This window comes from Amphiprion ocellaris, chromosome 6 (assembly GCF_022539595.1).
Source record: "Amphiprion ocellaris isolate individual 3 ecotype Okinawa chromosome 6, ASM2253959v1, whole genome shotgun sequence".
NCBI lineage: Eukaryota > Metazoa > Chordata > Actinopteri > Pomacentridae > Amphiprion > Amphiprion ocellaris.
Window position 1 is genome coordinate 25,924,743 of NC_072771.1, and position 101,573 is coordinate 26,026,315.

General features: G+C 39.4%; 8 protein-coding genes and 1 non-coding gene across 20 annotated transcripts; 5 read left to right on the plus strand and 4 right to left on the minus strand.

Moving 5' to 3' along the window:
• Positions 1 to 4,002: 4,002 nt before the first annotated feature.
• Positions 4,003 to 24,964, minus strand: mlxip (MLX interacting protein). Of its 5 annotated transcripts, none has more exons than XM_035953836.2 (18): positions 24,819 to 24,964; positions 24,365 to 24,689; positions 19,607 to 19,713; positions 18,889 to 18,974; positions 18,583 to 18,672; positions 18,389 to 18,424; positions 16,852 to 17,023; positions 15,857 to 15,946; positions 15,593 to 15,687; positions 13,405 to 13,984; positions 12,691 to 12,788; positions 12,397 to 12,499; positions 12,198 to 12,307; positions 11,849 to 11,953; positions 11,611 to 11,738; positions 11,381 to 11,504; positions 8,339 to 8,468; positions 4,003 to 6,103 (listed from the first exon to the last, which is right to left on the minus strand). In XM_035953836.2, the coding sequence occupies exons 1-18, from the start codon at positions 24,832 to 24,834 to the stop codon at positions 5,976 to 5,978; spliced, it is 2,523 nt and encodes an 840-aa protein (XP_035809729.2). In that variant the 5' UTR covers positions 24,835 to 24,964; the 3' UTR covers positions 4,003 to 5,975. The 5 variants fall into 5 exon arrangements, with proteins under 5 accessions (XP_035809729.2, XP_035809728.2, XP_023138206.2 ...); XM_035953835.2 differs by having other exon boundaries at positions 16,852 to 17,092; XM_023282438.3 differs by having other exon boundaries at positions 18,389 to 18,430.
• A 560-nt stretch (positions 24,965 to 25,524) lies between these two features.
• On the minus strand, positions 25,525 to 33,995 carry cfap251 (cilia and flagella associated protein 251). Its single transcript, XM_023282382.3, has 20 exons — positions 33,465 to 33,995; positions 33,161 to 33,301; positions 31,319 to 31,428; positions 31,125 to 31,233; positions 30,825 to 30,905; positions 30,651 to 30,728; positions 30,496 to 30,537; positions 29,997 to 30,265; positions 29,719 to 29,895; positions 29,116 to 29,366; positions 28,857 to 29,008; positions 28,495 to 28,671; positions 28,203 to 28,387; positions 27,982 to 28,096; positions 27,505 to 27,668; positions 27,325 to 27,415; positions 26,490 to 26,633; positions 26,181 to 26,409; positions 25,933 to 26,043; positions 25,525 to 25,833 (listed from the first exon to the last, which is right to left on the minus strand). Exons 1-20 carry the CDS (start codon positions 33,672 to 33,674, stop codon positions 25,712 to 25,714), a joined length of 2,958 nt encoding a protein of 985 aa, XP_023138150.2. The 5' UTR covers positions 33,675 to 33,995; the 3' UTR covers positions 25,525 to 25,711.
• Positions 33,996 to 35,164: 1,169 nt separating this feature from the next.
• Positions 35,165 to 42,274, plus strand: LOC111576629 (rab5 GDP/GTP exchange factor-like). The gene is made up of 9 exons (XM_023282383.3): positions 35,165 to 35,424; positions 37,283 to 37,467; positions 37,755 to 37,882; positions 38,947 to 39,098; positions 39,195 to 39,264; positions 39,352 to 39,487; positions 39,591 to 39,685; positions 40,870 to 41,126; positions 41,219 to 42,274. Exons 2-9 carry the CDS (start codon positions 37,292 to 37,294, stop codon positions 41,615 to 41,617), a joined length of 1,413 nt encoding a protein of 470 aa, XP_023138151.1. The 5' UTR covers positions 35,165 to 35,424; positions 37,283 to 37,291; the 3' UTR covers positions 41,618 to 42,274.
• A 9,854-nt stretch (positions 42,275 to 52,128) lies between these two features.
• psmd9 (proteasome 26S subunit, non-ATPase 9) lies at positions 52,129 to 56,336 on the plus strand. The gene is made up of 6 exons (XM_023282378.3): positions 52,129 to 52,636; positions 52,748 to 52,847; positions 54,180 to 54,373; positions 55,056 to 55,157; positions 55,359 to 55,447; positions 55,701 to 56,336. Exons 1-6 carry the CDS (start codon positions 52,511 to 52,513, stop codon positions 55,726 to 55,728), a joined length of 639 nt encoding a protein of 212 aa, XP_023138146.1. The 5' UTR covers positions 52,129 to 52,510; the 3' UTR covers positions 55,729 to 56,336.
• Positions 56,337 to 56,479: 143 nt separating this feature from the next.
• Positions 56,480 to 61,282, minus strand: gtf2h3 (general transcription factor IIH, polypeptide 3). The gene is made up of 13 exons (XM_023282376.3): positions 61,062 to 61,282; positions 60,826 to 60,905; positions 60,630 to 60,736; positions 59,297 to 59,439; positions 59,052 to 59,114; positions 58,909 to 58,938; positions 58,789 to 58,817; positions 58,623 to 58,697; positions 58,482 to 58,535; positions 57,429 to 57,497; positions 57,194 to 57,329; positions 57,048 to 57,084; positions 56,480 to 56,909 (listed from the first exon to the last, which is right to left on the minus strand). The coding sequence occupies exons 1-13, from the start codon at positions 61,069 to 61,071 to the stop codon at positions 56,840 to 56,842; spliced, it is 903 nt and encodes a 300-aa protein (XP_023138144.2). The 5' UTR covers positions 61,072 to 61,282; the 3' UTR covers positions 56,480 to 56,839.
• Positions 61,283 to 64,920: 3,638 nt separating this feature from the next.
• Positions 64,921 to 67,980, minus strand: LOC111576648 (Rieske domain-containing protein). Of its 3 annotated transcripts, none has more exons than XM_023282418.3 (5): positions 67,893 to 67,980; positions 67,641 to 67,754; positions 66,016 to 66,246; positions 65,851 to 65,885; positions 64,921 to 65,644 (listed from the first exon to the last, which is right to left on the minus strand). In XM_023282418.3, exons 3-5 carry the CDS (start codon positions 66,218 to 66,220, stop codon positions 65,360 to 65,362), a joined length of 525 nt encoding a protein of 174 aa, XP_023138186.1. In that variant the 5' UTR covers positions 66,221 to 66,246; positions 67,641 to 67,754; positions 67,893 to 67,980; the 3' UTR covers positions 64,921 to 65,359. The 3 variants fall into 3 exon arrangements, with proteins under 3 accessions (XP_023138186.1, XP_054867100.1, XP_054867099.1); XM_055011125.1 differs by having other exon boundaries at positions 67,641 to 67,807; positions 67,893 to 67,937; XM_055011124.1 differs by having other exon boundaries at positions 67,641 to 67,946.
• A 2,226-nt stretch (positions 67,981 to 70,206) lies between these two features.
• Positions 70,207 to 79,698, plus strand: LOC111576623 (uncharacterized). Of its 2 annotated transcripts, none has more exons than XM_035953823.2 (14): positions 70,207 to 70,435; positions 71,474 to 71,565; positions 71,660 to 72,535; positions 72,711 to 72,873; positions 73,032 to 73,129; positions 73,298 to 73,516; positions 73,865 to 73,952; positions 74,569 to 74,690; positions 74,823 to 74,928; positions 75,020 to 75,091; positions 75,217 to 75,326; positions 75,515 to 78,025; positions 78,206 to 78,299; positions 78,411 to 79,698. In XM_035953823.2, exons 2-14 carry the CDS (start codon positions 71,507 to 71,509, stop codon positions 78,513 to 78,515), a joined length of 4,623 nt encoding a protein of 1,540 aa, XP_035809716.2. In that variant the 5' UTR covers positions 70,207 to 70,435; positions 71,474 to 71,506; the 3' UTR covers positions 78,516 to 79,698. The 2 variants fall into 2 exon arrangements, with proteins under 2 accessions (XP_035809716.2, XP_035809717.2); XM_035953824.2 differs by lacking the exon at positions 70,207 to 70,435 and adding an exon at positions 71,281 to 71,379.
• A 433-nt stretch (positions 79,699 to 80,131) lies between these two features.
• LOC111576636 (ubiquitin-associated protein 2-like) lies at positions 80,132 to 97,105 on the plus strand. 5 transcript variants are annotated; one of them, XM_023282394.3, is made up of 30 exons: positions 80,132 to 80,285; positions 81,654 to 81,791; positions 82,085 to 82,162; positions 82,295 to 82,405; positions 82,581 to 82,740; positions 82,929 to 83,006; positions 83,962 to 84,025; positions 84,295 to 84,392; positions 84,689 to 84,741; positions 85,002 to 85,066; positions 85,256 to 85,478; positions 85,619 to 85,874; positions 85,974 to 86,123; positions 86,562 to 86,698; positions 87,413 to 87,633; positions 89,057 to 89,306; positions 89,439 to 89,481; positions 89,688 to 89,814; positions 89,994 to 90,051; positions 90,287 to 90,506; positions 90,700 to 90,791; positions 91,219 to 91,269; positions 91,490 to 91,568; positions 91,904 to 92,104; positions 92,847 to 93,017; positions 93,778 to 93,882; positions 93,973 to 94,005; positions 94,336 to 94,409; positions 95,243 to 95,434; positions 96,274 to 97,105. In XM_023282394.3, exons 2-30 carry the CDS (start codon positions 81,696 to 81,698, stop codon positions 96,367 to 96,369), a joined length of 3,582 nt encoding a protein of 1,193 aa, XP_023138162.2. In that variant the 5' UTR covers positions 80,132 to 80,285; positions 81,654 to 81,695; the 3' UTR covers positions 96,370 to 97,105. The 5 variants fall into 5 exon arrangements, with proteins under 5 accessions (XP_023138162.2, XP_035809732.2, XP_054867535.1 ...); XM_035953839.2 differs by having other exon boundaries at positions 84,295 to 84,383; XM_055011560.1 differs by lacking the exon at positions 93,973 to 94,005.
• On the plus strand, positions 84,067 to 84,145 carry LOC111576660 (small nucleolar RNA SNORD121A). Its single transcript, XR_002746846.1, has one exon. It is a non-coding gene; the product is annotated as a small nucleolar RNA SNORD121A (small nucleolar RNA).
• Positions 97,106 to 101,573: the final 4,468 nt, after the last annotated feature.

Consider the following 101,573-nt stretch of genomic DNA (forward strand, 5'->3'; position numbering starts at 1 on the left):
GCCACTTTAGGAACATGAACTCAACAGCAAACAAGTCACACCATGCGTCTGGGTACAGGTAAGCCAGATTTACATGATAGCTTGATCATTTTGGAGGGCTGCTTTTATGCAAAGAGTGAGAAAGTGATAAACCTGTAAAAATCACTCTGGGATCTCAGTGAGGAAGAGTTACTTTTTGATATTTGTATTGAGATTTTTGTTGTTTAGTTAAGTTGGCTGTCTGATTACTGAGGAGGGAAAAGTCTCAGGATGTGCTGCATAAAATCTGAAATGAGCTTCGAAGCAATATTCACTCAAAGTCTGTCATTCTCTCAGTATAATCTTGAGTTTTGACTGCAATGTTAATTCCATTTAGACTTAAGGATAAGGATAAGGATAAGGATAAACTTTACTGATCCCATAGTGGGGAAAGTTCACCTTGAGCAGCCTTCTAAGCCGCTATGCAGACGACACCATTATATATTTGTTTCTGAATAACTACTTGTAGAGCTCCTCCTGTCCTTCATCGCGATGATGCACATCTCCTTTATGGCCTCCAGACCCATTCCATTACAGGAGCTTCGGGACAACATGTGGGCCTTAGCATTGCCTTTGTGTAATCTAGAGCAGGCAGAAAAAGATTATGTAAGTAAACTGATCACGCTTCGAGTGTATGAAATATACAGAGCATTGAAAGTGACTCAGATAAACATAGCTCTGCTTTCATAACCTTTCCATATTTCACTTGATGTTGTAAAATATCACAATATAAAGTCATGTTACCTTGAAAATAAATTGACAGTTGACATCCTCAAAACTCCATCATGACCTTTGTGATAATTGCTCTCAATTCCCCTGTAGGTCAAATATATATTTAAGACAGAGCCACCAGAGGAATACAAGTCAAACCTAACCTTAAATCTAACAGAGGGAATAACTGTTCCGGTGGGAAACACCACAGAGGAGATCCTGGACTCGGTCTGCTCCATCGCCGACTACCTCAAAAACCACCTCCCGGACATCATCAGGAGCCTGGAACTGGAGCACGGAGACGACCTCATTGGCAACACTACAGTGTTTTACAATCAGTTTGAAGAGGTTGTTGAAGTGACGAGCAGAAGTAAAAACCTAGTTGCTGACCCAATACAATGCCACAGAAATATAACAATTCCAGATACTTACGAGAGGAAAGTATTTGGCCTCCGGCTCATTTACTCTATCAGGATGTGGGTGGAAAAATTCACAAATATAAAGACATCCTGTAACAACCTCCCGTGATAACACTTTAGGCAACAGTGTACTAATTTATTTATTTATTTATTTGCTTATTTATCCATGTATTTATTTAATGCATCATTGGTTCATTTAGCAGATATTGTGTATTTGGAATGTTAAACAAACTATGTATTTAATTTATATTGAATAATGTCCAAACTGACTGGATACTGCCACCTACTACCTAAAGGTGCATTTGTTATAATAAAATGCTCGGTTCAAACCATGTAGTTTATTTCACACTTACACTGCGTCATCCTTGATGCCACAGCAAGAACACAACACAAGGTTGCCTCAGCTAAGGTTAACAAGAACCACCACAAGTAGGTGTCTATTTCCTGGTGGTCTGAACCTCATTCTAATAGTAAAAAGTGAGGATCCTCAAAGACGCCAAAGCACACACACGTCAAACTGTCATCCATGTACCTACTTGAAGATTCCTGTGTAATCTAACAGGAAGTGTAAGTTATTTTGCTGGTGCAGCCTGCCAAGATAATTAATATTTGAGATTACACTTTCAATTAAAAATGCTTTCAAGTAAGCTTTAGCCTTAAGGAGTGGTGGTATCTCTTCAAGTAATAATATCTTAATTTTCAGAGCAAATTATTTCATGTTTATTATCATACATCTTCACTTGATCGTGTCCCTGCCTCCAGATATAAAATTGGCTATTACGACCAATAAAAAATACCCACTAGATGGCATAAAAGTCATTCATGGATGAGTAATAATAGAAAATAAAATCATCAGAGACAAACCACAGTAAACGCTGTGATCTTTACACCTGTTAGAGATGTAATCTGATTGTCTGCAGAACTCTTACGGGATGTGTAGGTTTTTCTCAGAGAGATGCTTCCTGACGGGGGACCCCCCCACAGACTAAGTCAGAATCCTGAACTTGTGTGGATTTTCCTGTGCACTCGGTGCGCAGAGGAAAAATTGAAGCTGTCGATCGTTATCTCAGGAGTCTCATAAAAGTGCTCCTCGAAAGATGGAGCACAGAAAGTGTCACATCAGAGCCTGCTGCTGACCAAAACCTCCAGCTGTCATGGATTTCCGTGCTGGTAAGCATCTTCTTGAAGTGCGGCTCAGAGTCCCGCAACTCGGTTTTATGCGGCCAAAGTTGCGCAACAACTGAAACTCTCCAGCTGCAGCTCACAACCCTGTTTCTGTGTGCTCGTATCTGACTGATCTCCACTGTTGCTCTTTCATCTCCAGTCCTCATCTTCCTGTGCCTGCATATTGCACAAGCATCCTGCAAGTCTCTCAGTAGCGGAGTCGTGGACGACACCATCCAGATGATACGGGGGGAGATCAGGAAAGCGCTGGACGAACTTGTAAGGCTTTTGCTGCTTCACTGTGGAGGGATGAAAAGTTTTCAGTGATTCAGTTTAGGTTCAGAAGGACGTTTTTCTTTTAAACATTTTATAAGCTTTCAGTTAGCACCGTGCAAAGAGGAGAGCATCAGAGATCTGACAGAAGAGTTGTTTTTGTGCTGCTACACCTGGTTCAGTATTTCCTCAGGAGTTCTTGAATGTCAGAAAACGAAGGCAGCCATTTATATGATTGATTAACTCAGAAATCTTTCTACAATTCTTTTTAATGAAAGAAAATTATTTTTAGATGTTTTAAAAGCAGAAAAATAAGTGATTACTGCTTGTCTAATATTCTACAATAATCTATCATTTGATTATTAGTAAAAATAAAATTGATTACTTGTCAAACAATTTGCAATAATACACAATTCTTTTTAATGAAAGATAATTATTTTTAGATGTTTAAAAAACAGAAAAATAAGTGATTATTGCTTGTCCAATATGCTGTCCTAATCTATAATTTGTTTGTTAATCAAATTTATTGCCAGATGTATTAAAAGTAACTGATTATTGCTCATCCAATAATCTACAATAATTTGTAATATTTACTGAAAACAAAATTATTTTCAGAAGACTTAAAACTAGAAAAATAATTGATGATTGCTTATCTAATGATATGCAATAATCTGTGTCTATTTTATGAAGTAAAATCATTCTCAGATGTATCAAATCTGAAATAATCGGATGCAGCATTAGTTTTCTCCTGCGGTGGAACAATATAATCATGCCTCAGGTTTCCTGTGTTACTTAGATGACACAAAAATAACGTACACAACTAATGAGTTCAATGCAAACTAGACCAAGCAGGCTTTAAAACTCCAGTTTCTGTACTGACTCACCAACTAAAGCGAGTCAGTCTCTTGCAGGCTGCACCTCAACTGCTTCCAAACGTCTCCTGCGGCTCCCTGAACGCCACAGAGCTGCTGGGCCCGGAGCAGCAGCAGCAGCTCCCCTCCATCAGGTGCCACTTGGTGGAGATCTTCAAACTCCTGCCTGAGCTGTCAACGCTGGAGAAAGCCATCCAGTACACAGGGGATGTGGAGCTGTTCACAAATGGCGCGACGGTTACAAAGAACTGCAGCCTGCCCTCCTTCGACCAGCACCTGGACGGTTTTGTGTACGCCAAGTGTCTGCTGGAGATCCTGCACGACAGGCTCGGCAAAGCAGTTTTGAATCATTGATTAGTATGAATGTATTTATTTTTAAAAAGCCCTAAATTATTTAAATACTATTTTTGTAACTATTTTGAGTGGTAGACAAAGTAAACTTGTACTGAATTTTATCAGCTTGTTTTATCAGCTTCTGATAAGCAGGTCATATTTATATAAAATCAAAAGATATTTATTGAAAATAAAGTTGCACAAAGTCAAGATTTTTCTTTTTTTGTGTTTATTGTGATTCAGAATCATTTAAGGCATTTTACAACATACATGTCGCATGTAGACATTTTACAAAGAAAACAAACACTCATATGCAGCATAAGAAAATATCTTTTCTTCTTAAAACAAACAAAATACAATACTAAATGTGGGAAGAACTAACATGGGCAGATCCAATCTGCACTGATACACTGTACATCAACTGGTATAAAACCTCCTCACAAAAACACCTAACAACAGCTGGAAATCCAACCTGGTATGACAAATATTTTAAAATCACTAAAAGAGGAAAAAAACAGATGAAATCATCACACAAACGCTGAGCTTCAGGTGAACATTGGGGCTTTTTGTGCGGTCATTCTTGGAAAAAATCTCAAAAAGGGAAATGTTATATTTTGCAATTGTACATTGTAAAAGTGTTTAACTTTGATCACTACTTTCTTCATACACAGACAAATTAGCCTGAAGGCAAACAAAATCTCTCATTTAAAAGACACTCTTCCACATTTGGAAGAAAAGACTGCACATTTGTCAAAGTGGTGCATTTTGCTACCGTAAACTCAGTTGTTCTGCACAAAATGGAAGCAAAAATACAAAATCCATGTCTGCCTGAGGAGTGCTGCACCACGGAGAAAAAAGAAAAGACTAATCAGCACAGGTAAGGACACTTTGACCTTAAGGTTGACAAGCTAACTACATCTGCATCGTATCCAATTCCCAAACAGTCAACAGAGCAGAGTTTTCCACCAACTGTAATGTCAGTAACACAACAAATGAGCAGCGGTGATGGGTAAACTACTCTTTGATATGGCTTTGGATGTGTCTCTGTGTTGTCTTCACGTGACAGACTGATTGCTTTCTTCTGTCATTAACACGCATCATGATAAATTAGTGTAACCATGAGAAGAAATAAAAACTAAACCATGTGATATATCCTGTACCCTCTGTAGATAACAAGACTTCCTGCAGAGAAGGATCCTGATTTGATTTGTTCCAATGAATGAGAAAAAAAACGCAAGCGTAGCCCTGAGTCACAGACGAAGACCAGAAAAGACCCCTACTGCGCAAAATCTTGTAACACTGTACATGTGAATATAAATATTATGTGTACTGCTGTTTCAGCTATGCTCCCTATGAGGGCTGTAAGTAATATTGCTCCATTATGCTGTGACCTGCGCAGTAGACCTGTGTGTAACATATCAAAGATGACTGCTGCTGTGCGTCACACGCAGTTAAAATCACTACAAATGGACACAGTGAGCAAAAGTATGAAGGCAGAAATACGGCATGGACGGAAAGCCACCAGGAAACCACTTCTGTTAACTAACAAAACAACTTTCACCTGAGTAATTTAGGGATGGAACATACAACAAAACTTGCATCCATCTGCTATCAATTAGACTGTTTTAGTCGATCCTCTACATTCTGCTGTGATGTCTCTCTGGAAGATTTAAAACTTCCAAAAAACACAAATTACACTTCGAGCAAGTTCTGGAAAATCCCACGTTAATCTCACTTCCTGGTTAAAAAAAAAAAAAAGCCTCATATCCACACATTTTATACATCTGAGCAAGAGCACAAAATTAACATTCATTCAATATTTCCCTTTTGAACACAATGTTTTTACATTAGAAATGTCTTTTCTTTTAAATATAAATTGTTGTTCAACAAATAAAACCACAAGTACCAGCTTTCCATAAAGTACAAAGAAGATCGTCACCTCAAATAGGTGAAAGTAGTAGTTATTCAAACACAATATAATAAAAGCTATTTTTGCACAATAGCTGAGGTCCTTTCATGCATCAATCCCAAGAATCAGTGTACAACAGACCAAACTCTACGCCTGCCTTACATTCAGACTAAACGCAAGCCAGACAAAGTTTGTATGTATCATTTTGACCTTGCTGAATAAGAACGACTAGTGATATGTCTTTTTTTTATGGTTCAGGTGGCTTTAGGGGTCACCTCAACTCCTCTGAGAGAAAGATGAAACATCTGTGCGTGTGGCAGCCTGGACAGCTTCTTCAGGAAGCAGCGATGGATCAGTGAGGATGGACGTAGTTGTGCTCAGCTGGCGAAGAGTACTCAGCACCACTGAAAAGCAGTGAACTACACATTAATAACCATAACCACACTATAAAACTGGCTCATTTGAAGTTAACTCTCCTGCTAAATATCAGTGGGTCACATGATTACTTGGTTTGCAACTAAATACAACATTTGTGATGATTCACTGGCAAAATCAAGGGGAATAATTAAAACAAAAACAAGAGCACGGTGATCTGGCACAACTTCACCTCTCCGAGCAGCACAGAGGACGGAAAAAAGTATAAAGAGGGCAAAACTTCCCCAACACGTCATATATAGAACAATGCACTGTTAGACCGACATGTTTCAGCTTGTGGCTTTCATTAGATAAATTAACAGACTTTATTAGTCCCACAGTAGAGATATTTGCAGTGTTACAGCAGCAAAGATAATAGTGCAAATGAGTAAGGAACATCAGTAGTAAACAAAAATAAACAAAACACTAAAAAATCATCAGGGTCATCATTAAGCATACACAAAATTAAAATAATTATACTTGACATGAAAATACACATCAGACCAATCATGTGTGCCTCATTATGTCTAAATTTGTAATTGTGAATAAGCTGAAAATGTGATTTTTTGTTGGTACAACAAAGTTGGAAAAAACTACAGGGTTTCCCAGAATACACAGCAGGAGCAAGTCCTCATGCTTTTGTCTTTCCCTTGGCCTATACCTCAGCTATGACCCCCTCTAGCTCAACAGGTTGAGTGGACGACCCATAAACAGGGGCTGTACGTAGCAGTCACGGGTTCAAATCCAGCTCATGGTCCTTTGCTTCCCCCATTCTTCTCCCCACTTTCCTGTCTCTCAATAAAACCAGAAAAATGCCAAAAAAGTAACTTTAAAAAAAAAAAATGATCGTGGGGTTGATTAACTTTTGGTAGTTCTGTGAATCACACTATTCAGCTAATAAGCAAGTTTTTATTGGCCAAATGAAGAATTAATAGTAGTGACTATTCACAGAACAATGTAACTGGCACAACAATGAAATATGACTTAGGACAATGAACTGGCAAATCGTTGAGACAATTCAAAAATTTTACTGCAAAAGGTTGCCTTGAAATGTTAAGTTTTCTCAACTATTCTTTTTCTACGGTGTACTACAAAACACATCATGCTGCTTATGGCATGTAGTACCATATATACTGTAAAGCAGCAAACAGCTGTCAAAATGATTTGTTTAATTTTTCATTGGCTTTAATCTGTATTAATGGATTATTTTATGACCAGGTACATCCAGCAGAAGAGTGTCTAATGTGTAACATGAATATTGGTAGTCTTGTTCCTGATATTGTGTATCAAAGGTTTTTTGTTTCTGAAAAAAGGCTCCTTCAGTACTGAAAGTGGTGTTGATGAAAACAGTGAGACAACCAAAACGGCAAAACTGTGGAATCTGACATAAAATGCAAAACCACAAAACAATGAGCAGAAAGACCGAAGAAAGTTTTCAGTTCTAGTTCAAAACAGAACTATGGAATACAAACATAAAGTGTTACTGTTGAATTGCTTATTTTTAAATGACCAGCAAAGTGGCTGACATTCTATCTGATTTTGTTAAATAATGTCCTTTGGAAAAAAACATTTTAGGTTTATTGCTTCCCAGGAAACTTTGGGCAAATTTGTCATTTAACGTTTTCATGACTGTTGCGTTTAACACTTCTTTATCACTTTATCAGAATGCACAAGAACAGTGACTTATGGGGCTTTTTAAAAAACTAATGACTTGCCTGCGAGACAAATGAAATTTCAGGGGGGAACCCCAACATACATGGAATAAAAAAGCTGGAGCGATAACCTTAATTTTTTTTGACAGGTTTCTGCAGCTACACAACCAACAGTTCTCCACTAAAACTATAACTGAATGATAGACATCATTTGACGTCACCTTCCTTCTTCAGATCCTTTAAAGTGAAATTGTCAGTGTCACACTTAATCAGCAACTAAGCATAATGTTTAGATCAAGTGGGAGGGGAAAAAAACACTCATGCAAAGTGTAATCACTGCTGAAATGATTTCACTGTATATGTATGTAAAAATGATGAGGAGTGTTGGTAGATTTACATTTCCTGTAATGTCACTATTGATTGAAAACAGAAAACAGGCAGGAAATAACAGAGATAGTGGTGTGTAGATAGCAGCGATCAAACACTCTGCAGCTGGAAATAAAGTTAGTTGTAATCGTGTGTGTGTGTGTGTGTGTGTGTGTGTGTGTTTAAGAGAAGAAGGGTTTTACTTACTGGGTCTGAGCACCGGAAGGGAGCAGTGACGATCGAGCCACTGCAGCGTAGTCTGATACAGCTCGGCCCTGTTTGAAGTTGACACCATTCCGTTGAAAGACTCAAAGAGAGGCTTGATAATGATGCTGAACTAGAAAACATGACGGTCAAGGATCAATTATACTATAGACTGAGACAAATGCAGTTCTGCCTGATGAGCTGTTGGAATGCCAAACTCAAATCTGTGCTTTTGTAGCTTTTTTCCTACGGTTTCACACCACTTTCAGTGGTTTTCTTACATTTAAATAATGAAACTCATAAAACTGTTTCTTGATCATTCAAGTGTAACTAAAGAAATAAGCTTAGAAATAAAAGCAGGTATCAAAAATGCAATCTTTGCACTGTTTTGGTATAATGAGTGTACTGCATGCTGTTTAATGTTCCTCCAATCTCCACCATTAATGACCTGGACAGAAGAATCAGCTGCTACTGGGGGAGGTGGCCAAGTCCAGAGTTTGAACAGCATTGCCTCAATGGAAATACCCGTTAGGCTCTCCTGAATTCTGCACAGAAATATCAATTAATTTTTGCTAATTTTGTCATCTTACCAATAGAAAACCAATTGGTGCTCAAAACAAATGCTTGTTACAGGGAGAGACTGTGTGAGGAAATTGGTTTGCCATTCACACCTTAGAATTCATCATTAAAACAGGTGTAATTGAAGCAATCGCTACCAGACTTTGGAAGAGTTTTACTTTTTTTTTACACTCTCCAATGTGTCAAGTAGGAAGATCTAAGTTCTCCAGACATCCTGTGCTACGTCCACCCACTTTGCACGACACAAGTCAGAACACAGTGACACGGTGACGTAACTTGCTGCTACATCCTGTAAAGATCACAGAGTCTTGCTCAATTCAGAAACATCCACAGAGGTCCCACGTGTTTTTCTGTGTTTGGGAATGTGGAGGTATTACCTGAATGTGACAGTAGCAGACCGACGTTGGTTCTACATTGGTTTTGCTGAAACCATGAATTGGCCTTAAGAGAGGTTGGGCAATACTGCAAGTCAGCTGATTCAAAAATCTCTGTGTGGTACCCGTGAAGATCAGCAGCCACTGGAGGGCAAAGGTCACAATGGAACAGGTTCATCTACAACATAGACTTCTGGATCCTTGTCCTGGCAGTGTATGATGTCCTCCTGTGCCCGACCAATCTTGCATTGTCCAAGCCTGGCTGACTCTCAACAGAGCCCTCTTTGCCTGAGGAAGGGGAACCTCAACTATAACCTGACGTTCCGTTTAATGGCTCTGGGTGAAGGCCAGTATTGGTGTGACCCTCTAAGAACCCATTTCCAGGGCTTGAAGCTAAGATAGTTAGATATCTCCTTCACTAAAGCAGGAGAAATGCCAATCAAAGTTGGGGACAGATCTGATTATCAATCAGGTCGATTACTGTAGCTGATGTCTGCCATTTTCTCGACTATTTGTACATGTATTTTTGTTGACCTATTATTGATAAATTAACAACGCTTTTTCAGGTCTGATGCAGCCTCCTCTCTCTGTCCGCAGTAACTTTGTGGTGTCAGAAATGTCTCTCAAGCAGAGACTGAAAAACTGAACAAGAAAGGAGGAAATCAGTGGCTGGGGCTACGCTAATGCCTAGCGGCTAGGCAGTTGACTTAGCGACCCTCAAACAGAGTCTGGAAAACAATAAAAAATAATACTTTAAGATATGGACCTTAGTGGACAATAAAAGTGATAGAACAGTGAAATATTAAGAAAATAGAGAAGAACAAACTGATCAATCTCAGTCGATTCCATATAAACAGACCGTCCGAAATTAACAACTCCTATTTCTATTTTACATATTCAGTTCTAGTCACTCTTATTAATGAAGAAGCCTAGTTATGAATGACAGGTTCTCTGCCATCACATGCTGTTAAAACATTACATTTAATGTGTATCGCCTATAATATTAGTTATCAGTCTTTCTTGATTACCAATAAATCAGTATCGGCCAAAAAACAAAACATTCATCCATCATCTATACACCGCTTAATCCTCATTAGGGTCACAGCGAGCTGGAGTCTATCCCAGCTGACTTATGGTGAAGGCAGGGGACACCCTGGACAGGACACCAGTCTATCACAGGGCTACACAAAGACAAACAATCACTCTCACATTCACACCTACGGACAATTTAGAATCACCAATTAACCTCACCATGTTTTTGAACTGTGGGAGGAAGCCGGAGAACCTGGAGAAAACCCATGCATGCACAGGGAGAACATGCAAACTCCATGCAGAAAGACCCCAGGCCGGGACGCGAACCAGGGATCTTCTAGCTGCAAGGCAACAGTGCTAACCACCAAGCCACTGTGCAGTCCAAAAACGAAACAAAAAAAACCCCAAACTCATATCAGTCGAACCCTAATCAGAACAACAACGGTAGCATGAAAGCTCCCCAACTCAACACAGGTTTGGCAGCTGATGTTGGATTCAATTTCAGTCAACATGTAGCTTGGACACAGTGCTGGTGCCTGATGCAACAGAGTCATGCTAGAGGATGAGCACGTGGAGGACATATGGGCATAAGTGAGCTGTTTATCTGTAGAAGCAGGGTAGTTCCTCTGAACACTGCTCCAACAGTACAGCAACAACAGAGGCAAGCCTTGAGACTGTTATGTGGGCAACAGCTGAGGCTGAACCTGACGTTTCATCAACCCCAACTGAGTTTCGTGCACGGCTAGATAGGATGTTGAAAGACCCAGTGAGCCTGAATAACTTTACCGGTTATCTGCCCAAGCTCTCTCTGCATCAGAAAGTGCAAAAGACAAATGCTAGGAAATTGTTTAGTACTAGTATCTGTCTACTTTCCATGATAGTTTTATGAATAGCTGGCAAAGCAATTCTCTTTTTAAAATACAGCATGACTGATAAAGTTGTCACACTGAATTTTGAGTTGTGTGTATAATATTTTCAATCATCACACAAATCCTTTACACAACACCGCAAGTCGCTAATAACCAGAAAACAGCGTCAGAACTCCTTCATTGCAGGATACAATCCAGAAGTTCCAGTTCTGTAGAGTGCGGCTCTTTACATATTCATTAAACTTCTCTTGCATGTGGTCGAAACGATGCCGCCTCACTGGTACCCCCGTCGCAGGCAGCTGCTCTTGACACACACTGTTGATAAGCAGTGAGGGAAGAAAGAAAGACTTGATATGTTATGTGTCTGTCCAAATTATGTACATCATAACATGAGTGGGACACATAAGATGTTTGAACATACCTAATGGAAGTGTTGAGCTCCTCTATCTCTTCTCGTAGTCTCTTGACCTCTTCTTGCATCGCCTGCCTCTCTTGCTGGAGCTTCCCAATGTACTCCACTGTCTTCTGCAACGTCACCGCATTACTGACCTAGACGTATAAAGTTAATAAATATGTCAGGAAATGAAATGCACTGTGCAAAAACATGTCCAGAATCTGTTACAGAAGTTCTATGCAGACACATATAGACACAGACTTACATTTGACTGTGACTTTATAGGAACCAGACTGCAGAGCGTCTTAAAGCCAATATTTATGTTTGATCGTCTCTTTTGCTCAGCAGATATGTGCGTTGTCCTTCGGCCCTGTCATTTAACAGCAGAGGAAATAATATACATTGGTATTACAGAGTGCGTCAAATATTATAGAGAAAAGGGGAAATGCTACTGATGTGTAGTTCAGTCTGTGACTTTTTCCATTTATACACCTTAACATATTAGGTGGCATTTAGGTTTAGTTCAGAAATTAGCTCTGACATGAGAATGCCCTATGTTATACAAATAATCAACTATTTATATTGTTTATTAAGAAACATTAACAGACACAAACCTGATTTTGCTCATTCTTTACAAGAGCTGTACTGCTGCTGCTGATTAGTGACTGTGGACTGGGAACCTGATCCAACCCACACGGCGATCCTTGACCGGATCCTGGCTGAACTGAAAATAAAATTTTGAAAAACACAAATTACGAAGTAGTGGGCTTGGGGTGGGTTATGAGGTACGTTTTGGCTAGAGTCATTTCTCACCAACAGGAGAGGATGTTTTCTGATTTTTGCGACCGGAAGCATATGACTTCTCTTTGGGAACAATCGGCTGTGGAGACTTCTGGACGATGTGAAATCCAGGAGTCTGAAATACATGAAAAGAGAACAAAGAAAATAGACAAAATGAGATGCAGGAACCATTGCAATAAAATATGATCTTTAGTTACTTTGTAACTGATCACCTTTATGCGACATGCAAATATAAATGTTGCAGTTCTGCAGTTTGCATAAGAAAACGAAACAATGAAGATGATGCTCAGTGAGTTGAAAACGTACTGCTCCAAGATGAGAAGAGGTGATGACAACACCTGGGTTAGAGACCACATCTGCTTTGGGTGTAACAATCACAGCATTGGCGTGACCTAGAAAAGGGGCTGAATGGACAAACATACATTCATACAATACAATTCATCAGTAGGCCATCATTTTTGACATGTGGCTCTTCCATTTATATAAAATCTGAACTCTGTGACTAATGTAATGCTTTTTTGAACAGGTTTCAGACCTATATTCCTGTTTTTAATTTAATGTTTTTAATGTTGTTAAAGCACTTTGCATTGTGTTTTTATTGTATAAAAAGGGCTATATAAATAAAGTTTGATTGATATATTAGATTTAAGCTACACTACAGTACAACAATTTAAATTTTTTGGTTAAAAAAATCTTGGCAAATTGTTGAGATTATCTCGCAAAACAAACTTAAATATTTCATGAATTAAAATAAAACACTAAGCTGTTTGCTAGAGAGGTTATTTTCTAAATGCATCAAAATACCAAAACAGTTTCATTGCAAATCTGTGAACATGTTTTCATTTGTTCTGGTAGGAGCTACAGTGACTCAGATATGTGTGCAGAGTATTGCAGCGTTATCATTGTAAATCTAAATAACTGAATTTGAAACGCTTGAGCGCTATCTTGTGGTTCTTAAGATAAACTGAAGCGGCTCAACAATCTCTTCTAGAATCGGTATGTTGATCAGAAACCACAGACCTGTGAGGATGAGGTGGGACTGAGGGAGCGGGTTAGCAGGAGCAATCCTTTGCATGGGCCGGCTTTTGTTGGCACTGGACGGCTGAAGGGGGCGCGGCAAAGCAAACGTCTGAGGGTGCTGGACAGGAGTGGTGGGTAATGGGGCCATGGGTTGGAGTTGAGGTGAAGGCTGTGTGGACATGGAGCTATACTCTGAGCTGTGGCTGAAGGTGGTAGCTGTATCGCTGGGCATGACCGTAGAGGAGGCTGTGTGTGTGATCACAGAGTGTGCTACAGTCTCATCCAGTGTGGAGTTGTTATTCAAGGGTGAGGGAACCATGGGTGCTGCAGAGCCCATGTCCTGACCTGGAAGGCACTGCACCAGAGGATCATGGGATAAAGGCTGAGAGACAGAGGAAACACCTGCTTGATCATCGGCTGTCACCTGCCCAGGAAACAGGGACATGTAGCTTTGTACAAAGGCAGCGTCACCGCTACCACCGGACCGACTGGTTTGACCGGCCATGGGAGAGGGGATGGACAGGGGACCAGAAGGGGTGATGTGGTTGGTGTTGAGCTGCATAGAGGACATTAACTGGGTCTGGCAAGGGAGGGCAAAAGGAAAGCAAAGAAACACTCTTATTTCTTTCTTACAGTGCAATATGATACATAACATGCAATTCCATTAAGGTTCATGTTAACTGGCAATTTGTTGTTCCTGCCTGGATTCTTTACTTGTCAGAAATGACAAAATCAGAAGTTAATTTATTTTTTATTCAAATGATAGCAAGTACTTCACTTTTCTGGCAGAGGAATATTGAAACTTGAACTGAATTTTCACAGCTACAATCAAATTACACTTCCACAAACAACAGCTTTCCTAACGGGCCTTTTACAATAACAGGGGAGGGTACAGGTAATGGCAAAACTGCGGACAAATGTTTGTCCAAGTAGCTGCATCTATACATGTCTTTGTATTTACAGAATTCAGGACGTATACGTTTTAAAGAGGTTTTATAGTACAGAATTACACAGGAAAATCAGCTGTGCTCACACTATAGGAGTTCTAAAATCCTAACAGATTTTGGAATCAGGGTGCATCACGAAAATAAGAAGAAATTTCCCACATATTCTTCTCTCTACTTTTAGACAGGCACACAGAATAAACAAAAGCAGATGGCTAAACGAGTCTGAATTAGAAAATGGCTGGGAAGATGCGATCAATACAGATTGTCTATTCTTTAAAGAGAATTTAAGGGGAGATTTTAATCATTACTCTTAATATCTGCAGTTAACATTAACTGCAAGGGATAAAATATTTAGTGATATGTGGCAACAGCTTCCGCTGCTCCAGGTGGCAGCACGATAATTCTAACGTCCCTATTTTAATTTGTCAAAGTCAAACATGTTCGATTTTACTAGTGCGACCCTGATGAGTCTGCAGGCAGTTCAGGAGGTTTAAGACTGGATCTGTAAACCTCTAACATTACAGAACATCAGTGCAGACCAAGGTCCCTGATTAGATTTTTCCTCCAGTTGTTGGTAGAAGTGAGATGGGGGCAAATTAGTCTGAAACTTCTGTAGTGTGAGCCAGGCTTAAGTTGTAATTGAAGCAAGAAAAAAAAAAGATCACTCCTTTTTGAAGTCCTAGAACTATCTTCCTCTGAAATCAATGACTGAAACAGATTTTAGGATCCTTTCGCTTTGTTTAAAATCCTGCAGACAAACATGCCCAGCTGAATATGTCTTCGGTGTTTCCAATAGTTATTATAATGTTTTTGTGCCTTTAAGTCAGATGAAGACCTACAGTAAATTTACTGTCCTAACAGAAACTCTTAAACACACTTCTATAGTTTCATCCAAATATGGCTGAATAAATTACATCTGTGGAGCTTCAAGGAGGAAGAGAGCATTAAAATAGAAGCAAAATTATTTAGCCATATTTTTTAGCAATGGTTTGATTTTCAAAAGAATATAAACTTTAATGTTAATCATTTTGAGCAAGTCATGTATGAAAAGTGCTATGTAAATAAAGTTTAGTAAGATTATTATGTTAAATAGATCTTTTGTGTAACTACATTAAGATAGAAAGATGGTGGAAGATGTGGCAAAAGTCCTCAAAAATGGAACAAAAATTTTCAAACTGTAAAAACAACTCTTCTTGCACAAACTGTGTGTGTTAGGGACCCAGCCTTGGGTCAGTGTTTACCTGTGACTGAGAGCTGCTGCTGGGTAGAGAGGTGACAGATGATGCAGTGGGGGAAACAGAGGGGAAGACGGGCTGACGGAGGCTGTGAAATAAGTCTGGAACAAGAGTCTCTATGTTAGCTAGAGGTTAGTATAACCACACTACATGTTGTGTTAGGCTAAGCCAACTGCTGCAGCAGTTACTACAACATGTGCGCTTGACTCCTGTACAGTGTGCATTATTAGTTTGTGTGTGGTGTTGCTGCAGCTGGTGCCTTGCTGCTACCTTGCAGTGGATCAAATGAGTCCATGAAGTCTAGGTTGGGCTGTAAGGGGATGAGTCCTGGTTGGATCACGTCTGCGTTCCCAGCATGAGCTGTGGAAAATAGAAGCACAGGGACAACATGTCCATATTTTGACAGATTCATAACCTATTGTTGAGCCCCAGCCTTAAGCAGCCCTGACACTGGGATGCTGCATAATTTAGCAAGGTAATTAAGTGAAATTAGGAGAAAGCAATAAACAAAAAGCTAAAATAGGAGATTAGCTAAAATGAATTATCAAGTCAACTATCAGGTGAGTGTCAAGACACTAAAAGTTTAATTACCGTAATTTCCGGATTACTGAGTGCACCTGAATATAAGCCGCACCCACTAAATTTAAAGCGAAAAAAAAGTTTTGTACATATACAAGCCGCACCTGACTATAAGCCGCAGGTGTCCACGTTGTAACATGAGATATTTACACAGAAAGTTTGTTTTTTAACTTTTAATTAAATAAATGCTTTTTTTTCCCGAACAGTGCCTGTAACACGGCAGTAAAACACATTGAGTCAGTTCACGCTGCCGACTCCAGCGTCTCACCATCGATTCATTGATGCCAAGCTGACGTGCAGCAGCTCTATTTCCTTCTTCAACAGGCAGGTCGGTTGCCTTTAACTTAAAAGCTGCATCATATGCATTTCTCCGTGTGTTTTCCATGATGCAGGTGTGTGCATGAAGCGCAAAATGACTGATTTGAAGAATTTAGGGTGAGTGCGTCTGATTTAATTCAAACAGTTTCATTGGTCCACTGTGACCTGCTCCGTAATTTCATTCTGATGTGACGAGGCTAAACGTATTGACAGCATGAAGCTCGCCCATAAAAATCTATACATTAGTCGCATTGTTGTATAAGCCGCAGGGTTCAAAGCATGAGAAAAAAGTAACAGCTTATAGTCCAGAAAGTACGGGAGGAAGTCTCTACTGGTTTTAAAAAACAAACATCTGATGATTTTCTCACCAATCTCCCTGGGGTTGGGCCAGGCTATGGGCTGATGTGAGGCCAATGTAGAGAACAATGTGTCTGAAAACTCAGACATCAGAACATCCATGTCAAAGAGGGCGTCCATCTCCATTGGGGCAGGCGGCTCACTGTGCTTACGAGTCACACGGCGTGCCGCAGTCTCTTCATCCTGATAAAAGGAGACACGGAGCATGTCTGGAGACACTTCCCCAAACAGCGATAACTGCTCCTCTGGCCCCTTTGGGTATTCAAAATTCAACCACCAAGCAAGTTAATGATGCACAAGCATGCAGCATTGTGAACAGCCAACAAGAGGTATGAATGAACTAAAGCAAATCATGCACTGTTCTTAAAAATAATTCCTTATTTATTGGTACAGTGCTGTGCAAAAGTATGAGGCATTCTAGATGTTTGGATTCTTATCCATCACACAGGGAGGCATCTGACTGATACCAAATTCATTCTGAACCACTGAGCATGAGCACTTTGCTGGTGCAGCAGAGTGTGAAGCCTCCAAGTCTGAGGCAAAGTTTCGCTGCCGGAAACCAGTGGATTGCTCTCTTACGGTTGGGGATGTTTGCCGTCCCAAGCGAAGAAGTTTAAGGATCTTGAGAACTTGTTCATGAGAGATGAAAATGGAGTGCTACAAGATGAGGTGGTTCAGGCATCTGATAAGGAGACCTCCTAGCAGCCTTCCTTCTGAGGTTCTTGGGGCACTTTCAACTGGTAGGAGACCCCAGGGTAAACCCAGAACTTGTTGGAGGGATTTTTTTTTTTAAATTTCATTTGTCCTTGGGATCCACCAGGAGGAACTGGCAAGTGCTACTGGGGAGAGCAACATCTGGAATGACCTGGAGAACCTGGTGCTACTACTAAGACTCATTTTGAATAAGCTGAAGTGTGGATGGATGGACCACTGGACATGACAAAGACCAAACATACAGTAAGATCTATCTTCAGCAACAACCAGGACAAAAGCTCCCGCAACAGACTGTCTGATCCCCACAGAGGCCTGATTTCAATATCTTCAGTCTGTTACTACATAAGGAGACAGAAACACTAACCCTACAGAGGAGCTATGACAACTTCTTCGAGAAACTCGGAACAATTGACCTACCAAGCGCCTGAGAAGCTGTCCTGAGGAGAACTGGTGCTGCATTAAAGGCAAAGTGTGGTCAAACCAAAGATTAATTTGATGTAGTTTTTTTTCTGTTTACTGCAGTTTGTATGAAACAGGTAAGTATTTACTAATAAAAATGAATAATTGCATTATTTTGAAAGCATATTTATTATAGTGCCTGAAACTTTTGCACAGTGCTGTGTGTGCATATAGTGCCTCAACAAATTAGGCGCAAGTGGTCAAAAGCACTCATTTGCAAAGATGATCTGGTAAAAAGAATAAACAATAATGGGTTGGTGACTGAGTTAGCATGGGTTAATTCCATTAGTATCAACATCTGGTTGAATAGATGGTGATAGTAACGGTTGCGTTGCTACTAGAAGAGCTTTGGGAAATTGAAGTAGTTTTGCATACCTTAAGTAAGCTTGACAGGTCATCATCCTTGTGCTTCTGTAGCTACAAAAAAAGTTGGTGAGCACTACATTAGATATGTAATAATGTTTCATGGCCAAATAAAGAAAATATGTCTACAAAATATTCAGTATCCCTCAAACAAAAACTGAAAAAATACAGTGTATTTATTAAAAAAAACCTGAAGAAAACAGTACCCTTTTCTTAAAGTATGTTCTCCATTTGTGGTATTCTCTTATGACAATTTCAATTCTTCTTTTCCAGCATTTCCCCTCTGTGGCCAGGGCCTGCAGGAGAAAAAAGAAGATACAAATTAAACCAAAGTCCATAACAAGCACGCAGCACAAAGACAGGAAAGGGCAAGGGAAACATAAAACTAAGTGACAATAAAGAGTTGGAGAGACTGAACATAAAATGATCAACAGGATGATTTTGGCAAAAACTAACAACTGAGTCTTTGTTGCTGCCTTTGTCTAAAAGAGACCACACTTTTCTATTTTTACCTCTGCAGGACGATGGACATCCAAGTCCATAGTTCCATCCAGGGGTGTCACAAAATGACAAACAGGATTCTCCCTTCTCTCCACATCTGGTAAAAAAAAACAACACAAGTCACTCCCTGATGAGAAAACACAGTTCCTATTTTTTTGTTCCACTACATGACATTTACAGTGCAATTAAAAAAAACAGGAAAATCTTGTAGAATCATCATGCACACAGGCTACAGTTTCATCAAGACCTGCCAGCATGAACGGCTTTAGGTGAAAGATCACAACTCACCTCACAGTTCATAAAAAGCTTGACCCAGTTTGTGTTTATTTTTATGACATGAATGAGAGTTGCTATCAGTCACGATCACAAAACTGCTCGTGGCATGTAAACAAACTGTTACTACGGAAGCAAAGTTCCTGCGCCTGCATTTATCTTGAAATCTTAAATTCAGTTCTTTGAAGCAATAGTTTATGATTATACAAATAATGACGCAAGTACTGTTAAGTGTAAGTTGTAGGAAACATGCAAATGTGAACTTAAATGAAGTGAAGCAAAGCCTGACTCTTGACAAGAGCAACAAGTTCAAAACTTGCCCCACAACTTCTGCCAAGACATTCTTGAATCAGATCCTGATCTCGATGCAAGCTACAACTTGATAAATACTGAAGAAGACAGTCTTCACTTTATGGAAACCAAATAAAAGGCAATAACAGACAATGTGGGGCTTACACTGCATATACCAGGCTCTCCATATGGCGTTGTTGAGGCGGATCTTGTCTCTCCAAAGCAGTTTAAGGCCTTTGAAGTTCTTCCATTTGGGAGACACCAACTTGCCACTGAAAAGACAAGACATTTCTCATGTGACGGGAGACATTAGCTTAACTTGTATAAGTAAATCCCCAATATCTCAAGCATCGACCAGTGGAATCCATGCTTTGCTGTATGAGTCCCGCAAAACTGATGGGAATGCAATACTGCACATTGTAAATCAAAAGTGCAGTCAATCCAGTATGCAGCGAGGTCAGAACTCTGTCTATGGTACAACCAATAGCACTGATATCTGATAAAAGGCCTTGTAGGTGGTAACAAAGTTTATTGCAAAGCTCCAGTGTGGAGAGGTTAAGGTGCACTGTGGATCCAAAAGCTCCAAACAATGGCAAAAACCTGTATTCTCTACTTCAGCGATGGGCTGGTCAATCAACACAATGAATTCTTTTATCCTCTGTAATCTTTTTGGTGTCTCAACTATATTTATCTCTTCTTTTCAATGCATTCTTGAATGTGTTTTGCTTCAGTGCAGCTTTTGCTCAAGTTAGCTGATTTAACTCACTTAGAAGAAGAGTTATGCTCTGTCTTTACAACACCTGTGTGACAGCGGACACAAACAAAGCAGCGGGTGCTAAATAAAGCCAATACCAATGTGATTACAGAGTTCTGCCAGGGACATCCCTACCACAAACATTTACTCTGTTCGGCTCTCTTTCATACCTCAACACCAGCAGAAAGATATGCTGCTGCTTTTAAAATTTCACTCAGATTTTGATTTTAATACTTGATCCCCCCCAAGTCATTTATTAGGGATGTTTGTTTGCTGTACCACTGAGCCAGTGTCCATCATTCGTAGCTTAAATTTGGCTTCAACAACCCGAGCAGTTATGTAGTACTGGGAAATATGTAAATGCCAATTATGGAAACATCTCAGAAGTGTTTATCTGATAAAATAAACTTTACCCACTGAACTGGGTGATTTCTCTCTTACCACAAGAACAGGCAAGCTCAACTGGACCCTGGGAATCCAAGTGCAAACACGACATTGTTTACAGGTCACCTTGACCAGCTCTGGCACATTAAGATATAAAGCAAGCAAAGCAAACAAGATGAAGTTTGTTGAGGTCAGGATCAGGTTAGAGCTTTACAGCTTTGATATGGACACAAAGAGTCATATAAACCAAGTGCAGTGCTGCGAATGTAAGACATGGGGACGTCAGAGGAGCTCATCAGTGTGCATTGGTGTGGCTTACAGTAAGTGAGCACAGCGACTTTATTGTAGCAGTAAACAGTGTGTTCAGTATCAGAGGACGTCAACAATCTTGTTTTAACTGGAGTTAAACAAGAAATAATAAAGTGCTGACTGACTGAAACTTTGGAGACTCAAAGCATCCTGCTTCAACATCTGAGCGTATTAATAGCATTAAAAATGTTCTTCAAATGACGATAGTTGATGCCTATATTTTTAAAAAGGACAGTGATTATGAAACAAAGGGTTATTTCCAAACATTCATCACAATCCACAAGGGTTAGATCACAGTTTCCCTCCTTCCATTCTCCCTGTTGTGTCTCTTTAACAATCTGTTCGTCCTGTTCAGTCTTTTTCAGATTTGCTCCAGTCATCATTTGAGTGTTTTGAGGACTGTGTGGGGTTGTGGGAGTGGAAATTCTGTTTCAGAGGGTAGATAAAAACATGGGAGTACTGACAAGAGTGTTAATGGGATTCACCAGTGATCTTGTCGTGTTTAAAGGCTCTTTCGTGTAAATTAATACTCATAACTTCTTCTTACAGGATGAATGACAACAACAGAACAGTAACTCGTCTATAAATAGTCCTCCCAGTGTGTCAAATTTGGTGCCATTCGCAAAGTCAGAGGGAATCCTCTGAGCAGCTGGTACCAACGCTACAGCTGTAAACAGAATACCATGAGTAATTTGAGCCTCATTTTTCTTTGCAACTTATCTAATAATATCTACCTTAATTTCAATCTTTATATTTCAGTATATATCTAAATCCTCTGCTTTTACATTGTCTTAAAGACTATAAACTTATCAGGATTTGTTGGACTGATTTTAGTTTGGCTTTTTAGAAGTTTGGGCTTCATTATGAATCATACTTTCTCAGGATTTATGGTGCAAATTTGTGGAGGAGTGTTGTGATTAGAGTACATTATTGTAGAAGTCATTTATGAAGCGAAATAGCTTAACATTTTCTGGTTAAAACTCTTGTGCTGGAGTTGCTGGTTTGTCTACTTTGTATAACTTAGAATTTAATATCTTGCCGCTTTGAACCAAACAAATAATTTGAAGATGTGTATTTGGGTTCTGGGAACTATTATGCTATAATAGTAATGAAAAACAGAATTGCTGGTTTAGTCAGCAAAGAAAATAATAATTAGATGGCAGTTAAGGATCCTATAATTGCACTTTGCTGAATGTTGCCAAAACACTAAAACGTCAGTCTAGGAATTTAATTGCATCAACTTTTGACTTTTGTTGTTATTAATCAAGTAAAAATGTCAAGCATTTGCTGGGTGCAATGAATGTGAAGTGTTGTTTGTTTCTCTGTGTATATCCTTTTTTTTAGACTAAATTGAAATGAAAAAATGAAACACAAGCATATTCAAGTGTCCAGAGAAATAATTTGATTGCTAGTCAGGACACTGTAGTTCCACAAATTACAAAGAAAGTTTTAAATCCATAGTAACTACCTGCTTTCACTGCTGCAATCTCACTGAATGGCATCATATATTTGTTATTCTTTTAATTTCTTTCATAATGAAAAACTTCCTGCACTTCTTGTGTGAATGGTGCTATTCAAGACAAGTTTATTATTATGTTACAATACTTATGCACCAGGAGGAATGTGGAGTGTACTTACTTGTTTGGAGACAATAAAGTGAGTCAGTAACTGAAACACCAATTAGTGCTCAGCATAAAAATGATGCGATCCAAAAGTCAAGATTACTAACTTATGTACAGGTGACAGAACACAGCTGGAACCGTGCCTGCCAGCATTCACTGAGAACGCTCAATTATTTCTTCTGGCACAAAATAAAAGGATCTATTCCTGTAGCAATTTTTGCAAGGCGGGGAGGTGGTCCTTAATGGGAAACTATCGAACAAAACTACCATAAAACTGGTCATATATTAATATTTTTGGCCAAAAACAACACTTCTTGATTTCTTTGTTTAATTGTTTGAGGCAGAGAAATGGTAAAACTATCCCAAATGAAATATTAATTTAAATTTTTCTTCTCTCATATGCCATTAATCATGCCAACTATGTTACATTTACCTTGCGAGCCTTAGGAGGGGTTCTTGGTGGGAAACTGCTGATCAAACCTGCCATAAAATTGGTTATATTTGAAAATTTTGGCCAGAAACAATCATTCTTGATGGCTCAAATAAACAGTTTGAGGCAGAAAAATGGTAAAATTATCCAAAATGAAATATGAATATAAATTTTCCTTTTCTCACGCACCATAAATCACTTCAAAAGTTCTCCTAAATGTATCTTTTGAGCTTTTTGTGTGTGTGTGTGTGTGTGTGTGTGTGTGTGTGTGTGTGGGGGGGGGGGGGTTCAAACTGTTGGAAAAATTAGCATAAAACTGTGTATATATAAAAAAAATTTGGCCCAAATCCAATACTTGCTAACTGCTTCATTGAACTGTATGATGCCCAAAATTGTAAAGTTATGCAAAGTGAAATATGAATATAAGTTTTTCTTCTCTCATACTCTTTAACCATGTCAAAAAAAATACATTTATCTTGTGAGTCTTAGGAGGGGTTGCTTAGTTGGAAACTGCTGAAAAAACTCCTATAAAACTGTTTTATAATTTTGGCCAACACTATAGTTCATGATCGATTCACTTAATAGTTCGAGGCAGAAAATAATGTAAAATCATGCAAAATTAAATATGACTTTAAATTTTTCTTAACTCATACCAGATTAATCATGTCAAAACTCCCCCTACATTTATCTTGTGAGCTTCAGAGGGGAGTTCCTACTGAAAACTGGATATACAGTCATGGAAAAAAATATTAGACCCTTGTTTTGTTGTTCATTTTGTCCATTTTAATGCCTGGTACAACTAAAGGTACATTTGCTTGGACAAATATAATGATAACAACAAAAATAGCTCATCAGAGTGTAATTTAAGAGCTGATACCTAGCCATTTTCCACGGTTTTCTCGATAATAAACAAAATCACTGAAGTTCAATAGCTATAGCATCGTACTGTCAAAAACAATGCTTTTAGGCATTGCATGTCTTCTTTTCTGTCTGTTTTTGTCATACGAGGAGTTAGTACTTGATTGCATAACCATTGTTTTGATGACAAGGGTGGTCTAATATTTTTTTCTACGACTGTATGTTCAAATGGGCCCCACCTTCAGGCACAATCTCAAAGTGTCATATGTGATGACATGAGTCCCAGGGAACATTTTCTTTGCAGAATACTCACATTTTGCTGGTAAAACTTGCATGCAGGACTCGTACTTGTGGTTTTTAGTCTTCTAATTAAAGGTTCTGGGTATTTTTTTCACATTCGCACTAAACTAAATCCAAATCATGAGGAGCCAAGTAGGAAGTTGCATGACTCGTGACTGCAGTTTAACAGTGTGTACCATGTCTGACTGTGCCAGGCTGCTCAGGATACAGATGAGACTCAACACGACCTGATCTGAGAATGAAAGCTCAGGTGTGTCACAACTTACCTGTACGCCAGAGTCATGCACTCAAAGAGCTTGGTGAGTGAAGCGTCTATGGAAAGGTGCGACGTGCTCGCCTTGCCGAAATGATAAGTCTGACAGGTCTGTTTGTTGACAGTGTCGAAGTCGTAGCCCTTCTTCGGAGGGTGCTCGCTGTGGGGCGACGACACCATGAAATGTCCGCTGTGGATGATCTGACACTCCAGCCCGTCCGCCCTCCGCAGCCCCAGGTGAGGCTCCTCCGCGTCCGAGTCGTCGTCCGGCTCCTGCTTCACAGTCACCGGTGGGTGACGGTACTTCTGTCGTAGAGACACCTCTCTGGTAGCCATACCTCACCAGACAAATAGCTAACGTTAGCCAGCAAGCTAGGACAATAAAACTCTCACAGTCATGGGGCTTGCTGCCAGCGGCGCCGGGAAACGCGACCGAGTGTGGCTGTTAAAGTTTAGCAACTTCTCACCGAGCAGTCGAGGCATTCGCTTCTCTCATGATAAGGCTCGCTGTCGGTTCATTAGTGGCCCGAGTTAACTTGTTGTCTTCATGGAGAGTTGACGTAGCTACGAGCCGCAGCCACCAGCTGACAAAAAACTGTTCTCAGGCTCCTCTGTCCGGAGCAGGAAGTTCCTGTGTGAGAGCGTCTCTGATTGGCTGCAGTCAGAGCCCCACCCATCGCACACTCAAAATAAACCAACAGAGAGATGTGAGGCTGGAGACAGGAGGCAGGAGGCGGGCTGCTAGCTGCACCTAAAACCTGTGAGAAGTAACTAAGCTCTAACAAATATACAGCTAAGTGTTATTTGATACCAGTTTGGTTGTATGGGTACTTTGTTTTCTTTGTTTCTGATTATATGAATAAAAACTTATGGAGTCCGCCACTGCAAGGGTCCTGTGACTCCCCTGAAAACATAAATAAATAATAATATACAAAATAAATAATAATAATGCTGCATGCAAATAGTAAAAAATTGCCTCTAAAGTAGCTGGGCTGTGTTTTAACAGTCTTGAAGACATTTTTTTATACACAAGTTAAAAGAAAAGCAGAGTCTATTCTTATGGATGCTACTCATCTGTGGTCCAGGCGGACCCCAGGGGTATAAAAGTTGTCATATTTTTTTAATTTACAAGTTGAATTTTTCAGTCTTTTTAGGTAGTTGTCACCCACATAGTTGCCATCACATACACCAAAGTTTATTTGATTCCAACCAGGTTTGTGGTTTATATATAGAAAAATCATATTAATATTTATACACCATGTTTTATGTATGCTGTAGAAAGAAACCCTAAAAAGAGTCGCCAAGACTTAAAATCTTGCCATCGACACAGCTTCTTCCAGCAGACAGGTTGTTGCTTTCGTCACTTTGGAGTGGGAGAACTGCCACTCTGCTCCGCTGAGGACAGGAAGCCCAGGATGTAACTTGTAAATGTCTCCACAGAGATCTCATTTGGAATTTCACCCTCCAGTAAATATTCTCCACCTGGACACACATACACATCAAAAAGTGATTATTGTTCTTCAGCGATTATGTGATTTCAGTGCATACATTGTGGGTTGTGAATGTTTTTGTTGCACATACTGTCAGATGTGTCCTGCTCAGAACATTCTGCTCCTTCTTCTTCCTTCTCTTCATTGAGGCCTAAAACTGTAGCAAAACACTCTGCCACCTCTTCCTCAGTCATGTGTTCTCCTGTCAGTAATATCAAAATCATGCATACATTGGATGCCGACAATGAAACATGGAACAGAAGATAAAGACCGTTTCAATAAAGTGATAGTAAAACAGCTGAAAACAGGCAGACTAATCCTTTGTTGCCTGTAGCGTACCTCGAAGCTGTAGCAGTTCTAATAGCTCATGTCTCTGTAGAACAGGCTGCCCCGTACTGTCACAGTTACCAACGATGCGAAAAGCTTGAACAAGCTCATTGCTCGAAGTGCTGCATGCTGGCCGGTGGTTGACATACAGCTTGATAAACTCCTCCAGGTCGATGTCGGTTACATATTTTCCTGTTTCGGCATACTTGCTGAACTTGACCTCATTTTGCATGTCTTCTATCTGGTGAAAATAATAAAGTGAACTGTTATTACAGTTCTGTTCTTACTAGGGATGAACTGCTTTTGTTGGATTGACTGTACCTCTCGTTCAGTAGGGAAGTAGGCCAACGCTCTCATCAGAGAGGGAACCTCTGGCAAGGGAATTCTGGTAGACACCTGTCTTTTATCCATTGAATCAAGGCCTTGATGACGGACTTGGCAGTAGTAGAAAAAGTCCTCCATCTCCTATAGTTAGAAAATTTCAGAAACCTAAGAATCCATGGTTAAAATAGCATCATAAATGACTGTTAAAAAAAAAACAACAACTCATAGCTTGAGCAGGAATGCAACTTTTATGAAAGAAGTCTGCATGCCTGATTGTACATTTCTTCTCAAAAGTATACAGTTGCTAATTTCCAGTTGTCTATACTGGTTCATATTTCTAGAACAGTTAAGGTCATACAGCCACACTGGTAATGATTAGAAATCCAGCAAAAAGTTATCGAATAATAATCCAAGAAAATGGAAATAAAATTAATTCAAATGAAAATGTTGAAACGAATGCGTAATCTTCACTATCAAAACAAAAAGATGTGAAAGGATATTCGACAAAGTGCTGGAACAATCAGATCACCTCAGTGACATTACATTGTTACCACAAACACAAAGTGTCACTGTGAAGAGATCAAAATGTTCTACCAACACACTTGTTTCTGAGCAGCATGCTCAAATAATAACATATAAAACACAGGACAACTATTTCTGTGAAACTAAGAAATGAATGCCATGAAGCTTAGTAAATCAAAAGGAAAAAAAAAACACAATACCCTTTGTGACATTATAGATCAAGGAATGGTTCTTTTTTAGCTTATGATATAAACAGAGTTGTTCACTTAACACTCAGCAATCTTAGGAAGCAAGAAAACCTTTTACTCACCCTGTAGAACTTGCCATCTTTCCCTCCCTCCAAAAGAGTGTAAAAGGGTGCAAGGTCCTTTCCACCCAAGGCAGCTGCTGCCTCCATCACACTGCATTCACAACAAGAGAGGGACAATCACCTTGATTACACTGTTCATGCTTTTCCTCAGTTTCTCAAGTTGCTACCACTGAACTTTACTTTAGGTTTATTTCCCACGAGAGCACAGTGCAGTCAGATCCTCCTGCAGTAAAAAGAAATTGGCCGTCGTAGGAGCAGGCAAAAGCAGACGCCCCTGTCGGATGGCAGAGCAAAGCATTCGACTTGTAGGGGTTCCCATCCAGAGGTAAAATTTGGAGACCCACCTACAGGAAATAGAAGACACTCTTAGTGGTACTAGCAGCAATGTGAAACACTACCTTTTGTTTACAAAATGCATATTAACTTCTGCTTAATTTTCTCTCAACTGAACACTGACAACAATCATCAGTCTGATAAATCAAACTACAAATCTCAAAAAGCTTTGCACACAGTGTTTTGCAGGGCTGGACATAACTTGTCTGTAGCAATAAAATGCAGTAAAATGAAAACTATTTATCTGTAATAACACAGAGCTTCATTTTGATTTTATAAATAACATTTCTTAATAAAATACTATCGATAAGTTGCATTACTGACCTTGTCCTCTGTGATGAATGCCAGGTAATATGACTTTGCCTCAGCTTCTTTAGATTTGGGAAGAACCATTATTTGCTTAATGGGAGAACCGTATGTTGGGCCGAGGAGAGTCCTTCTGTTTTTGTTTTTTTTTTTAGAACATGTAATACACACGTAAGAACTTTTTGCAGTGGCAGCAGTCAGTGACATAAGATCAAATCTTGTTACAGTATTTCACAGACCTGCACATCTTGGTTGTACTGTTGAAAAGCTTCATCTTGTATTGGTCTGAGGCAGTGAGAAGAAACTGCTCGGTCGTGAGGGGAGGATACCAAGTCATGCACATCGGCACAGCACTTTGCTCAATGCACTCCGAGCTCAAGATGATGAGCTGGTTTACGGTGCTGTTTTCCAGGTCATACTCCACCTATTGTTCAGTCCCACACGTGAAGAGACATGTCTGTGCACTGAAAAATCTCACAGAAACAGTATCACAAAACTACAAACTAGACAAGTTTCACAAAGTGGACTAACCAGTCGGCGGTCCATTCCCAGAGAGAGGAGCCTGGGTTGCGTGCTGTCCAGGTGAACCCCAAAAAGAAGGTCTTTGATGGGCTTGTAGTGAGAACGATATCTGCCCAAATACATCCAGCGAGGTGTAGAGGCTTCATTAGTCTGCAGACGGAACACTGTCACTGCTTTTCCAGCATCCTAACCGTGAAGAAGGAGATAAAATGTTCATGTCATATTGGAAGTTATAAAAACTCATATGAAGTATGGGTTTGCAATCTATAATTACAGACAAAATAGGCCAACTTTATATCACAAATCTCAGTCTGAAACCACTTTCACAACTAAATACATATACTGTATCTTACAGCTAATACAAAGCTCACCGCAGTGGCGAGATACTTTGAGTCTAAGGAGAAGGTAATGAGATTGATGCTGTCGTCAGTGTAACGGAAACATTCTTCGGGGTCACTTTTTAAAGTGCTGGGATTCAGTATGTGTACTGCTCCACTGCCCAAGCCAACTGCCAAGTATAATCCTGTTTGGAGACAAAAGTGCAGATCTTAAATGTCAAAACAGAACAACAAACTCCATCCAGCTGCTGGGAAACACTGGTTACATGGAACAGCAAACAGGCTCACTCACCTTTAGGGTCAAAAGCGACACACTGAATCTGTGTCTCTGTCTCAAAGACTCTGTTGCTAGTGAACACTTTGCTGTTATAGTCCCACACTTTTAAAGTGCCTCCTTGAGTGCCCATGACCACAGCTGGGTGACTAGGGTGGCATGCCACCGTATGTAGAGGCTCCGAGTTGTCATGCAGCAGGATTTGAGGGATGCGGCTTTGTTTGTTCACATGCATCACTGTGCAACTGACTGTGGACACAACAAAGTTCCTGCAGTAAAGAAGAGAACAGCTGGATGAAACAGCTACAATTCTATGATTTCATACAGCAGACGCTTTGATCCAGAGTGATGTACATCTGGGAGTAGATGCCACACAAGCAAGGATCTAGTGAGGAGAAAACAACTTGGATAAGTGTAGGCACCTGTTTAGGAGAAAACAGGATTTTTAAATTTTAATCATTATCATTTTTGCAGTCTGATAAGTGCAAAGACATTCAGTGAAGAGATGAGTTTTTAAGTCTTTTCTTAAAGGCTGAAAGGGGTTCTGCTGTGTTCTTGGCTTCTCATTCTGTAGCACAAAATAGTTCAAACTTAAGATATAATAGATTGTATTTCTTATACCTGATTATTAATGGTTTGGCCTCCAGAGTGCAGTCCTCAAGATATCCCTCTGTACACTCTTTGGAAAAGGAAATGGCGACAATAGTGTCCAGGTTGAATTTACTGTATAATACAAGAAGCTTGAATTCCTCATCATAGAAAAAGATCTGGCCTTGAGTATCAGCAGTTACAATACAGCTGTGACACACAAGGACACACAAACAAATAGAGATTAGAGACCAGTAAATACACATCACAGTGAAAAGGCAACAACAACAAATATTTCTCACTCTGGCTACCTGTCAGTTGTGGTGAGAACAGTGATGGGGTATTGCTGGAGGTGGATGAGCTTGATTCTGTTTCTGGAAAGGCACTGGTTTATAACTAGCTCTTCCATCACATCCCACACCATGATGCTGCCTGCAATGGCTGTCAGGACCCGAGGCTTCCTCCAGTGAAACACAGACTGACCGAGCGATGCATCAGATATAGTGACAGTTCCAGAAGGACCAGGAACAGGCTGAGTAAATTTAGTCGCACTGATTGCACGGGTGGCATCATCACTGAACTGCAGATAAAATATTACAAAATATTTATCAAATCACTCAGGAAATATATCTGACAACATCAGATACAAAATTTGGATGATAACCTTTAAGATAAGATAAGATAAGATAAAGTTCTTTATTTCTCCCCACTCCAGGGGAAATTTACATTGTTACAGCAGCTTTATTTACAATATATACAAGGGTGGCAAAATTTTTTAACAGAAAAAATAAAAATAAAAATAAAGTTTACCGGCTTGAGCTTCAGGGCAAAGTACCGCAGACCTCTAAGGGTCTGGAAAAAGAACAATCAATGTTGAACAATCAATGTCAGAAACATATACACAACAGCTGTATTATGATTTTCAGTAAAACAAACAAACAAACAAAAAAGAACAGCTAACTTACCTTACTGTAGAATAACACATGACTTTCACTGCTGCTGACCAGCTGAGTGTTATTGTTTGGATTAAAGATGATGAAATTCTGAAAAACAATTCAGTATTTGAACATCTGAGCTTGTCTCTGCCACATGTATAAAGCTGTGTGACATTCAAATGTTACAAGAAAAACTTTACTTACTTGAAAACCATGTTCAGGATTGAGTTCAGTAAACCACAGAGGCTTTTGTGTTTCATTGGTCCAATCCCAAATACACACACACTGAAAAAATCCTTGTATGGTTATTAGGCTGATAATATATGTGAATTTATTTCAGTATGAAAATGATCTAAGCTGTTTTGTAAACTTGTAAGACTATATGTAGAAAGAATGAGTAAGACCAAGGTCCTAAGTATATGGATGAATATTAGACACTACAATGTCAATGTCAAACAATGATGAGTTTTTTACTCTCTATTCCCACCATTCTGTCCTACTTACTTGAGCTTCTTCCGCCCCAACAGTTACCAGATGTTTCATGTCTCTTGAAAATGCCATCGCAATGACACCCTCATCAGACTGGCAATCCAATAGTTTATGCACAGGAATGCTAAGATATCGATTATACAAATGGTTACCATAAAGAGCAAAGGTTCATTCATAAAAATACCAAAATATGTGTAGAATATAGATACCCAGAGTAGGAGTCCCATATAATCACCACGCTTTTCGACCCCCGGTCTGCTGTGGCAACCCAGCGTCTGTCTTCACTCACACACATACAAGAGATGGGGTTGGAGTGACCCTATAGATGAGTATATACAGTAGGCTATTTAAAATCACACCTGCTACCTGGACACCTTTATCAAGAGATATACTGCGAGCTCCAAAAGTCAAAGACCAAAAGTGAAGATCCTTCACTTCAGCATTTGCTTCAGATTTAATACTTTATTACAAATGATCATATCTCTGGTAAATGTACATGACTTTCCAAATTTGTATTTGATGGGCCACTATTTTCTTTAATGACAGCAGCACTCGAACTGCATGGTCTCCACAATTTTGTTCAAACGTGATGACCCAGAATAATCTGACATTGACCCAAAGAGCTCAGTGTGATGATAGGAATGTTTCTGCATCTCCAAATGTCCATAATTGTTCACTTGGGTCAAAGTCAAGTGACTGTAGAGGAAAGCCCATGAAAGTCAGCACTCATTGATGCTCTTTGGTCTTACAAAGCTTGAGGTGTGTTTGGGGTCATTATCCTGCAGCAAAATTAATCCTTTTTCACAAAGATGCAAACCAGAGGCTGCAGCATGTCACTACAGAATAGAGTGCTGCTTCTTCTTGATCAGGGTGGAGCTGATTTGGTACAAATCTGTCCTGAATATTTCTGCCATCATGGTTTACTGTAGGTTTACTACACTGCAGTATCATTCTTTTGTCTTTTGTTCATCTCCTTACATACACCCTTCTGTTACTGCCACTAATCTCAGACTTGGATTCCTCTGTAAATATTACTTTTTCCCCATAATCCAGCATTAAGTGGTTTGTCTTAGCCCACATGCATGGACTTGTTTGGAGATGCTACTCATTCTCTGAAAGCACAAGTAGACAACCATCTTTGACAGTGGTTTTACTGATTGGAGTCTTGTGTTCTTTATATAGAAAATTCTAAAATCAAGAATGAACAAAGCCGGATAAATTTCTCTTGACCACACATTCAGGTGTCATCGATTTTGGTCTGTCTGATTGTGCTTTGATACAACCGATCCAATGTCCACAAAGTATTTTAAAGTGTCATGCACTGCCTCCTTAGAAGCCTTCAGTCAATTCAGTATCTGGTAATGAGAAAGCCCCTCTCTGCTCATAATAGCAATTTGACTAATAACACCTTCACTCAGCTCTGATGGCATGTTTCCCACTATGATAATGCTATTTACTAAGGAAGGATTAGATGGAAACTTGAAGCACAGCATATTTATCAAGTATTAAGTTGATCTGATTGAACAAGCCTATGATGACTAGATCAAATCCATATGAAAACCACGCGAACAATGCTTCAATGGAATGCCTCAGCTCATGCAAATTTGATTTTTTGGTACATACGAGTTAACATGTACCAAAACTTGAATGTGGACCCATAAATAGTGTAATATTTGAAAGACTGCTTCTTCACTTCACATGACATAACTTTCTGATTACTTCCAGATTTACTTGAAAACATGCGTCTCAGACTTTTGGACCTCACTGTATGCAACTACAGCGATATTCAAATTAGATAAAGCACTGTCTTACTTTGAAGGACACTGTCTTATGTTGTGCAAGAATAATCTTAAGCACTCCAATAAAATGCAGCTGGATTTGATAATGTTTCACAGCTTATCCAAGAAGCGTCTTCAGTTGTTTACTCATTTTCAAAAAACAAAAAGAGAAGTCCAGTTGCTATATACTGAAGCTATCGGGATTACCATGACCTGGATGACAAAGAATCTACACAGACTATTTCTCAAGAGGTTGAAAACAGTGATTTTTACCTGAAGTATGTCTTGGGAGTTGGAGGTGTGGTTGTAAATGATCCCAACATTAGCTGCAGCATAGAGAACCACCAGCTGATCGTGGTCTTGCAGAGTGAAGACGGGAAGAGCAGGATTCATCCCCAAGACCCATTCTAGTGACTGGATGAAGCACAAATTTGCAGTATTATCACGAGCCAGTTAAAGTTCTCAGGGTGCCTTTTATCTTGTATACTTCTGTTGAAACTTTGACTGCAAGTGCAGAGGGTCGTAATACAAACAGCATATGTTTTTCAAATACACACATTTAACAAGGCATGCTTACCAACGCATATGTTCTGGTGTGTGCTTTCTTCATTGGGAGAAGTGTGTCTCTGGATGCAGTGTAGAATTGAGACTGTCCAGTTATCCTGGCCTCTGCACCATGATCTTCATCACTCCTCTTCCTCTGCTTCTCCTCATCCTCATCTGCTGCTCTGATGTCCTGTACTTGCTGCTTTTCAGCTTTTTCAGATGTTGCTTCAGAATCTGACATGATGTCTAACCATAAGACGATGAATCCCACTTTTTTAAAATGCCTTCATAGGGCTTCCTCTTCCTGTTCGGTCAAGTTGAGAGCTGAGAAGCTAGCTTGGTTAGCTTTCGGCAAAATTAGCCAAAGAGTAAAGTTGGGCTGTTAAAGACAACACAGTGCGAAGTTAAAGGAACCAAAACAAATCAACACGATATCCGCTTTGTTACAGTTTCGCTATTTCCAGTTTATAAGGTTGAATGCTTAAAGAACCCGTCTGTTTAGTCTGAACTACTATAGCTGTAACGCCATAAAACATAAGCGTCTCGTTGCCTAGTTACCACCTAGCGACAGCACAGCGCAACTAGGTTACCATGCCAACAGCTGCCGAGGGCCCTGACACCTTTGACGTGGCAATTATTTTTAAGGACAATATAATCTAAAGTTTCATGCCCACTCGTTTTTAAAAAAAAAATGTGGACAGCAGTTGCCTGATTTATTATTTTTTTTTACGTTTTGCTCGTTTTCCCCATTCACATTTTTTCTTTAATTGTTTTACTTCTTTTTTGCCGTCTACTGTAATGCAATCTTTACTGGCCTCCCTCATATAACTCTGAGTCACACATGTCAAACTCATTCAAAATGCTGCTGCAAGAAAATGAAGGTGCACTAAGGGGAGAAAACACATTACTGCAATTTTTAGACCCCTGAACTGGCTTCCAGTAAAATACAGAATTGGATTAGGGCATTATTTGTTATCTCTAAGTCTGGGATCAAAATCGATTGAAGACATGCTTCATAAGTACAAGATTGGATTCATCTTTGTTGTCATTGCACTAAGCACTAAGATAACGCCATGCAGTCTAGTAGAAGTGCAGTAAAAGTTTAGTGCAATGTAAAATGTTTAAGTGACATTTGGAGGAATGTTGCTACATTTATACAAAATACACGAAAGCCTTATCAATCCCACTAAGGCATATGGAGTTGTCAGATGTAACCAATCAACGACAGTGATTATTTGATTGCGATTCATGTGCTATTTTACTGTTAAGGGTAACTTTACTTATCTATTTTTACCCTTGCAGTTTCTAAATATAGCCACCAGATGGCAGTAAACCCGGCGATTCTAACGATAAAGTAAACCGCGTGTATATTTAGTAAAGTTCGAAAAATATTATACAATTTCCAAACAACACAACAAATGTAATATAGATATATGTAAAGTGAATGAAAGGAAAGATACAGGCATATTTTTTTGACTTAATCAAGTTAATAGTTTAAACAACTACTTCTGGTTTGGACCTTCTGAATAAAATATCTAAATAAGTAAAAGTGACAAGACTCATATCTTCACTGTAATAACAGGTTTTGGAAGGAGATATGACAATCCTATCATATCTGTACTGAAAAGATGATTTGTGAGATGATTTCGAGGCTTTGAAACAGCTTACAGCGTTCAGACACAGCTTTGCTTTGAAAAGTTTTTTAGTTGCTAAAACTTTTTGACTTTACGGTTTCCTCCTCCGAGCTGTTTCCGTCTGTGGTTGGGAAGTGGCTGAGTTTCTGGCTGCTTTTCAAGCTTTAGCTTATCCTTTATCTAGTTTTTCGCACAGTTTCGCCGCCTCTGCTTCATATTTTCGTGTCTCCATGTCACTAACCGAGACCCGGAAGGTTGTCGATGTACAAACTATGAGGAGTTCCTGAGACCGCGAAGGCACCAGAAAGTGACGAGAAGACAGCACCTGAAGCTTGATATGATTTCACCTTCTGACAGGTGAGGAGTGTGGATGTGTCAAGGTGATGAGACACTTAGTTTATTGACTGATTTAGTGATCGGCTGATTCGCTGAGCATTAGCTAACCTTAGCATTAGCCGGTGGTTCTTATCTCCAATCAGCTGACAGTCAGCAGCTCCAGCTTTCAAGCTAACAGCTAACACTCAACTCATAAACTGAGAGTTTTATGAATTTAGTCGGAGGCTGGACACAGTTCAACCACCATGGCATTGTTTGTATTTTGCTATTGTGTTAATTATTGTAAATTTTAAAAAAGAAGTTTACCAATTGCGTCAATGAACAGTGACGAATCCAGATTTTTTCCTCAGGGGTGGCACCTGAAAATCTTGAGTTTCAGCATTTCTTTTATCCTATTGTAGTATAGAGGCTATTTGAAAACTAAAACTAAACCACAAGTAGAGTCTGTCAAACTGTCCTCTGCCCTTAGGTCACAGCTGGTTTACATGTAACTGCTTGTACATTTATTTCCCTAAATTTCATAAATCATAAATGCTATTTGACAAGTCCACAAGCAAAACTGGTTAGTCAAAATGTTACTCATAACAGTGTAAGGCCTACTGCAAACATGACTCAATATCTGCTTAGATTATGCTAGAATGTGGCAGAGTACCTGGTAATGTTGCAGTCACAGTAAATCATCATGTATGACTATATAGGCAAGTAAAGTGAAGTTAGGTCTAAGGACTGACTGAGAAGCTTTATTCAAAACAACACCATACTTCCCACACCAAACACAAAAGGTGTTCTCCTGAGCTCCAGTGGCTGCCCTCCCTGTTCTGGTTATCGATAGCCCTCAGGCATACTCCTTTGTTGGGGCGATCTTCTGTGTGAATGGAAATTTGGAAAAAGAGATGTTTTGATCCAGCATGTTATGAGACAAACAGTTTACTATTTCACAGTTTTTAGGCACAATGATGACAATATGAAGTGTTAGATTTCTTACATTTTTTGCCTGCATCTGTGGTTTGTTTTCACTGAAAAAGCAGCAGTAAAAGAACTACCCAGATAACCTTGTTCCTCCATTGAGGCAAACGTAACATGAAATTGTAATCACTGGCATTAAACCCATTTCAACAGACATCTAGAAGTCACCTTTGACTCAACTGTCAGGTTTGTGCCTCATAATTGAAGCAGAACTGCATTTTATCATTTGAAGAACAAATGTTTGTCTCTCAAGCCAACACGAAGACGCTACTGCTTTTATTGCCTGTAGGACTGACTATTGAAGTGCTGTCCAATCTGGTCTCCTCAAGAATATATGTCTCCAATTTAACTGGACCACATAGCGGACTGATGCTGTAGGCATAACGGTTACAGTCATCTAATGATGCTTTCTGAAAAACTCGGACGTCTATTCTGTCAACGATAATCAGAGTTCTGATTAATGCAAAATAATTTACTCTTCTGAAATGGCAATATTTTGTCATGTGTTTTTGATTCTTGCTCTCTGCTGTTAATGATTTATGAATATAGTAGTGATAGTTTTCATGTAAACACAATCTGCCAAAATAGTAATTTTCAACCCTGTGATGGCAGCACACCTAGAAAGCCTGAAGTTCATGTGCACAAATAGTTATTGCTTCTGGGCTTTAATGTTCGGTATTGCAGCCCTGTGTCCTCATAATGAATACTAATAATCCCAGCTGCCTCGGGTATTTGTTTGGTTTGGCGCAACAAGCCTTTTGTGAACACTGTGCTTGTGAGATTTAGGCCGCTGAAGGTACATTTAAAAAAAAACAAGCCGAGTTTCAGCTTGAAAGTTTTTCCTTTCAAATGAATTAGTAGACCTGCAAAGTATACTAAAATTATTATTTTATTTTTTTTAAATTTTCAACAGGTGGGATATATGAGAGAGAACTGTACAATGTGGACGGACAAGCAAAGAGGAATCAGAGTATCTAAGGAGGAGCTGCTCTGTAAGAACGCCTGTGGGTATTATGGAAACCCTGCATGGCAAGGCTTCTGCTCCAAGTGCTGGAGAGAGAGAGCTCGTCCAGCTGCAGCCCCAAGACAAGACGCAAGGTAAACTTTAATGACTCTACAGTGCCTCACCACAAAGGTGTCGGTGTGTAAACGGACTCCTGTCACACATTTAAAAGTAACTTAATCCTTGCTGCATTGATGATAACCTGAATAGAAATGCTTTATTTTATGAATCTGATATCCCTAGCATCTGGATGTGTAAGAGTTACTGTGTTGGCATCTATAAATGGACTTATCTAAATACTGACACATGCATCCTCAGAAATATGTCTTCTGTCATCTTGAAGCAACTTGGTTTAAGTGTCTAACACTGTCATTCCTTGTAGACCGAGCAATGATGGAACACCGCCCACCTTCTCCAAATTTGAGGAGAAGAAAAACATTGAGAAAGGTCGTCGAATTAATACCATGAGGAGACTCTTCTGGGGCAGCCCATCGCCTCCAAAACCTCAAGGTAGCTCTGGTTTTGTGGAGTTTGCTTTCCTTGTTCTCAGTTGCATTAAGTCAAAAGTATCTGCTGTCTGTGATTGATTCGGGTTGTTCACGAGCTAATCTGCCTGAAGGATTAAAAGTATGTTGGGCAAAAATGAAAGGAGCCTTAAAATCATGAAAAGTCCCTAAGAGAGCTTGTAAGACCAATTTATGCTTCAAACATAACACTGCAGTTAGCTGTGTCTTATAATCCTACAAAATGTGTTGAGATCAAAGCAAAAACTTTGAACTACTGACCTTCCAGATGGTGTGTCTGTCTGTCTTTAGCACAATGTTTCTATTAAACTGTTCTTTCAGGACTGTCCTAAAAACTGTCTTGTAAAGCATAATGGCTGATTTTTAACTAATTTAGCAGTCCTGCTTCATAAGGATAACTGTGGATTGAGACTAAAAGAAAGAAAGTGCCAAAAACTATTTTCTGTGCAGCATAACTTGGCTCAGTCTTAAAAGCAGGGTGAGGAGGCTGGACAACTGAGGTGGTTCATGCATCTGATTAGGACACCAATTGGGCGCCTCCCTACAACTAAAAACAACTAGAAACTAGGAAATCCTGGGTAGACCCAGAACTCACCGGAGAGATTACTTATCTCATCTGGCCTGGGAATGCCTTGGGGAATGTCCAGGAGGAGCTGGAAAACACTCCTGGGTAGAGGGGCATCTGGAAAGACCTGCTTAGCCTGTTGCCCCAATTCTGGATAGGTGTAATAAAAATGTTTCCATCCATTTCACACTACATGCCTCATCAGTACATCATCTGTAGTAACAATTATGTAATAACAAAACTGTTTAGTTGATTTAGTTCATTACCTAAAGGTTCTTAGGTGCACACTTATGCGTTTATGGTCCAAACCCCCATAGTAGCGGAGATTAATCCTTCATAGCTGTGTGTATTATGGTCATTTACTCCAATATGATTTACTGTTTTATTGAATGCAGACAGAGCCAGCAGTGTTTCAACAAATGCAGTCATTCTGTGTATCACCTTACTTGTTATTAATCAGTAATCTTTGTTTTTTGTCCCCCTAGAGTCTCCTGAAAGTCGTGCAAATGCGTTGAAGGCCTTCCAGAGCCTTGAGCCAGGGGATTTCACTGGTTTCCTAAAGATACTGCGGAGCCCTTCCTCCCAGCGCTTGCAGTCCCGCTGTACAGCTTTCCTCAACACAATGGAGGCCTATCATGTAATTATCTGTTTCAAGTTTCAGTATTACACTTCTCACAATTTTCTCTTGTTATTTCAGAGCTGTCTTGATCATAGATTCACATTATCTTTACAGGCTCTGCCGGTACAGAAGCAGTCAGACCTTGTGCAAGATTTCTACCAGTCTTTTGCTGAATATTTTCGTGGTGAGTACAAACCAGTTCAGTATGTGTTGGGTGGCTCAATCTGAAAACATGAGGAAGTTAATTGACTTTTGTTTCTTTTGTTTTCAGGTTTCCCTGAGGTGCAGGTCACTCAGATAATGGAGCATGTAGAGAAGTTAATAATGACACGGTTGCACAAATGGGTTTTCTGCCATGACAGCTGTGATGATGAACAGAAGGACCTGATTCTCCAGAAAAGGATACGGTAGGTAGCCGTTATATGCTTGTGATGTACAAGTGACTTATACTGTACATGATCTAAACCTTTAACCCAAAGTCCTGTTTGACGCTGATTCTTTACTCTGCAGTTCCTTAAACTGGGTGACTCCACAGATGCTGGGCGTACCTTTTCCTGACAAAAACACTTCAGTCACAGGCGACCCCTTTTTACCTGCCATAACAGGTGATTGAACACCTTAAAGAATTACGTAATAATGCGCATTACACATAAATACTTTCTTGTGAAGAGCTGAATGAGATGATTGATGCCACCAGAGACGTTAGACATTCTTGTGAGCTAATTTTGTTACCTTTGTGCAGAGCCAGACTATCTGTTTCCCCCTGTTTCAAGTCTTGATGTTAGGCTAAGCTAATCTAAGATAACCGAAGCCTTATATTTAATCCGCAGGCATGAAAGTGGTTTTAAGCTTCTCATCTAATGACCTGATCAGAGGACGAGATTATGTCTCTCAGGGCAATTCTGATAATCTAAATCTAAACTGTTGACACTGACAATGCCGAGGGAAATGCACTTTGATTGGATTTGTGTTGTTTTGTGTGTAAAGGACAGATTAGGATGGAGAATTTAGCTACAACTACATCCAGCACTGCCTCCAGCAATGACCAGCTTTTGGGTTCCATATTGCCATCTTAATAGAGTATGAGGTATAGGATTCAGTACTTGGTCTGCCATAATGTGCATTTAAATATAACGCAGAACCGTTGATGTTAGGTCACATGTGACACAAGTTTATGATGTCGATCAGCTATTCAGCATTTTATCTCTGCTAGTTGTCGCTGAAGTTCGACAATTCTGACCAGACAATAACTGTGGTATTTTAAAAATGACAGATTGTTATCATGTTACTATGTTAACTGCCTGGTTGACACTCCAACACAGGAACAACATACAGTACAGTTGTGGTTACAGACCCTCTCTCCAACTCGACTCCTCCTATTTTAAGTCTAATTTCTTGTAATTTACCAAAAATGAGACAAAACACACAATTAAGCAAAGTTAAAGATACATTTGACTGCTAGCATTATTCTTTTTTCGAAAATTTTCTATCGATACCGTGACAATATAGTTATTGACAGTTAATTTGGCCACAACAATCAAGTCGTAAAAGTCTGATATTGTGACAGAACTGCAGTAGTTTTCAGTGTGCAATTTTATGTGATGAATGATGTGTGCAGTGAGGATGGGTCTTAACCCCTCACCAGAAAGTAAATTATAGTAAAGTATATTTCCTAAAGTGATAAATTTGTGATTTAAACTATACAATAATAGAGGTACATTTCATAAATTCTACAAACATCATTAAAATTTCTGAAATGTTGCCCTGCCCCATATTTTTCTCCCAACAGCCATAATTGAAATGGATGCTAAACGAGCGCCTCAAGATAAACTTGCATGTGTGTCCAAATGCAGTCAGCATGTCTTCGAAGCTCTCTCCACGTCTAACAGTGAACCTGCTAATGCTGATGACTTCCTGTCAGGCCTGATTTATGTGGTGTTGAAGGCCAATCCACCTCGCCTGCACTCAAATATGCAATATGTGATTCGGTTTGGTCTCCCTCACAGTCTAATGGCAGGAGAGAGCGGCTACTATTTCACAAACTTGGTAAGTTGATCACAAAGTTGCTCATCTATCACACACAACAAGATGTGAGGTCCACTGATATCTCATGCCTCTGTCCTCGTCCCATGATTTAGTCTTGTGCGGAGACCTTCATTGAAAAGCTGGATGGGCCGGCACTCAACCTCAGTCCAGAAGAGTTTGAAGGCTACATGCTGGGTCAGCGTGCTCCCTCCGCAAAGAACAAGAGACTGCAGGCTGCCAGTGACACACAGCACCTGTTAGAACAGCTGAAAGACCGGCAGGAGAAGCTGGACGAAGGGATGGATGCTCTTAATGTGCAGCTACAAAAATGGGTCCAAGCAGTTCATTCACAACTGGATGAGACGGCAACCCAGTTTTTTCTGGTGCAGAAGGAGATAACGGCTCAAGCTGAGCTCTCACAGATGGTTTCATCTTCAGCTCAGGATGAAAAAGAGCCGTCACTACTGGCACTGAAGGATCAACAAGCAGGTCCAAAAGATACAGACTGTTAGAGCTATTAGGAGAAACTCCCTCATCTGGTACTCAATTCTCTGTAATCATCAGCACTAATGTATGAAAGCTGCAAAACAAGTAGGATTTATATTCTAATGCCATATTTGCACAAGTTCCAACCATAGAAGTAGGCAATTCCTAAGCCAGTCGAAATGAAGGAAAACCTCCTGAAGGAAACTTTTTACATGTAGTAGCACAGGTCACACCATTTTTAATGACTTTGCTCAATACTTTCCAATTCCTAGTAACAGATGTGATTGAAAGTTAAGCACTCAGGGTACACAGCACTTGGGGACGTTACCTAAATATTTAAATGTGCTAATTCAATAACATTTCTTTCTGATAGTTTATACCATTGTGCCTATATGTAGACTGATGTGAAATTTGATAAACGTGCAACAGGAGAAAATGTTAGTTGTAAACCACTACAAGTCAGAGGTTGTATTTATGAAAAACAGTTTTTCTGAGGTGTTTAATTGTTCTCAGTATATTTCATTTACAGTCCAGTGCAAAATTTGTAACATTTTTCCATGTGTCTAGTGTGCAGAAGCTGCACATTGTTTACAGCTTTTGAATGGTTTCTAAAAAACATCTAATGGACTATTCTATGATTAATGATTGTATCCAATATCATATTAAAGCTATGTGATTCAGTATTATGTGTTTTTGAGTTTTCCTTAAGTTGATTCTTTGTGTAACATTTACACAGGTATGTTTTAGGAATCAAATGAAGTAATAAAATAGCTGATGTGCTAATAAGTTAGTGCAGTGCTTAGCTGATGCTCATATTAAAAACTGGGGCTAAGATTGTGAAGATTTAATGTTTTATTGTGTAATTAGATGTTAGTAAATGTGGAAAATGTTTTTTAAATGTTATATGAAGGGAAAGCTGAAAGGATTAAATAAAATAACTTCATCCTGATGCTCTAGTTCTTAGTATTAATAGTTGTAGTTAGTCACTTATACTGGTAAAGACATTTTGTACTATGCAGTAACTAAATACTCTGAATATATACAGTATGATAATATTTAACTCACTACAACAAGTAAAATGTATTAACATAAGTAGTCCAACTTACTTTTCTTGGCAAAATTGTTCAGCTGCACTTGAACCCCAACACCAGAAGCACTTAAAGACCATCAAAGTTTATCAGAAAACAAAGTTTGGAATTGAGGAAGAATCATCGGATTATCAGCTTTTAGATGGTCTTGAATGCCTCATATGTGATGTTTGGTTCCATAAAATTAGCCAAATATAAGCTTAAAATTTAGACGTATCATTAAAATCACAGTTTTATGTCTCATTAAAAATAAGGAGTCTGGACCTTAAAACAGTATACAGAGGAACAAGTTGCCAACAAGTTCTCAGAAGATACATTCAGCATGGTGAAATGTCTTTCTAGAGTTGATGTGCACAGTTTGAAATGGCTGTAAAATTCTCAATAGTTAACTAACAAAATAAATACACAAATTAATAATCTGGGTAGCACATAGGGGCGTTCGGGGGGGGGGGGGGGTGTACATACCGATGCCATTTTTTCTCCAATAATGTACATTTCTTCTTACTGATTTTTATTAATATAATTGTATCATATTGCACTAAAGCTACTTTTGAACTCTTTCTACTTCTAGCCAGGGTTGTGCTGTTTCCATAAATGTGCAGGACTTTATACTGTAGTTAAAAAAAAAAAAAAAAAGCGCATACAGCAGAACAAACCAACCAACCAACAAAAGGAGGGGGAATTTCAGTGTTTGGGGCCGTAAAGCATGGGCTGGCAATGAGATTATCGTTAATTTTCACATGTAGCACCCTGTTATTCATTGATTACTGTAGATTCATTCACAGGAGAGTCCGAATTAATGTTTAACCTCGGGTTTATTAACATTAACATGGAGCTCACAGGGAGAACATGATCAGTCCATCACTATTGAATACACACCAAGATCACGTTATACACATCTCGTGAGACTTACTCTGAGTACGGCAACACTCAGTAACCAAAATAGTATTAACTACGCAACTGTCTACAGTGAGTGATTGCCACTACGACATGCTCTGCTTAATAAGACAAACTGCATGTTTGAAGAAAAAAGGCAGTCACACTAGCAGCATGGCTCTAGGGATCGTAATGTCAGGTTGTTGGTTGGTTGAAATATCTCAACTTTGGGATAGATTGTCGAGAATTTTTGAAAACTGACATTCAAGAGGTACTGTCTTTACAATCTGTTGTAATTTAAGATTACTTTATGTGAGTTTTTACATTACCTCATTTTGGGCTGGTTCATTTAAGTGCTTCATTGGAGTTAAACCCAAGAAGGAAACAAAGGCCAACTGTGGAAAGAAGGCATCTAAAAAGACAAGCAAGATGGTCCAAAAGAAGACACAGACAGTTAACCCACGTGTCGCAACTCAATTAATAAAAATGGCACTTGGTAAAGATTAGTTAGGTTTCCTTTCATGTTTGAAATGTTGCTCTACCCTGTTGCTTAATATCTCACGTTCTCTTTCTCTGTTCAGTTTTTATTTGTCTTTATCAACCCATAAACAGAAGCCACGTTAAGTCATTGCAAGCAAAGCAATTCTATATTTTATTTTACTTTGTCTTTAGTGTATATTGGTTTAAGTTCTATTCAGCAAAAAGTTTTTACAAGACACTTTCCACAATTTAACAAAAAAAGTGAAAATCTGTAAAATGGCAGTAAATTGTTCAAGAAATTGCAGGTAAAAACTATTAAAATGTTTTGTTTTGCTTTCGCAAGAGCTTTTTTCAACACATCTGGATGCATTTAACACGCAAGAGAACGTTTGTGTCAGATGTATTGAAATTCCTTGAAAGCATTCCTTACCACACCTGTCATATGCATTTCATTTGGGTATTTTCCACTGTTCTTTTGTATTTTCTGTTTATGACTTATGTAGCTACATCATTTTAATATTCTCAGTTTGTTATCTACCATGCATTTTTTAAATCAAAGGCTGCAAGTTTGTAGTCTAATAACTATGGTATGCAGCATTTATAAATTCAGTGAATACACTACCCTGTGCATTTATCCCACTTCGCGACATGAACTGTAGTATAATTAATTCATTTTCCGTTCATTTTCGGGGTGGAGACATACACATACTTCAGTATCCAGTGGTTTTATTATGCTCCATTGTTTTGTTCTTTTCAGCTAAAATTACTTTATAGCCATGAAATGTGGTTTCCCTAGCTTCTAAGATCAAAGAAAGGGGCTGTAACATAAAACTTTATAAGAAACTGAAACTTTTCATTTGAAGCCCTCTCTTTTTGGTATTGATTGATCGATTATCATCAGTGAAACCTAAGAAATCCAAAGTTTCAGCACAGGGAAGGCGACCATCCACTTCGACTGGTTGGGGTCAGGGTAAACGGGATTGAGAAGAGGAGGGCAGACAGACAGGTATCAGAGCTCCTCTGCAGGCTGCTTGTGCTGAGCCGAAAAACACAAACATTACAAAGGTTAGCGGGACAGACACAGAAACGGTGCAATTTAGTGTTTAAAAGGAGTATTGACAAAAATATCAAAATGTTCCAGAGCTTGTCTGAAGTTAGACCTGAACTGTTTGATATACACGTTTTGAAGTTTTCATTACTGTGATATGACAAAATTATTTTAACAACTTTAACAGAGTCTGTAAAGACATTTTAATCATCATTAGCTCAGACATAAATAATTACATCTGAGCCACATAATTGCATATGCTCATATTGACAAAGAGCCCAAGTATAGCCAGTGTGTGAAGTTAGTAAAAATTAGTTTTTATAACAATAGTAACAACATCAGAATCAGTAGAATTTTTTTAAGAACTGCACAAGTAAAGAAGGTGGACAGCAACAATGACAGATATACCACAACATTTACATTAAACAAAATAACATAAATACATCTTTTAATGTCACTGTTCTCGGGTCCAAACCAGCTGGTTGATCTGTAAGCAGGCATGTATAAATCCTGTCTACAGAACTGTGCGTGACCGTACAGTTAGACCCTACCACACTTGAAGTGCAGATTAAGAGGTTCAATTCCATATGGTCTGTGGCTCACCATCCATTAAACAAAAAGTTCTCAAATCTTTCCTTAGTCGTTGGAAGGCCTACACATAATGCCTGTGTTTTTTCCTTATATCTCTGCTAATCTGGATTCCATGTCAAAAAAAAAGCCTGAGTCACATTTAAATTACATTTAATCGTAACGTGAGCCTATGCACATTACTGACCTCAGAATAAAGCTTAAATGAAATGAGCTGAATGTTCGATTGTAATACACTTTTACCACTATTTCATTTAAAATTCATTAAAAACTGTTTCCTCCATGACAAATGAAAAGCAAATCCATTAGTTTCATGGAGCTATTGCAAAAAGCAGCAGCTCATTTAAGGCATCAATATTAGCTCACGTACAGTCATGTTACACAGACTATACAACAGTCTGACCAATACTCCAGTAAAAGGAACATGTATGTCTCGTATGGTATTTTTTCTCAACTCTGAACAGTCAGACAGCTAACACGGTGGCTGATTAGCCGTTCGGCTAGCATGGTTAGCTCGCTAACGTCCTTAGCACAAGTCAACTCGGTTAACAATACCACCGTTTAGCATAATGGCTAGCTGTCTCATTGCTAGGAGTTAACTCACCAACACACAGTATCACGAATTAGCGCAGAAAGCAGCCTCATAAGACTCAGGTGGAAAGTAACAGGTGTCCAGATGCTGCTCTGCTGTTTCGCCATCACAAACTCAACAACGATTCACTCTAAGAGTTTCAGCGCTGCTTCTCCTTGACTTTCAACCGGCGCACAGACCGAAACAGTAACCAGTGGCTGCTCATCTAAGTCATGAAACAAATTACTATTTTATTATTATTTTACATTCTATCTACTTCAAGAACACTTGCGCTGCCTGTGGGCGAGAATGACTCCAACATCAGAGGCCGTTGCCGAACGTGACGTAACAACCAGTCAAGATGCAAATCCTTTTGTGACTTCACTGATGACCACACAATGGTCCCAAAAAGTATATAAATACGGGATGATTTTTCAGGTAGTCAGAGTCAGCTAACGAAGACAAAGTCAACAGTTTCCTGAAAGGCACTCATCAACCCGCTGAGAAGCAGACAATCTTCAGAAAAGAAGAAACTTTTCACCAGAACAATCCATCCTTTGTAAACGCATCCGTCAACATGGCAAAGAATCTCGGAATTACCAAAGGAAGTACACTTGGTAACTGTCACATAGTGGAAGATATAATTGGAGAAGGTGGCTTTGGAGTTGTTGCCAAATGCCGCAACACAGACACCAACAAGACGGTGGCCATCAAAATCAACAAGAGCGAGGCAGGCATTCTGCAACAAGCAGTTGAAGAAATTGCCATCCTCAAGCGACTACGGTGTCTCAATCCAGACACCTGTAATATAGTCCGCTGGGATGGCTTTTTCTTTCACAAGGAAAATATTTGCATGACGTTTGAGCTGCTTGATCAAAGCCTCTACCACTACCTGCAGGAGCAACACACCAGGGGTCTTACCATGGGCGAGCTGAAGCCCATTTTGCACCAGTTAGCCACAGCCTTGGCACACCTCCACTCGACTGAGATTGTACATGCAGATCTGAAACCAGTAAACGTTATGGTTGTGAATCGGCATCAACATCCAATTCAAGTTAAACTTATTGACTTTGGCCTGGCGTGTCCAGTGTCAGAGGTGAAACAGGGTGCATGCTTTGGGACAGTCTGGTACAGTGCACCAGAAATGCTACTTGGAGTACCGTTTAAAGAATCTTTCGATATGTGGAGTTTGGGTCTCATCATGGCAGAGCTGATCTTAGGGTGCCACCTTTACCCTGGCAAAACAGTGTATGATGTCTTGAGATTCATGGTAGAAACTCAAGGCCAGCCACCTGACGAAGTCCTAGACCAGGGGCTGTACACTGAAAACTATTTCTTTAAACAGAACAACAGAACACCACGCTGGAGATTTAAATCTCCGGAAGATATGTATTATCAGTATGGTTTCTATGCATCAGATACGAGGAATATCAAACTGAAGTCTCTTGATGAAATTGAGCAATACATGGAACAAGATGTGGAACTTGAGAAGGATCGGAAGATGCTTGTCAGCCTCATCAAAAGCATGCTGAACATGGATGCAAGCAAGAGGATTACGGCTCGAGAGGTTCTCCAGCATCCATTCTTTGATCCCAGCATCCCTGAGAGCTCCTCTGCAAATGCTGGCGAAATACTGGCACACACGGAAAACCATGAAAGAAACACATCTCCCTCCATGTCTGCTGCGTCGTGGGAAGAACGCACAGATTCCCATGCCCAACATCCAGCTCCAGCCCTCTCTCCTGTGTCATGGGTGGAACGCGTAGATTTCAACGACCAAAGTCCTTCTCAGTCTTTGTCTGCTGCATCATGGGAAAAACGCGCAGACTTCGTAGCATCATGGAGGGAACTTGTAGGCTCCAATGCCCAAAGTCCAGTTCAGTCCTCGTCTGCTATGTCATGGGAAGTAGTACCCATGGACTTCAAAGCCCATAATCCAGCCCCATCCTCATTCTCGTCTGCTGCATCATTGGAGGCATGCGTTGGCCTCAGTGCTCAACGCCTGGCTTCCTCTCCGACTGACATGTCATGGGGAGAAAAAATCGAGACCAGCAGCCAACCTGAGCAAGTGGTCATTGAAATAATGCAAGTAGAGGATGACATTGTTGAATCAACTCCCTCTCTAACTGCTGTGTCATTTGAGGACTGTCCAGCTGAGACCAGAAAGGAGAATATCAGCTGGTGGAGACGCATCAAGAGAATAATTACAAGGGCCTTCCGTCGGAAATTCTAAATGCATCTAGTTAAATTATATCCCCTCCCTCCAACCCCCTACCCTCAAGAAAAAATATCACAAAAAACCAACATAATTATTCTTATTTTTGTATGTGCTACTGAACGTGATTCTTTCTCAGTTCAGCCAAATAATTAATGAATGTTTCTAGTATGACTTTTGGTCATACCTAAGGCATTAATAGCTCCTCAATTGTAGCAAGGAGCACAGAATTTTCTATTTTTTTTTTACAGGATTTGTTAGAAATTGTTTATTTTTGTACTTTTTTTATAATAAAATGATGGAAAAAATTATTTTACTGAAACATGATCTTTTAAGCTTAGATTTGGTAAATTTTCCTGATAGAATTGCACATTGCATATGATTCATTCAGGGACTGTTGCAAAGTTTAAAACCTCACAAACCTTTCTGTTTTTCAATTTTTTTTGGCAGTAGTAAATAATGTAATTTTGGGAAAAAAATAGCTACCAATTTCTATAAAGGCCCTTATTCTAAATAGCAAATGATTATGGGAAACTATATGCTGACTATTGTAAGTCTTCTGTACTGTAAATTCATTCATAGCAGTGAACCTGCCCACAAAAAACTGGTGAACTGGCAACAAAAATGTCATATTATTTTATGCAAAACTGAGATTTCAAAAGTGTGCAGTTCCTGAAAAGTTCACCAGAATTCCCCCTTTCTCTTACAAAAACTAACAGTCAACTTTAAACTGTGGGAAAAGGCTGAAATATGTTGTCAGGAAGAAATATCCCATCAAAACAATATTACTCTGAAGTGCCAACGCTGAAACAAAGCTGCCACCTAGGGACGACAACAGACAATTGTTTGTATGTAAACATTGAGTGGTGAAAGTAACTCAGTACATTCACTCAAGGACTGTACTTAAAAACAGCTTTGACATACTTGTACTTTACTTGAATGGTTCTATTTCATGCTATTTTATACTTCTACTTCAGTACATTTTAAATGGAAATATTGTATTTATTATTTCACTAAATTCATAATTTAATTATGTATATAATCATAGTCATATATGATGATGTATCAGTCAGAACGACTAAACCACCACTTTTACTTTATTACTTTAACTACATTTGGCTGCTGATAGCTGTTTACTTTGACTTAAGTAAGATTTTTAATGTAGGACTAAACTATAAAAAAATGAACTGTATGAAATTGTTAAAAGTATGTCAAAACAGCGACACTAATAGTTCCAAAACAGCTTCAATGCACTTTGACAATGATTCCTCAAATATTTGGAACCCTACTGCATGGATGAAAAAACATTCTTCTGAAAGATATTACCTTTGGTCTTTCGTTGACAGCGATGGACTGTTCTGTCTAACATGTCAGTGCAAAATCTTTCTTAGGTGTTCAACTAGATTGAGATGTGGTGAATGTGAAGATCATAGCATATGATTCACATTATCATCCAGTGACTCCTCGTACCCTGTGGATGGGGCCATTGTCATTGCATCAGGACGTTTTCACCAAAGGATGAAGGTGATCACTCCGAACAACTTTGCATTGATTTGCAGTAACTCTCTCATCTAAGTGGACATATAGGCACAGAACGTGACAGAAAAATACCCTCTACTAATAACAGAACCACCAGATCCCCCCACTGTAGGGGCGGGTCATTGTTCAATTTTTCCATTTATTAATGAATTAATGAATTCATCCATAATGTTGTCTTTATAGATCCTCAAGTGCAACAAGATAATGAAGGACCATTACTTTTTATACTTTTGCAATGCAACACAGCACGCGTCCTGTAATTTGGGTACTTTTATCCATTATGCCATACATGTGAAAGGTGTTCACAGATTTTGTTTTATTTTCATAATTTTTTAATATGTATTCTACTTCAGCATTTCTTGCCTTGTTTCTTGCTATGTTTAATTTGGATCTAGCTGCTGCAAAAAAAAGACCAATAAAGTTGATCTTATCTCAATTTTACACCTCTCTGCTCTTTCACATTCACTTGGTCTACTGTGCCAGATTGTAAATGCAGGACTTTCAATTGTGATGATATTTTGACAGTGTGGTATGAATACTTTCACATTTTATCTGAATACTTACTCACAATGGAGGATTTTTTTAAAAATGCAAATAGCAGCAAGTACCCTAAGCACAGAGTTACATCTTCCAAATTATTGTTTTGGTAGATAGAAGATATTCAAGTTTCTCTCAGCAACAAACCCAAAAAAGTTGGATTAAAGAAGCTGGGACCAGTTTACCGTTTAGTTGATTGAATGATTTAATGATTAATTGACCGATTGGTCGTTCTGTCAGTGTGTACAGCAGGAGGCGCTAAAGCTCCTTTACGCGCCTAATTAGAAGACGACGAAGAAGAACACGCGGAAGTTAGCATCTGCTTAGCTTTCTTACATTTCTACGCTGGAATTGTTCTTACTTTTAACACTTATTACTAACATTTTAAATGACATTTAATATATGTGCTGAGCTACAGATCTATAAAATATATATAGATAAAAAAAAAAATATATATAGATAGATATATAGATATAGATATAGATATATAAAAAGCAATGAAATCTCAGTTTTTGCAGTTTCACAAACAGCATAAAGGTTTCACAAATTTGAATCTTTAGTCTCTCTGACATACTTTGGTCCAGGTTTGACCCCTCTAATGATTGTAGTTTTAGATCTTGAGCTGGTCTAATGTGATCCAGATGTGAAAAAGAAGCAGTAAAATCATCCTTGTTTGCATTTTCACCAACAGAATGATGGTTTCACAAATCTGAAAGTGAGTTAGTGACACAAACATACCTTAACTGCTGAACAGCATCATCAATTGATACTTGTTGAAATCACTTATACTGTGGCGTGTAGAGTAGGGCTGCCACAAACGACGCGTCGACGAGTCGCCTGAGCACGACACGTCATCAAAAGCGGAAGTGAGCGCGCAATGCAACAGAAATCACCGTCCGAGTGGAGCGCGGAACACGCATGGACATCCGCGCTGTATCGTGCATATATAGTATATGCACGATGCGGCGCGGATGTCCGCGCTGTATCGTAAACGCGGATGTCCACGCTGTATTGTGCGTATATAATATATGCATATACTAATAATAATAAAATGATGAAAATTCCTTAAAATTCAGATTTTGTATTTAGCATCAAACCAAGAGTTGTAGTATGATCAGCAGGAGACAATTGATGGCTGCAGTAAATTTGGTGGCACTACAGTGCATAAGAGTGAAGTTGTTGAATTTTATGACTAATAAAAGAATAATTAAATAATAAAAAATGCTCAAAATTAAGATTTTTGTATTTAGTGTCAAACCAAGAGTTGTAGTATGACCAGCAGGAGATAATTGAAGGCTCCAGTGATTTTGGTGATACTACAATTCATAAGAGTGAAGTTATTGAATTTTATGACTAATAAAATAATAATTAAATAATGAAAATTCCTTAACATTCAGATTTTGTATTTAGTATCAAATCAAGACTTGTAGTATGACCAGCAAGACACAATTGATGGCTCCAGTAAATTTGGTGACGCTACAGTGTATAAAAGTTAAGTTATTGAATATTTGTGTAGTGTCTCTCTTCGCTGTTGCAGCGGTTTTGCTATTTGCAGACGGTCCCTGTTCACTCGTTGCACAGCCAGCTGCTCATAGACATCAATGTTATTTCTGCAGCTTGAAAGACAGCGACTTTTGATAAAACTGGCCTTGTAGCACATTGTCTAGCTTACAACGATTTGAAAGAGGCATTGTTTATGTTTTTACAACGTATATCCCATGAGTTATTGAGGCCGGAAGTCCGAATCTGTGAATATCTTGCCAACTTTACCTAACTGAAAATCGTGCCTGATACCATGCACTAATCCATATGGAAACGCTCGCAAACAAAGACGAGCCGAGCAGCACCGCGCCGAGTAGGTGCTTGTGGAATCGCGGATAAAGACGTCCATCCACGCTGCGGAGCGGTGGGATGCCGTAAAGCGCCGCGCTGCCGTAGAAACAGTAGAAGAAGAAGTGAGCCCGAGGCGCGGTAGCCATGAAGATGACAACAGAAAACTGCTCTGGAAACTCTGAAATGACCATGGATGATGTAAAAAACCTTATTAAGAAGAAAGATGATATTGAAGAGCAGATAAAGGCTTATTACGAAGTGTTAGAAGACGTAAGTCAACTGTTAGATAAGAAGGGTTAGCACAAAGCTAACTCGGTGCTACCCGGTGTTTATATTCAGTGTTGGTAGTTAAATTTGTCTCTTTTTCTCTTTTGATTACAGCAGGGCGTCGGAGTTGAGGGTCCACTGGTTGACGAAGAGGGTTACCCCCGAGCAGATGTTAATTTATACCAAATCCGGACGGCAAGGCACGAAATTTCATGTAAGCAGCAGTGTGTTTGTTTCTAGTGTTTTCTCTGATAGTAGGGGACGTTTATGTAACTTTATCTGTGAGTCACGGTTACAATTATGTGAGAGTATGTTACTGTCATTCAGGTAATAGAGTCTTAATTCTGTAATACGTACATTGTCTTGCATGTTATTAAGTTATAGCAGATAACTGTCATTCCTGTTGTCTAGTAGCGCTCGTGTGTAGACGCCAAAACCAGAACCTGATAGTTTCCTCCATAACATGTTTGTTTTATGACTGTTAAATGCAGTTTTTAACAATGACTTTCTTTATCTTAAAATGAATAATTCTTCAGACAAAGTGTAAGTAAGAAGACATGATAGAACTGGACACGTTTCTAAAGATCATACCAGCTGATATGTAGAACATGTCAATTTATCAGTGGAGGGTTGCGTTGCAATATTTAGTTGTTCTTCAATATATTTTGCGATATTAAAAAAAAATACAGAATTTCACACCAGATGACTTGAATAACTTTATTTTTAAAGACTTTCAAAAATTAATGGGGTGATAGGCGAGTACATCTGAATAGAAAATAATAAACATAATAACAATTTCTAGAAATTGTAAAAAGGCCATTGGAAACCTTTCTCATATGGTGTAACACTGACAGATCTGGCATTGTGTTCGACATACAGAGCGTTGTGGTGCTGATTTAATAGTTTTAAACAATTAATTGTGTTGCCTCATGTAGTGCAAGGCACAATTTTTGGTCAACATTCTTTCTGTAGGTGAAATATTTTTGTGCAGCTGATACTGCGTTTCTTTTTGCAACCAAGTCTTCCTTCTCAGCCTTTAAGAACCTTCAAACAAAGTAAAGGGTGTTCTGTCAGACAGGCTTCTCTTGTAGACTGTTCATGGAAATGAGGACCTTGTGAGTTTTTTGTTTGTTTTGTGTGTCAAGCAGCAAAAATAGTTCTAACGTGATGAGTTAATATATTTTATGCAGTCCTAGCTCTGATACTAATACTCATTTTAATTAATCTGCTAAATATTTTTTTAAAACTTATTAGTTATTGATTATTCTGTAAAATGTAGAACCAATTCAAAGCCCAAAACTGTATTATTTATTTTTACAGTCATATAAAATACACTAAAATACCCTGAAGAAACTTAACCCAGAGTGTAATTTTTGCTTGAACCTTTCTGTTGGTATCACAGTGATTATGATCATGTCCATTTACCAATCAAATAATAAATTAATGCTCTCAAGGCCATATTAAAAAACTTTCTGTTCATAAATAGACGTTTCGATCATTTCAGTATTCGTCATTTTAAAGATAAAGCCTTGATCATGTCTTTCAGGCCTGCAGAACGATCACAAGGCCATTATGGTAGAAATAGAAGAAGCTCTGCATAAGCTGCATGCTCGAGAGAAAGCCAAGCAGAAACGGGATCAGGCAGAAGCTCAGGAGGAGGCGATGGAGCAACAGGTCACTCTCCCTCCTGCCTTTGCCCGGGTGGATGCTGTGACAGAAGGCTCGCCTGCCTCTGGAGCTGTGAGTGATGGGAACATTTGTTTCTAGGAGTTGTTTCAGATAGATTGTAACTGCTGGTCATTGAAAGAGTCCACGCTTCGTACTGATGTCCACAAAAAGGTTTGATCTTCACAGAAGTTATATCACTTGGTGGTACACCGTGAAAACTATAAACGCAAACAATATCATATTCAAATCATGAAATGACAATAAACAAATACCTTTGTCTCTCACTTTTCTCTCAACAAATATACAGTTCTCTGCAACGTATTAAAAATTAATAATTACCGTGTTTGCCTGGATGACCAACAGAAAGCAAATAAAAGCAGACGGAATGTAAAATTGGCCACTGAACCCGCCCGATCTGTCTCTCTACCGCGCTGCATCTCACATTCGCAGCATAAGACACGTGACAATACAACTTTATTGACCAGGACAATAAGTCAAACAAAAAAACTAGACTAAAAATAATACATTTTACCAAGACAAAATGATCAAAAGTACAACAGGACAAATATTCTAACACTGCTTTCCAAAATAAAATTTACTTAATGATCGTAAATGACCAACTTCCTATGTTGCCATGGTGACCTAAGGACTCTGAAACAGCATCTGCTACATAGATCATCAGAATTATTTACCAGTAAGAGTAAAAAACCTGTTTTTGTTGCTGTGAATTTAGTATCTGTTTATTCTTTCAAAGGGACTCCGTGTCGGTGATGAAGTTATTGAGTTTGGTTCTGTGAACACGGCGAACTTTCAGACCCTCCAGAACATTGCCTCTGTGGTACAGCACAGTGAAGGGGTAAGATACAGCTGTCATGCACATCTGCCTTTATGGGCCATCTTTTAAATTTCACTCATTTATAGCTCTATTTTTTAGGATATGGTGTTTTTGGTGCCAATGTGTTTTTATCTTTTTATTTCCTAAACTTACATGGCTTTGACAGTGATTATAGATTATATTACTACTTTGAGTGTAAACTGCAGTCGTGTTCTTCTACAGAAACCACTACGTGTCACAGTGATCCGGGTTGGCCAGAAAGTTCAGATGAACCTGACTCCAAAGCGATGGTCAGGCAGAGGTCTGCTGGGGTGAGTGAACGAGTCAGACAGTCACAGTCGTGTTTGGATGGAGACAGATTTTAGTTCGGCAGAGTAGAAACAAAGAAAATCTGCAGGAATACAAACGCTTCTAGTAAATTTTTCTACGTGTGTAGTAGTTATACTGTTGAAGTACTCTTTAGTACACAGTGAGCATGCACGATTTCCTATAAAATTCTATTGGTCTTACCAGGTGTAAAGTTTATGTACATGTCAGTCACAAGCTTTCTTCTCATTTTTTCAGATGCAACATTGTTCCAGTGCAGCGATAATCACCATCACGCTGTGCAGAATTCAGATTTTGGAATCCCTTCCACCACTAATGTTCTCCCTGATGGGTTAAAACTGACTTTGCTCCAATTCCATTGATTCTAATGAGAATTGTGATTTCCTTCACACAAGGACAGTCATCAGAATGAGATGTATAAAAGTCGGGTGTCAAAGTACTGCTGTTCAACAGGCTGTGCTAAGTTTACTGATTGAGAGCTAAGTAAAAATCGCTACCGTATAGTACACTGATTAGTTTCTACGGGTTCAAGGAGTGGGCTTTTGGCACATAGTTTGTCCTGTTTTGAGTGTGGTTGCGCTTACCAAATGTTATTGCAATCGGCCTGTTTGATTAATATCTATCCTGTGTGAATGAAAGCATTTTGGTTCAAATTGATGAGGCAAATTAAAGAAAGTCTTGCCAAAATCTATAGTTGTTGGCATGTTTCACTACTATCATCAGTTGATAATGGTTTGTTTTCAGATATTAGGAAATAGATGACCCACCGAACATCATGCAAGAACTAATCGGGGGATCTTTGTGAGATGAAAAATTATTAGTCTACAATGTTTTTTCTATGTATATAATTAAAGATGTTGTTCAATTTGGCAAGTATTGTTTGAAAGCTGAACTTTAGTATTCAATAAGTTAAAAAATTAACCTTAATGCACAATAATGATTGATTCAGCGGAGTTCTGAATCTGAACAAACACTTCTGTCCTCACCATGATGAATGTGGCAAAATGAAACAAACATTTTTAAGAACATTGTGTGTTTTATTATCTAAAAATGACATCACCAAAATGTCTAAAGTAGCCACTCCATTTACATGGAACCTGACAGAGCTTTACTCGGCATCAGTTTCTGTCAATATGAACAAAATATTTGGACTTTTATTTCAACAGACTTTTTGTAAAAATCTTTTGTAAGTATTCTTACAGACCAAAGAAATGAAAGGGTGAAACGAGTGTCAACGTTGGTCATGTCAGCATGTTCCTATGGTTGTACTGCCTCAAAGGCTCTCACTGAATCTAGTTACAAATATACTAACAAAATAGTATAATCTAAATATCACAAAAGGAAAACTAAATTTCTGACATAAGCATAGAAGAAAGTCACGTGGTTTGTTTGAGTTTCTTCTTTTTAGGCTTCACCATCTGTGGTAGTTGGATTTTGAAGGCAGTCCTGAAAAAAAAGTTTTACACGATTTTAATGCAGACAAAATGAAATCCCTGCATGATGTTACGACGCTTCACCAAAACAATTCAGAGGGAATGCATTTCGCTTCTGCTTCAAGACATGCTGTAAATATAAAAGACTCACTCGCATGTTGTACAAATAGGGCTGAAGTTGCAGAATACTAAAAGGAAAGACAGGAGAGGCGTCACAACAAAAACACACTGAGGCTTCTACCAGTAATAGAATGATTGGTGTTAAGTCTGCTTCTTTAAAGTGGGAATCACACTCACTTGAAAGACAAACTGAGCACACATAACCGATTTCAATGAGGTTACGGTGACAGAAACAGGCAGCTCTGTAGTCCACGTGTGCAGGCGGCGGCAGCACCAGCTGTGAACGTTGCTCCGAGTCGGGCAGGAAAACCCACTGTTCAGAAAACAAAATCATCAACAGAGACTCACTGTTTTTACACGTAAATGAGACAAACAATATTCTCAGACGTGTTAAACTGCAGTACACACTCACCAAAAGATACTGCGCCAGGGCAACTTGCTGTGGTATCTTCAGGTACAATCCTCCAGTGATATCACAAGCCTAAAAATAAAGCGTTTAAAATGAAAACAAACACTGGCTATACACATGTTAAGACAGCACAATGCAGTCATAATATCACATAATGTGATTTAATCATTTTAGAAGACATTTTCAGTGAAGTATTACAGTGAAAGTATTGGTTTGGTTCCTTTGGCTGATAAATTATTATCATTAGATTATTAATACTGAAGCATCAGTATGTCAGCAGCATGCTACTGCTGTAGCTGCTGCAGGTGGAGCTGGTTTGAACTACGTTATATACAGTTTTACATACAGGGATGGCAGCTAAATCTGGGGTCACTGGATGATTAATGGGAGAGGAAAAGAAAAAAACTATGCTGATGACAAATCTGTTTTCAGGTTTTAGACTTTTCCCTGATTTTGGTGACATTTGTATCACTTGAGCATTTACTGACTGTGAGAGGTTTAGAGGGAAAAATCCCTGTAGAGCTGTTGACAACACTGACATCTGAAATGTGAGCGTGACTGCACGCTGGTGTTTGTAATTCAATTAAATTTTATTCATACAGCGGCACTTATAATTCAGATTGTCTCAAGACACTTTACAGAACCCATAAAGCCTGAACTGTAAGACGTCGGAAGCCAGAAAAGTTGGAAACCAGTGGTTTAATCTTGTGTTGTATTTTCAAAACTTGTTCTAAAAAAAATGTAAAATCTTTATGTTAAAAGTTACTACTAATTAAAGCTGTCAAATAAATGTGGAGAACAAGAACCTTAAAAAATGTCCCTCTGAAGCGTAATGAAGTGGAAGCATAAAGTAACATAAAAGCTAAATTGTCAAGTACAAATACCTCAAAATTACACTCAGGTACAATTTTACTTGCATGAATGTATTTAGTTAATTTCCACCAATGCTATAAAAGTCTGTACATAAGTAGTTTGGTATTCTGTGGTTCAGATCTTACGTCTGATCTTCAAACAACTGTGCTGTGAAACTGCAATACTGTGATTTCAAAAATGTACCTGCTGAAGGAGACCAGAGTTTGAGTCCAACACACAGGCATCAATCAGGATGTTCTGTTTAAACACACAAAACATCTGTAAATAATTATACTTATGGGAAACAAGTGGTAAAAGTATTAACAGCATGATCTATGATTTTACCTGCTTTTGGGCTGCAAAAATGACATTCATGAAGTTCATGTACTGGAGGGCGCAGTCCTCAGCTGCTTTTATCACCTGTTCAGTACAACAGAGACTGTGTCAGACTGTGTTCAAATTCAGGTGAAGGAAACAAAAGCACTCATGAATTAGACCATTTAGGGCTTACTAATATTCTTGATTTAATCTCCTGTCCCACTAAAAAAGGGGAAAAAAACATGCATTATTCAGTGTTACAAGAAATAATTAAATGACAGGCATTGTTCAGTTTACATTAAAAAATAATTACCTTCCAGATCTTTTGAGACCCTGTTAACATCTGGAATTCAAGGTTTAAGGAAAATATTGGAAACAGGGCAGCCAAACGCATTACTTCATACAGCTAAAAAAGATGTAAAATAATCTGTAGTTCTTTTTTCATTGAAAGGATACAGCAGAGAGCTTTGGCCAGAGTTCCAGCTAACAGAGTATCAGTTGAATTTCCCCTCACTTCAGCTGTAATCACAATAAAAGCAGTGTGAACTTTAAAAACTTGCCAACACTGTACAGTATCATTAAATACCTGAAAATGAAACTATAAATACAATGCACTGATAGCAAACACCAACTGTTGTTGCTTTCATTATGTGGGGAAAACTTGCATCCTTAAATTCTAGCCACAGAAAAAACAGACTTACTTTTTGACATGACATTCCTGATTTCTTCTGCAATAAGGTTGTTGGCGACAGACAGGAGTTCGTATTTTCCATCCCCGCTGGAGGATGCATCATCGGCACCATCGTCGCCAGCTTTCCAGCTCTTACTGGGATACAAGAAGTGACTGAAATAAAGTGACAGAAATGTGCATATTAGCAGTGACGGCACCGGAACATTTCAGTCTGCAACATAATCCTGTAAATTAAAACTGGTGGAAGAAATATTAAGATCTGTGCATCAGTAACAATACCACTGCAGCAATGCAAAAAGATTCATTTACAAATAAAAGTCATGCATTAAATTAAAAAAAATTAAGTATTTAAGAATTGGTAGCAAACTGTACTTAAAAGTACCATAGTATAATTACTGCTTCTGCAGAAAAATGGGCTTGTAAGTGATACATTATTACATATATGTGACATCAGCAGATTACCAACATGGATATGTGCAAAAAGCATTTTACTACTATACCGGGTCATGGTGGAGCTTGTTTAAATAACTATCTTAAATACTATTCAGAATTGCAGTCCATAGTCCTAAGGGTCAAGCCCCTCCATCAGTCACAAGATAAGTCTATGAGTCATGAGATGATTAATGGACTAATGAACTAACAGACTTTGGACTAACTCTTTGCTTTTTAAAAAAAAAAAAAAATTGAAGAAAACAACATCTTTATACCTTAAACTGTTTTATTTAAAATATGTAAGAAGTTTAAAGAGGAAATCACTGACAGAACAAACAAACAAACATAGTGCTCTTCATCTGTTTAAAAAAAAAAAAAAATCTTAATCTGAAAAGTCCCTACTAACTCTTACTGTCAAGTAAATCTAAAGGAGCGATGTTTTTTTCTCTAAGCCCTGGTGGAACATAAAAAAATAAAATATGCAAAGTAAAAGCAGCATGAAATTATTCTGATGTAAATTACACTTAGATTTTTGATCTTTTCTAGAGCTCACTCCCAGATATCGTTAGCAATCAGACCAGGGTTTACAGTTTAAAGCTCTAATCAAAGATGTGTAACTGAAGAGAGCAACTGGTATTGCCTGAATGGATTTTGTTTTGTGTATCTTAATCTCTGGGTTATTTAAATGTACTTTACTTTGGTCCTGTGTCAACTGTTGTCATGCTTGATCTTGCAGTCCTTTATAACTTTATAACTGTGGGCATTCTTAACCAGGTCTCTATTGAACAAGACATTTTACTCTCAAAGGACTTCCTGGTTATATAAGGGCTGAACAGATAGATTACAATAAATACTTAGCACAGCATGTTACATGTAGTGTTATTTTTCATCACTGGAAAATGCTGTGATACCTGTCTTGACAGTGACTTGCGATGACAGCCAGCTTGTTGGTTCTGCTCATGGCCATGTGTGAGTTTCCCATCACCATGACTGCATCCAGACACTTGGACAAAGTGAACTGGACACAAGAGGACAGCGGGAGCTGTTTAGCATGAGCTATATTTAAGAACTACACAGTCACAATATTATTCGACATAACAGTATTACCTCCTGTTCGCGTTGAGCCTGTTGCCCCCACCATATCGGGTTTACATCCACGACGATGACCAGCAGGCTGATTTCATCCTCTGCAGAAACATTGGAAGCATTTTAGCAAAATACAGCTCTGCTCTGAGGAAGATAAACAACCATCCTCCTCCTTAAAACTCTGACTGTACAAAACAATACACGAAAAGCTGCAAAACACTAACAGCTTATTTGCATCCAGTTACAACAAAACATACCTGAAGCCATCACGACAAAGATACCAAACGACGCTAAATCTTTCTTCTGGTGATTTATCTCCTGTTAGCTTCCATTTTTAAGCTAAAACGTTAAACAATATTCACAGAGCGGAATGTCTACAGAGTCTGACAACAGATACTTCAGTAAATACTCTAAATGTTTAGAAAAATACACCCTTTCCTGTAAGTACTACATCAGTCGCACTGACTGAAGCCTGAGTGCGTCATCAGGCTGCGACCTGTTTCTTCTTCTTTGAATCACATTGGCGGTTAATCAAACATCAATAAGGCGCATTACCGCCTCTAGTTGGCGCAGAGTGTAGATGTGCACGTCTATAAGTTTCAACATTAGCTAAGTATTTTTATTTCTACTGAAATATGTGTCTTTCTTAAGGGAATGTTGGCCTATATATGCACACAGGTACTTTAAAACCCCTTCACACCCCGCATCCATTGGAATCCACGACATATTTTTGGGTCTAGACCCCATGTAAATTTGTGATTTCGTCATTTGAATAACACTTTGTTACTGTTTGGTTTCTGATTATCCAATTACAATGAAGTTTTGACAAGTAACTTGATCTAAAATTCAAAAATTTCTCCACTGCAGGATCAAGAAAGGTTTAATCTATCTATTTATCTATCTATCTATCTATCTATCTATCTATCTATCTATCTATCTATCTATCTATCTATCTATCTATCTATCTATCTATCTGTGAGAGCTGAAGACATCAGACAAGACAAACATGTCTGATGGCTGACAGGAGGAGCATTTCCTCTTAAATATTAATTTATGGTGATTGTAACCTAGTTAATTTGCGCTCAGCATAACTCTAGCAATTCAAAGTGGTGATATTTTAATTTATTCTGAATGTATTTCATAAGTATAAATTACAGCAGGGGTAGTCAACACGGTGCCCGCGGGCGCGTGGTTGCCCGCAGAGACCATGTGAGTTGCCCCAGACACATGTTCTAAAAATGACACTAGTCACCATGAAATTCCTTATAAAAAATTATAATTGCTGTTCTTTTTAAATCAAAAAATACTTACATTAATGCAGATTTAAAATCACAATATTTATTATAATTTAAAAAAAAAAAAAAAAAAAAAAACTGTCTTCGGTGTAAGTGAACTTTGACCTTGTCCGAGTTCACTGCGCATGTCCAACCACCACGTCACTCTGAAGCGTCCGGGCGGAGACACTTTGGGAAGCTAGATGTGGTTTTTACCCCCAAAACACGACAGAGAAGTGAAAGAGAAAACACTATTTTCACGATGACTGGGAGGAAGAGTTCTTTTTCGCGACAGTGAAAGATAAATGTATGTGTCCTATTTGCGGGGCGACTATTGCGTCGGCAAAGCGACACAATGTGGAGAGACGCTACTTTAGCTTCCATGCTAACTAGCCACCTGCTAGCGCACATAGACTGTATGTGCACTACGGACAGGAAAAGCCCGGGACTTAAAGACAGCTTTGGCATCTACAACGCGACGAAAAGTTTCTTCGTGGAGAAAAATGTACCATTAGAAAAGCTTGTTTCAGTGACGACAGACAGGGCTCCTCCATGACGGGTCGCCATGCAGGCTTCATTGTACGATGCAGAGGTGATCCAGACTTCCCAACATTCCTACATTACCACTGCATCATTCACCAGCAGGACATATGTATGTACAAAAGTGGCCGGATTTGATCATGTGATGACTCGTGTCGTGAAGATCATAAATGGCTCCAAAGCCAAACAACCAGGACATTGAAGGTGCTGCTGGAGGAGCTGTCAGCTGAACATGGTGACCTGTTACTACAAACAGAAACCCCATGGATCAGCAGGGGACCAGTTTTACAGCGTTTTTTGTCACTTTTGGCCGAAATGAAAGAGTTCATGCAATCCAAAGGGGAAGACACCTTGCTGCTTGAGGACACTGAGTGGATTCTTGATGTTGCATTTTTAACGGACATCACTGGGAAACTGAACCATCTGAACTGTGAGCTGCAAGGTAAAGGTAAGACATGATAAGCTCTGCAATGCCAGGCTTCCCACTAACACACATTTACAAAGAAAGAGGTAACATATGTTGTCATTCAAAACACCGTGCCATTACACAAAAATGTGAAAAATAATTAGTTGAAAACATGTAATGATTTGTTGTTATGATTTGTTAAAAATGTTGCAGTGCTGCTGAAAAATGCTGGTGATTAGTACTAATGTGATAGGATTCATTTCAAAATGTGAAAAAGTTGATTTTTTTTCTTACATAACTGATAATTTGTACAAACATGGGACAGAGTTCATGAATTGTTCAAAAATGTTACAACGGTAGTGGTTTGCACAAATGAAGCATGATTTGATGACAGTTAATGATTTCCTAAAAATGTTAGAAGTGACAATTTGCACAGAAATGTAGCTGGTGTGATTTTGAACAAAATGCTGCAAATATGCTGATTCATAGAAAGATATTTACAAAAGTTTCAGAGATGGGATACCTCTGACTTTTAAATATTGGAACAGATTTCCATATATGTATGTGTGTGTGTGTGTGTGTGTGTGTGTGTTTTTCCTACCGTCATTGTTGTGGAAATCCTTAATAATTATTGTAAGGAATAATTAACATAAATGTTATCAGACAGTCTTTTTACATATTATTTTCATTATTATTATTGTTTAAAGATGATGGCACAAGTTTGCTATTGAGGAAGTTTGTATCAAACAAGGCACCCTTCGTACTACTCAGTACCCTTGAAGTTGCTCTCAGGTTCAAAAAGGTTGGTGACCCCTGAATTACAGGATTTGATACACACACACATACACACACACACATATATATATATATATAAATGTAAAATTATGATGGTTCTTTTTTTTTTTTAAAGCGCAGTTTGACATGGTTGACAACAGACCTAACTATAACGACAAGGGAGAGGCCACTTGATGTAAGAGGCCCTACTGCACGGGAAAAAATGCAACATGCACCTGTGCTTTGTGTACCACAGAAAGTGCTTTGAGGCCCCTCATCAAAAATGAGTGAACGAACAACAGTATCCACAAGTCTGTTCCAGCTGTTTGTGTGATTAGCTGCTACATGTAGCCTACTATGTTAAAAAGTTCAGCAATGCATTCATGATATTGAACTGACAAAGACCTCAACACCGATGTCTTGATTTTATGTCACCCCAAATCACCTACATGTAAAGCTGTTCATGTTCAGACCTGCACACAGACACGGACACACATGCAGGCATCCACTTCCAAATGTTAAAAATGTATCCTGTTTTTCTTGAGTTTTAATGACATTTCATGCCCATTCAGTCGTGGCGTCGATTGTAACAAACATGTAAAAATAGTAAGAAAAAAGTAACTTGGCAAAAATGTCTTTTTCCTCCCCTGCATTTCTACATCGGAGAAGAGGAAAAGCAACTGGATACATTTTTTTTGCTCAGCAGGAAAAAAAATCAGGTCTGAAGGGGTTTAAACATTTGATGGATTGTTTAAATGTGTTTGCATGTAACCTGTGTGCTGCTGGCAGTGCTATTTGAATCATCAGTCCTTTTAAAAAAGTTTTAAGTGTGTGTGTTTTTGTACTTTTCATTTTGTTTTCTATTTTCTCTCTCTCTCTCGCTCTTTAAATATATTCATTAATTTATATATTTTTTATTTTATTGCTGTTTCCAGCCCTGTTCCACCTGTTTGGGTTGTTGTTTTGTACATGTGCAACTGTGAATAAAATTTGTTAAATTAATAAAATTAGTTATAAAAAAAAGACATTATTTGACATTACTTTTTTTTGAAAGTAATTATGTAGAATATTTATCAATGTACTAATGTGAAACCAGTATTTTACCACTGTTGCTGACTGAGGTAGAGTTACTTTGACTTCTTTTTATTGTTAGGTAACTTAATCTATAACAATACATCCTTTTGTACAAGTTCATCTAATGTTTTGTTGTAAAGTCTAACTGGAGCCGCATGTAACTGCTACATTGTCCAATAATTTTCTTAACAATCAACTCATTGTTTGGTCAATAAAATGTAATTACATTAGGCATATATCACAATTTCCCAATGTCTGAGCTGACACCTTCATTCGGATCAACAAAACCAAACCTCAAAGACATTCTATTAACAATTAACAACAGTTTATCATCTTCTTCTTTCTTTTTATCTTTATCTCAGTCATCGTTTTGAAATAAACTTATTCTCAACTATTTAGATTTTGCCAAGACAAAGACCTTCCAAAATTGTCCCTGAATCATTCAAGTATTGTTGATTGTTTGCCTGAAGCATCCTTGAGTCTCCAGTTATTTCCAGGGTTTAGGTTGGGCAGTGAGTGAGCCAGTCCTAAATCTCTCAGTCTGGTAGGTGTCCGACTCAATGGCCTCGCTGGAGTCATTCAGAGTTACATATACATCCCCGTTGACCTCCGTGACCTTATGAATCCTCTGTTTGATGCCTTTGGAGCGCCAGTAAGTCCTCAGGGGTTTTGTAGTAGGATCATCCACAGCTTGGTAAAGCCCTTCCCCTTCCTCTAGTGTGATCTTGTACTTGTGCCACGGACACACGATGCACAGTCTCCCATTAAACTCCTAACAGTGACACAGCAAGAAGGTGATTAGAGGAGTAAGATAGAACTAAAGCAGTGGCTATTGCAATATTACAAGAAAATGTGAATGCTTGAACAAGAAGCATACTGATAAGTATTTGACATGTGCATGTCTTTTTACAGTGATTATGATTCAAACAGTGCTTGACATATATGAAATTTATTGCAATAAAGTAGAGGAAAACTCACCTCTATGTCTCCATGTTGCAGTGCACCACCTGCATCTGTCAGTGAGAAAACAAGTGGGATTATACATACCAGTGTTTCAAACATGTGACAAGCCACTGCAGAAAGTACATTCCACACTTAGTATGTTATGCCAACACAAATGACTCCCACACACTCGGCGCTTACGGTAACAGCGCATGTCCATTGCATGAAGCTGCCCCTGGTGGTACAGGACCAGCACATCCCTGCATCGGTTCACCAGCTTGGTCACACGGCCGGCCTTGACAATGTCCTCCTTCTTACCGATGAAATGGGCGGTGGGGGAAGAGCAGGAGGGAGGAGGAGACATGGAAGAAGAGGACGTCTGAGAAGTCTCCTCCTCAGAGGACATGCTGATTGCTTCTTACTGCAGAGTTTCTGGTAGTAAAGAAAGAAAGTTTATAAAAGTAATTCTATTGTTGAGAACATGATTACTAGCAAAAAATACACACAATAGCAATTACTAGTTTGGTGTAGAGCTCTACAATTTACAATTTTATTTCGCAGATGCTTTTATCCAAGGCTATGTACATCTGAGAGTAGATACAACACAAGCAAGGAGCTCTAAGATTTAATCCACATGACACGAAAAGCACTGTGTTTGTCCACTTGCGTTCATTTCCTGGCTTTTAAAACTTGATTCTGTGTTTTGAAATTAACAGAATTATCTGATTACTATACCATCCAAATATAGAGTAAGATATTTGCTAAGTTGAAATTAATGAATAGCTGATCACCATTTTATCCTATGAAACTGAGCTGCAGACAGTCGGTTATACGCTCTATCACTGTGATGGAGTTAAACATTGAGCAACCACTGCAACTCCAAACCCTGATTCTCCAACCCTGGACCACTGTATATACTGAATTTTACATAATTGTGATATTTTCATTCAAGTAACATTATCTTGTACTTCACTGTACTATCTTCCATCTACTTTATGTATGTTATGTGTCCATAACACTGTACTTATTGTTAATAACTGTACTTATTCCTGCAGCATCAGAATCTGCATAATTTGCACAAACGCTTTGGTTAATTTTGACATTTTTACAAGTTGTTCATAGCAGTGAAATACCTATTTTTTCTTTATTTTTGTATGCATTTTTTGCTTCTTTATTTTTTTGTTGACTTTCTAGAAATGTATGGTTTTTTTTACTTTGACAGCAAAGGGGTGTGGTGTCAAATGCCTTGTATGTACATATTTGGCTAATAAAGCTCATTCTGATTCATCAGTGTCGGTTATATACTGATTGAAAGACTACATTTGATGCTGCAAATGCTTCAGCTTCTGTCCTTTCATCTTTTAAACTAAGCAAACAGATGACATGTTCAATGAATAATAATCTAAAAAATTGAGTGTGATTGAGATTTACAAGGAGCAAGTGTGTCATAGAGAGATTGCGAGAGAAAGACAAACAACAAACACTTTAGTATCTCCATCAGAAACTGTTTCATGTAGCCCCCAAACACAATCTCACTATTGTCTAGATTAGTTCAGAATTCATGAGGTGCAAATAATATTCATTTTCTCTAGGGATACGCTGGTTTACACAGAATTTTGTCTATACGGTCAGTTTGTTTTCCACTGTACAACTTGACATTAAAAACAGGCATTTTTTTCAAGTACAACATATTCTTAAGGGATTGGAAATTGCCACATAACGTTGCTTAACCTTTATAAACGCATCATGAGTCACTAATAAGCAATACTTCCTCTATAACTTAGCTCTACTCTTAACTAAGCAATCTAAAAATTAATTCAGCATACCTTTAATGTAGTCTGGTTGCATCTGTGACTCAGTATGTCACCTCTAACTCCTGCAGCTGGTCGTCCTGCAAGATGTTCTCACTGGATGCTTCTCTTCTAAGTGGGAACTGGTTGCTGGAGATGATAATTCGGCTACATGTTAGCAGCGGGACGTGAGATTTATTTCTCTAAAACGACACAGAAACATCGCTTTATCTGCCTCTAACGAGGCAGTCTAACAATCTGGATGTGTATGAAATTACAAAATGTTACCTAAACTGAGAGGTATCAAGAAAACCGCTGGTTCCATTGGGTTTGAGGAAGAGCCAGTGTTGTGTGTTACATCCAATGTTGTCCCCAGTGAAACCAAACACGGAACGGAGTGACGTTATAGACGGACATAGTCGCATCTAAATTAGTTACTTGTTTTTGTTTGTCAGAAGCAACGGTGGTTAAAAAAACATTATTATTATAGATCTTTTCACCTGTCATCGCTGTTCAATAACGTTGGGATCTTATATTTCTACTCGTTAAAGTCCAATTTTTTATGTCATGTAAAGTGTTTCATAATGGAGATTCTCAATTTCACAATATCAGCAGGATATTTGCAGCAATTGTATATTTTTGTGTCTAGGTGTTTATTAATGTGACCTGCGAAATATGACATCAGACAGTCAGGTAGCAATAAAAACACATTTTACTGTTTTATTGAATATTCCTGTAGTTAGATATCATTAAGCTAAAGTGCGTGTGTGTGTGTGTGGGGGGGGGGGGGGGTATTTTTTTTCTGTCTACAGATTTGTTCTGATTATTATTAGTTATATATTTTGGGTATTGAGTTATATGGCGTCATTGGTAGATAAGATCAGAAAGAAAACAACAACAAAACACATTTAAACAAAGAAAGGGAAGCTTTGAATAGAGATGTTTGAGATGATACTGACAACTCCATATAGAGGGATCTATTTTTTTTATTAAAAAAAACAATTATCACCATCAATAACACCTACTGTAAAGGAAAGAACTCAAATCATATTTCATACAGTTTCTGTGAAGTCAGCCTGTGGATCCAAAGCACTGCTCAGTGTAACACTATGTTTTGTCTGGGCAGAAGGTTTGGTGTGATTACTAATATTTAAGCCATTTATTGGGTTCATTCTGTTGTGGGACTAAAGATGAACTGTGTCCCCTCACCAGCACCTGCATCTCTTGTCCTGGACAATTTAAAGGGCTGCCCACTCAAATTTCTATTAAATGTATGAAAACAAATGTTTACCTTTATATGATTCTAATTCTGTGAATTATCATAAATGACATAAACTCTGAGACCCACTGGTTTAGCTGAATGCCCTCACTAAGGTATGATTGTCTCACATTTTATATTCATTTTCCTCTGCAATGACTTGAAAATCATGTAATTATAAAAAAATAAATATGGCTATAAAGAAATCCAGAAATAAATAAGTAGGCAATACATAGAGAAAATTAATCAAATAATTTAAGCAGGCAAAGGTCTACTTTTACATATTTGAAGGGACTTTAATGTCACCATGCCACATTTATTTCATACCTCTCATTTCCATCTTTTCTATTCAAATGAGAGGGGCGTTTATGCCACAGATTCAGACCAGAGTAACAATGCCAGAAAGGCACTGAATCACACCAAATTCTTTATACAACAGGTGTCCCTACTCAGCAGCCACCTCAGCATCTCCACCAAGCAGTTCCCTGAGGTCAACCAGACTGAGAGGGACAGAGAGTCATAACTGAACTTTCAGTGGGTACCATAACATAGAAATGGTATGTTTAGAATAATCAAATATGTTTTTTTTAAAAATACACCTCTTGAAATGTTTGTACTTTGCCCTAAATTAAGGTTTAAAAAGCATTTTCCTTGTAAAGTCTCTGATCTGACCATATACAGTCTATAGTTGATCCATAGCTTTGGGATAACAACCTCTTGAATGTAACAGATGGAAATAAAAGGAGCTGTGGATTTTGCATTAGGAAATAAAACCATATAAATTAATGAAATTCATTTGAAAATCACATAATTATCAGGTTAAACTCTGATGACTACTGGGCTGGGCTAAGGCCACCATGTGTCAGGATGACAACAATCTACCTATCTATCTATCTATCTATCTATCTATCTATCTATCTATCTATCTATCTATCTATCTATCTATCTATCTATCTATCTATCTATCTATCTATCTATCTATCTATCTATCTATCTATCTATCTATCTATCTATCTATCCATCCATCTATCTAAAGACAAAACTGTAATATATAGCAAATTTTATGAGGGGTTAAATTAATTCCTTAGAGAAAAAAATGTTAGCAATTTACATGATACTAATAAACTCAGCAAATTAACGTTTGCCAGTATTAGTTTGTGCAGCTCTCCATTCAGTTTGCTGTAAAGCCACTGGGGTAAATGTCTTAATGGTTTAGTCTGAGGAGGCTTTTTGTCTTAGTGGGTTTGTTGGTGGCCATTAAGCCCTCTGACGGATTATCTCTCTCTGTCATGCTGAACTGAGCGTAATTTGACCGGCTGTGCTTCTTACATTCAGCTTTTAGTCTGCGAACATTTTAACTCCTGAGAGGCTGAGTGGACCGAACCGGGAAAACACGGCGCTCTTCCTGAACTGTCGCTGTCGCCATGGAGACCAACTCTGTGTACGGAAATAGTGATACCACTCAAGCTAGCAACTTTGTGAAAAATTAATGCAACTGGTCAGTTCAGTTTTTCCCTTTCTCGTGTTCTCTCAGTTGTATTCTAATGCTAAACAAAAGTCTGGAGTCAATCTGGTAAGTTTATTGTATCTTTCAGAAAAATAGATTGCAGTTACAGTTAGCCGGTTAATACATAAAACTGTCTGCTAGCTTAACAAAGTGTGCATATGGTGATTTTGTTCAGTACGTTTGGCAGTAATTAAAAACCCATGGCAACTTTTTGTTCATTTTGGAGTGTGAGTCAGTTCTGACATATGGACAGGTGTCACCGCCACACTTCCTCTTTACTTTATGCTGTGCAGCCATAAATACAAACTGAACTCTTTCTGTATATTGAGTCAGTTCACTAAATCCCCACATGGATTCAGTGCAGGGACTGTGGCTCAGCCTGCAGAGAATATGGATCTGTTAGGACATTGCTCTGAGTGGTACAATGTAAAGCAGTGTAATGTTTCATAAACACTCATCACAGATATAATCTGTCAATACACAATACAAGTAATTAATCTGTTACCTTAATTGATAGAACTATATGCATTTCCCTGTTATTTCTGACCATTTGATGAGTATAAACGTCTCTTATGCCTGAATAAACGAGAGGGCAATTAAAAAAACATTCACTTCTTATCATTTTAGTACTGGTAAGTTACAAAATCTCTATGATCAATTGATGTTGCTCAATGCAGGGAAAGCTGTGCTATACATTTTAGTAGAGTCTCACGCATGCTGTATGGCACTACTATTGCAGCTGCCATCTAATCTACTATAGAAACCAAGGACGCAACAGTTGCTTGCCTGTGCCTGCTATATTTATCGTATTTGCAACTATACTGAAATGTGTGACGACTGCACTGTGCTGCAGTGGCTCTATCCTGACCTAGTGTCAGATTTCAGCATCATACCGGTGTCCTGCGCTTCACTTAGCACCACAACAGAGCAGTGTGCTAGTAATGACACAGTGACCGACCATTGGCCATAGTTCTGTGACAGAGATCGCTGAGGGAGGGAAAACGGCAAGGGTATGCTGTCTTAAGAAACGTACTTTGGTTGCAGCAACCTGCAGTTTGCAGTTTAGGCACATCTTGTCTAAAGTCACATGTCTGCCACTCCCAGGGTTAGTGGAGTAAAATAAAGGAAGAGGAGAAAATGACACTTTGCCTGTATGAGTGTCTGAGAGCGGTTGGACTACAGCATCACTATGCGAGGTAGGTACACTCATCCACAGGACATCCAAACTTACACTTGCCCAGTGTTGTTCTGTAAGACTATTTGTTCCTTTCTCTCTCTCCCGTCCGTCAGGTTTACCTCAGTGGGTGTTTGTCGTGCATCCCACCTTTCAGCGCTGACCATGGAGGACTACCCCCTCCTGGGAATCCGCACTATGCAGGACAGGACTCGACTTTTTAATCTGGTCCAACTGGTCAAAACTGTTGACCTGGACAGTCTTGGATATGATGATGGTGACGATTATGATTACAATGTTGATGGAAGTGATGAAGGCTGCGCTGTAGTGGATAGTAGCTTTAGTCATGATGGCTGTGGAAATCCTTATGAAGATGTAAGTGAGGATGAGGATGAAGGCAGAGCTGCTATGAGAGAACTGAATTCAACCACTTTCACCAGACCGTCATGTGTTCGCAGGCGACTTGATTTCAGTAATGAAACCACTGATCATCAGGAGCAATTTTCTCATCCTGTAAACACTGTTGATGTCAGTGCAAGTCACAATAGAAGCAATAAGCCAGACCAGGGAAAAGAATCAGCCATACCTGTGCAGTTCCAGCCTGAAGGTGGAAGAGCTATGATATGTGGCTGCCATGGGAACAACTACTACAAGCCAGATGTGCATCATCGTCCATCTGATTGTCTTAAGGGTGAAAACACCAAGCCGGACATCACAAGAGGGATTTCCATGTACAGCTGTGACACCAGATTACCGTCATTTCGCCAACCAAAAAACAGTGTTGAAACAGTGACATCAAAAACATTTAACAACAATCCATTTGGACACAAAGACAGAAAAGTAATCTCTAGGAGGCAAAATTCCTACACAAAAATGGGCAGTAATGAAGTTATTGGACACATGGCCAAGCCAACTCCTATTTATGAAGCAAAGAGAACAGCCGGCTACAACTATGGACTGCCGCTGAGTTCTCCTCATGCTCTCAACAAAAAGTGAGTAGCGGTGCTTTGTATTGTCCTCACTACCTGCCTCCAAATGGTGCAAAAACACCTGCACCGGGAGATGGCTTTTAAAATATTTGACATGCTCTTTACATTATATAGTTTGCATGTGAGCATTGTTTCCTGCTTAACTATTCTCATTTCTATTGCGATGTGTGTGTATCAGGCATACAGGAAAGCAGCGGATTAGCGTATGTGTGAGAAAAAGACCTCTGACACGTGCAGAGAACAGAAGAGGAGATGCAGATGTTGTGACGACTCCAGGTGGAGAGTGTGTTACTGTGCATGAAAGCAAGGAATCCGTGGATCTCACACAATACATACTGCAGGTAGATGCACAGAGAAGGCTTGATGATAAATCACTGTAATGTAACATGAATTGCAGCACTGGAATTCTAAGGCAGATTTTTACTTAAAGGTCACGTTGTCAGTATGCTCAGATTTGTTTAATCCAACCCTTGTCATTTGGTCTTTTTTGTCCCTACAGCACAGATTCTACTATGACCAGGTTTTTGGAGAGGAGAGCTCCAATGAGGAGGTGTATCGCAGAACAGCATATCCTCTGGTGCTGCACATGCTCAGTGGGTAGGTTAGCATTGATGTAATTGCACTTACAGAGTTGTATATTTTGTCACCACACCAGTTTTTCTGTGCATATAAGTCCATGTTGGAGCCTGGCCACTTGCTTTTTTGCTCTGTGTTTCAATCTTTGTCTTCCAAATGCATCTGTATTTGTCTTGTGTGTGTCAACAGGGGCAAGGCCACCTGCTTTGCATACGGCCAGACAGGTGCAGGGAAGACTCACACAATGTTGGGTTCATCTCCCAGGAGACCAGGCTTGTATGCTCTGGCAGTTCGGGACATTTTTGCTCACCTGGCCACCAGACGTACTCATTCTTCCCTGCAGGTGTATGTCAGCTTCTTTGAGATCTACTGTGGTCAACTGTATGACTTGCTGGACCACAGGAAAAGGTCTGTGTTTGTGTTTTTGTTGTGTTTGGTTGTATTGTGTTGAAAGAGCTTCTGAATTTTTTAGATGGAGCTTGCACTACGGAAAGAGAGAAAGAAAGATGACTAAATAGCAAATGATTACATCACCATAAGTTAGCATTTGCTATGTACCTGATTGTACAGAATTTTATAAAATATATTTTTAAAATCAACTTGTGTCCTTTAGGTTTTCCTTTAGGCATCATTTATGTTTTAGTCACATCATCAAAAAAATTAATGTTATCTGTCTTTAATATTTGGATATATTGTCAAAGTACTACTACTTCTTCTCTCTCTTAATTTCTCTCTTATTCTCTCATCCCACTGCAGGTTATTTGCCAGGGAGGATGGACAGAAAGTAGTTCACATTATGGGGCTGCGTGATGTCAGAGTGGACTCGGTCAGCTCGCTGCTGGAGGTTCGACCCTTTCCTTAAAACCTGCCCCTCTTGTGTTGTCCAGAGCTGGTGTTCTGAAGAATCCCTTGACCTTTAGAACACGTTAGTACAAAGACTTAAATTCCAAAAAAAGACATCTAAATTGCAACACTTATTGGTAGAGCACAAAAACTATCATCATCACTAATATTAGTTTATTGAATAGGATGCTATAGAGGCAGACAGGAAACAAAGGAAGACCATGACATCAAGGGCTACATGCAGGGGGATGCACTTCAATCAGTAGGCTAAGGATACACCACATCATCGTCATTGGTTTCAATTGTTTCTCATATTGTTATTTACTAAAACAAATGTATTGTGCTTTCATGTGCTGAGTATTCAGTTGAGTACAACTTCAAATCTTTTATTAACTGTATCAAGCACCTCACATCAGCTACTGTCCTCATAGATGTACCAGCAGACTTTGAAGTATTTTAAATCCTTGAAATATCACTTAACAGAAAAACTTTAGGAAATAACAAATTCTAGCATTTTTCTTGTTTGGAGTTATGCTTGTTGCACAAGTTTTTTAAACATATCTTAACATTTCCATCTTTCTCACCCTTCTGTCCCTTTTCCTGTATCTCTTACAAAGGTGATTTCACAGGGCTCAGAGGAGCGAACACAGGGGATGAGTGGTATCAATCCACTCTCCTCTCGTTCTCATGCTTTGCTTCAGATTCAGCTAAGAGACCAAAACCAGCAGATAACTGGCAGGTGAGTGACATCCAGTGTGTCTTGATGTACGAACTTTGTGTCTTTTCTCCAAGAGACACTAGACTGATTGATATCTAGATCAAATAAGACCAATATGGTGTAAAATGAACTAAGAAGCGTGTTTGCTTGTAGGATGTGGTTTGTGGACCTGGCAGGAAGTGAGAGGGCGTCAGATGCCAAAGAACCAGACAGGCAGAGTCGTATGGAGGGAGCTGAGATCAACCAGAGTCTTTTGGCTGTAAGCTCTACAGATACATGTTCACACACTCAGAGGTCTCAGGTCAAAGATATTTATGAATGTGTGCCCTTTCTAATATCTTTTTTCTCAGCTTAAAGAATGTATCCGGTCCCTTGATCAAGAGCAATCGCACACACCTTTCAGACAAAGCAAACTGACTCAGGTAGTAAGACTGATGTAACACATTGTACAAGTATGCATGATTATCATTGCTGATTTTCTTGATTGTCTACTTTAATCTGCAACTCCAATGTGTTTTCACAGTGAACTACTTCATTCTCATTCCAGGTTTTGAGAGACTCCTTTGTTGGTGATTCAATGACATGCATGATTGCCAACATTTCACCTGGTCACACAGCTACTGAACACACACTTAATACACTGAGATATGCTGATCGGTAAGTGTTCTGTGATTGTATGTGTGAGAGTAGGTATAGTGGAATGAAGTTGCTCAAAATGCTAAGCCCCTCTTGCTTTCATTTATATGACTTAGGGAAAGTTTTTTCTTTTTTAATCTCGCTCCCACTCCATTTCATCTCTGGCCATGGTGGCAATGATCACTGACTGCATACTTTATTGCTTGTAGAGTGAAGGAGTTGAGGGGACACGAAGGAATAAGAGGAAGAAGAAGAGGCAAGACAGCACCCTCCCCCAAACATAACCTGTCTACCAACAACAGCAGCAGTAGCAGTGGCAGTAGTTCCGGCATCCGAGGGAAAAGCCCCCCTAAAAAGCCAAAATTAGGGAGAAACAACGAGGATTTTGGGCTTATGACACCTACTACAAGATTGCCTGTAGGGAGCACAATTCTCTGCTCTACGCCAAAGAACAGCAGATCTGGGAAGGAAACAAATCCAAGTCCCAGAAAAGGGATCGGTCTTGAACATGTCACACCAGTTGGAGGTTGGCTGAGAATGGATGATAAGAGGCAAGAGAGTAAGGGAGCAGGCCAAATAGACGGTAGGAGGATAGAAAATAAAAGATATGCAGATACTGGCAGTCGCTCTGTTAGTGAGCTACGTGCGAGGACAGGACCAGTGTTTGGACAACCAATAGAAAAGCAAGTTCACTCCAGGGAGATGCAAAAAGATGAAGCAGCCTACAGCAGTAATTCCTCATCTGGATTCTACAACAGAGAAAACAAGAACCATCAAAACACTTTGAAAGGGGGAAAAAGGGAAGAAAGAGAATGGATAGAAATAAAAAGACAAGTAGAAAACAGTATTGCCACAAGTAGTGGAGTAGAAAAACTAAGGGTAAGAGATTTGCAAAAGGCTGATGATCGTGATAAGGAAAGGACGAAGCATCTAAGACGGTATCACGAGCAGTTGCAGCAGTTTATACCCTCATCCACTTCTTCATCTGCCCATCTCTTCTCACCCTCTACATCTTTTGCTTCCTCTACTCAGCAATCTCTCTCATCTTCTGTTTCTCCATCTTCTCTCCGACACACATCTCACTTTTCAGTTTCTGCTTGTATGGGCCCTGGTTTGGAGGAGGTTTTAAATGCACATGCAGCCAAGGTTGAGGTTGATGGTAATAGAGCACAGCAGCCCTCTCCCAGTGGTGAGATTCACTTACAGACTGAAACCTCTGCAGTCTACAATAACAACGATAACGAGGATGCTCATAGTCACAGTGGTGGTGTTGGTGTAGACTGGAGGGTATCTTGGGAGGGACAATTTGGACGAGGCAGGGCTGAAAGTGAGAACAGGAGGTCGGTGGAGGCAACCGGTGAAACAAGACTAAGGATGGACGACAGGACGCCAGCTTGGATGGAAGGGGGAGAAAGGAGGTATGCGTGGCTGCCAACAACTGAGAGAAAGCCAGCAAATAGGATGACAGGTGCAATACCAACACATGCAGAGGCACAGCTGTCTTACATCTGTGATTCAAAAGAAGTGCGAGTAGAGGGACTGGATGCCTCAGATGTCCTAGCTGATGGAGGGTGGAGTACTGAGCAAGGAGCAGCTGACAGTTTAGCGTCTGCCCACAGCAACAGTGATAGCAACAGCCTCTTTAATCACCCTGCTTTTGAGTCACCCCATCAGCGATCTCCTGCAGAACGACCCCTCTCCCCAGTCTGCGAACGTACCAGCACATTCTTGACCCCAGACAAACTCAGTCATGTATCTCTTGACCTGAAGTGTGCTCAGTGCACTGCCAACACCATCCCTCTACCATTGCAAAATACCCCAGAGGCAGTGCCATCAAGCAGCGATAGCAGTGAGACGGAACCATGGTTTGCTGCTAATGCCAGTAGAAGACATTTTTCTCATGCTCAGTCAACTTTGTTACCTCTCACTTCTTCTAATTCGCAGATTGGATGGAAAACACCTTCTGAGCCCCTTGACAAGCTATCTAGAAATCTATCTTACACTCCAGACATCAAAGGGAAAATGTCTGTTTTACCTCGACAGGAGACTTATGCAGATTCTTTTAGCTCTTTCATGGATCCCCTTAGCATCTCCCTGCTTCAAGTGGACCAACAGGCTGCCACAGTCTCGTTCCTCCAAGGGGACAACAGCAGCACCTCACCCACAAGTGTGAAAAAAATTGGAGAGGATGAAGACGGAGAATTTCGCCTGTCTCTTTTGGAGCCGCCACAAGGAAAGACTCGCTGTCCTCCTACATCATCTGACATGCCGTCCTCTCTCCAGGACCGAGACAGCAGTCAGAAACTCCAAATAACACCAGCTCTTGGCAGCAAAGCCCCTGGATCTCCACTTAGACCCTCTACATGTGCTTCTATGCAAACTTCTGCCATGTCTCCCTCTGTCCAACATGTTGGGAACACTGCTTCAGCTAGTTTACACAATCTGATGACAAATGCTACACAAATGCAACCAGAATATGTACTTAATGAGCACAAAAAAACGTTATCTGCCATTACAACACCACAATTAGAAATGGTCTCAGGCCATTTAGACATTGTGCCAAACCAGCCCCTCGTGGAACATTCAAACCACTCCAGCAAGTCAAACATTTCACTTCAACAAAACAATCCTGCAGAGTCAAATGGTCAAGGAAGAATGAGCAATCAGCAAATTAGCCCCACCATCCCTCTGTTTACACTGGACGACTCAGACCATGTCAAGTAAGTGCCAGAACTCTCACTCTTTCGTTAATCTAATCATCCAAAAATAAATGATACTGAAAATCTGGTTCACACATTTAAATTTTACAGTCATAACAGTGAACAATTCTTGTGTGTGTTCATCGTAATATAGTAATCACAAATGATTTCTACACTTTTTCTAACCCTATCTAATTGTAGGTGGTGTATAGTCGAGGCCCACTGGGAGCAGCTAAAAGAGATGGAGGCTTTATGTCGTAAAGAGGGGAAGCTTCTGTGTCAGCAACCTGATATGGTCAGAATGAATCAAATCAACAATTTTTTTTTACCTCAATTAAGTCCACTTCATTTGTTTTTATGAATTTTACACTCTTTGTTCTCAGTCTTGGCAATCATTGTCTTACAGGCATTTGGAGAATACATCCTCAAGCTGGAGGAAATCATGGAGAAAAAAGCTCGGTGTGTGCACAGCATGAGGGCTCAACTGCAGCCATATCTGAATCCCATTTAGGCTAACCACAAAGGAAGATGCGATCATGATCGAATTAATTTAATTTTATAAGTTAATAAGCAGGAATATGCTCATTTTAAGGTACAGTCTGTACACTGACCAAATTCTGGTTTGGGAAGGCAAAGCTGTTTGTGAGTGCACAACATGTTTTCAGTGATAACATTAACTACACAATGGGTCAGACACATCCATATATATGTTTTTAATGTTTAATCAACCTATGTTTTATTAGTTCATTGGACACTGGACAAGTACCACTTGATGTAAGTGACATCAGACATGTATTACACAAGGATTCTCATGGGAAACCTGCCAAAGCATGTTTTTCCATGTTTACAATATTATAAAATATTTTGAAGGGATAAGTGTGTCTATTTGTATGTTCGCGCTTCCTGCATATTGTTGCGTATGTTTGTTTTTTAGCATTCTGTTTACATGTTGACTCAGATGCATACTGTACAACATATTCTGAAATTTGTACAGATTTGGATATTTGGTTCACAGTTTGTTAAGCTCATCTGAAAATGTATTACGTCACTATGAAACAAACTGATATTAAAAAATTAATTTATTCTCAGTTGTAGTTAATATGGAGGCTCTCCTAGTTTCAGATAAATCATTTGTACTTGGTTTTGGTCTTGCTTGTTCGTTTGGTGCTTAAAAACTACTAATCTTGAGTTTTTTCTCTAAAAATCCCTTGCAAATGGTCATATGCTCATCTTGAAACATGGCTTTTGTACTGGACTCAGTCAAACGTTTCAGTTTCCAGGTTTGAAACTGAAACTGCGGTCTTTACTGAATCTACAGCAAGAACACACTGAACCGATATTTTGCTGACTTTGTTTAAATTTATATTCAGGCTGTGACAGAGGGGCTAACTAACAAGTGGCAAATTGATTGGTGCTATATTTTAAAGATTTTTTTAGTGATATAAAACATTTATTTTTACATGGTAATCTTCAGTTTACAGCTCATTCATTTGGATTTTATATTGAATTCAGTTTGCTTTATAACCATATAATCTGTTCTGTGTTGTGAGATGTTTCTCTCCCTAATTACATAATATGATTATTTTCTCAGCAGAAGTGTGCAAACAAGTGTTTCCCTCAAGCTTTTCTCCTCAAATGTCTTTCAAATGTGTTTTTTGCGTTAACAAAATAAAATAAAAAACTGTCAAATTCTTTTCCGCTTGTCATCTTGATACAAAATCAGAATAAAGTGGGCCTGTTTAGCATTAGTATACATGCCATAGATTATGATTGGATGTTAATTGTGTCATGCAGTGCACCTGTGTAGAGGCATCTGTTTTCATTGGTTGTCAACTGATTTATTCAGGGCTTTTTTTTGCCTTTAATTTGTCACCTGTCTTTATATGCCCCAGAGAGGAACGGGAAAAGTCTATGTAAGCGCACTTCTGCTAGACTAAAATCAAAATTTCTATAACTAGTTAAGTCTTCAGAAAACATTGGCTTTCATTTTAATCTCCCGGTCGATACAAGTTAAACCAAAGCACAACCCGTCGCATTCACATGGGAAAATCCCCACATATTCGATTCTTAAAGAAAAATTCCACTTGTTGTCTGCCTGGACCGGGAACACATTTACGTGCGCGCTACCAGAAAGGAACGCGCACGCCGGGGCTCGTCGTTGGACCACGTGACCGGTAGGGTTGATTTTGGTTGGCGGTGTCGGCTTCACAACGTTGAACAACGGCGCGGTGGGTCACGTGACAGCATCTGCTGCTGCTGGCTGAGCGAAGCGTGTTAGCAGGTAATCGAAAGAACACCGATTTGTTGTGTTGATAGTATTTAAAAGACGTTTTAGCTGCTTAAGTGTCTTATTGTGTGATTTTAAATTGGTTTAAATCGACGGCGGGACCAATTCGGTGACAGCCTTCGACTTGTTCGGTGCTTAGCTAATTAACTAACTCGCTAGCTAGCCGATATCCGTGACTGCTGCATTGTATGCCGTCGGGCCGTTCACATGCCGGGCTGTTAGCATGCTGCCGATACCTGTCGTGGCTTAGTGGGCCACATGTATTTCGACAACTTTTCTCTCCCACATTCCGTTTATAGAAATAAAATATCCAGCGCCGACTGTTGTAAGTAATATCGAAACAGACAACGGTTTTCTCTTTCGTTTCGGTTGTTAGCTCGCTGCTAACGTTAGCTAAATCTACCACTGTCAAACGTTAGCCTTTCTCTTGGTCTACACAAAGGGGTTCATTGCTGCACTTGTCACATTTGTTAGTTTTTTTTGTTCTCGCCTCGGTTCGGCAGTAAGAAGAACGGTCACGGTTGCAGAAAGGCTAGCTAATCGCGCGATTACGCCGCTAATTAATTTCCAGTAAAATGTGGCATTTTAAGGAGAAAGAATCGTGTGGGAATCGCACACGGAACAAAGACAAGCGGTTAGCCATGTTACAGCTATCGTGAGCTAGTTGACCTAACGTGAACGTCAGCCACTGTGGCTCAAGTTTCCGTCGAGCGACCTGTAATGTTTGGCAAAATAGTACCATTCAGTCGTCTCTTCCGTTAACAAAACACTGAACAGTGAATAAATTATACATTTAACGCTAACCGTTCTTTGCTAACTAACATTAAGCCTATAGCCACTTGTCAAACATTAGTGTGATCACAGCCAGTGGATCTGATTTGGGATCCCACGCTGACAAATTGTCGGTTGGTGGCATTTTTTTTGCCGACCAGTAACTTGGACTCATTCTTTTTATTTCCTGGTATAAATCACAGACTCGTTTGTGGTTACCCTATGCAGTTATTCCAATGTTAATGCCTGTAGCTGTATTCTCATCGTGGATTGGGGGGAAAGGTGTTCATGATACCAATATTTGCTGGTGCATACTGAAGGTGTTTTTGTGTGAGGGACTGAGAGATGTAAGTTGACACCCGGACAGTCCCCTCTTGGCTGGCTAAATTTAACCGGGTAATGTGGGGAGCGACAGATGGGGGGTTATAGTCTTACATGGTATACTTGACAACAGTGAGTTTCGGTCTGCTTACATTAAGTATACAGTACTGGCATTGCACATTTATTCAGTATTGTGTTTTGGTAAGAAATTACAAGATTATGTAACTTTCTCACAGACTTGCTTCTGTCCCAATCTCCTCTCTCTTCCAGATTTTTCTATTTTGTACATACATTGTTTTGTATATACTGTATATGATGACTTCAGTGGTCAGCAATCAAGCCCGGGGGACTCGGGACAAAATGCTGCCCACCAACACACAAACAACACAGCCACAGAAACAGATACAGGTGGGTTTTCACCATTGTACCTACAGAGTTAAATCTAGGCCTAAGCAATTGCTTTCCTCAGTCAAAATATAGTCTGTTGTTTTAGTGCAATAAAAGATTGCCTTAATTGGTATTGAATGTTATCATGCTGACATTGAAAGTATAAAATATGTAAAATGTATTTTCACAATAGATTATAGCGTCTCTCACTGAAGTAAATATTTAGGTCCAGTTTCTTGTGGTGTCTTGTATTGTTTGAAAACAACACTGAGGCCAGGTACCATGTGCTCCTGTCATCTTGTTTCTGTTTGTAGGCCACAGCAGAACAGATTCGTTTAGCCCAAATGATCTACGACAAAAATGATGCAGACTTTGAAGACAAGGTCAAACAGGTAATGTGTTTGTGCATACATTCACACATTTAGAAAGAGTTACCCTCTGAATGGACAGCATATTTTCCTAGAAGTCCTGAACATTGGGGTGCTTTTTTAGTCACGTTATTCTAACTTTACTATGTTTCTCAGTTGATTGAGGTAACCGGAAAGACTCAAGACGAGTGCATGGTAGCCCTCCATGACTGCAACGAAGATGTAAACAGAGCCATCAATTTTCTGCTGGAGAGCACCTCTGACACAGTAAGACCATACACACATGGACAAGCTATCTTCATAAATGCATTTTGTGCCATGTTTACATGTCTCATAGCTATTCCCTTCTCTTGTGGCAAAGACTAAAACAAAATACATCATGCAAAATTTTAATAGCATGCAAGTGTATTTTCCCAAAATCACTCTCGTTAACCTCCATCAGAACTCCTGGGAGACTGTGGGGAAGAAGCGCAGCCTTGGAAAAGAAGGTGGACCCTCAGATATAAAGGAGAGTAGGGAGAAGAAAGGGGGAGACAGGGAGGTCAGTCGTGGTCGTGGAGGATCCAACAGGAGGGGCAGAGGCATCAGTCGAGGGCGTGAAGGTAAGAAAAGAGAACCGGTGTGTTTGTTATAAGGAAATAATTAGGTGAGTATGTATGTGTTTATTTGTTTGTAAAAGTGTTAATTTGTGTTTGCTACATCTGACATTTCAGGATTATTTTTAGGATTTATGCTCAGTTGAGTATTAAGAGTTTTAATTTTCTAATTTACTTTGTTTCTTATGTTATAGGTCGGTTAGAGGAGAATGGATTTGAGGTGGCTCCTGGTGAGAAAGGTGGAGACCGTGGACGCAGGGGGCGTGGCAGAGGTCAGCATTATAGAGAATATGACATTAAATTTTATAGACTGGATCTAATGAAAAGTAAGATTTGGTCAATATAGTGGGAAAAAGTTATAACTGTAGTTGCCAGTTCCACATTTTCCAAAAACATTCTTGTGCGCATCGTTACCCACGATCATTAGATAAAGAATTGGCTTAGATGTTATTCTGTGTATTTGGGTGATGTAGCTGGTAACATTTATGTCTGTGTTATGTGTGTAGCCCTTTCCATGTGTGGAATGTACTCAGTCCATGTAGCTGCTTGAATGTGTAGGTGGTTAAGGCTTGTCATTGTTAGAGATTAGAGAAGGTGCAAAGGAGGAGAATCTATCCTGATTTTGTAGGCTTTCTTTATAACAACAAATGCAGTAAGAGTCAGTAAGTGGATGAAAGCATAATTGAGAAGAAATGTGAGATAGCAAGGTTTTCCTTCCTAACTGGAGAAATGCATGCATTCTTGTGTCTGCCTAGCTTTAAAAATAACTGTTAATATGTTAAGTCAACATACCAAAGTTAAAGATTTTTTTTGGGTCATTAACCTTCCTTTTGGGCTATTTAGACAGCATATCTATGACTTGTTGAGAATGTGTTGGTATTTTTTGACGTCACAAATTTATGTGATGTTTTTCAGGTGTAGTTATTGAATATGACTGTTCACTATATTACTTGAGCAATACCATATTTTAGCAAAAATTCATCATGCCGGAAACAAATTGTAGACACACATATACAGATACGGTTTTAAACCAAAAAATAAATACAATATTGTCTAATGCCTGCCTGGAAAATTCAGTGACTCAAAGATTACTTTCCTAGTGAATAAACTGCTAGTCATCTGCTGTGATGAAGTTTAGTGTCTTTTTTAAAATGTTTATTGGGAAGTTGAGGCAGAACAAAACCAATCTCAATCCATCATGTGTTTTATTCTATTCTTTGTCCTCAGGGGCAGGGGGTCGTGGCAGAGGAAGAGCAGCTGTTGGTAACAGGTTCTCTTCACAAGGAATGGGGTAAGAACATCTTTTAAGTGTAAATCTTAAGCCTTAATTTGGATAAGGAGATAGTGATGGTGATTACAAGCACATATCTTAAATAAATGTGTGGAAAAACAGTTTCTGAATCTCCTCAATGAAAATTAACAGACTTGACTGCGTCTACTGTTAGCAGTAGCTACAACAGAACCGATCTTTTTCATTCAGTTTTCACTTAGATTTACTCACCATACTACATGTTTCTACCTTTCCTGTCATCCCCCTTTTCCACTCTTTCCTACTTTCAGCACCTTCAATCCTGCTGACTATACTGCAAACTCTGGAGCTCGTCAGGAGACTTGGGAAGGAGAGGGCAACGAACCTGCTGAGGGAACTGGTAAGGGAGGTAGGGGGATGTTACATTTTTATACCATTTATTGCTTGTGTTGTGGAATTACTATCCTTTTAAGTTGATATCATTAGTTTCATTTATTTACCGTAAGCGTATATTTCCAGTTTCGGACTGCAAAACATCAACACAAAAGTAAAATAAAAGCAGAAATAAAAAAAATCTACATAATGGTTTAATTTCTTGTGAGTTGTCTTTGTATTAAAGGAGTCATAATGCTTCAGTTTCTGTCTTTCGTGTAATCGATGAATGCTGAGTACATATAACCATGGCCACTCTGCTGTTTTTCTTAGGGACATGGGGAGGCAATCTGGAAGACTGGACTTCAGAAGACTGGAATGAGGATGTAAGACAGCTCTTTGTAGAGATCTGAAAATGATTTGTTATGCTTCCACATGAAGGCTGTTTGTTTAGTGACATTACTTTAAATAGGCTGTGGTTTGACTTCTGGCCAGTGTTACTGGCGGCTTGAGTGATTTCACGTGGCCTAACTTTCACAGTGTTTTTTTTGAAGACTGGTCAATATACAATACAGAACATATGCTGATGTTAATCTGATGAATGACTGTGTTTCTACTCCTTTTTTTTGTTTTGTTTTTTACACAGTTGTCTGAGACCAAAGTATTCACTGCCTCTTCTGCTCCATCAAACCACATCACACCTGGACACAAGTAAGCCATCCTGCCTAAAGTCCTCATCAGCTTGAAACTCAGCTTATAAAGGGTTTTATTTTGGAGACCTACATGTTATTTAATCCATGCTATTTATTCTCTTCTTTTCCATCTGCTCTCCCATCCTTTTTTCTCCCACTCGTCACTCCTCCCTTTCTGCCTGCTCTCTTATCTGCTACTTTTTCCCAGTGTGGACCTGACTAGCTTATTGCCTAAGGCTGGAGTGGGTTCTATGGACCCTGACTTGGGGGCAATAGTCGATGGACCCTCAGCCGAAGATTTGGGCCAAAGCCTGGTGTTTACCAATTCCCACCACAACGGACGCACTGCAACACACAGCTACGCACACGCCACAGCCAACAGCTACGCACATGCTGCCTCTGCTAGTACCACCTACGCACATGCTGCGCTGGTATTCAAGCCTTACACACACACACATTTTCACATGTGCAAGAACCAGCATTTGATATGATACTTTTAGATGTACTGTGTGCCTACATACTGATCTATGCTATTTGTTCAATTCTTCCTTTGTTTCTCTCATCCTTCCAGTCCTCAGTCTTAGGTTCTGGTTTTGGGTCTCTGAATGCACCTAAACAGACACCTACCCCAGACATCAGGACATCAGAGCAACTCAATGGGCCTAGGCTTGGTCAGAGAGCCAGTCAGATGGTGGCCACTACCATCAACAGTAGTGTTTCCAAAGATGCAGGGCCACCCCCAATGCAAAGTCCTGCACCTGCCCCCTCTCCCTCTGCAGACATTAAGGCTCAGAGAGTGGAGAATGGCCCTGTTACTGCCCAACACTGTAAGTCTATCTGTAAGTGGATAAGAAATAAGCACAGAATTATTGTTAAATTTACTATTAAACTATTTTTTTTTACATTCCATCCAATTGTTCTTAAAGACAACAACACTGTGGAGATGAAGCTTCAACCAGAGCCATCCATGGTGCTCAGCCAGCTGGCTCAAAGGCAACAACAGTCCTCCATCCTTCCCACCACAGAGCCTCTGGGCCTGTCTCAGTCACATGCTCCACAGGTCCCCACACCGCCAGGTAGGACTGCAGAACAGTACCATACGCTGCCATTCGATATATCAAAATCTGCATAGCAGAGCTGCGAGTCAAGTAGTTAGTTTGATAATATTACCAATTAATGTGTTAATTGGATTACCAACAACCGATTGTGCTACATGATCTACTGAGTTGTTTAATATCCACAGTGGCAGAAAAGGGAGAAAAATATTTATCATTTTGCCTTGTTTAGGGACTGTAACCACATTTGGAAAGATGATACCTTCACTCCATAGTTAGAGTGCCTTCGCTGCCAAAGAAATTAGTTGTTCAAGTACTCTTAATAGTATATTTCCCTTCAGGTCATTGCAGAATCACCATCTTCATTATGTTCTCTTTTGACAAGTTTAATTATTATATAATAGAGCCTAGTGTTGTGATTGTTAATGACCTTGGCATGCCATATTCAATCTCATTCAGGTCATGAGTCCACTGTACCTCCTGTGAGAGATGGAGTTTCTCCAGGAGTGAAGCTGCCAGGTCTGGAGCCTCCAATCACAGAACCGCCTCAGCGGCAACTAAAGACACAGAGACGCAGAGCACCTCCTCCCTCAAAGGTAAGCCCTTGTGATACTTGGACCTTTTTATGAGATGAAAGATGTAATAACCGCTATGCAGAAATAACAGAAGAGCAGTGTTTCTTGCAAGATAAGACAGAAACTGAGTCAATTATTTATCTGGTGTTCCCTATTTTACAAGACAAACCAGCTTGTTAATCAGTTATGTGTTAGAGACGGACACAATAAAGTTGTGTGCACAAGCTGTAAGCTCTGCTTCCCTGACTTTGTTGTCAACAAACACAGAGGTCATAAATTACTATGCAATCAATTCTCAGTATATTAGGTTCATAAATGATTGGTACCAGTGCCTGCTGATATGGTCATACATTCAAGTAGCAGTCCAGATTGTTACTCCTTTGTTATATGCACATGATGTATGCCATTCCACTAGGGGGCTCTATTACTCCTGTGGTGCATGTTATTATTCCAGAGAGTGACCATGTTGGAGTCGGGGGTCATGAGGTAGTTGAACATGCTAGAGGCAAAATAAATTTTTCCTGAACTAAATGTGGATTTACCTTCTGTACTAACACAGATGACTTTTTTGACTGAGGAGGAGTACTAGCCAGTGATCTGTGTTTGTGTTACTCTGAAAATAGCAGTTTGTCAACTGCGGTTATGGTATTAAAATGTTTCACATAAACAATTTGAAATGAAATTTACCCGGTATATTGGCAAAGTTCTTATGAATACCCTCTTTGTCTACCTCAGATTCCATCGTCAGCAGTGGAAATGCCAGGCTCAGCAGATATATCTGGTCTGAATGTTCAGTTTGGAGCGCTCGACTTCGGGTCTGAGGCTGGTGGTGGAACGGTAGACATGGCACAGACGGAGCTGTCCAGGGAACACACCCCTGTTCAGGCCCCGGCGACCATGTCTGTTCCTACACAGCAACCACAGAGCAGCCTGTTCTCCAAGCCAGGGGCTGTGAGGTATGTTGATGTGGGAAGTGCAGGTGTGTCTGTTTAGTTGCGAAAATTTGGCAGCCATTCAAAAACGAGATATGTTATATCTCTGTGGAACTTCTTGGTCCCTTTTTCCTCTAGAGGGCCTCAGTTACTGTACCTGCATTTCCACCAAAGGTTCTTTGTCCCCAGGGAAAGTTCCTGTTGTGTGCTTCGGCAGACATTTTCCGAGTTTTTTTCCATTTGTCATTCTCATCCCTGTATTTTACGAAGTCAACAAGGAGATGTACATCGACTAAGGTACTTAGAAACAAGATGTTTGCATTGCTTTAACCATTATAAGAGAGAAAAATTAATAAACTTTTTACCAGCAGATATCAGAAGACCAAAAAGATATTAATTGGAGTTTCCTGATTGAAGATCAGCATTTCCTAATATGAGAGTTTTGAATTGAAACGGTATTTTAGTGTTGAATACTTCTTCCATTGTTTTGTGCATCTCTGTCCAGAATGTTTTTATAGCTGGGCATTCCCAAAAAACATGCCAATGGTTTGCATTCTGACTCCCACACAGTCTCCAACATTTAGGGTCCTCTCCCAAAAAGTGCGCTTTCTGCTTTGGGGTGATGAAAAATCTTATCAAGCGCTTCCATCCAAATACTGTCCATGTATGCGAGTTTGTACACTTCCATTGAAAGTCACAATAGCTATACCATTCCTCCTTTGAAATTTCAAAATTACCCTCTTGCTCCCAGTTATTTTAGACATAAGGTCCTTATATAGTCTACATATGATACCTTTATTTAATTCTCGACTTGAGTAGGCCCCCAGAAATTCTTTCAATACCGGATCTTCAAAGTCAGGTGGAGGACTTTTAACAACTTGGTCATAGTAATGTCGTATCTGTAAAAGTCTTGTTTCTCTAGGGTATATTGTCTTTTCACGGTTTGAAAATCTTTTATTTGTCCCTTATCTGTGATTGAGTAAAATGTTGTTATCCCTTTGTTTATCCAATATTTAAATCTTGTGTCCATTTGGTTAGGTTTGAAATCAATCATATGTGCACCATCTTATTATTTTTAGTTTGTCATGTAAGTCATATTCTTCTCTGAGATCCAGATTTTAAGTTGTTGTGTACTTGTATCTCATGTTATTGGGATATGCATGAGAGCAGCTTAGCAGAGCATAGAGGAAAAATACTATTCACTCAGAACCATATACTACAGTATTCACTCAGTCTTCATCACAACTTTATTGAATTTTAACTGAGTTTATTGCCATGACCTCTCTGGTAACCCCTTTTCCCCTTTTTTGTTGGGACACAGCTAATTGTTTTTTTTTTTTTTTTTAATGAAGTCTGATGCATAAACTTTTGTAATCTTCTAAGTATGTTTTATATATATGTCTCCCTCCCACCCCCAACTCCACCTTCCTCTTGGTGCTGTGAACAGTGAACACATGAGCAGCTTACCAACCTTACCCTCAGCTGTATCAGACCCCAGCTTCCCTTCACCATCTTTGGGCTTACCCAGTGCCACACCTTCACCCTCGCTTGGTCTTCCCAGTGCAGCTGCTCCACTCTCTTCTGTGGCCCCTACCACAGCCAGCCGTGTAGAGAGCAGTGGCCCAAGGTCAATGCCACCTCATCTTGGCTTCTCTCAGAGCAAAGACGTCCCATCACCTGCTAGTGGACCTCTGACAGTGAGGATAAGCCTCTTATTTTCTTCAAGAAAGTTTTGGACAATTGCTGACTGTTGTGTCTTGAAAGTGTCTGCTTAATATCTGACAAAATATGAATGAGAAACTGAATTTGAACATTTCTTTTTCTCTTAGAATGGCTACAGTGGCATGAAGACACAGAGCACACCACAGGACAGTAAGTACTTTGAAGATTGTCAGTCATAGAGAACTGCACTGGAATGACAAATAAGTCTAATGAATATTGATTGCAGAATGCCTTTGATTGGGAGTGAAACGCTGAGGATTTGCCTGTTAAAATCCTCCTCCCATACTCATTGTGCAACATGCACACAGAAACATTTGCACCGAGTTGATATTGATTTCATTTTCCTTTTAAACCAGCTACGTCATCATCTAGAACAGTGAAAACAGAGTCTCCAATCATGACAAGTGAAAGTGGCTCTGGACACCACATCCCTTCCCCTGCGGTTACACCTTCCCACTCAACACCCATCCCCTCACTCAGCAGGTAAGTGATGATTCAGACTCAACATGACATTTGCCTGGAGATGATGATGGTTACAAGCACATATCCTAACTCTGTAATGTGGAAATATTTTTGACTGAATCTCTGTGCTCATGCTTTGGAGGTGAGGTGCTTTTGATACTTCATCGGATTTTAGCAAGTTGACTTTGCTCTCTTTGTAGCCACGTGAGCAGTACTCACTCATCTGGATCAGCCCTCACAACAAGTTCCTCCCTAACAGTGAGTAATGCACACAGTCACAAGATTCTGACATTTATTCTACTGTTTTTATTTTAATAATACATAGATTGTAATTCCGGCGGCCAGCATTCTTAGTTTTTTTTCCAGGACTGTCTTTTCACTAAACTGTGAGGCTTTCAGAAAAACATTTATTCATAAAGACTTCGATCCTTGACAAACAAAGCAGCTGCTAGTTCTCAACTTAAATCTCTCTGTTTTTGTCCTGTTCTTTTAGATAAGTAATGAGGAAAGCAGCAGCAGCAGCAACCTCCATGCCTTTTCATCATCGTCCAGCCAAGTGGTCAATCCCAGTCCTTCAGCAGCCTCAGTTGTCAGTAGCTCAGCCACCAATGGTCTGCACCCATCTGGAGCACCTGGACTAACTCCCAATGGCACAAACGCCACACTCTCAGCTGCAGGCAGCCGCACAGCACCCCTGCTCACCACCAGCTCTGGTATGGGCATGACCACCATTAAACAGGAAGACACTTTAGACAGATTCTTGAAATGTAAACCTTTGTTTTTGTTCAACACTATAATTCACAGAAAATGGGATCAGACTATTATTTACTTTCAGCTAAGACTGTATTGATCTGTCCATACAAATATTTCTCACCTCACAACTTAAAATGTTTCTCTTCTTCACAGGTAAAGCTCCTCCCAACTTGGCCCAAGGAGTGCCGCCTCTCCTGGCCAATCAGTACATCATGGGCCCTGGTGGCTTGCTCCCTGCTTATCCGGTAACTATATGCTTTTCATTTAAGTCATTTACTTTTTATGTATTAATTACTCTTTAGGACCTTTTTACATGTGCAAATTAATCACTAGAATTAGTTGGGTATGGGTTTCCTAACTGACTTATGTTCACTATTCTAAGATTTCAAGTCTGTATGCCTTAAATAAATTAACTCTTCCCGAAGTAGATGCATTGAACAAGCATTGCCGCAAGTTTGCTTCTTTTGAGCTTTTCAGTGTTGATGATGACTGTGTTTTAGTAGGTTCTGATCAAACATGACGTCTATGGAACGCACTGAAACACTGACTAAAGCTGAGTAGAATCTAAAATGGGTAGAGGGTAAACCTATTATGCAGGTTGCAGGCTTTAGTGAGGTTTACTAGAGTTTCCAGCATGGTACTAAGTAATCATCAAGGTCTTTGTTTCAACAGCAGATCTATGGATATGAGGACCTGCAAATGCTGCAGTCTCGCCTTCCTTTGGTGAGTCTTTTGTTTATCACTAGTAGTATACTTTCTAAAGTAGCAACTGGCTTTCAGATGTCTTTCTCTAAGTGTTAGATTCTTCTAATCATGATCCTCTTTTGTTGCACGTCTTTCTCCAAAGAAATGGTGTGAAATAGACTCTTATTTGAAAAGCAACAAAACAGGGAGAACTATGCTTGCCTTTTAAATTCAGTCATTTTTTTCTGTTTTTAAACAGGACTACTATGGTGTAACATTCCCTGGTGCTACAGCTCCTATGCCTGGAAGAGATGGCCTGGCTAACAATCCATATTCTGGTAAGTCAAAATTTGTGTTATCCTGCAGTTGCTATGTCTACTGACCTTACATTATGTTTCAAGTCGGCTTTTACCTCATGTTGGAACTCAACAATTGATAGTTACTCCATGTTTCAGAAAAGTATTCATCTGTTCATGCCACTCCTGTCAATTTTGCACTTGAACCTATTGGGTTGATATGACATTATTATGGTGATTTTAATCTATGTTGACTTTAATTTGGTGGCTTCTTTACCAATTTATGTTAGCTGTTCAGCAGATCGCTTGCAAAGAATTTGATTTTTTTTTTTTTTTCAACTTCACTCTTTCCTTTTTTACCATTGTTTCCTTTCCAGGCGAGGCAACAAAGTTTGGCAGGAATGACTCTTCATCTCCAGCTCCCCCAACCAGCCTGTCTACAGCTGGGGTGCAGTCACAGCCTCAGCAGACGCCACAGGCAGGGACGCAAGGACAAGCGCAGGGTCAGAGCCAGGGTCAGCAGACACAGAACCAGGCTTTCCTCAACCCTCCTCTGCCCCCTGGCTATGGATACACTGGTACGGAAAAACAAAATCACATTAGACAGTATAATTTACATTTTGCTCATCAGTACATTTCAGATTTACACCTAATGCAGATTCCTGCTTCAGTTACCATTTCCCCTGTTATTCAAAAATTTGCTTTGCAAAACTTGAAGCGAAAACTGCCAGTTAAGCCCAAAGTGTTATTTAGAAAACTATAACTGAAAACATTAATGCTGTTCACAAGAGTGAAGCGGGATTTTCTTACATCAGAATCAGTTTTATTGTCATTGTACAATATATAATCAAATTGCAATGACTAATAATGTACGTATAACATCAATTAGAGTTTATGTAGGCTGTATTAATTCTTGTTCTAAGCATTGTTGGTTAAAAAGAGTGACACAGACTGACAGCCCTCAAGTACACAGCAGCGTAATGCTCCTCTCTGATTTGTGTGTCCGACTGTTGATTTTTACTAAAATATCCCAATACTGTAAATGCAGTTAATTTTTAAAATAATACAGATAAACTCTCCTCACTGTCTGTCCTGTAGTCATGCAGCTGCTTCATTTCACACAGATCTCCTAGTGTGCGTCTCTTAAGATGTGTCTTTTGGGGAAAATGTGGGTGGGTGAGTGACAAACTGTTGTGTTCCCACGATGAAATAAGAATTAAAGAGGCGGTACCTCATTTTCTTTATTTGATGCATTGTTTTCCTTATTTTTTTTTTTTAACTTCTTTTATTGCACTTCATATTTTTCTTGCCATCTTACAGGTCTGCCATATTATGCTGGAGTGCCTGGGGTTCCCTCGGCTTTCCAGTATGGCCCCACTGTCTTTGTGCCTCCTGCTTCGGCCAAGCAGCCTGCAATGGGTCTGGCGAACCCCTCCAATCAGTACCACCAACAGCATCAACCAAGTTACGGACAGCATGCATATGGCACAGGTAAGACCAGGTCAAAACAACATGGATTGGTCTGACTGTTTCCAGACAATTAACGCAGGACATTTTCTTCAGATCGTAAATATATTATTTTCTGCAATTTCAATTTAGCCATTGAATTGAATTAACTGACTTGAGTCTGTGCGCCTTCATTTTAACTGACAGCACAGGCTCATCTTTAACTATTAGTGACAAACTACCACTGTACCACAATCTGTCAGAACTATCCACAAATTACAGTTTAGATGATTATTTGATCAACTTTAAGAGTTGGTGTAGATATTGTGAGATGTGAGGTTGGCCATTAACTTAGATGGATTTTTTTTTTGGTGCTCAAAAGTAGATAATATTGCAAATGCAGGGATTGTCTGGCAGACCTTATATAGACCTTGACTGAAACTAGGTGTGAAGAGGGTCGGAAAAGAGACCTCAACTGCCAGGCCTTTATACATGTATACAAAATGCTGCATGTGCGTGTGGAGTTGGGTCTGTGTTTTTTGCTTGTGCTGCATGCATAGCTCAAACCCCCTGCTGAAGTTGGACACGGCTCAATATAGACACAGCTGCCATTTTAGTCAGGTTACCTTACTGCCTCTCTCTCCCCCGCCCCCCTTCTCTCTTCTTTTCCCATCCTCTTTCCTCTTCATTTTCTTTTCTTCACCAAATCTGCTCCCCATCTCCTTTCTCTTCCTGCCCCCTCCCTCTCGTCTGCTCGCTCTGCCTCCTCTCCTCTTCTGTGCTCCTCCTCCTCCTCCTCCTTCAGCCTTTGATGACCTGTCTCAAGCCCACGGTGGGGAATACAGTAAGGCAGGGTATGGAGGCTCTGCCCAGTCGCAGGCCAAGTCAGCGGGCAGCGGCCCAGGGAAAGGTACACACACTACACGTGCACACTCTAGCAACACACACAAAGTCAGTGGGCGTTTTCCAGTGGGAAAAACGGGTGTACTCACAATTGCAGATGATTCTACAGTCAAGAGTATTCTGGAGAAAGGTGTGTATATGCATGTGTGTGGTTGCACTTTCATGTGCACATAGTTGGGTACATGCCAAAGGGTGGAGAAAAGTGAGATACATTTCTCTGCGCCTCCGCACTTAATATGCTTCTTCCTACTGGCTGGCCCCTGTCCTACTAACACTGGAAATGGACATTCAGTGTTGAATATTTGCTCATTTGCAGTGAATTGACGTTGTTGTCCTGGGCCATTAACCCTTAATTTTTCCTGTGCTATTGTTCTTTTTCCCTGTTTTACTTTCTTTCCTTCCCTCTTAATTTTTTTTCTTCATCTCTTTCCTTCTGTTTCTTCGTTCTTCATCCTCTCAGCACCAGGACTGTCGGGATCAGGTACCAGTGGTGGAGTACCTGACATGGGAGGTTCAATCTACAGTAAAACACAGGTGTGTGACTTGCTCAGTTATTGCATGCCTGTGTTTAGACCAAGGATTAAAACTGCTCTTTGCTAGATGATTGCAGTCTTATGGCCAATTCATGCTTTCTATGTCAGTGTGCGTAGACGGTAGCGTTTCAAAGCAGAAAGCAGACACGCACACAATTGTGTTCGTACTATGAGTACACATGCTTTGTGACAGTCGTATGTAACACAGAAAAACACACAGGGATATAGCAGCTCCTTCTGTAAATGGAATTATTTCTGAGATGTTTTGATGGAAAAAATTGATTTCTGGAGAAATCAGGTCTTCCTGTGGTATTTGTGCACCATCAATGGAAATCATGTACAAATCAAAGCATCTGAAAAGTCCGGCAGTTACTATTTAAATTCTAACTCTTTTAATTATGAATTATAAAGATATAGTTGACTGAAAATCTCCACCTCAAACAAATTGTTTTAAGCACCACTTGTTCTCTGGCTTGTTAATAGGAGAGCTTACTGTACAGATGGGCCACACACTTATAAATTTTTGACTGCCTGTCCACAAAAGGGGTCCGTGCTAACCCTTGCGGATTTTGGTGATGAAGACTATGTCATGCTTACCTTTGAGGCTGTAGAAAGCAAGAACTGGCCTTTAGTCTTGAATGAATTATTTCAAACTAGAAACTGTAAACAAAACAGCAAACATATCTTACGGTTTATATTCAGCTTGAGTAAAGACAAATGTTTGACAAAAGTTGAGATTTCAAATGGAATGCTAGTTGAAATACACATCTGGAAATCTGCTGTACATACATGTACTAATTCTAATCTCTTGTTTTTTTTGTTGGCTCTCCTCAGTCGTTTGACAAGCAGGGCTTCCACACGGGTACACCGCCTCCCTTCAGCCTGCCTTCAGCTCTGGGGGGAGCAGGGCCCCTGAACCCTGGGGGTGCACCTGGTTATGCCCCTGCTCCCTTCCTGCACATTCTGCCTCCGCACCAACAGCCCCACTCCCAGCTGCTGCACCATCATCTCACGCAGGATGGACAGGTAAGCTGAAGTTACGTATACTCACATTCAACCAACATGTGGTCTCACAATATGAAAATTTGGGTTTTTATCTTGGATTTTGTGCATTTTATTAGGGACTCCTGTTTCCTGAATAGTGGTAATGTCAGTGGTGTATTTAGCTGGCTTTGGTCATCAGTCAGATTATTATTGTGCACTAACTTGCTGACCTGTAATGTTTGGAAATTTTACAGAATTTTTTTGTTTGACCAAAGAGGTCCAGAAACATTTGATCCTAGAAACTTTCCTGTGGTACATTGTTTGCATTTTCAACCTTCTGAGAAATGTATAAAGTTTGGCTATATTTTTAACTGTATTTCTACACAGTAATTTTTACAGTTTTAGCATGTTGCCCCACTGAGCAACAAATGGAAACATTTGTTTAGATTTTCAATTTTTCCTCTTCTTTTATGGCTCTTTTCCCCCTGATTGTAATTAAGTTAAAACAGTAAAGGAAATTTCCATCCCTGCTCAGTAATTAAGTGACAACAACAAACTCCTTGCATTTGTTTGCATCTGAATCAATGTTGTGACAACAGTTTTGGGATTTAGTTTGACCTCTTCAGTATCATTCAACACTAAACAGTGCAAGCTGAATATTCTTTGGCCATCAGAAAGTACTACTTTGATATTTTTCAGAATTCACTACATCCCAGAGACCAAAACTGGCTCTGTGTGTAATGATGTGCTTGTGAGATTGTGTCCCTCAAAGTTCCATGGCTGAAAAGGGCAAATGAGCTTAATTGGGAAATTGACTAAATCCCTTAAGTTGTATCTTGGTCTCAAACAAATCGATGACTTGGTTTCCAACTTTTGCGCAGGGTGGTCCCGGACAGCGCAGTCAGTCCAGCGGCATGCAGCAGAAAACCCAAGGCAGCAAGTCCAGCTACGGCAGCTCCCCATACTGGGCAAACTGAGGAATGCTTCCCATTCCCTTCTCCCCCAAAAGGCTGTGTGTGTGTGCGTGCGTGTGTGTGTGTAAAGCTGAAACAAAAAAGCAAACCGAAAGACACACTACCCTCACAATGAGCAACCTTGGGCCACCTTGGCCTGCTCCCCCCACCTCCACAAGTCCTCATAAGTCTTTTGGGTTCTCTCTTCCCCTCTTTTCAAAATTGGTTGTACATGTAAGATATTTATGTATGTATTTATATATAAATATATATATATACTGTATATGTAATAGAACATGAAATGTGGTTGCTGCATTTTATTTTTGAAGGACTTTTTGTTTACTTTTTTCAAAACTGCAGGAAAAGATGTTACATTAGACAGAATGAGATAATGATGTTGGCGAGAGAGCAAGTGAAGAGGATAAATGATCAAAAACTTCCTGGAAGAAACCAGAAAAAGGAAAAGGAGAGAGCTATAGCACTGATTGCATATGAGGACACTTCAGATGGGGGTGGGGTTTATAATAACTAACTGCATCTGTCTTCATTTTTTTTCTTTTTATACATGACTTCCTGAATGGCCAGGCATCCCTCTAAACTTCATTTTGTAGCTTCCTGTCTTTCCCCTTCTGCCTTTCTTCCTTCTCCTGGAGGGCTGCCTACTCTCCCTGTGTCAACACCAGACCTGCCCATCTAAATTTTATATTTTAATTTAATTTTAACCCTCATTTCTCTTGAAATAAAGTTCTGAGCAGTTGGAGCTCTGACTTGTCTTGAGTCTTTTTCTGTTTTGTGTCCATGTGTGCCACTTATTCACCATGTTTTTTCGATGCTGCCTTGAACATTCAGACGTTCAGAGTTTTCTGGAGAAGTGTCACAGACGGCAGCTGTTACAGTTCGTCCATTTAAAGCAAAAAGAATGCAAGTTACAGGATGCTTTTCATTTAATTATTTTAGTCATTACCCATCAGATATGACAATGCACCTGTCATTTTATGGTGGCATCATTTCAATTAAAGATTAACCTTTAACAAAAAATAAAGGTGTCCTCATACCAAATCTGCAGCTCTTTCTGTAGCAATTAATATAGTCTAACTTTCATGATGATAAAGTAATTATGTGTGTTATGCTGACTGTTAGCAGAGTGAGTAATTAAAACATTTTAAAGGATGAATATTGAGAGATCTAGCTGCCTTGGCAGCATCAGTCTTATCCCATGTTGCCTCCATGTAGATCTAGAATAAGTTATATCGCCAAATTGGTGTCTACTTGTGGTGCAGAGCAAAAAAAAGTTTTTTTTTAAAAGATTGACAAAAACATTGCATCAAAAGTGCTGTAAAAGAAGTAGAAATGTTTACTGTGCAGAAATGTTAATTCACCCGAGAGCGTCAAACATTACTCAGTAGGTAGTGAAAACAATTGAAATGTGCAAAGGATAACAATCCTATTTTAAAAACAGCATCTTTTATTATCTGTATTCTACACAGAAGTGCTAGTCGACCTGTAAGCCTGAACTCAAATATCTCTTTGCTTTTCCTTGACATTCCAGGGAAAAAACTGTTCTCTTTGAAATGGTGAACTCGTGTGAGATTCCGCTATGAATTTTAAAAGTTGTGTGTAATCAATCAGTCTACTTTCAAAAACAGAGTAGTTCCCAGGAAAAAAAATTAACATTTTCTGCAACCTGGTTGGCATAACTCTGTTTTCTGCAATAGTCCTGCAAGCCATTTGGCCATATGGTGGCCCAGCTTGAGCAGAACACAGGTGGCTCTGATTACAGCGAATCCATCACTGGACACGTTCTCCCATGAAATACATATTCTGTGATGCTGTTAATCAAAACTTACTACAGAGGCAATGTATTGCAGATTAAACGATATTACAGTCATCAATTTGCTCATTGCTTGATGACAGCATGACCTGTCATTTTAATTGTGCCGACAGTAATTCCTACAATGCCATCAAATTAATTCAGAGTGGACAAATATACAGTCATGCAGAAGGAGGGTGAATGAACGAGTGAAGACAATGGCATGTTTTTGAAGTGAAACCATGATGTCACCCTTTGTTTTGGATGTCGTGGCCCCGTTTTGAAAGAAGCAGTCTTGGGGGTAGGAGGGGAAGTAGAGGGGGAATGCAGGGTCTGAAAACCAGACATCTCCAAAACTGATCAAACACCGTGGGAAAACAAGATTTTAAATCGGAATATACAGCTTTCTAATGAGACAATGATGATTCAGTGAAGATGGAGGTCACGTATTTGATTTTCTGACTGAGAACACCACAAGCTTTCCCAACAATATCAGAGATTTACACTTTTTTTGTGCAATAATATTTGATTTACATCAAGAGTGTGTGAAATTTTGAAAGATCTGTTAGCCTTGTGGTTTAGCTAATTGTGGTATAATAAGGGAAATAATACAACTCAAAGGACACAGTTTAACTCAGGTAATGTGCTAATAAACACAAGTAATTCTTCCATAAAAGTGTAAATGGCATACATGTAGCAAGCAGACAGCATTCATCTTTCGTGTGTAATCCTATCAGTCACCACCAGGTGGCAGTATATAACTGTAGCTAATGGTGTTTTTCACTGGCTCTATACCAAACACAGATGTACCTTGTAGACAGGTGGGTCACTAATCAGCGAAGTACATAAATTACAGCTTCCACTTGGGACACAAGAGGACTGAATAAATCTTGTAACTCCTGGCAATTAATTAAAAAAAAAAGAAAATGCAACTGCAAACCAGTGGTGTGTCGACTCTGTGAGAATACCTAAACTTGGTACCTGACAATCAAACACTGATCTCACATTATTTTTTGTCATTTTGTGTGTTTTAATTGATAAAACACTTCACTTGTGAGCCAGGAAAACTGGATTTGAGGGTACTCAGAAGTTTATTTTGTCTACAATGCTTTCTCGGTCTCCGTCTTCTGCTCATTTGTCTCCACTGAATGTAGAGAGTGTGTGAACCCCCTGGAAGAGCCTATATAAGCCAGGAATGTGGCTGACAAAGGAGTGGGTGAAGAGCAGAAGAGAAGGATGGTTATGGGAGGATGGGATGCAGAGCGGAAAGGATGGAAAGTCGGTGAGTGGCAGGTGCTATTGTGGCATAAGTGCAGGAGCCTACAGCAACAAGGTTAAGGGTCAAAGTGAAGTTGAAAGGCCAATCCCAAACTCCTTGCAAGCCCACCCAGAGAGAGATACAGATATGGTGGGTCGAAGAGAGCGGTGGGCTCTAGATAAAGGAAACTGAGGGAACAAAAAGGTACATCGAGGAGAAAAATTAGAGTAAGAAGATCTCCAAATGAAATAATGCGCCCAAATTTGTCATTAAACGGAGACACAGACAAAAAAAGAGGGAAAACATCTACACAGGAAAGGGAATCTAAGGAAACATGGAGGTGTTGAGCAGTAATGGTAGATGCATAATGGCAGGAGACATTCAAAGAGGAGCTCACGTTTCTGATAGAACACCTGCCTTGATGGGACGAGAAAATCATGTAGGAGGTTCCTCTCTCGAAGTGTTGGTCTTGATCCCGAATGAACAAATTAGCCTGGTCCTCGGTGAATGAAGCTGGTTGGCTACAGTTTCCTGTTGGGGCCTTCCATTGTGATGTATCACGGAGGTTGTATGGAGTTTTTCCCAAGTTGTGTTTGGCCTAAACACACGATTCCCCCTGTTATTTCATTGAAGAGGCACAGGAAATGCACACAGGAATGCCCCTCAGAGTGTTTGTTGACACTCGTGACCGCTCGGCTCTCAGATGTTGACAAAGACGTTTTGTTAGGGTTCACTCGGTTCGCTCCTTGGAGAAACTCTGGGAGCTGTGAAGCTGTCACACAGGATATCACGACAGTTAAGACCTGAATGGAAATTGGGGGCCCTGGTGCTCAGGGCGGCCTCGTGACCTGCGTACTCGATTTGATACTCAAATCTATTTCTGCTGTGTTTCATCTCCTTTACTATTTTTTCTTTTTTGTCTTTAAATTACAAACCCTTCCATCCAGCTGAATGGAGAACGATCACTGGATGCTTTTTCCCCCTTTACTCCCTTTCATCTCCATCTGGGGGACCATGAGATGCTCTTGTCCCCCTCGCTTGTTGTGAGAAGTGACAGCAGGGTCCATTCAGCAAGAAATTGGCTGCAATTAGTGCAATTATGCTGATTTTCACTTGTGTCCCATGCAGAACAGAGTTTTCGCTGTGGACAGAGACATCCCCGGGAAATTGCTACAAAACAAAAACCCATCAATCAACAAAGGAACTGAATGAAAGGCTCAACTGCAGATAATACCGGGCACATTCCATAATGACAGCGTAGTCAGCTGTGACCTGTGCTGCGATGGGGGGCACGACATCTAGAGCTTCACAGATTGAGGGGAAATACGCAGTAAAGCCAGTTTAAAGTGCAGAAGACCTACTTAGCAGTGGATGGCACAAAACCCAGACAGACAATTAAGTTATTTCTGACAGTATCACAGTGATAAACACACCTGAGTTTAGCTCATGTCCAAAGGTTTGGCACAGAGAGAACCCATTGAATCTAATTTACCCACTTTATCCAGATGATATCTTAGAAACACAGTAAACCATAGATCATGATGAAAAGAATCATCAAACTCATAAAACTGACATGACGTTGGGTGTTTTCACTGCCTTTCCCCGGATATATAATCTATATATTTTATTTACGTCTGTGGCCGTTTTCCATTGGATGATGACTAAGGTGGAGGTCATAGTTTACTCAACTTTACATTGGTATGTCTGTGTCAATACTGCCCAGGAGACTGACAAAGCTTGCATTCAACAGCAGATTTCAAGATGTAGGAAGGCGGCGCAGTAGCCCCAAATGTAATGAATCCACTTGTTAACCAGTGGACTTGTTGGGGTGAAATGTAAAAGAAAAACACGATTTCCTGGTGGAGCTTTTAAAATACAACACAGCTGTAAAGCACATAAGTGTCCCAGACTGTCCACGAAATCTTTCAAAATGACTGAAAAACTACCATTGCAGTAAACAGAGGTTAAAAACTCTTAATTCAGCTTGAAAGCAATACATAAACAAAGAAATAAACACATGATTGAAATATTTTTATACCAAACTGGACACATTCTTAAAAGTATTGTTAAGACAAAGTGTTTAGATTCTTACTTAAGTAAAAGCACCAATATAGCAATTTAAAAATACTCCATTACAAGTAAAAGTCCTACATGACTTTT

Excerpts from the sequence above, each read along its gene's own strand:
- mlxip (XM_023282436.3), bottom strand. Across the intron at positions 18,673-18,888 it reads ATGTCCATCGTCCTGCAGAG|GCCCTGGCCACAGAGGGGAA; the intron begins GTAAAAATAGAA and ends TTTCTCCTGCAG. Across the intron at positions 11,505-11,610 it reads GAGCTCAACACTTCCATTAG|TGTGTGTCAAGAGCAGCTGC; the intron begins GTATGTTCAAAC and ends GCTTATCAACAG.
- cfap251 (XM_023282382.3), bottom strand. The coding sequence starts at position 33,674 with ATGTCAGATTCTGAAGCAACATCTGAAAAAGCTGAAAAGCAGCAAGTA. Across the intron at positions 30,906-31,124 it reads TTGGGGCGGAAGAAGCTCAA|TGTGTGTGTATTTGGGATTG; the intron begins GTAAGTAGGACA and ends GGATTTTTTCAG. Across the intron at positions 28,672-28,856 it reads CAAAGTATCTCGCCACTGCG|GATGCTGGAAAAGCAGTGAC; the intron begins GTGAGCTTTGTA and ends CTTCACGGTTAG.
- LOC111576629 (XM_023282383.3), top strand. The coding sequence starts at position 37,292 with ATGAGAGAGAACTGTACAATGTGGACGGACAAGCAAAGAGGAATCAGA. Across the intron at positions 39,265-39,351 it reads TTTTGCTGAATATTTTCGTG|GTTTCCCTGAGGTGCAGGTC; the intron begins GTGAGTACAAAC and ends TTTTGTTTTCAG. Across the intron at positions 39,686-40,869 it reads CTTTTTACCTGCCATAACAG|CCATAATTGAAATGGATGCT; the intron begins GTGATTGAACAC and ends TTCTCCCAACAG.
- psmd9 (XM_023282378.3), top strand. The coding sequence starts at position 52,511 with ATGAAGATGACAACAGAAAACTGCTCTGGAAACTCTGAAATGACCATG. Across the intron at positions 55,158-55,358 it reads TGGTACAGCACAGTGAAGGG|AAACCACTACGTGTCACAGT; the intron begins GTAAGATACAGC and ends GTTCTTCTACAG. Across the intron at positions 55,448-55,700 it reads TCAGGCAGAGGTCTGCTGGG|ATGCAACATTGTTCCAGTGC; the intron begins GTGAGTGAACGA and ends TCATTTTTTCAG.
- gtf2h3 (XM_023282376.3), bottom strand. Across the intron at positions 58,818-58,908 it reads GGTCTCAAAAGATCTGGAAG|TGGGACAGGAGATTAAATCA; the intron begins GTAATTATTTTT and ends CCCCTTTTTTAG. Across the intron at positions 57,498-58,481 it reads ACTCTGGTCTCCTTCAGCAG|GCTTGTGATATCACTGGAGG; the intron begins GTACATTTTTGA and ends CTTTATTTTTAG.
- LOC111576648 (XM_023282418.3), bottom strand. The coding sequence starts at position 66,220 with ATGTCCTCTGAGGAGGAGACTTCTCAGACGTCCTCTTCTTCCATGTCT. Across the intron at positions 65,886-66,015 it reads AATGGACATGCGCTGTTACC|ATGCAGGTGGTGCACTGCAA; the intron begins GTAAGCGCCGAG and ends TCTCACTGACAG. Across the intron at positions 65,645-65,850 it reads TGCAACATGGAGACATAGAG|GAGTTTAATGGGAGACTGTG; the intron begins GTGAGTTTTCCT and ends TGTCACTGTTAG.
- LOC111576623 (XM_035953823.2), top strand. The coding sequence starts at position 71,507 with ATGACACTTTGCCTGTATGAGTGTCTGAGAGCGGTTGGACTACAGCAT. Across the intron at positions 73,517-73,864 it reads TTGCTGGACCACAGGAAAAG|GTTATTTGCCAGGGAGGATG; the intron begins GTCTGTGTTTGT and ends ATCCCACTGCAG. Across the intron at positions 74,929-75,019 it reads TCAACCAGAGTCTTTTGGCT|CTTAAAGAATGTATCCGGTC; the intron begins GTAAGCTCTACA and ends CTTTTTTCTCAG.
- LOC111576636 (XM_023282394.3), top strand. The coding sequence starts at position 81,696 with ATGATGACTTCAGTGGTCAGCAATCAAGCCCGGGGGACTCGGGACAAA. Across the intron at positions 84,742-85,001 it reads CAGAAGACTGGAATGAGGAT|TTGTCTGAGACCAAAGTATT; the intron begins GTAAGACAGCTC and ends TTTTTTACACAG. Across the intron at positions 90,792-91,218 it reads GCTTGCTCCCTGCTTATCCG|CAGATCTATGGATATGAGGA; the intron begins GTAACTATATGC and ends TTGTTTCAACAG.